General features: G+C 44.6%; 1 protein-coding gene across 1 annotated transcript; it reads left to right on the forward strand.

Moving 5' to 3' along the window:
- Positions 1-13,603: 13,603 nt before the first annotated feature.
- On the forward strand, positions 13,604-90,379 carry LOC120840826 (LIM/homeobox protein Lhx2). The gene is made up of 5 exons (XM_040211554.3): positions 13,604-13,878; positions 54,093-54,376; positions 83,113-83,480; positions 86,949-87,160; positions 88,820-90,379. The coding sequence occupies exons 2-5, from the start codon at positions 54,114-54,116 to the stop codon at positions 89,030-89,032; spliced, it is 1,056 nt and encodes a 351-aa protein (XP_040067488.2). The 5' UTR covers positions 13,604-13,878; positions 54,093-54,113; the 3' UTR covers positions 89,033-90,379.
- Positions 90,380-144,179: the final 53,800 nt, after the last annotated feature.

Consider the following 144,179-nt stretch of genomic DNA (forward strand, 5'->3'; position numbering starts at 1 on the left):
GCTGAGCTCTACCATCAGTGTCCGTCTCCAGGTCACCAATTGAAGTGGCCAAAGTGGCCCTTTATTTATTAAAAAAAAAGAAAAAAAAAAAAACCTCGATGAGAAGGAGTGGTCGTCGGATCAGGAGTTACGCCATTGATGGAGCCCGTTGTTGTCGGTGTTCCGTTTCAAGCTAGCACCTCTCAAGTAGTGTGTGTGGGAGCGTGCTCATAACAACGCTCGTTTCATGAGCCACGTTCTTACTGTTGTTGCCGTGGAGCTGATACAAACCTACGATAGGAACGAATTACGGACAGCAAACATCAGCCTTCCAGACAACAACAGTTTTGAATCGCGAGAAACTTGATTAGATTGTCATGTATCAATATTCCTATTAAAAAGAGATTGCAAAACAAATATTGCTTGCAGTGCTCTCACATTCTGTTAGCACCTGCTTACCTTCTTGATATTCTTTTTCTCCCCTTTTTTTGTTTTCACAACGTTATTGTGCGAAAAGTAATATTACATTCTGGAATTTTCTTTTTTTTTTTTAGAAACATGCTTTTGACATGTTTTCACCATTGACCCTTGTACGAACGCGTGCAAAACTCTTGTGTTTTAGACTGACGGTTTATTGGGTGAAAGTGTTTATATTTCCATTCTTTATTGTTTTTAGGCTTTTGAATATTGATTATTTGGTTGTTCTTAATTTTTTTTGTTTGTCTATTGAATTTGTTTAATATTTTTGTGTTGTCTTTTCTGAGTTGTTTTTTTCGCTTTATATCTGTACGTTGCACGCTGCATAACAAGAGGGAACTATGGCCTTGTCGGGCACTTGCGCCTTTTCCCTTTCTTTTTAGGATTTGCCCCCGCGGAACAAAAACTCGCAGACATAAATAATGAAAAAAAAATATATCTTGATTAATGCATTGATTGTCCCGTTATTTATTCTTAAATCATGCCGACTACTAAAAAAGATGCTTCTTAACAAAAACAATGCAGAAATGAAACGAGGAAAAGTAGACGAAATACGGGGTCAAGTGCCGTTTGAGACTTTCCAAGTTTTATTTCTTTATTTATTTTTTTTTTTTTTTGGGGGGGGGGGGGGGGGGGTGGGGGCGAGTTTTATTCCTTTTATGCGCTGTTTTATTAATTTCGTAATGTGTACCATCTCCGGATTAGAAACGTTACTAGAGGGTATAATTTCTCCAAAGCTTACCTGACACAACTTTGATGGTTTCTATCACAAGTAATAAAACAAAGTAAATCGTTTTTCTGCACTTTGCGTGTGGGATGCGCTTTGAGGAAAATCACGTGGTTAGACTTTGCACCTTCACTGGCTATCATTAACAGTGTGAAAGATAAAGCCATATATATATATAACAATTTGACACATCAATGAGTCGTCTACAGTGGGACTCAGCACGAAAATTGCGGTTCATCACAATTGGCATGGAAGGAAAGGATTAGGTTCACGAACAAAAGCGGGCAGATGGCGACGAATTAGTTTGTACCAATATTAATTATTTTAGCAGGACGCGGAACAACGTTGTCTCGCCGCAGCTAAACATGTGAACACGGTCCTAAAACACAGGCCCCCGGAATTCTTCGTAAAAATAAAAAAAAGTTGTAGCAACGCTTCGCTCTAACTGGCAAGCCGTCGAGAGACACAATACGTGAGCACGATGTGGACTTTTCTTTAAGCCAAACTCGATGCACTCGTGAAAATATTGGAATCACCGTGGGAGCAAAAATAATACAGAGAAAAATATAAGAATGTTGTAGAGGAGTTTAATCGCTTCCCCCGCCAAAGCGATAGTCTCCGAATTTACAACATCTGTCACACCAAAACAAGGGGGACTAAAGAGAGGGAGAGAGATTGAGCGATGTTGTAAAACAAGTTATCGTTGCTTTACATGACCTCACGCTTTCCGTATGTTTGCTCATATAAACGGCGTAATTCGCTTCTCAAAATGCAACTCGATAACGCAAACAAAAACAAAACAAGAGATGTGGCTTGGCCTTTGTATACTTCCTCTTCAGCCATAACCTTCGTTAGACGGGTACCATCTTGTTTCTTTTAAAGCCTCCTTATTTCCCATCCCAAAGGTCCAGGCGTGTACCTTCTTAGTGTCAATAAAGAACCTGCAACCACCCATCCGCCACACTCTTCAAGTGTATAGCTAACAGCCTCGGGAAGCGAAACGAACCACCATAAACAACCACACACACAAAAAAGAGAGAACGTTAAAAAGGGCAAACAAGTCAAAATAAACAAAATAAATAAAAAAAACAAAAAAACAACAACTACGGGGGTGGCGTTTGCAACCAACTGTTGCCACTCTGCAGAGAGATAACACCGCCTGTGGCAGCTCGGCTAACTCCGCCACCGTTTGGAGACCGGCCGCCCCGACGATCCATTATGTATTTGGCGGCGTCGTGCGTATCACCAGCGAGCGCGCACAAAGAACTCGTGTCGTGCGCCGACAACTTTAAATAAAAAGAAATAAAGAAAGCACTCGTCCGGAGATCGGTGGCCAGGTGAAGGCGGCCGTGAAAACTGCTGCAACCTGGAACAATCAAACCTAGAACAACGTAACCGACGTAGTATATAGAAGACACAGCCAGTAACAAATAAAAAAGCTGCAACAAGTGAAGCACCTCTCTCCCTCTGTCGTGCTCTTTTGTCTTTGGGTGGACCGTCACACACCGTGGCGCGCATTTCACGGTTTCGTAGCGCCGTACTGCCGGCGCCGATGCGCCGGTTTCGGTTTTAATATATACATATATTTGTTTGTACACTTGTGTGGCGGTGGTTCCCGCGTGAGTTTCAGAGTCGGACAGGTGGTTCGCTGTTGGAAAGACTGCTGCTCTCCTTCGCCGTTTTTGTTTAGTTATTTATTGTGTCACGGGTAGTTTGTTTTCCGCGGAAGTTTTGCAAGAATAATTTTTTTTAGGTTTACTACGGATGAGCTGTGTGTTTACGCCATGGGAGGTTGAGGGGTGTGTGGCGCGCGGGTGCTTATAGTGATCGGCAGGACGACGCGTGCGCCGTTTGTACTGGAGGTTAACGAAAGATGGCTTCCGGTACGTGGCCTTGAATGCAAAGAGAGCGAACCGCTAGAGAGGCAGTCCTTTGTTCAGGTGTGAGCGTTCGGTGTGTGTGGCAAAGACTGATTGAAGAGTTGAGTCACTCGTTCTTGACCGGGTCGTTTTGTCATGGATTGAGGAACGTTACGATGATATAAATGATTAGTTTCCCACGCTAGATCTTTCTTTGCATTGCATACTTTTAGTAGCAAAAGTATAATAAAAGTTTAAAAAAAGCTCGTTTAAGAAATATTTCTTATACTCCATAATTTCTCCAGTCATGTTCAGACATGTTTAGAAATATGTGAAGACTACGTCTAAACACAATATTGTGTGAGGCAAGTAAAGAAATGAAGAATAAAGTGCATCAGTCTGCAAATTTAATTCCATCTCAAAATAAGGGAACAGAGAAAAATTAATAAAAAATTTCATTAGCAAATACGTCTACACATGGTGAGCTACCAATAGTTGCGGTCGAGAATGAGTGGTAACGCTCATAAACTCAAAAAGTAAAAAAAAAAAGAAAAAAGAATGCATTTCTAAGTGGTGAATGATGTTGACTAGAGCGAAGCTCTGGTGGTGCTTCTCTGCGTAGACGTTTCAGCCCCAGCATGCCGAGCCTTTCGTTCGCTTTCATCCATGTCACGCTGCGGTGAAATGCTCAAATGCGTATATACCCACGTTCCATACCACACATTCTCTTTCTGACATGAATGAAAACGAACGAAGGGCTCGGCATGCTGCGGCTCACCGTCTACGCAGACAAGCACCACCAGAGCTTCGCCCCAATCAACATCATTCACCGCGTGGATATGCGTTTTTTTTTTTTGCCCTACACGAGCACGGGAGCACGTGCTCACGTGCTTGTGAGCACGTGAGTGCGTGAGTTCACGAGCAGGAGCAGGTGCACCCAACGGCGGACGGACATACGGCTCCTTAGGCTAGCCCCTAAGGAGCTTCGCCGCTAAAAAAGTCGTTTCTTTTACTTTTTGAACTCATGAGCATGACCCCTCATCCTCGATTCCAACCATTGGAACCGAGTGGAAGGTTTGTCTACTGGGTCCGAATTGATGCGTTGGTGCGCTCAGCATGATTTTTCGCGGTCTCAGTGTCTCGTAGTTGTTCAGAATTTGGCATACATATAACTGGTGGCCGCGTAATTCATTATTTTTTTCTACAACTGCGACGATAGATGCTCGGATTGCTCGGAAAGAAAGCCGACACGGAAACGGCGTACGGCTTGTTATAGGAGTGGGCTCCGCCGCACTGCTGAAGGGCACTGCAGTTAAACTATACCATAGCTGCGTGCGGGGAAACACGTCGAAGGAACCGATTGTACACCGTCCCGGCTTCGTGGTTATTCGGTTATTCGCATAAGGTAACGTGCGTGGTGATTGTTCCACCAAGCATAGGTCGAACCAAGCTTTAGCCCCCAGTGCATTGGGTTACTCGAAGTAGCGCGTGATTAACTAAACCTCAGAAATTGAGAGTTTAGTAATCCGAGTGAGGAGTCTCTGAAGATCGGGAATGTCGGTTCAAAAACGAAGTAAATCTGACAAAAAATTCAACCTAACACTAAACTTCCTTCTTTGTTTTTCTTCTTTTGTTACGACTGGACATAGTTTTAAGCGGATTGTTATGTTCCCGCTTCCTGTTTCGTGATTCGCTCTTTGGCCCCCTTATTGGCGAACGTCGCAAGCTTAAAGGCTGCATAACGATAATGCGATGTTCGGGATTAGCCTCGCCTCAGTTTGTAAAAACATTCTTTCTGTTTTTTTTTTGTTTCTAAGTCTTGTGGTTTTGCTTTTTTTTTTTTTCATGTGTCGCGCGCTTCTCATTAAAGGCCTATTCACACAGGGTCGTTTGCTTAACCTTTTCTTGCGTTACGTTATGAGTCACCGAGACATCCGTGCTTCGTATCACGGATGCCCCATGGTGACTCTCAATGTAAGCAGACGTAAGCTCTCGTAACATAACACAACGTAAGCAAACGGTATAGCGTGAGTGGTCCTTCATTATTATTTTAAAGTAAGCTATTGCGCACCGGTTGTTGACATAAACTGGTTACGTGCCAGACATCCGCGCCTTTCTTCATTTGCGAACCCCGCAAAAGAAGAAAGAGAATAACATGCGGAGCTTTATGTCCATTTGTTCAGTTGAACTTCGGGGTATGAATCATATTTAATAAATTGTTCTATCAAACAAAACATCCTGTGGGTATTTTAATTCATAAAGAAATTAACACCAGCGCTGGGCTGGGCTGAAGTACCCGTAAGACTTTCCCCTGGCTGCACCACTGCCTAGGTGGACTCGGCATGGTCCTTAGTCATCTCGGAGACGCCCAAACCCCTTTCAGCCTATTAAGGAGCTACAACCCGAGAGACAACCCGTGGGTACAGACAGCAAGTCGCCTTCTCTTTATACCACGGCTCAATGTACGCACTGGATGTATAGTTTTGACCCTCTGCTTGCGTAGACCCAAAGGCACGACATTTCCGGTGGCAATCAGCTCGTCGAGCGACGTTTCATCGAAAAATTGTTCAACATGTGACGTCTGCAACCACGACACGGCGCAAACAAACTGCCAATTTTTTGCGGACGATTTAAAGGAGCAGCCAATGCCCGTTGATGAAATCTCGGCACGGCGCAAGCGTACCGTGAAGGCATGGTTTTGGAATATGAGAGGGGAATCATACAACTTGCTTGTATAGCAAAAATTCATTCATTCCTGGTGAGTACCTCAATCCTGTAAAACAGTTCTGACAGATAAGCAGTAGAGTTGATTCGCAGGTATCAGCGGATTGAATGGAAGGGCTTTTCGATTAAAACGGATGGCGTTGGGATAAAATTGGTGATAACTTGGTTTAAATCAACTTGCTCTTGGAATAAATTGATGACCATTTGGATTAACTTGGGGTACAGCTGTATTAAATTCAGGGACGCTTGGATTAAGAAAGCTGGCACCTGATTTATTATGAGCGGAAAACTTAGAAACGAAATGCCGTACCAAGAGCTCGATGCTCGTACATGAAGACGCTCTTTCACGCGGTCTAGAGTAAAACAAAAATAACACAAAACGTCACGAGCAAAATGGTGCTTGTCCCAATATCCTTGTTGCCATGTTTGTGCTTTGAAGCATGACTTCAGCTATTTATCAAGTTTGTGGTAAACTCCCTGCCATGCAGTGAAAGGGAATGAGTATTTTCGAAGCAGAGGAAAAGTGAAAAAGACATTCTCTTTCCATTAAATAGGACAATAGTTAATATTATCCTATATTCAGTGCAACGAATGAGAATGAGATATAAGGTTGTGTTACGAATATTTTTTTACTGCTAAAAAAGGCACTGGTTGTTGCTATAAAGGGTGCTTCAAAACGATTTAATGCAGTCACATCACTAAAAGTTAACCATAAAATATTGATCAAATCAACCAGAAAGGAGGAATTTTATCCCCGACGAATTATATCTAAAAGAAAAGGACGTTGAGTTGTAAGCTTGATTCCAGCTTCCACCAAATACATTACTGTAGCAAAAGCTGGAAGTAAAACAAGTTATGGAACGCACTTGAACTGCCTAACTTAGAGCGGTTTTTGAGTTCTGAAGTATGTTGGTCACAAGGCATATGCTATGCCGGTACTCACTGAGCCTGACCTGCTTCAGGAGATGTTTGATTTAGGGTGGCTTTCGCCATCGGGGAATTCACTGTAGCTAGATTCGCAGAAGATGTAACAGGCTTATCTTAAGATATATATCTGCAATACTAGTAGATGTCCTGAATAAATGAATGACTAAGTAAATAAATGAATAAAAACCTCATACGTTTGTCATAATGGGAGCACGAGCTGAAGCATAGGTTAAAAGAGGTTCTAAGTTTTTCTGTTACTAAACCCACCTCACATTTTTAACATAACATTTCTTGCAGACGAGTCGCGGGCCTGAACCCGGAGGAGAGGCTCTTCCGCTCCCAGCGGTTTTCACAGCAGGTGACTCTGGTTGGTGCACCCGAGGGTCCAAGGAGCCCTTCAAGACCTTTCGGAGTTCAAGAAGTGACATGAGAGTTTAGCACTATAGTACGTTGCAATATGCGAAACGCAGGATGGGCTCCTCCCACAGAGCCCTCCACTCGCTCCACTTAAGCACAGCGAACGCTGGAGAGGAGGCTTGTGGAAAGGGGGATACCACTAACCATGGTGACAAGAGAGCGTTCCCGGAACGCCCTGGCCGCGTTTCTCAACCTGCGACAGACTATAGCAGGGGTCTCAAACACGCGGCCCGTGACTCTTTGGGATGCTGCCCGCTAGCTTCCCGCGTATTCAAACCTTAATTCTCACGCTTCGAGTGCCATTAAGTATAGTTTTATATTGTCTATTTATTTTCGACCCCCCCCCCCCCAAAAAAAAAAACAAAAAAAAAACTCTGCAGCCTGCAGCCTCTGCTTATATAACATGTTCCCACATTTTGTGCAAATCTGTTGTGTGTGTGTGTTTTCTTTTTTTGGACGGAGTACTATTTTTGTTTAATGCTTCTTGGCCTTTTGTCATGTAAATCAACCGGAACGGCACTACCACTACTAGGCCACAAGTGCGAGGTCTTTGCTCAGGGAGGCACATCGCCTGCACGAACTGTTGCTTAGCAGGAGCAACTGCCGAAGATAAAGCTATGACCTCGGGCTTCTAGCTGACAAAAAAATACATTTAAAATGCAAGTGTTTTCTTCCTTGGAAAGAAAAAACTGCCATATGAAGATATCCTTTTTATGCCCGTTGAGCCTAGTGAGTGATGCGACGGGTCAAGGACGGTGTGCTTGTTCTCGATCTAATGAAAACTGCCAGTACGTTCGTGTTTTTTATTATAACATCAGGAGTTGGGCCAAAGTGGTCGTATATGCAAATGAAAGCTAAAGATGGCAAAACGTTGAGCTTACAAAAAGCGGAAAGCACAAGGTTCCTTATCTAGAAACTTTCTGGGTGTTACTGTTACACTTGACGTTTGCAGCGTGAACCAACACTGCTGATTGTTTGTTTATATTTTTATTCCAGAATAGCAAAACATTGCCCCGAAAGAACGGGGGCCAGAGAAGAGAGGGGAGGGGGGGGGGGGGGGGGGGGCTCTCTGTTGGCCCTTGCCCTTTCGGGGGTGAGCAATCTGGCCTCCACACTCGAATGAGTTGGAGACCCCTAAACTATAGGTTAATCTTTTTTTTTTTCATTTATCTATTCAATTGCTTTATCAGCACTAATTGTCCCCATATAAATATTTTAGTACTGAGCCAAGAGGTTTTGTTTGTTCCTTCATTATGAAATATTTTTTCACGGTTTATTTTTAAGGAAACGTTGTATGCTGATATCAGATCATTTTACCCAGTCGGCTGGTACTGTTCATTTTTCTAAATAAATATTAAGAAGTTTTAGGCGAGAAACACTTGGTTTTCCTTCACGAAGTGTTTACTCCTACGGTTAGATACCTCCAGGGCCAAAGAATGTATATTTCACTTTTCATCGAACTTTTCTGAATTTAGAAGTATATTTTCGCCTTGGTACATGCTGATATTTCAGGCAATCACCGAAGTTCCTTGCACAACAAATTTGTCATCCACACCTTGAGGAACTTCGGCTTCACCAGCTATGAGGTATGTGTGTGACACAACAGGAGCATACAAATACCTTCACTAAACGGCACATCTTGCAGAATTTGACTCAGAGAACCTGTCTAATGATGCAGCGTGTCCCCTAAAATAAGTTCCGTGTATTTCACCGCAAACACAAACTATGCATTCCCAAGGTCTCAGTCTCCACTCAAATGTAGCACTAGCAGTCCGGACGAGACGCTAATGTTTCAGAACTTGCCATCTCATTCGAACTTATAAGTGATTTACAAAACGATTCGATGGCAAAGTGTGGCTCGTTTCTGTAAGCTCATGACATTCATTTCCGTGAATTCGGGGGGGCCGCCATTTCCGTATATAAATATTTCCGAAAGTTACTTATAACGTTCGATTAAATTAACAAGTGGTTCTGAAATTTTGCTATTTGGTCCAGACTGCTTGCGCTATATATGAGAGCAAACATGGCGCTGTGCAACACATGGTTCATTTTTGCAGTAAAAATAACACACTTTTTGGGGGGACACCTTCGACAAAATGGTGAGTGTGCAGTATCATGTACAAACTAAACATCTATTGACATCGTTTTAAAAAGAACATGGGCTGTTTTTTTAACTAAGGAATTATGGTACATGTTATGTAATTCAGAGATTAGGAACATGTTGTAGGAATAACGTTAGCAGGGATATCTACCGTATACTTAAAGGGGCCCTGCAACAACTTCTTGGCTGGTTTTTAATTTGCACCGAACCTGAGCGCACTGAACGTAGTAACTTAATCAAACTTTTCTTTTCTCGCATTTCGCTTTATTTTAAAAGTTAAAGGCAAATTAAAATTACAAAAACAAGCAAAAATTAACATCCTTCATGACGTCGTTGGTCGCGGCTTGAGTGGCCGTGAACTAGAGGAGGGGTATGAGCTCAGCGAGCGCTCACGGCTGCCGCACTCCGTGTCGACGGCACGAGAGGGCGCCACTAAACCACGTGCTAGATAGGCTGTATGAAGCGGGCTGCCAGGGCGGCTCGCATTGCATTTGCTGCGCGATTAAGCACTACCACGACCAACAGCAAACACGGGGTAAAGATCAGTTCAGAATGGGAGCTACTTCGCGCTGCAACACCGCCAAACGGCCAAATCGCAAGTCAAACCTGCTTGCCGAAAGCCTTCGGAATGCTCTGAACCGGTCAGATCCTCGAGCCCGTATACGAGAGCAACGCCGCCGCGTATATCCGGGACCTTTCTACGCTCGCCACTCGTCGGTGCCTGATCCAGACTTGTTCCTATCTCAAATACTCCACTCAAGATACTGTATTTCAAATACTTTTTGAAGAATCTTGATATCTTGCAAATACTTTTGATCCACACTATTTTATACTCTATTTTAATTACATTTCTGAGTCTCTTGTACTCCTTGTCTCAAATACATTTTTGACATTCCGCAATTTTCCGAGTTTTTAAGCATGAAGTGTCGCTGGCGTGGCACGAGCAAACGTGAACATTCGAACAACCAAGTCCTGTTGCTAGCTCCGATAAGTTACGGTGACTTAGATTGAGCTCGCGAAAACATCGCTTTTGAAACGATTGTGAGTCATATTTCACCAGAAATTTCGTACCATGAAGGTTTTCCCTTCGCCTTCCCAAAGCCAGCTTTTGTTTTGTAGAGTTTCCCCAAAAAAACGCCTCAAGCAAAAGAGGTGTGTTTACAGAAGCAAAGACTGCCACACTGAGGCGCAACGGAGAAGGGGAAACGACACACGACAACAATGCAGACTGAAGTGTCAAGAAAGTAACAAGTAGAAGAAAATGAGTACTGAACACAAAAAGAAGACGCTTTTTTTGCTTGCATATTTAATTCCTCTACGGTAAAATGTCAACCTCCTTTTTCCTTTATATTTTTTGTCGTTAGTTTGGCACTTATTGCTCTCGCGAACACTGTTTGTAAGCGAACCTTGATAAGCAGAGAAGAGGACAGGAAACGAACTTCGAGCAGGATGACCTCTCAAAAGGCCATCAAAGTGTCGCCCAACGTTGGTTGACTTATTGAAAGCAACCTACTTGAAGAAGGTGCGACTAAAGGCCCTTGATGAAGGCTTTTTTTACAAGTACCGCAAACCATTGTTGTGGAAACGCGCGAGACACGTGCCGCGAGCGCGTGCTCCGCCGCCATTTGCTTCCAAGGGCCGCTCATTTCAGTGCTGCACCGCCATTTGCTTCCAAGGGCCGCTCGACACATGGGCCTCGTGCACTCGCGCATTTGGCGCTACTTGCAAGACACGTAAACACATCGAGGGGCTTTAGGTGCGACCAGTGCCTTGGCTATTATGTGGGCTCTCTTTGTTATTCATTCGCTCATTTCCGTGTCCCAAGTTCGTTTATAGTGAACTGCCCATAAAGGGAATATGGATTGTGGTTAAAGGATGTCTCTAAGGTGCGCGGGTTACCATAGCTGAAGCAACCTGTTTTTAGTTTGTTTTTTGTCCCAGAAATATTTTGTAACATGTATCAGTTTTCTCCTGCTCCTTATAGTTAAACTGCATCAAATTACCTTACTTTTTTGCCGTTTTGTTTTGTTCCGTGCTAAAAACCATCCTGGTAAACCAGATTTGCGCAGCTGTATAATTGTCGTTGTCAATGACGTCGGTACAAATTAAGCAATGTGGAAGTATCTTCAAGAGTAATTGAATTACATTTCTAAGTATTTGTAACCTACTCAACCTACTTTACAGTGAAAGTAACTTGAGTAGTATTTTAAGTACTTTATGAAGCAGGTATTTAGTAAATTCACTTAAATACTTTTATCGAGTATTTGTCGAACACTGGCCTGATCCCACAACCCCTTTCTAGGATGCGCCGCCTTTTCCCCCGCTCGGTGGCGGGTGTGTCGACGGTTCGTTTCTTGTTTCCGTACTTTATAAAATGCATTTGTTTCTTTTTTGATCTAAAATACTGAACAAAATATACTTTTATAAATAATTGAAACGGTTCGCGCCACTTATATTTTGAATTTCGACTGAAAAAAAGCTTTTAGCGGCTCTGACCAGGCCGGGTAAGGCCAGGACCAAAGACTTCACGCATCGCGCGCTTTCGGTACCGCGGGTCGCCCCCGCAGGCAGAGGAGGTTAACGCGTCGTCCGGTTAAAATATGACGAACTGATATTGAGTTACTTTCTCCGTGCCCGCTGGCTTGCCCGAACCCCAAAAGACGTGGAAACTGCAAAAAAGTTAGACGCTTAAAGATGATTGCAGGGCCTCTTCAAACGGTATCTTTTCTAACAGTTCAGAATACGAGGGCGCGGCAGAACAGATGGACAGGCAAGAGGCACACCATTGGCAGCTGGAGTGTGACGTCAAATCTGACAAACACCGACGTCAAAAAAAAGCGAAGGCGACAAAAAAAAAAAAAAAAAAGATCAATTGCGTTTGACCTTGGCACACTTTGGTCGGCAGATTTTAGCTGCCACATTTACTCACAACACGTCTGTTCTTAAAGGCAATAGTGCTTTTGTGATGTCTTCATTGAACGCTACGATCGTAACAGTAAAATGTCTGCGAGTATGCCCATTCATCGTCTGCTTTTCTTTATTGTTTTTTTTTTAATTGTTCGATGACGCAAAATAACTAAAATAGCAGGATTAGCGCAATAAACTTCAGCTCCACTTGACGTCATCCTGTTAATGAACTGTGCCACGACGCACAGTACTTAAGAAGAGCAGAATGCTTTGTCTTTGGCTTCAATCACCAGCAATGAAAACCTCTTTTGAATTTAGAAAGATAACATCCTAAGTTAAGTGGGTAAAATTTCAAATTTGTCAATCATTAAAAAAGGGGAAATTTCTTATTACAAATGTAATCTATTGCACAAATTTCCAAACAAAAACAATGTACACCTGAAAGAAGTGAAATAAACTTTTTGCAGCTGTAGATGTAAACATTGGCGATCGCTGGAATTGGTGTAATTTTCTTCACAGCGTTTTGAGATGTTTTGCTGACTTCTGACAAACATTTATGCTACAGTTAGAAAAAAGAAGAAGAGAGGTCACGCATCTACTTGCCATATAACGTTAACACATGCAATCATGACGATCTACGAAAGAAGCTCAATGAATGACAAGGCCGCAAACACTCTTTCAACACAAACTAAAATCGGCAATGATCGACCGGGCATTCCGCGATGTTTCATATGCGCACGCAATGCACTGGATCACATTGCCGACTTCATTTTCACGTCGAAACTTTTTTTTTGTTTTCACGGTTTGCTAATATTATTATTTTTTTCGTTCGTCACTATGATAGGGTCTCCGAGTGATCTATGGGAAATCGGACGCATTCATATTTCTAAGAGTCTATTGTCGTTTGCAAACAGCCACACGTCGCAACGGTGGTCTGAAGGGCCCTACACATAATTCTACGATACTCAGTGTGCTTTGCCACAGTGACAAAAAAAAACAAAACAAAAAAAACATTGACAAAGACAAGAACAACAAAAACCTCAGCAGCAAACAACACCACACTAGTTAGCGCAAAACTAGCGCGAGCAAAAACACCAAAATCTCGCCCACCCCGGCTGCAAGCCAACTCGGGAAAGACCATCCCAAGTGCACCATTCCTCCTCGATCGCGCGTTTAAAACCCGGCGTGTGCTCGTACGCGCGAAACAGCAAATAACTTTTATTTTTCTCAAATAGCATTAAGAGAAAATCTATATATATATATATATAAAAGAAGCTCTGCCAGCACCACCGCTGCTCCGTCGGATTTAGGACCAGGCAGCAGCTCGGAAGAGAACGGGACCCAGTTCGGCGGTGTGGGGGTGAACGGTGTGATGGGCGTGCCAGCATCCCCCCGCGGGCCCTCCCTCGTGCACTTCGGGAGCGGCCGACGGAGGCGGTGCTTTGGCCGAGCTCGTTGCCGAAGCCTCACTCGCGTCGGCGACGCGGCCGCGAACGCTTCCCCTCCATCGGTGGATCGGCGGATGGCGAGTGCAACGTGAACGATATCGCTCGTCGCGCTCCTCTCGGTTTTCATCCTCTTCTCCATCATCCGACACTGTTGTTTCTGATTTTGTTGTTGTTGTTGTTGCGTCCGAGTGTTCCTCCTGATTTGGAGTGTGGGTGTGCGTGCGTCTTACTTTTTTTGTTTGTGAGAGTGATTCGGCCGCCCGCGCGGAACTGATCCACTGGAGCGCTGGATACTTCGAGATACGCGGCAAGGTGAGATATTCGGGTTTGGCGGAATTTTCTTCTTCTTTACGCGGATTTATGCTCGTTCTCGGCAATTTTTTTTATTTTTTGAGATTTAGATTTTTGCGTGTTTACGTCGGAAATTACACGATGCGAGTTCGCATATTAGGAGCATTCGTGTCTATAGACTGGTCGCTCACGCACATGTTGCTGACCGGGTTATCTCGCTTGATCTAATGTTAAAGCAATTTTGGATTTGCAACCTTTCAAATACTCAAGGAAGACCCGCCGGAATGTGTAGCATCATTGAATTATGGATTTAACGGATGGTACGTTTCCAATTTCTTTTTTCTTCTCCGAGGTATCGTTCGTGTATATGTTAATTTAACGTGTTAACAAAGAAATGCAATAAGTTAAGTGGAAGGACTGTAGACAAACCAAATCTGCTCGAACTCGTTTAATTTTTTTGCGGTAATAAATATAGCTATCGTCTTATTTAAAATTTAAACGAATTATACAAAACGTAAGGATTGGTTTCCGTTTTATTAATGTATAAGAATCTTCGAAATGTTTTAGTCGGGACAACTATTCCCATATAACGAAAACAGTCTGGAAATATGTTCAGCAGCAGCGTCCTCGTAGTCCCTTCAGTGACTACATTTATAAGAAGTCCTCGCGTTCGTTAAGTGGAATACGTTCCAAACGTGTCAAGTCTATCAGGTAAGCGCGACTTCTCAACTCCGTAGTACCGGGTGTTTATGAGAAAAGAGTACTGAGCTTTCTGCCTCGCGTAGATAAAGCACATATCAGTGGAAACCGAAATTCCGCGAGAAGTAAACGCTTGCTATGGTGATAGAACACGAAAGTTTGATAATATCACGTTACTTGGATCAAAAGATAAAAGGCAAGGACGAACGTTCTCTGAGCCGATGTCTACCTGAGCCTAAAATCGGGAAAGCAAGAAAGTGCATTCTGGATTCATGCGAAATTTCTTTCTGTGAAAAACACTTGTCAGCCAGAAATAGAGTGATGTTTTCTTTCATGATGACGAGCTTTTTGAACTGAAATAAATGCTACAGACAGCCATAATGTCATGTTTTTAGAATATTAGGCCTATGGATGGACGTCGGCTCATAGATATATTTGGTTTGTTCTCTTTTATCTGTTCATTACCTTTCTCATTTAACCTGATGTTCTCATATCTTCGAGTTCTATCACCGTTGCTAGCCTCATGTTCTCGAGGAGGTTGAACTTTCTGCGATGCGTAGTTTGTTTGGTTGGTTGGCATTTTATTGGCAAACATTAATGTAGCCACAACAGCGTGATGAACGTCCTGTGCCTTCGATGAACAATCGATCTGCAAAGGTTGTAACTGATCTTCCATCACGGTGGAGAATAAAAATCAAATAGAATCATGATTTATATCGTGATGGAAATCACACTAGGTTTGCTACGATAATTTAAATCAACCCTTTCCACCATTAATTATTATCAAAACACTTTTTTTGTCTGTTTGATTATCATTTGGTGTTTTTTATTTGCCCTTGTTTCGTATTTAAATAAAAGAATCGCCATGCCAAACAGATTTATCGAAGCAGGTTGAACACGAACAACTCTTCTAAGCAAATCAGAAAGTTAAGTTTCTTTGTTTGTTTCTTTATTTACGTTCCACTTTGTTTGTCGATTACGTAATTTCTTCTGCAAGCAAATTAAAGTGGGAAAGAAACAAACACAAGCAAATTACTCAATTATCGCAAGCAATTCACAAAAAAAAACACATAAAAATACAGCAGTCTCATTAACTAAATTAATCAGTTGCGTTCGTTCTAGTATGACGGGTTTATATTAATAAGAAGTTGTGAATTAAACTGCACTTAGAAGGTTTTAATGTACAGTAATCATTTCTGTCGAATTGTATTCAGTGATCTAACGGATTGATCATTTAGTGGCAATTTTTTCTTTCTAACAGATCTTCTTGTTGATGTAGACCAGCTGCCTGTGCACAATGTTTATTTTGCTAAGCTATTACTGTTTTTTTTTATGGAATCACTGATGTGGCGTTTGTTGGCGATTTGGTTTCTCCAAGAACGACTGTTAACAAGTTCAGAGATAGGAAGGGAGATAAAGAAAAAAAAATTTACATTAAATCACAAAAAAAGAAAAAGAAAACGATGAGCCCTTACGTTTCAAGGTCAAACATATTAATAAACTCAAAACCCGCTTTTGTTTTATACCGCTTGTTTGAGTTTCCAGTTGTCAAGTTCGGCTTTTACGGTGTGACGTAATTAACGCGACGAACGAGGTGGTGAATCGTCCCTGGGCAATTAACCGGAATATATAAAAATAATTATAGTTATTGTAGCAACATTGTATAAAAATAAATCGGTTTAGTTCTTTATTATAACCGCGAGGAGCAAGACTGATTTGATGCGAGTTTCCTGGTGGTGATGCGAAGGGCATGTTTGCCGTAACAACAGGGTATTATTGTTTATTTTCGTGAACTTGAACTATTTGGCACATACTTTCAATTGAAGTATATGTACAATAACCGGAGTGCCACATTCATGATGCACGCATAATAACCGGACACCGACGCGGTTTGTCTTCATTGCGCTCTGCACTGCACTGTGCACTGCAGTGATCGTAATTTATTATTGTTATTCAAAGCTTTGCTCCTTTCAATTATGTTGTTTCCAACATTTTTTTCGCACCCCTCTATATTGGGGAATTTACGGGTTCAATATAGACTCGCTAGTCACGCAAAGTGCAGGTTACTATACTATGTAGTCGATTGAGACGCACTCATTAAGACTGCATTTTTTACACACTGGATAAATTATTCTTGTTGGGCCTTGGTAACATTAGTGGCTAATGTGCCTTTGACAAATAATTTAGGAATTACTTAAAGACTTTACTGACTGTCTTTGTTGTCGTTTTCTTCGATCCACGTACAGTGAACGAGCAAACATGATATAGAGCGCCTGGGTGGTCCTTGGATTTTCCCGCGTCCGCCGCACGCTTGCTATATGGTCACTGACAGGACAAGAAGCTGAGGGCTTCTCTCCGTGATGCCGATTTCTCGAACACGCGCACGTTGCCTTCCGTCATGCCTTGGGTGCGCGTGCGAGCTCGAGGCCGAAATGGAAAAGGTGGAGCGGCAGCCAATGGATGAGGGGAGAGCCACGTGAGTGGCGCCCCACTGCGGCGAGACACCACAACACACTTCTCCCGAGCGAACAAGTGTGTTTCGGGCCCTCGCCGCTGCAAAACCAGTGTGCTGACGTCAAGGGTTCCCCGAGAAATGGCTCTTTGATGCTCTGTGCTACCAGATCCTCGCGCTCCAAATCTGCTCCCGGGCACTTAATGGCTCTGTCGTCGAACTGCTAGTCTTTTTGTGTATGAAGGAAGCTACGCAATAACACTTCGGCGCGACGTAAGCTTCGAACGTGCACGCGCAGTCAAAACACAACTGAAGACAACGATCCACTTGCTATGGAAATGGGCACCTAATTTTTTGCTTGTGTGTAGCAGAATTTAATGCTTTCTTGCAAAAGAATATATTTGTAAAGGGATTGTCCGGTAAAATGTTATTTTTCAGAAAACAATAAAAAATATATTCAGTACTTTTAGGAATATCATCCGCGCAATATCAAAATTTTTAATCATCCGCCACACTAGAAACTCGAATCTCAAAGAGAGTTCAACTGCTCAGATTGCACCTGCGAAGAAATCGTTGGCAACAGCGGAACCTCTGACGTAGCAGCAGGCAAAGAGAGCCACCTCAGCTTTTGACTGCTGTCTCGGTAAAATAACCTCGTTAAGAAAAAGACGAGATTTACGGTATTGAGAGAAGCTTCATAGTTCTACGATAATCTTTGTACCCACCATGAACCATGTTGATCAAAACCGAGAATAAATCAACGCGCGCAACTCTGGCGTTGCCATGCCTGATGTGACGTCACGACATGACCTGTCATGCTTGCTAAATTTTGCGTGAGGTTTCGTATTCATGCTCCTAATTAATTTAACGAATATTGGGGCGTCTTTTAAGGAAATATATATCACATATAACTATTTTTAGGGCCTCTCTATACACGACCAGCGCAAAAACTTTGTAACTTCCGGATATCACCGGACAATTCCTTTAAACCGGGCTTACACTGTTCATACATCCTACAAACGACAGTCTGCAAACAGGAGTTACCGCAATATTCGGGGTTCGAATGCCGCGTTCCGAGTTTCTCCTTGGACTGATTGCCACGCGGCATTCGAAGCACGGGTGACTCCGTTCGAATCTGTATGCAGTGTCTTTTGTATAACGTATGCAGTGTGACCCCGGCTTTACGGTTAGGTTTACGCAGATACTGCACTGCTATGCCCCCCCCCCCCCCCCCCCCAAATGGGTCACAGTAATGGGTGTGCGATGTCGGAAATTTGTAAAAAAAAAAAAAAAGGTTCGTAATCCTTAAAATACGTTTTGCATCTGTGTTCGAATCATTTCATCTAAATGGAGTTGCATGAATCGTTTCCTTTAACTTACGGCGATCATAACTCTTCAGATAACGGCAAACTTTACTGGCATGGTTCCTACTACCAGAACTTGCTTTCGACTTCTTTGACGCGTGCGTAAAAGTGGGGTGGGGCGTACAAATGACGTCAAGCCGCTACACGCGTAACACTGTACAGAGTGCCTGCAAGAAAAAAAAAACCGTTGCAAAAACAAAAAAAAAAACAAAGTTTAACGATTGAGAAATTTTTTTTTTTTTAGCTCACATTCTTTACGTTTGTGGAACCCACATCATTCTGATATACTGTATGAAAAGAGGCGATCGATGAGAAGGACCAAAATGAATATTAGTCTCACGCACCCTTGTTCTCTATAGCCCAGTAAACAAAGACGGCAGAGCGCAAGTTTAACCGTTCAGACGCAGTCGATGCCATAGGAACTGATGGGACCAATCAGACAGCATCAAAAGCGCACCATCATTGTGTTCGTCATGTCTCTGCACGTGTCCTACCATCGCTGAACCATTCATATACAGAGAAGGCCTAGTAACCTGCGCTTTCGACGCCACTTCATTGGTCCCATTAGCTCGCGTCGTCTGCGTATAGAATGGCCTATATGTCTTTTTGTGAAACGTCGGCTTCCTTTGTGAGTCTTTCCAGAAGTCGCACCTTTACAGAAGAACAATAGGCCTGAAACTCTCAAGTTTGCACAGCGCCTCTCACGAGCAAAGTCGAATATTTCTCGATCGCGTTCCGATTGTCAGCCATTAGATTTCTTGACGTTGCTCGCGCTCGCTAAGATATAGACTTTCATTGGTGCATGTAAATTTGTGAAACAAAATAACGGGAACGAGAAAAGCTACAAGAAAAGCATTCTTATCGTTCTGATCGGACACTGAAAGCGCGAGCAGAATTTGTTTGTTTATTTAAACTTTTTTTGTAGTTCCTTCGGAGGCTTTGTTGCCGCGCGTAGACAGATGTTGACACACGCTGGTAAAACGCCCGTGGCTTGTGCATGATCGAACGCATTAAATGGTCGCGTCACACGGGGGAGAAATCTCTCCCTTTGTTGCCCGTCATGCACATCACGTGGCAACAACGTCGCGCCTTTGCTCGGAGCCGCGCTGACGTAGACAACCCAGGGGGAGGGGGGGCTTTTGCTTGGGCTGCACAAACAGTCCCCGCCTTGGCGTGGGGTCTCTTCGCAATTCGAGGTATTTTGTAGGCGCGTCTGAAAACTTTTCAGAGTTTGCTTAGCGGGATACCGATGGTGACATCGGGACCGCCTAGCTTCTAGCTTGTGCTCTCGCGCACGTCATCCGAGTCACCTGAAAGTCTTCGATAGTCATCAACGAATGCCGTCCTCGAGCCGCTCCTCATACAACGGGTTTTGGATCTCACGTTCTTTGTGCGGCAGAAATAAGATGCTTCAAGAAGCATCTTATTTCTTTTAGCAGGAAACACAGTTCGTCGTCTTGTGCATCTAACAACGCTATACTGCCATAATCGCGTATCGCCGTTTCATACGATTCCGTGAACGCCGCCATTTGCGTATACTCTTGTCAGCGCGCACCGTGCCCCGTTGACGAGAATGCGACCGCTAAATGCGTCTGATAACAGTCACGTTCCTCTCGCCTCCCCGCCGTTCGTGTGAATGCTTCGAGTCGGGGAAGGAGTCCCGCTGGTTCCGCCGATCACTGACGTCACGCACATCCCTCCGCGAAAAGCAGCCCCCGTGTGACTACTCCTTTACGAGCGCGTCCCCCAATGGGGTCTTTTCATTATACCTGATGTGCCAGCTTCGGAGTCAACCGTTTTATTGATTTCTTCTTTTTTTTTAATAATTTTTGTTGTTGGTGATGCAAAAAAGCGTGGGGCACGGCAGCGACATCTGGGCCTGTAGTTCACAAGTTTGAGCAACGGCTCTGGCGAGCGAAATCAAATATTTTTTGGCCGCGTGACGGTTATGTGCCATTACGCCTTCTCACATATCTCGCGCGCGCCAAGCTGCCAAAACTTCATTTGTAAATCTAAGCTTAAACAAAAAATACCAAGAACAAAAAAATAAAACATGGTTTTGGTAAGACACTGAAAGCGCTAGCCTCATTTATCTATTGTTTCTTTAAACGTTTTGTTTAATTCTTTTATACGCTCCCTTACCGCGCGTAGACAAACGCCGACGCACGCTCGTAAACGACCCTGACGTGCGCGTGATCGAACCGTGCAGTTTCGCTTTATGGTCAATGCAAGCGTTACATGGTCGCGTCTGAAGGACGCGCTTGCGCCCCCTAGACCAGAGCAACGTGCCTACAGACTTTTTCTTCGCTTATCACCCGTACAGACTTTTTCGTCGCTTATCACTGTGGACGCATGAGCAGCGTCCGATATACCGCACAGCGGATCTACAGCAAATGCTCAGAAGGCGTTTCACAACCCGGCAGACAAAGATGGTAGCACGCAGCTGGCGATTTTTGCGAAGGTCTATAGACCCCTTTCGAAATACTGCCCTCTGTTGGCAGCCATGGAATGCCTGCACAATCGCGGACTAATACCTCAACGTAACGGCCCACTGGAAAAAACACACCACAGAAAAAGTTGATGAGTGCAGTGACGTTGCATTTTCGACGCTGTTTGATTGGCTCGTCGGCCCGTATTCCGCGCTCCGACGTTCACTATTTTATAGAATGACCTGCATGTCCTCGACGCAGTTGTTCCGCCGTTATACAGTGGTCCCGACCTTCTGGTAATCGGCACGAGAATTTCAAAAGGGATCCATAGACCTTTCCAATGTTTACAAAGTCACAGTCCAGCGTGCGATCTTCACAGCCCAGCACATGCGTTGCGTATTCGTCCCTTCGGAGAGCGAGCAAATCACGCGCCATAGGCCCGAGCACTCAAACGGGCACCGGCCACACGCTTTTGTTTAAAGGTCTATAGGCCCTACTGCCTTCGCACCTATATGCACGTTTCCACCGCTTACAGAAATCGCAGTCCACACGTGCTGAATCACAGTCCAGCCAGCGCTCGCTCGCCATTGCGGCCAACCAGAAAATGCGCGTGCACAGCACACAAACTCAGGAATGAACGCGCTCTCATGCGACATTATGGAAAGGTGTATAGCACACTATAGTCGGATGCAACCTAAGAACAATCTTTTAGCTCCACCCACAAGCGCATTGCGCCCATCTGAAGTGCCTCCGCCGTCGAGAAAGTAGTTCGCTAGCAACGTTGCTTTTTCTTCCTCCAGGAAACCTGTCTTAAACTACTACAATATTTATTTAATTCATTCAGGACATTTAAATAAGTTAGAATACGTTTTTGTCAACGAAATAGCTGTTTAGTAGAGAAAGAAAGAAAGTCATGTCCAACGTACCGTCTTCACAATTCATTTTCTGTCCAAGATACTGTCTAACATACCGTCTAACATACCTCTCAGCAGTGCTAAGCCTCGCGCCCGCTTCGAAATTTTTGTTGGCGATAGCGTCGCTGGATTCTCACGTTGTCGCGCAAAAACTGCTGCAAACGCAAGCCGATACCATCAAGATTTCGTGGCGTAACCTCGGGCACGTAAAACACGGTGCAAAAAAGCAGAATAATTGTCACGAGACACTATAGCATCGCGTTGCTAAGGCCAGCAGCCATGTTGAGCTTTTTTTTTTTTCAAAAGGATCGCGATTGGTCCACAGAATCGTGACGTCATGAAAACAATTGGCTGGCGTTTCTCGGCGTAGGATTACATTTTCCTCTGAGAGGCATTTCCGGTTTTTTCTTAGCTTGCAACCGGCTATATGAAATTATGTGAACGCAAGCGCGAAGCTTTTCAAGTCACTTTTTGTGGCACACGCACTCGAGCGATCAGTGCGCTTCCTCAGGCTGCCATCACGTTCTCTTCTTCACTTGCCTCTGTCCCTTCTACTTTTAAGTTTCTGTTTCTACCCCAGTCTCGGGTTAAGTTCCATCATGGTAAATATTCACCAGCTCGCCTGTACTTTAACCGTTTTTTCACGGATGCTTTGTCGACCAACAATTAAAGCGTCATGTCTGAATCTTGAGTTGTTGTGCAGTTTTCGTGCAGGTACAAATTAACATCGTTATATAGAAGTGCATATTTTCATATGTGCAAGAAGCTGCGACATCAACGTGTGACGCGCTCATACCGCTGTCCAAATTGCAATTATGCTTCTTCTACTCGTGACTGAAAAACAAATATTTTTGCAATTTTAAGTTGAGAAAGAGGGTTGGAAAGCGTTTTTTACGGAGTCGTCATTACGCCATTCCCATGAAGAGCTGTACATATCGTACTTGACAAATAATAATAATAAAAATGAATCAGATTGTTCTTTCAGTTCTCCAACCCCCAGCGCGAGCATCTTGCCTTCAATATCCCTCGTGCGTCGCTCGAGCCTCAGGCTTGGAGGAACAGCAAGAGCATGACGGATGGCACCTGGCGTGTTCTAGAAGCCGGACATAAAAAAGAGACGCCCTGCTCCATTTGAACATCATTTTCAACGCGCCGTACCAATAGCGCGCGTGTTTTAATCGCTTTTCTCAGCAACGGAGATGAAGAACTCTGGAAATTGCTCGTGAAAACTGCGTTGTAAGTTAAAAAAAAAAAAAAAGATGTGTTGACATAGTTTTAAGCTTGGTGTCCTGAACGCTGGCTTATGTGACCCAAGCACGTGTAGAGAGCTTGAGAAGATACATGTTTTGCAAACTTCTCATTGTACGTGCTCTGTTCATGTGCAGATGGCAGCAGTCGTAGCACCCTTATAATGAGGCCAGGACATATGCGAATATAAGATTAAAGAGAAGATAAATCGGCCGCGTTAATAGGGAGTTGTAGTAGAGCGTTTCCGCAGCCCGCTAGGGACCCGAATAATGCTCTGTAATCCGCCCCAAGACCTTAAACTATGCAGACAAGGCTGCCGGCGCGCATGCGCAGCTGCTGCATTTCTTTTACGGATACCGTAGTGGAGGAGAAAAACGATCTACTACAACTCCCTAATTTCCTGGCATAATTGCGTCAAAAGCGCAAGAGCACATATTTTCCTGTACACTTTTTTCCCCGCGATAAACGCCAAAGGAAGCATTTTCAGCTGGAGATAAACGTGTGCAGTTGAGTACACTCGAAAGAGCTCAGATTGTTATTCCACTGGCGAAGGCATACAAGAAAGAGTTTTCTGGTATTCTCCGCTTGAGCAAATTTCCTGCTTCTTCAGAGTAATCCTTGCTGCACAGGCAGGTGCTTTAGAGACGTTGAACCAGAGAGACATTATTCTTTCGCAACCTACAATAGTTCAGAACCGAGGAAGCCCTGCAATTGCCGCTGGAGTTCGCTGTTCGTCCCGTCGGCTGTGTAACGATAGAGGGACACAGACAGGCTTTTCCGTTCGGTCAATAGCACGGCAATAAAGAACACGGCGGTAAAAAAAAAAAAAAAGTAGAAGTAAAGTTTGTTTTTAGTTTTTGTTTTGATTTACCCGGTGTTAACCTCAGATGATTAACCAATTTTTTTTAAAAAATAATCGCTGTTAAAGCAAAGCATTAATTGATTAATCTGTAGATTAATCGATCAATCTCACAGTTCTACTTTTAATGCATTTGTGTGTGATGTTGGCTTCAATATAAATATTTTTATAAGAGGAAAAGATTGGGTTCAGAGAATATTGTTATGTTTTATATTAGGGATAACAATCTTCACCCTATCGCTTCTCTTGAGGTAAAGAAGAATAAAAGAGGGATGCGTATCCATCTCAACATAGGGATTATTTTTCGCCAACAAAGTCATTGTGTGCCCTTGTAACCGGGATTTCCAGTGGCCAACCATTTTGCAGAATGGAGAGAGCTTGATAGTGGCAACAGTGCTTTCGACAGCGATTAACTCAATAAATCTACAAAGTCAGAGGCCAGCGCTCAAAAATGGCAAATCCGCGTCACCAGCTGGTGTCATCCACACAAGCAGCGCAGTTGGCAACGGTCATGACATCTTTGAATTCGAAATGAGTTCCGATCGTACAGATGTTCTGTCACTTTTACAACTAAGTTACATCGCCGGTTGCATGGGGTTCGTGATAAAGGATACACATACCGGTTGCGACCAACGTCGTCTGAGGGGAGAGAGTTGTATCCAGCAAAGCCTAGTCAAATTCAGGAGTGGATAGTCGACGGTAGAGTCATTGGATAAGGGGCGCTTAGACTAGCGGCACTCCATTTCTCTAGTTTTCTCGTGGACGCTGCTATTTCGGTGCTTAGTCGAAGAGCGGGCGCAAGTGGCGATCGTTACAGCTTTGAAATGTTCGGGGGAAATAGTTTTACTCTGTCGCGAACTGTTGTAACATTTCTGGATGATAGGAAACCGTTTTCTAAGATTTCGGATCAAACTTGAGATAACTGATAAGGATCTTTTTCAGTACCAAGGCGACTTAAGAGACCCTAAATCGGAAATTATTTAGTAGCTCTACTTAAAAATTTGCACCAAGTCAAGGACTCAGGAGGCGAAATGTTTTCGCTGCCGATGCCACGCCAAGATGTTTAAAAGGCGACACGGCGAAAACCTGTAGCATGTGAAGCGCTTATATTGATGGTAAGTTATTTAATATTCACCATATGTTTATGCCCTCTCAGGCCGAATACAAAAAAAAAAAAAAATTAACGACAGCAGTGTTCTCACTATCCGAACAGAAGGTCGTCATGTGCGGTAGGTTTTTGACGCGTAAACTAGCCCCGTTTTTTGTGGTAACATTCTCTAATAGTTTACTATCCCGCGAGTAGAGTGTGAACTATTTACCCTCGTAAATTATGTGGCTGAACAATGAACGATTTGCATGCCATTTCGCCCGTTCATGTAACCAGGTTGTCGTACATCCCGGCTAAAAGGCTGGAACAAATGCGCAAAAAACTCCCCAGAAATCGCACAAAACTGGAGACATGAAAAATATTATATAGATAATTTTTGAGAGACTATCCTTCAATCAATGTTTATCCACAGATGTCTCAAATATATATATATATATTTCTTTTTTTAGCAAAACCATATTAAGGTTTTTTCGTCAAGTAAACACACTTCAATTCTTGAAAATAGCACGGAACGATGTTCGCATAATTTGATTTCTGTGTCAGCTTGGCTTAGTTTTTTGCGCATCATTTTCTAGCCTTTGGAATCCATTAGGAACTCGGTTATTGCCCAGAAAATGTAATATCGCAAAAGAAGAGGCTGTCAGTAAGGAATAACTCTCTAACATCTTCTCACTGGTGCTATCAAGTCGAGTTCATCTAAGTATATGTTAAATTAACAAACACTTTACATTTTCTTTACTGTGAGCAGTTGATAATCTGCGTCGGAGATTCCAACGCGAAAATCCCAAATCCATTCGCTACCCTTTTTAAGGACGGTCGCTGTACCTACCTGAAGCTGTCTAAGAGCTGCCGTGTGATGCCCGTTGAATACACCAGGTTTGCACCCGTACACAGCCTTTCTGACCGCTGAGGCACCGGACGCTTCTCTGGAAAGTCGCAAATTCCCACTTTCTAAAGAGGCATACAAGTAGGACCTCTTCCTTTTTGGTTAAGAGTTACGTTGGGTGGGGATGTGTCGTCTTTCTTTTCCCATGCTGTTCGAAATTCGTAGCTTTTTCCGATCCCCATCGCGTATTCGGAAAAGCACGTGGTGTAAATCAACACGCCAAGCGACGACACACCACGCCTAGTTTAGAAGGAGAGGGGGGAGAGAGGAAGATGGCTTAAGACTTCGGTAAACACGCCTCAGTGAATCACGTGCTATCCTTTAGCCGACCTTCGTATTTTTGTGCCCGATAAGCGTCAGCAAACCTGGGGGCCGGTTAAAAGGTAGTGCGTGAATCAATGATGCCTGTTTACCTAAGCCTCGGGCTTATAGGTAAACACGGGTGCATAAGCTGTCATCCTTTCTCCCCGCGTACCTCGTTCCTTGCCCCCCTGCCCGTATACCAGGCGATGTGACGTACATTGCAACCTGCCACTCGAATCAGGGAACCGAATCGACTTGTTTACTTACTCTACAAGTTTTTTTCCGAATATGTATCCGGTTCAATTGTATTAAATTTTTATATGATAATGAATTTATAATGCAACTAATTATATAAAGAAAACTCGAATAAAAGAGTTCTTGTTTTCACACACACAAAAAAAAAGAAACAGAAACGGAGTTAAAATGAGAGCACATATATATGGTAAAAGTAGAAGTGTTCCGGGTATAAGCGTTTCGAGCGCTACGACTGCAAACACTTTGCAGGAGCGTTATCAACCCTATGATTCTATAGGAACTGCACATACTTTTCCGGGAAATCCAGACATCTCAAAGGGGAATCTTACACTGAATAGCTCGGCGCGAAACTCGTGGAGGCGCTTCCCTGTAGGACCGGAAGAACTTGGTACCTTTGCATGTCCTGGAGGCGGCGAACCTTCCGTGTTGCCGCTTGAAGTAGTAAAACGTTAATATAATATACTTCCAACATTGAACAGAGTAAACACCGACTTTGTTTCGTGATTGTTCGGCTTCTTGTGTATTTTTAACAAGGGCGAAGTTTAAGCCAACATGTTTTTCTTCTTTAACCAATCCGTTAGTTTTCACGTACCAAAGAGGATGCGTTCTAAGCCTGTTCACTTCGATCTAACAAGGAAACACTATGTGCACTTGAACATTAATTGGTTGAGTGAGCGCATTTTAGGGTTCATGTGTGTACTAGACTGTCTGCTTAAATTCAGGAGAAGGGGGGCCCTTTTTTCCGTTGGAGGGACTGATGTGTAGACCATTCTTAGGTCTGTGAGGATGACTGCACGGGTTGTTATTGTAGTACAGTGTTATATTCAATCCCAAGGGTACATTTCTGTGAGGTGCTATGGCGTGCAAAGAATCAAGTGCCTGACTTTAGAAAGTATTTTTCATACTATGCTCAAGTTGTAACGCAAGGGGCATTGTGCGCCAGCGGTAAGCAAAAAAGGCCAAAACCTTCCTGGGGGACAGACTATGCACCCGGGTTCTCTTCATTCTAAGCAATAAACTATGAAGTGCGAGAGAGGGTAGACTCACGAAAAGCGCCACATGTTTGACCCTTCTTCATTTAGTCTTGCGCCTTCAAAAGTTTGTAAGGTAAAAGCAAATCAATATACACCCAAGGGGGACTTTTCTGAAAGGAGGAACACCAAACATAGCTTGAGAGAGGCACGGGAGTATATGTCGGTCATATAAAAACGCTTCATAAAGGTGTTTTCAGAGTGATCACTTAGAAATGTCAAGCATATTGTTGACGCGGTGTGTTAATGCACCGCAGCTAAAGTTCGGGCTGCAGAGCCCAGGGATGATGGGTTCAGTGCCCACCCCTGCAGGTTTCCATCTGGACAAGCGTCGTACCGCCGTGAGGCCGCGTGTCACTACGGCGTGATGAACGTTAACGACCCCAAGGTAGTGATCGTAATGCGCTGCAGGGTTGGGCAGAAAAACTGTCAAATGTATTTGGAGTCTGGATACATTTTTTTCTGGGGAAGAAATATATTGTTTGAAAGAAAAAGAAGACACAATGATAGTTGTTCTTATACTTCTTAGTACAAATTGCTAGTGTATACGAAGGAAAAAAAAAGAAAAGCATGATCTATAATCAGAGATAATTTCTTGAAACCAACCAACGAGTGCTCAATGGAAGATGCAACCTGACTTTTGACGATGTCGTTTTCTTGGGGGGGATTGTAGGACAAAATGTTCCCAGACATAATGGTCCCGGAGGTAGAGGTCCCGGACATAATGGTCCCAAATGTAAACCAAGACAAAATGGTCCGAAGTGGTTACTTGAGATTTAGGGTGCTCTTTGATAGTTTTAGTGAACTGCCATTCTGAAGGGTAGGACTGCTTAATTAGTTCTATATTTATTAAATTCAACACAGATGTAAGGTTTATGTATATAAGCTTTTCGTGATATACTTTAGAAAATATCAATCGCTCAATCCGCTTTGTGGCTCCTATAGACCCATCAGAGAAAAAAGCGCCACCTGTCGTATGCAACAGCAACTAGTGGCAGCCGCCATACTGCAGGATAGTGCGCGCCGCTGCATACGCTGCGTTGGCCGTAGACCAAGGCCGTAGACGCTAGTCAATTCCTGCCCACGACGCCAACGTACTGCTGCGTACCCCTCTGTAAGCAAAGTGGGTATCTGGACCAGTCTGGCATTAAGGTACGGATTCGTAAATGTACTCGTTATCGGTTGACGGCGGCGTAGCCGCGCAAACGTGTCCCTGCTGAAGTGCAAAAACGGAACACGAACCGTTCATACGCTACGCTCCTTGGGTGTTTGAGTCAGGTGTTTTTAATCTCACTTTGTTGCGTTTAAAGGTAGAGTTTTCAAGTTTCAGCTAGTTTGAAGAAATCAAAGCGTTGAAGAAATCAAAGCGTTGAAGAAATCAAAGCGTCAAATACAAATATAATGTTGCTCGTGGTATCGCTTGTGGACGTGACAGCTTCGCGAGCGCCTAGCTTCAGGTATGCATAAGCTGGCGGTGCTTCAAACTTGCGCGTGTAAATTATATGTTAGGTACGCATGAAGCCATACGACCTGACGCTTTAACCTGCCTGTAGCGCAGACATCTGTGCAGCGCGTGCTTTATGCAAAGCAACATGCACGCGCTTGCAACTTCTGCTTCACTGCAAAATTTGTTGCTCTACAATTCAACTCTAAAATCCCCCTCAAGAAATAGGGACTCGACGTATCAAGTAGGAACTTGCGTCGAATACGTCCTTTACTGGTTGAATTTGCGCATTGAAATTTTAAGTCTTAATTCCAAGTAGAAAACAATAAAAACAATATGCCCCCAAAAGCTCCGTTTTTTTTTTTTTTTTAGTTTGTTTTGTACTTGAAGTAGAGGTTTAGATTTTTATTGAGTAAATGGCACAAGTAAAGTATGTATTTGAGGCAACTTTCAACTTGATACTCAGTTGCTGATTTCTGACGGGCCATTAATTGTAGCTTTGTAGCTTTAATTTTTAGACATTCAAAAATAAGTGGCTCAATGTGTCAAATTGAAACTTACCTCAAATACATATTTTACTAGTCCCATTGACACATTGCCACACCCTACCATGCGCAAGTAAAGATGGTGTTTCATGCTCGCGTGACCACTCCCTTTATTAAAGGCTGAATCGCATCTGAGCGATTTGACGAGTGACGAGTCGAGCGACGGCACAAGCGGCGAAAGTGGGCTACGAGCGACGAAAATGTTTCACTGTCACTTGTCGCGTTGCTTGGTTGGGGATTTCTAGAAAACGACGCACATCGCCTTGATCGCTCGCTCGACGCTTTAATGCGGTGTGCTCCATCGCTCGACTGTCCGAGCGACAGCGAAGCGGGACCCCTGCGCCTGTTTCGTCGCACATCCGGAGAGTACTGGCGACCTGTAACTACAGCCCGTAAATTATAACCGGTTCCTATCATTTTCTGATGCATATCAACACATGTTTGATGTTGTAACTACAAAAATCTTAGTAATTACTTTTTTCTTGAGTAGTTGGTCTTTATGGAGGCGGCGACCACGAACCCCTCAACGAGGAAGTGTGACTTCTGTCGAATTGTCGTTGCGAGTCCGATCGGTTCTTGAAGAAGCGATATACCTCATCACCTTGAACGGCTGGGAGCTGGGAAATGTTGTTTACCCAACCCGTGATCGGGAAAACGCTATTTGCAGCCACACAGAGGCGAAGGGATCGACGAAACAAGAACGCTACAGTCAAAATAACTATGCCGGCCGCAACGGAGTCCTTCCCAATGGCGCCGGCCGCCCAATGTTGTTGGACTCGTTCAGCGGATTTTCGCTGTTGCCAGATTTTTTGAAAGGGGCTTATTCGCCTAAATCAGAGCACGGTGCAAAACTGGAGCCTGGAAGTCACTCACTACACAAATACATACCGTGGACTAAAAGCGCGAGGTCGCAACGCACTCTTTGCGCATGATTGAGCAAGCCGGTGAAATCACACACATATAAAAAGTCGACGAACGCCATTAGTACGCTTTATTATTAACAGTGCTTGATTTATTCTGCGAAATTGTTTTCTTAAATATTGAATTGGCGCCATGGAGCTGGAAGAAATCGCACGTACATGATGAATCAAATACATTATCATGCACATACTACATATGTGTGATGGCGTGTTATATTTTTCTCATACTGAATATGACAAATATTATCGATACATTATTTAGTATATGAACTTGTATATTCTTTCTATAGTATACTTTTCAATTCCCCTTGGCTGAACTACTGGAGTGCTGTGTGTTTAAATTGAATGTATAAACTTCTAAATGGCTGACGTTTCATAACTAAGTTTTCTTTTCTCTGTGTCTAATTTGCATCGAGTGCAAGCGATCGACTGATCTCGGATTAGCAAGAAAAGTATGCTGCAAAATTTAGATGAACCAATTTGGTACGGGTTGTGGATGGGACCATTTTGTCCGGGGCCATTTCGGCCGGAACCAATTTGTCCGGTATCATTTTGTCCCGGACTATTTTGTTCAGACCCACGGTTATAGTTAATTGCGTGGATATTCCGAACGCTACTATAATTGCTTCATTTAGGCACGTTGTGCAGTATATATTGACAAGAAACGTCAAATCTTTGGGTGTAAGAGACATTATACAGCAATTATTGTTGGAAAACGCTGCCTGACGGCGCCCCCTCATGTCTGCTCCAAGGCGCAGAAAGAGGGGCGTGACAGTATATTTGAGTAGCGTTTTAATAGGAAAATCGGCCACCCATAAGTGTAATTTCAGGTTTTTTTTAGTATGCTTAGAATCCACTTGAGTGTCCCTATAAATTTTCCGCCAAATTATCATCTCGAATTTTGCATTGTAATAAAAGAAGCAAGCGAATTTTTCAACAAAGCTGGATCACGTTGCTTTGTTTTCTTCTTTGTCAGCAATTCTTCGGCTTTCGATGCAAAATCAGTTGCGTGTCATCCTAAACAACCCAAAGACATCATAATGTTTTTCACCCACATAGGAGCAAAGAGTCAGAGTACAGGCTAGCTGGTGGAAGTCAACCATTTCGTCGTTTACCCTGAGACTGGGGTTTTTTTGAAGAGCAGAAATAACAGAAAAAACAGACAGGTCTCAAACTCAGCTACACGTTTATTTCAACAACTTCCTCTTATATAGTTCGTTCTTGTCGTCAACAACCAATCACATACGACTTGTCCTTTGCACCGTGACTTTACAGGTTCCACTCTATCGCAAAAGAAGCGGACACTCCCAACGTTTCCAAGTGAAAAGGTTCTAGCAGAAGATATGCCTCACAAAGCTTCAAGCAACTCTTTTGTGTCCTCACAATAAACAGGACAACAGCCCACAACAACATCCCACTCAAAACTGGTCACCTCCAAAATTGTAGAAAACAGACAATACACACCAGTACACACCACAGAAAATACACACCAAAAAACCCTTTCAGGATGACTAAAAAAAAAATACTTAAAACTGTAAAAATTGCTTGCAGCGGTTCCCTATTTGCATGGAAGGTTGACTAATGCAATTGCCCAACGATATAATCCTAATTGTTTCTCTTATCACCCTTTTAACATCGTTGCTTTCCTTAACAACTACATCCGTTCCAGATCAATCCGTTAAAAGTCAAAGAGTAGCTGTCACTCGAAAAATGTAAAAGCCGGGGTAGTCAGATCTGTGATTAGTAGTTTGCTTTGGTCAGATCATGCATGCATTTCGGACCGGAGGCACTAAAAAACCAGTGGAAAAGACTGGTAATGGCAGGATATGGGGAAGAGTACATCGAAAGGCAGATTGCCCTACAGTGCAGGGAGAAAAAGGGGAAGACGCAAGAAATCAGGAATAGGTACGCTGTGGTTCAGTATTTTCACGAGGTGTCCCACAATCTTAGAGCATGTGCAAAAAAAATATGGCGCGGATGTCGTATTCAGCACGGATTTTAGGTTAGATAGATTGACACCTTTTGAAACGGTTCAGAGGGGCTGTCAGAAGGCGCATAGGGAAAAGTCGGTGCCTTGTAGCGTAGGCGTGGTGTATGAGGTTCCTTTGGCGTGTGGTTTTAAGTATGTAGGCCAAACCTCTCGGTGTTTGAACGATCGTTTAACAGAACACAAAAGGAATGTTAAAAATAATGCAGCGAATTCGGAGTTGGCTAAGCATCTGGAGGAGTGTAGAAACTGAACAACGGATTGGTCTGGAACGGATGTAGTTGTTAAGGAAAGCAACGATGTTAAAAGGGTGGTAAGAGAAACAATTAGGATTAGATCGTAGGGAAATTGCATTAGTCAACCTTCCATGCAAATAGGGAACCACTGCAAGCAATTTTTACAGTTTTAAGTGTTTTTTTTTTTTAGTCATCCTGAAAGGCTTTTTTGGTGTGTATTGTCTGTGGTGTGTACTGGTGTGTATTGTCTTTTTTCTACAATTTTGGAGGTGACCAGTTTTGAGTGGGATGTTGTTGTGGGCTGTTGTCCTGTTTATTGTGAGGACACAAAAGAGTTGCTTGAAGCTTTGTGAGGCATATCTTCTGCTAGAACCTTTTCACTTGGAAACGTTGGGAGTGTCCGCTTCTTTTGTGATATAGTGGAACCTGTAAAGTCACGGTGCAAAGGACAAGTCGTATGTGATTGGTTGTTGACGACGAGAACGAACTGTATAAGAGGAAGTTGTTGAAATAAACCTGTAGCTGAGTTTGAGACCTGTCTGTTTTTTCTGTTATTTCTGCTCTTCAAAAAAAAAAAACCAGTCTCAGGGTAAACGACGAAATGGTTGACATAGGAGCACTTTTCTTTAGACGCGACCTCACTACATCCCCGTGCAGTGAACCTGTATTTTCTTATCTGTTGGTACGCCGCGCTCACAGCGCCATAAACCTTTTGAAGGAATAGTCGACCACCTGAAGTCCCGGAAAACATTTATTATCTTTGCAGTATATGGAAAAGGGTCACATATGTTCAAAGACATAACGTCTCGGACGAACCTTGGTACGTGCAGTAAGAATTCATCAACGTCCCATTTTTCGCCAACCTTCACCCCTCTCGCGGCAGAAAAAAATAAGTATGGTCGACTTGAACCTCTATGTGTGTGTAGGTCAACGACAATACCTGCATACTTTTAACCAAATACATCAGCAGCTAATAGTATTGAGAGACAAATAAACCAGCCGATAATATATTTAGATAAATAAATACAAAATGCAGTGTAACAAATATATCGAGATATTAAAACATAAATACGTCGTTTCTTTCTTTTTTTTTATTCTCATCTACAGCGCGGAGGCACATGACGCCCGTTGGAACCGAGTAACTTGAAGCTGTCGAAACAAACACCACAGGCAATTTGTTTTAAGCCCAAACACATGATTCAGTTTCTAAGCCAAACTGGACGTCAAATTAGAAAGCGGGCCTTTAGCCGGCGGTGAAACAAGTTGGCTTTTCCCCTCGGGAAACTTGGCAGTACTGCCAAGTTTTTGTCTGGGGCATTTAGCATGCCTCGCGCGCGAGGGAACTAACACCTGCTCGCCAGAACAACGCCGCTCAGTATCGAAACAGATTCAGCACAAGATCCTCGAGTCCCTTACATCGTGACCTATAGCTGTGTATAGGTGCTCACTAAAGACGATTTGCAACCGGCCTACCACAACTTTTTTTAAATGCCGGCATTGCGTTTCTTTTTTTTTTTTTCAGGTCAAATTTGGTAAGAATGATTGATCCTGTTTGCGGCGTGACTGCTTTTTTTTCTTTATTTGTTGCGCGGGTTCGCCGCATGGGGGGCAAAGATAAAGGCGTGATGCCTGACAAAGCCTCTGCACCCTAAAGTTCACTAACTCAAAGTAGTTACATAATAACAGATTCTACAAAACATTATACAGTTAAAATAAAACAAGGAAAGCAAGTCAAAAAAACAGGTCAAAATAGACACGACATTCATTTGCTAAAAAAAAAAACACTATAATAGTCAGTAAGTGTTGGTCGTGAAAAACCGAAAACAGTAACAACCAACAAAAAACTAGAATGCGATCTTATGTACCTCCGACATATCAACATCAGCGGCAAGTTCACATTAAGGACTGCAATGCAAACATATATCTTTGAAATTAGCTATACCTAGTGATTATGTTCTTGGTGAAATACACTATCCAAATAAGAATGCGATTTCAGCGCCAACCAAGAAACTTCTACCATCCCTTTTGAAAGTAATCTATAGTTTGTTGCAGGTTTAGAATAAGATAACAGGCCCCTCTCACAAAGATCTCAACTCGCAATGATTGCTGATTTTCTCCTCTCTACTCGCCTTCTCTTCAGCGTTGACACTGCTGAAGTGGAAAGAATGGAGTGCTCAATGGGGAGGAGTTCGTAGTGCTATTCCTAAATGCCGACGAGCAGTCAGAAAAAAGGAAAAATCTCCATCAATTCCTCCTTTCCATTCTTGAAAGAGGGAGACCGTCCTCCTTGCTGCTGGAAGTAGCTGAAAGACCTAATGGAGAGACCCGCTCCTGTAGGGAGAGGAGGAGAGAAGAATGCGAGGGAATGGAGGCAAGGAAACTGGGGACGGGTTTCCTTCCCTGCAGAAGTCGATTCAGAAGGTCGACGTTTAACATGCAACAGACTTACAGAAAAAGAACGCCAGTTAAGTACGGCTATATTAATGTCACGAGATAGATGGTCTGTAGGCCAGGGCCACCGCCTCTTGATGTGCTCGTATGTCGAAGTCTGATTCGCCGCTCGAAATCTGAAGCACATTGGAATCGCTGGCTGCGTTTACATAGACGCGAAAGAAGGGTGCGTCAAATCAAAAAGGCGTCACCCTCTTTTCTTTTTCTCCAGCCCAATGATAGTTGCCTAATCTTGATTTAGTGCGCCAAGGTCACATTGATGTCAAAGCAACGTTATCCGTTCAAGATAGCTCATAAGAAAAGAAAACAATAAAGGGCCTGCATTCTGTGACGTCGTATACTTTGTCTTCTACACTACGGAGGTGGAAACGTCATAATTAGTGGACCTCTCGAGGAGAGCTGGTGCTTGTGAGCTCGTTGTTTCGCTCTAAGAAATTCCTGCGATTCTACTTACCCTCAGCACACTCGAAGAACCAATTTCAGAGATCTACGAAATCAGCTCAGCGAATGATGAGGCGGAACATCTGCTTAGACCTCAGTCCGTGCTGTGGCATCACGCAATGCAAGCATGAAATTTTGCATTGCGTATTGCCACAGCGCAGACTTTATCTTTAGGTACAAACGGATGTTCCGCTTCACCATTCGCTGAGCTGATTTCTTAGATCGCAGAGATTGGCTCTTTGAGTGTCTTGCGGGTATGTGCATGCGCAGGTATTTTTTAGAGTGTACGGACCAACAAGATGTGTGAGCGGCATCTAAAACCCATTTTGTTGGTGAGGTGCGGCATTTGATCTCATCACCTCCCTTATCTGAAGAAATACTCCGTTTTATCATGGGATGAACCTCAGCAAACGCTACAAGTCATCCCAGCTAATCCAATGCTGTGAATGTATCACGTTACTGCGGCTCCCGCGCATTGCTGCCTTCTTTCCAGAAGTCACATGAAGCCCGTATACTTTTAAAAAAGCCCGTGCGTCTGCTTTCCCGCACAACACTCGGAGAGCCAATCACCGCAACTTACAGAGGCAGCTCAGCGAATGACGATGCCGAAACACATGTTTAGACCAAAAAACGCAGTCTGAGCTGTGACATTAAGCAATGCAAGCGTGACGTTTTGCATTGCTTAATGTAACAATTCAGACTGCGTTTTTTGGTCTGAACATATGTTTCGGCATCGCTATTCGCTGAGCTGCCTCCGTAAGTTGCGGTGATTGGCTCTCCGAGTGTTGTGCGGGAGAGCAGACGCACGGGCTTTTTTCAGAGTGTATGGCATTGTAGCGTCCACTGCAGTATATCAAAAAAGTAAGAGAGAGCTGATCCCTGCGCGGCTTTTCTAAACGTTTTTCATGAAATATCGCTCGACGTGAAACGACTTTTAGACTCTTGAGTCGTTGGCTAATCAGGTGTTACACGGTAGGTGATCAGGTTCTAATCAAGTGACTTAAATAAGGTGCTAATCAGGTTGCTAATCTGGCGTTAATCAGGCTGTCCACGCGAGCTGATTTTATCACTTTGTTGCGTGTGTGAGAAAATATAACACCATCCAGACTGTTAATACATATTACACTGCGAATGACAGACCATTCCAGAAAAGGGACTGGTGCCCTTGCAGCGTTCATGCGTAGGGCGCGTGCATTGCTCACTTCCTGAAGCCACGAACATGCGCGTGCTGGGCCGTGATAATCACACGCGGGTACGTGGTTTTGCAAACATTGGAACTTTTTGTAGAAGCGCGAACTGCTATACATTGTGTCACCTTAGCATGGACTATTCTTAGCCGCGCATGCTAAAAGCGTGAGCTAGTTGCATTGGATGAAGCCTCGACGGCTGCACGAGCACTCGTCCAGCGAGTGCTAGTTAAGGCAGTCAAGGCCAGCCGCTGGCATTCGCACAGCCTTCGCAATTAGTCCATGCTAAGAGGAGACGAAGTGTAAAGCTGGGACGTTAACACATTCCATGCTCTTCCGGAAGTTATAAATACGCTAAAACTTCGACTTCACTTCCACGTTCTCCGTTGTAGTAACCAATCTTTCTGAGTGTGAGAAAATTGTTTTCGACTAACGGCTTTATCATAGTTTATGTTCTTCGCCATAGCGTATGTAACATCCTGCATCTGGAAACTTTAAAGTACCGGTTATAAACAAAACGCAGAGCGGTGTTACTCCACAGAGCTTCGTCCCAGTAAAATGGCAAACAGAGACACGTTAACAAAACACAAAATTCAAAATGGTCGTAAATTTTTTTTAACCGAGTGTCATCAACGCAATGCAAAAATAATTTATGTTGGCGAACACTGACAGTACTGCGGAAATTTTTTTTTGGCTGTCAAAAAGCTGGCTTTGTGTCGTTTTCGCGAAAAAAGGTCGATTCTGTCGCAGTTGTTTGATGGGTCTTTAGATCAATCCCGAAGTGAATATATTCACAGAAGGCTTGAATGAATAACACACAGTGGTCAGAGTTCCCATAAATACCGAGATAGCTAAATTAGAAACAGAAGTACTCACAACCCCCCCGGCTGTTCTTATAGTTTTACATTAAAAAAAAAAAAGAAAAAACCCGCCCCGTTGCTTGTTTCATCGAGAGCCATTTCCACTTATTGCTCTCAGCGAATCTAAACGCCCACCAAGGGTGTTCAGATTCGCTTAATGGACAGTCATTTTCGGCTGTCGTTATGTTCACAATTTTCTTTATAAGATAACCCTTTGAAAACGTTTAAACCATTCAAGTTGTACGGACCGACCAAAGTTTGTACTTCGTTAGTTCTTCAGCTTTTTAGGTGCCCAAAATATTATTTAAAAAAATGTAAATTTGTATTTACGAGATGGTGTGATTTAAACTAAAAATCAATCATTACTTTCTTTTTTTCTGGTTTTACCCAAATTCCCGGGTTTTTTCATACAATAGCCAAAAGCCAGATAATAAAGTCACATCTTGTCTCTGCCTGCTGCCTTACATTAAGAACCTCTTTTTGGAGCCTGTTTATAAATACAGTGTCGACAACCCAGATGTGCAGTCGTTCCAGTTCAATCGCGGCACTGCAACGTACTCCGAACTATCTTATTGTAGAACGTCGTCATGTCGTAAACAGAACTGTCTCCAAGCAATACCCCAAAGCCGCTCTTTCGATCCTCGCGAAATTCAAGAAACTAGCTCTAATTAAGCTCTTGCCAATCGCATATGTTTTTGTTTTTTTAGTCTCCTCTAGCTTGGCATGCCTGGCGTGTTAGTTGTAAAATAATTCTAAATTTATTGAGGATTTCTCGCACATCGTGCACAAGAGCTTTGCGTTGCTAGTGGAAGCGATCTGTCCGTCGTCTTGAGCACTTGAGCCCGTGCTCGTGCAATCACCAATCCGCAGCATACTATCTCCAAGATTTCCCTACTGTAAATAGCGATGCATTTCCTGGTTGAATCCCATACCTCTCTCTTTATACGTTATTAAGGGAATGTGCTGAACATCTCTAATTTTGCTTCTCAAGGCCAGAAATTCAGAAATTTGACATGTGTCGTTTATTTTATTTTCCATTGCGTAGTTATAATTATTATATTAACATACTGTAAGTTGGAACAATTAACAAAGTAACTCTTAACAGGCAGCTTTAGTTGAGTGCACGCAGAGGAGTGTGTTGCTAGCGGCCGTTAGTATCATTACTCTAAAGCGGGGTTGAGCGTACGCGAAATTAAAATTAGGAACATTGCCTAGATTGTTTCCATAGTTCCCGCCACGCTCCCCGCAACGAAGATGCCGCCACTGCGCATGTGCGCCACTCTCCTTGTTTGCAGTGCTCCGGATCCCGCTGAGGGCTAAACCGCTTTCTCAGACGCACGCACGCACGCACGCACGCACGCACGCACGCACGCACGCACGCACGCATGCATGCACACACGCACGCACGCACGCACGCGCACACACACACACACACACACACACACACACACACACACACACACACACACACACACACACACACACACACGCACGCACGCGCGCGCTTTACTTAACAACAACAACGCCGTTGAAAAAAAAATAGAGAGGGAGAAAGACTTACCATCACAGGGTTTTCCACCGCCCGAGTCGTCTCAAGATCACGTTGGGACTCTCAACATATCTCGAGACGACGCCGACGGTATGAAGCCATGTCGCAAGCGCGTTTTTCTTACAGGGGCAGCGACGACGTCCGCCAAAAAGATGCGCCTTTTTTCTATGTGTGGATGCGCGTTTACGTGGAACGTTGCGGGACGGCGGAAACGATCGACGACGACTCCTTGTTACTTTGGCGCACGCTGGGGGCGCCTGCTGAGTCCGCGCTTCAAAACGACGAATTACCGCTTCAGTGCAGCGGAGACGAAACGCTCAATTAAAAATCCATAATACCAAAGTGCGTAAAAATTCATCTTATTGGAACATACTGGCGCTGCGGATTTTCATATGCATGTGCGTCACGCCGACCCAAAAAGCCTTTATTATATATTTACTTCTTGATGCGCACTAAAGACCTAGGTAGCAGTCGACTTATGCCGTGATTAAAGTGCATTTTTCAGTCCTGTGGTATGTCCTCTTCATTCCAAACAAACGTACCATGTTTTTACATATTCATATTGCGTTTTGTTTTAATAGATATATACAAGGTGTCCCCAAAAAATATTTACAGGCTTTTTTTCACCGCAAAAATAAACTAGGCATCGCCGAACGCTCATTCTCCGCCCAAAGGTAGCGCTATAGAGGTCACAACCAAATGCCAATGTTTCAGCCCAATCCAATAACTTAATCAAAAGTTATTAATGATTTTCTGAAAATTTCAATGGGAAAATGGAGCCCATTTTTGCCCGTTTTCGGTTTTTGATGCCATAGAGCCCCATGTATTTGAAAACTCCGTCGGCCGCCATTTTCCCATTGAAATTTTCAGAAAATCCCTTGCAACCTTTGAATAAGGAATCGGATCGGGCTGAAACTTTGGCATCTGGTTGTGACCTTTACCGCTACCTTTGGGCGGAGAATGAGCGTTCGGGGATGCCTAGTTTATTTTTGCAGTAAAAAAAAAAAAAACCTGTATATTATTTTTGGTGACACCCTGTACATTACCGCGTGCGTGGTGAAGTTGGCAAATCATGCGGCTTCCACGTGGATGAACGGAATTCAACTTCCACTCGGCGTTCATTTCTTAAAAAGTTCCTGGCCATTTTGGACTTCCATCGCGTGTTCTGGCTCAGAATGTTCGAGAACGTGCCACTGTGAGCAGCTGTAATCCGCTGGTTTAGGGATCCACCTTCCTATCACCGATACTAGATGCGGGATGAATTCTGGTTTATTTTTTAGGCACAAGTTCGCCTCATTAAACATTTACTTTAAGTTTTAATTTGTTTATAATTTCTTATCCGTTACAATATGCTGTGGTGCCGTGTTTTTGTTGCCCTAGTCCATTCCTACAAAAAAGCGAGAAGAAAAAAGAAATGAAAGAATAAAAAACAGGAAATGACGGGAAGAGGAAGAAATTTAGTGTCTGGCAAGTAGCAGACTACTTTTTGTTTACCTGTTTGCGTGTTTATTAATATAGCTTGATTTGCTAATTTTTTGCGTTTATTTATAGTTTTATCTGCTTATTCTCGGTTTATTTACAGTATTGTTTATTTTTTATTTATGCATCTAATTCTTTGTTTTTTCTAGCTATTTACCCATCCATTTATTTTTAATATTCTTAATGTCTCTTTTCTTAAGATGGAGGATTCGGTGTGTTGGCTATCTTCCTTTTCTACTCGAAGGCAGCCACGAACAGGTTTATGACCTTCCATTCGATTGCCACAACACACAAACGTTAAAAAACGTTACGCCCGGGAATGGGATAGATTTTGACGGAAGCTCGACGCCGGATGAAAAAACCACGGTTCAGAAAAAATGTCCAACGATGTTGTTGTTTTTTTTATAAGCACCTCACTAGATTTTAATTGTTTTATTGCTCTACAGCAAACGATATGTCTAAAAATACTGTCGGAGCAGAGAAAAAGGAAAATAAAGCAGTAACCTGAGTAGTCAGCACTGAAGAGGTTCGTGACGGGTCAGGGTAGGTATGATTACACAAGTTTGTTGGTGAACATTTTTTATATATCACAACACCGTTCACACGCATGTGAATATATGCCTTCGAAGAAACAGGAGCGACACGTTATGAATAGTGTTTGGAATTCACCCTTGAGAATAATGTTTATTAAGTGTTTCGAGCAAATACGCCTATTTTGTTTGCTTTGCCAGTTCACCGCGTAGGGGGCAGGAATAAAGGCGTGGTGCCAGAGAAACCTCATTCTTCTAAAGTTCAACAGCTGAAGAGGATTGCATGATATTGTACACAACAATCCTACAAAACAAATCGAAGTAAAACCGAAAGTATGCGGGCAGCACAGTCATTTGGTAAAACACAACAAAAAGCAGTAAATCTTAGGTGTCTTACAAATATTCAAACAAAAATGTATGTTAAAAATCGCACTTTTTTCTTCTTTTTTACAACGTAGCATAACTGGATACGTATGTAAGGCGCTAAACTTCTCAGCACAAACTTTCAAAAAGAGAAGAGTACTTTTTCATTGAGGCGACGGTTCCGGTTTCTTGAATGGAGTGTCATCGAATCGGAAGGAGATAACTATGATTGCAAAGAGCAGGAAGGAAAAAGGGAAATGAGTACATCTGTTTTGTCGAAGCTCGATTCAACACGCTCCTGTAATACGTCATTCAGGAAACGCGATAACTGAAATCCTGGAAGCGAAGCTCGTGACAGCGCTTCACAGCTGTGCAAGGTGGTGGTACGTTACGCCGTGTATCTCGCTCACTCCGACGCAGAAATCGACTCGCTGTGGGCCGTAGCGTATGCCGTTTGCCGAGCTCAGCTGGAAAGGAGTACGGAGTCAGATTTGTAACGTGGTGCAACTTGCCGCCCGGTATGAAGAGTCAAGCCGCTTTCGTTTTTCTCTCCTCGAGAATTTGGGGCTTTTAGAAGACGTGGGAATGCTCATACATTGATGGCTTGTGATCTCCTCACTGAGTTTTACTTCTCAGGTCGGGCTTGGATTGAACGACGCTGCCACAAGTCTACCTTTTCATCGCTGACTTCCACATATGCTTCAACTAATTTACAGTGTATTTAACAATATTCAAGCTAAAATGCTCCTCCTTAAACTGAAACTTTCGGTCAAAAGCACACACACAAAAAAAGTTAACCGACACAGAATCTAGCTAGGAGCGAGAGTAGTATTTGGGATAATTAAACTTTTTTTATGTTGTTCTGAGTACATACAAATTCCTAAGTATAACTATAACGATATTAATTTAAAACTAAATATTCGCTGGAAATTACTGATATTTACTAAATAAACATTTTCAGAAATTTTAGTACGCGTGCTTCTATTTCTCTCTAAAAAGCAATACTAACCTGGAGAATACCGCAATGCTTCAGGTTTATTGGGTATTTGCTCAATGATTTAGCCACTAGGAATTCAAAGCCTCGGCGACGTACTCAGATTTGTTTCGACTTGTCACATCGCTCTCCCTTCTTAAATTTACATGTAGTGATTTAAGTTGATGCCTACGATTTTTTCATTTGAAGTGATACATTTTTTTTAGCAATAGAGATGATAAAATTAAACGCTAAGCCAATACTTCATCTCACACATTGAAGTGATCAATACCACATTCATTTTTTTTAGTTGTGTGAAGCGTGGTGTTTTTAAACAAAACTAAAACATTGCCATGTGAAGTTTCCTTAAAGGAGCACTGACAGGTTAAAATTATAGTTTTATTTTTTCTCCGAAACGATTGATAACGATGCCTGGACTTTACCCTCAAAATTCGAAACTTGGAGACTCAGTGTTTGTGAAGTAAAAAAAAAAAAAAAAACATTTTCGAAAGCCGAATTTGAAGTTCCTGCGCGATCCGCGCCAGTACAGTGACGTCATAGGTTGAGTCGTCCTGCAACGAGAGTTTCTCCTAACGCCTCCGAGCCGTCCCGACCCGAAGTGCCGTGTTCGCCCGCGTTCCCCGAACAACCGCTCTTTCTCCGTGCGTGACGCCTGTCGCTGTGAGCAGACGACGCTTTAGTTTTGAGTTTGAAGTTATTTCAGGGCCCTTTCAGCGATCATCTTTGAAACGGTGTGAGATCGAAGAGAACGCCCAGTGGACTTCTGTGAGTGACGTGAGGAACCACACTCTAGGAAATAGGGTGTGTACAGGGGTACTCCCCTAGTCCCATGTGTAACTCCCCAAAACTACATTTCGTCGTTCTGTCCACTGACGTGGAGCTGGCAATACCAACTTTTACAAGCGTCTTGATAGCTGTTGGATATAACGTACTAAATAGCTAATGTGCGTAACAAAGACTACAAAAAAAAATCTGAGGTCTTGCGGCAGGACAAATACAACCTTTGGGGTGTCAGCGCCCTTTTAAGTAATTATAGGCAGCTGTTCCGGCTCCAAGTAAACGAGTACTGCTTTGTATTGTACTACTCATTGCGGTTGCTGCAATCAGACCGCGGGTGTATTTGCATTTTGGGACTAGAATACGCTCTTTTTTCGGTATCATATAATACACTCAATGTAGGTAAACTTCAGCGTCGTCGCCAACAGTTCTTAGCTCCATTGTCTCGCCAATCACGACCCGCTGAGGATATTTTTTTTTTAATTTATTTTTACTGCCATGTTGTTTCTTCTCAACACATCATTTCATTTGTGCAAGCTTATTATTTTGAAACATTCATCGCCGGATCCCAATAGTAAAAATGCTCCGTGTCAAATACTAAGTTTTAACTACACGCGATCTCTAAAATGTGCCTGTGCCATCACCTTCGAGTACAGCCATCAGGAAGTCAATCAGTGTAATCTGCCCAAGGAACCGGGTCAATGGCGAGTTCTAAATAATATCTAGACATATAAAAAGAAAAACAAAGCCTGCAATGTTGCATTAATCACAAGCAATGTGTCGCATGCTCGCTTTACGGACTGTGTCACATCGAAGATTTTATATTCGGGTGAAATACTTCTCCCCCTTACGAGAACTTGTGGTGCTTTTCTGTTGAAAGGCCGTTGGACAAAGTTGTCAGAGGATATAAAACGTCGACAGCTCGTCATCTGACTTTCTTTAGCTTCTATGTTACTTTTGTCTTGAATTTTGAATAGCGACTGGATGTGGCGTAACGTTTTTGTTTAGATATAATTGAAACTCATAAATTTGCTAATATTTATTTTTTATTGATTATACATACCCGATAGAGATAAAATCGCGCAAGTTCATTTGCCATTAAAGAAAAAAAAGAAGCCAAGAACTAGTTTGTGTCGCGGACGACGCTGTTCCTGTGGCTGTAGCGAGGCCTCTGTGGACTCGTTCATGGAGTGTTGTCCCGTGCCTTGCTGTGACACTCTTATTGGGTCAAGCGGGCCGTAGCCTCCACAGTTTGCCAAGTTATCGTGAAATAGAGTATAGACATTTGCAAGCATGGCGGCCCGACCGGTGCCCCATGCGTGCAAGAACACGAAACGTGCGCGTAGACATGCCCTTGGCAAGCTCGCAGGAGCAGAGACATGGCGGCGGCCAGTTGTATAGAGAAAGTTTGGTGAGTAGAAGGAGTGGGTGGAGCCAGGGCGTGCACCAGACGCAGATAAACGGCTTGGTTTACTCTCTTGGTCAACCAGAATCAGAAAATAATCTCCAAGCGGTGGTAGCGGAAAACAGTTTTAATAAGCGCGTAAGAGTTAAATGTAGTAACTCTTCAAGGTTGAAAATATGCTGCACGTGATGTTTCGATCATGATCATGCAGAAACATGTAAGAAACGAATGTGAGCCGCTCAATTCTGTTTTGCTCGGATAGGGTGTGACCGCTCGGATGGCAGATTCGCGGCTTTCGGCGCCTGGCGTATGAATTATATCGATCGTTCCGCTAGTCGCGCTCTTGCACCACGATTTTGGATGACCGTGATTGAAACATCACGTGCACCATATTTTCAGTCGAGAGTAACTGAAAATATGGTGCCTACTTGTAGCATGCTAGTGAGTACTTGTAGCCTGGTATTTAGAAGAGGCGCGATCAAAAATAGTGCGCTCAGGAGTTGCGTATCTGCTGAAGAAAAGCCAACAAATTCCCACTAAAAGCAGGTAACCAGTGCGGAGCACTGACGTCAGGTACACCGGCAGTCACCGGAGCTTCTTCGCGTTTCACTACTACACGTATCTTTACAATCAACACGTTTTGTTTTTTTCAGACGTGAAAATGTTATGTTTTATGCAGGTTGTTTGTTATAAAAATTATATGCCAGAGCCGGTTATTTGGTATTAAATGTATTTTTAGTTCTGTACCGGCATCACAAGCGAGTGTAGAAAAATAAATGAGCGAGAGGGGTGTCCTAAAATGCCAAACCTTGGCAAGTACATTAAAAAAAAACAACGAAACTTTAGTTAGCAATTTTGTTCTTTGATTATCTGGTTCGTATGAAATTCATTTGCATAAAAGTCTAAACATCTAGAATTGTCTCGTTGGGCAGGTCAACGTCTCGGTGCGTAAACCCCCCCCCCCCCCCCCCCCCTCCAATTCGCAGCGCCCATCTCTGTTTTTATCAGGGCAACGGTTTTCGTGAGAATCCGCCTAGCCATATTGGCCACCGAGAGAGTGATTGACCTATAACTGACCAAGCTATCATCATGTAACACCGGAGACAGTGGTGCGGAAAAATAAGGAAACTATCAGGTCGAATGAAAATACAACAGTAGGAGAACGAAGAGCCGTGCCCCTACTGTTGTCCCTTCCTTCAACTTGAAAGTTCCTGTTTTCTTTCCACATTTTGTTTTGGTAATACAGTTTTGTGTGTTACAATTCGATCAATTATTGACATGTCGACTGCACGCTTTCTGTTGTTGTTGTTGTTTTATTTTTTTCGATGACCAATTTAGTGCTTTGTTCCCTACAAAAATTATGTTGATAAACAATTTTCGTACTTCCTAAATCTTCTTTTTTTTTTTTTACAACGCTGCTCTGCTCTCCAGCCTTTAAGCAAAGTGAAAGCTACAAATTTAACGTTCCCCACATCGTACGTGTCTTGAACGCGAGCGCGCATGATATGATATTGAGCCCAATAAGCAAGCAGCGTCTGAGCTGATTTGGAACGCGCTTGTATTTCCCTTCACACATCCTCGCTTGGGTCCGTAAAATGGATAAACACATAATCTTACAGATCAACACAGCGTTTCGAAACAAGTCGGCGCTTGCCTCCACCAGGTGTGGGCACTGGGCTTGTGCAGAAACCAGATTCCCCTTGACTCGTCTGCGCATGTGCCGCGGCGAAAGTAGCGCCACCACAGCGGTGTGACGTCAGAGTCACGTGCTAGTGTATATTCCCTCTTCTAGAATAAACCAAAAAAGAACAAGAAAGCGGGCGCAGCGTCGCGGGTGTGTACTCTGCTCCGCGATCGACTGCCTCTTATTGTCGATTATACTATAATTGCGCCTCTGACTGTAGATACGGGCTCTGAGTGAGGGTGACGCTTTTTATTGTTTTGATATCTTAAAGCATAATTTGCCACTTTTGGGCTCTTAAATATCCGAACTAAACGGAGTGGTGTTTCTTTCCTTTGCACCTGCCTCCGGCAAACGGCAAACGCAGTTACGAAGAAGCCAAGCTACAGAGTGGGAGCCTTATACCATGTGGATGGAAAAGCGAATGGGCGGCGGGCATAGTGAAAATGTATGTTCTAGCTTCACAAAACGGCAATATACGCACGGAAGAAAAAAATGCAAACAGAAAAACTGAAAGAGATACACGCCATTACAGGAAGTGATTTCTGCCTTTCTGATTCTTTAGTTTTATTGATTTATTATTTTGTACCAATTTACGCAACTTAGCGTTTTTATTCGCGATTTGTTCTCGCCGTTTATTTTCCCTCATATCTTACTCGATCTAGGTTTTATTAGTTCTTGACCTGTTTTTAAGCGTTTATGGCGTAGCTAGATCTTTCTGACATAATGCTTTGCGCGCAATTATTCAAAACTTAACATCGACACACAGAATGCAGGTATGTTGAAACTACACTGCGACAATTTTGTATAAACAAATTCTCGGGGATTTTTTTAAAATTCGATTGACCTAGTTTCCGTGATGGTTGGACGCGCCCCTAAAAAACCGTCCTTTTCGTCTTCTTGTTTACAATATTCTCCTCCCGTAAAAAGGCCGACGAGGGCAACGAACGAAGTCTAGAAACAACACGCAGACAGTCATCAGACTCACCCTTTCAGCCGAGGCTAAAGCCGTGGAGGTCTTGCGCAATATAAGGACACAGTTGATCTGCGGGAAGATAGAACCTTGTGCGTACAAGACTGTTGCATAAACTAAAACGTGTAGCTTATCTGAATCACGATCCGGAGATGACGTCTAACGCGCGATGTGACTTGCAATACATTCTCCGCCCGGTTCGAAATGTATCCAATCAATGCTTCTCCAAGGTATAGTAGAGCAGCCTTTAGTGCTGAATTCCTGACGTTTCCTAAAGAAGGCCAACGTTGGGAACAGAGTGAATGCAAGGTCTGAGTAAAGCGCTCGAATGAGAGTCGTGTTCTGTCACTAAAACATTAGTTCCATCCGCACGCTGACGCGGCATTCGTGTCAAAACACTGCCCCATGTTGGCCTTTGACTCCAAACTTTCGGCACCACAGCTATGATGCCTGAAACACTTCTCCGACTGGTGCGTTTACCGCGTCCAAAAGACGTGGTCCCCCAATTGCCGCATGGTGACATCATACACGTGTCATGCAGCCGTGCTGGATGTGGTAGACGCCCGTTCTGCACCAGGTCGCTCTCAAGCTTGACAAGTCCGCGGAAGCTTAGGCAGCCAAGGTTTGGGACGCCGCGGCGTCAGCGACTCTAGAGTTCTCCCGTGTATTCTTTTTTTTTTTTCGACGAATATTTTCAGCTTATTCGCTAGGATCGCGACACCCAACTGCATGACACTCCGACTCTTGTGGCGTAATTTTTGCCACTTCGGAACAACTTTCGACGCATTGGGCAGTATCCGGAGCGCAAGTTTGTCTGCTTCTTTTGCAGGGGCTGTGGCGACGTCGGAACGCCGAGCTCTGATTGGCTCTGATCGAAGGATAATGGGTAGACCTCAAAGCAAGTTGCCTCGGGGTCTACCCACTGTCCTTCAATCAGATCCAATCAGAGATCGGCGTTTCGACGTCACCACAACCCGTGCACAAGAAACAGACGAACTTGCGCTCCGTACAGGACGCTAAACACACCTGTCGGAGGCGCGTTCCTGGCACCGCGTGCTACCAACTCTGTATCAAGGACGCGTCGCAGTCCAATGTCTCCCTGGTTTCCTTTCTCTCTGTTGCTCGTCTCGCTCATCCTCGGCCAGGTTCTACCGCTGTGCTTCGCTTCGTTGTACGTCAGAGCGTAGCCAACGTTGCGAGCCAACGGAACCAATCAAGCAAAGCCAAACATAGAACTTCAAGGCGTTCGCTGTTCCTCCCTGCGTGGGCGATCACCGGCTCAACCAATCAAACAGTGTGAATTTGCCGTGACATTGCGCTTTATTTAGCCAGTGGGTCTGTGTGATGTCTTCAAACCTTCACTGCGCTCCGTCTTGGGGTGAAACGATGTATGGGAGGGAGTGTCAGGGAGCTGATGATAAAGCAAAAGTTGATGATGATGATTTGTGGCCGATTCTTTCCAATCGGGGTTGTCGGTAGTGCTTGAGAGCTTTAGGCGTACCTACCGAAACATCCGGTATAACTTTTCACTATCCGGATTATAGAACCGGAAATTTGTTTCTGGAAACCAGAAATCCAGATTGCAGACAAAGGAATAATTTCTGAAAACCCAAATTCCAGATAGAGTCCAGATAGAATACAGATAGACTTCCGGTTCCATAATCCGGATAGCGAAAAGTTATACTGGATTTTTCGGTAGAGCGTGGGGTGGCTTCTAATGTTCACGGTTATTCCTCCTTTGTGATTCGTTCTGCGGCGTTCTTATCGGATAATGCCGCAACCTCATAGGCTGCGGACCAGTTAGAGGGTGCTCGGGATCCTGCGCGTCCCATGTTTCTTAAGTTGTCAGCAAGCGTATCCGGAGCGCAAGTTCGTCTGCTACTTGCGCAGGGGTTCCGATGATGTCAAAAACGCCGAGCTCTGACTGGCTCTGATTGAAGGATAGAGGGTAGACATCGAAGCAAGCTCTTTTGAGGTCTATCCACTTTCCTTCCAATCGAGCCAATCAGAGCTTGGCGTTGTCACGTCACCGCAACCTCTGCAAAAGAGGCTGACGAACTTACTCTTCGCGTACTCTGTGCGGTTTCCTCGTCTGTTTTACCACGCGTGAACCCACCGAATTGTCCACTCTTTCCTCCGTAGTTTCTTCTACGCAGACGTGTACACGTTACTGAAAAAAGTAACCGATTACAATTACAATTACAGCTTCAAAAAGTAATCGAAAAGTCACTCGAAAATAATCGATTACTTCCCACGTTACTTTTCATTCAAATTTCTTTTTACGGCAGCATAATCCTTGGGGTCTCGTGCTCAGTTGTTCCTAAAAAAAAGAAAGCTTTGTCCGTTTTCGCTTAGAGCTGAGTGAGTGACGCCAAAACACCCAATCACTCTTAGAAAAAGAAAAAAAAGAACGTTGTTTGAATAGATTACTTACAAGAGGTTGGGTAATGTCATTTTACACACCCGGACATAGTCTCCGGTGTACCAAAACAATGTACCCAGGGAACGAAGCATAGTGAAGTGGCTTACCGTTCCTCGAGGTCCCGTGCTTAGTGGTTTCGAAAAAGAAAAAGAGAAAAAAGTGACCGTTGCCCAGACCTGAGTGACTCCAGCATATCTATCCCCACCAGCCCCGCCCCCCCCCCCCCCCCCCCCAAATAAAAAAAAAAATTGAGAAAATGTGTAATGGGTAGTTTTGTAATCGATTACAGCAATAAAGTAATTGAATTAGAAGGATAGTTTTTCGTTAAAGGAAGTAATTGAAGCGTAACAAAATTACAGTAAAATGTAGTCGATTAAAAGTAATTCATTACTTGTAACGCGTTACTTACAAGTCTGCTTCTACTCCTCGCCCTCAGTTGCCCAACGGTGTAGCGTTGGCGCAGAGAGCACACCCACACTGGAGTGGCCCCGTGCCAGCGCCCGATCCCTGGACGCATGACCGCATTCCGCTGGTTTGTGCTGGGTGCAGGTCGGCCACGACAGTACAATATGTTTAGGGTTGTTTGTTTTCGAGTGAAACCCGATTTTATCCGATTTTTACACTCCGAACATGTTGCAGGAGAATCGGGTTAAACCCGATTTCTCCCCGAATTCCAAAACCACATAACCAACCTATTTATTTTGACGCCTCATGGACTTTGCGGTGCACACACTCTAGCTACCCTACCTCGGGACAACAGTGACCTATAGCACATTTCGCAAGCTGCGTGCAGCACTGTGGATGCTACACGGCTCTCAACCAACCGTCCAACGAGCGCGCCTAGCTCACTGTGTCATTCTACAGAGGCCTGCTGGGGAACAGCGACAATAGGTGTTGGGGCCTCAGAAGGACATTCCCCCCCCCCCCCCCCCCCCTGTGCAGGTGCAACCGCCTCGGCGCGCCACGTAGCGTCGACCCTGCTGCACGTAGCTTGTGAAATGTACTATCAATCCCCCTTCGGCCGCTGAGGTGCCAACGCCCAGCAGGGTCTCTCGGGTAGCACGGCCATCTCGCTGGCGTCCAACCTTTCTCACGAACAACGTCCGAGCCAGTCATTCGCGTAAACAGATCGGGAACACTTAACAGGTTTATTCCATAGCGAATTATGTGATCGCCGAGTGACGCCTTGAAGCCTTTGGTGTGTTAGACATATGAGCCACAATTAGACATTCACGCCGAGTTTCCACCTTGAAGCCATTGGTGTGTTAGACATATGAGCCGCAATAAAGTCCTACTCTTTTAAGTGGGACGAGATCGAACCGTCGCGCTCCTAGAGGCTGTAGGTTGAAGGCAAAACCCATGAGAATGACAAAAAGTTGTACGTTCGTGATGCGCTGACCCCGCGGCCGGCCAACGCAACCCCTCGATGTGTCAGCGTTTGGCTGAGGATCGTGCTCAAATAATCAGTGATGTATACACATTCAACGCCAGTTCCCGAACGCGACAGCTGGACGCCAGCGTTCGAAGTTCGAATGCGTTCGAAGAGAGAGTAGACAGCAGGGCAGCTATAGCTTCGCGTGTACCCGCTAATCATTTCGGTCAGAGCGTTGCTCTCTGGTATCCCCGTGCGATCTCATCACCTTCTCTCTCCGAGAAAGAGAGCAAAAGTTGAACTAAAAGAGTGCAGGGTTTTACTCGTTTGATACTCGGGTGATACATTTGTCATTCGCGACTTCACTCTGAACCGCGGCAAATGATTTCCTTCAACCCTGCTCACCTATAATGGTTATTTCGAGTGTAAAATAAAGCTGGGAGTCGCACTGCTCATGCATACACCAAAAGACAATATGCAGACACGAATCACCGCAATATCAGTCGTTTGAATGCCACGTGTGAAGTTTCCTCCTTCAACTCGTTGCGATGCGGCATCCGAAGCACGGATCTCGCAATTACTCTAGTTCTAATCCATATGCAGACTGTCTTTTCTCTGACGTGTAAGCAGTGTGACACGGCCTAAGAACGGCAGGGATATTATTTAGTTGTCCCGCCTTCGGCGCATGCTTCCCACCTTCGAAAACAATTACGGCGTTTCGCAAGCTGCAAACGTACAGGCGCTGTCAAAGCTCTATGGAAGGCAGCGAACGCGAGCTTGAAATACGGGCATCTGAAAATGACGGTCTGCTCTTCTTGTCCAGTCGGTGACTATAAATACACTATAGCGAAATCTCGACCAGTATAATTAATTCACCCAAAATAAAGCATGCAATCTTCTTGTGTGTATGATTAGAGAGCTGGAAGTCAGCACCAATAGGCTTGTGATGTCTCCGCTGTAGATGCGAAATTCAGCCATGCAGTGCCACTACTGTATCCTGAGGGATTTGACATGTATCTCGCAATAGCGACACACGACAGCACGTCGGTACAATGTTGACCCAGGTCGAAGTAGACAGGGTTAAAACTAGGATTCCTGGGTTCTAAAATGATTAATAGAAGATATGCTTTTAACTCTGACATAAGTGGTATGATGGCTACTGGCTCATGAGCCTTTGGCAAAAGGAATGAAGTATGAGGGATAACAGGATGAAAAAAAAAATTCACTAAATGCTGTCCTGGAGGCCTACTTCATTCAGCAAGATAAAATTGCGGGGAGGATTTTTGTACTGTTTTTTTTTGTGCTTAGGGATAAATGATGTGTACCTCGCTTGAACTTTCCTGTCATGCGGCTTCTGTTGCTGCTGCACTCTGTACGGGGGCCGAGAGCTCGTCAAGCCGTCTAGTGTGGGTTTTTACTTGAAATGAGAACAAATCGTATTATTAGGGTCAGGCGGGGTAAAATGAGACGAAAAATTGCAAAATCGAGGCTGTATCTACTTATAGTGAATAAAAAAAATCGTTTACTACACTCTTTTTGGTTGTCGTAGGATTGCGTTCAGTCAAAACGACTAGTCTCGAGTTAGAAGAACTACAAGATATTTACTGGTAACTAAGGGTCACAAATATCTCATTTTGGCCCAACCCCCTTCCCCGGGGACAAACGAGACATCCACAAAATAAGGAAAAAAAAAAGGCAGGTGAGTTTTTTTTTTTTTTTTTTTTTTGTATTTTGAGCAATTGATGTATACTCCGCGGCGCGGGCCCCCACGCAATCTTTGTGAGTCCACTATTCGCACGCCGTGCAATAGAAAAACAGAAGGGGCGCAGTGTTGCAACATACTTGTACTATTTGAGCGTGTTGGTACTTTTAAGCACTTGGAAAGAAGAGACACATAAGAAAGATGCAGACGGGACTGTACCGTCTGTATCGCCCCTTATGTGTCTCCTCTTTCTACATGTTTGCAACATAGTTCTTGTACACCACGGACTGCCAGTCATATTGGCACTTGTCGCGCGTTTTGGAGAGCGCTTCCACTTAACTGGATTAATCAGTGAACGAATTGTTCTGCAGACGATCCTCTTCACTCTGAATAATCTTCCTCCCCTGCATCATTCGTTTGATCAAAAGTGTAAATTATTCGTTGCACATTCTTTTAAGTGCGTCCAAAAAGAGCCTTCTTTATACACACAATAGGCACAAAAATATTTTACTCTTCTTGTCGCAAAGAATTTTTTTGGATCCAAATTTACTTTTTCAAAACACCCTTTTGCATTTTTCGCTGACGCTGCTCATGCATCGTTCATGTGCTTTCTTCGTGTAACGTTTGCACCGCAAAGTCCTAGATGTTTTTCTTTTCTTTGCACTTCCGGACCATTATAGAAACTAGGGTAAAAAAAAAAAGCTACAGCTCTAAAACAATCACTAAACTCGACAGAAATCAGTTTACGCCAGTTGGTGGTTATATTGCCGCTCTTTGTCTTTTGCATATACTGCTCTTTAGACAATCTTCTAGTCATGATAATAAAAACATAAAGCAAAACAATTTTACCAGGAAACTTAAAATAGAGGAATAGAATAAGAAATTGCCGTAGCATAGTGGCTTTTTTTCTTTTCTTTTTTTTTTCGAAACTCGGCTATAGGCCTTTAGAAGATTGCAAGTGCAGAATTTCACCCCATTTTGGCGATTCATCAACCCGTGAACAATAACTGCAGTTTCTTTTGCCAAGGTGTTTCCGCTAATTGCAGCAGATATTTGTTTTAAATAAGGCGGCAAAGTATCAAATTAATCACATTTTAATATTCTAACACATATGCCTTAAACCCTAAATGTCGCATTTAGCCCACATGTCTCATTTTGTCTCGCCTTAGCCTAAGATTATTTCTATAAATCGCCGCTTTGCATAGAAAGTGCTCTCGCTGCGCGAGCACTTTCACTAAAAAAGGCATGTTTCAAGCCCATGTCCGCGTGCTGACTCGTCGCTCGTAGCCTAAGTATACACAGTAGAGGACCATCTTTTATCGACCCTTTCGGCCGCACACCAACACGTTTGTCCTCTTCTGTGTCGCAGGGAGCCGAGGCCGAGCGAGCCATGCCCGTGATCAGCTCGGACCCCGACGACTCATCGACGCAGTCGCTCAGGCCATCGCCGGGGTCCGCTGCCTCGCCACCGGCCACGGCTAAGCTGTGCGCGGCCTGCGGTGCGCCCATCGCCGACCGCTTCTACCTGCTGGCGGTGGAGCGCCAATGGCACACCCACTGCCTGCGCTGCTGCCACTGCAAGCAGCAGCTCGACTCAGAGCTCACCTGCTTCGCCAGGGACGGGAACATCTACTGCAAGGAAGATTACTACAGGTAAGCGGGAATTTGTTGAACTTCGATGCCACTTAGGACGTGGACGACACCTGAGCGCCGCACGTCTGGACTTACGCAGAGGTGTGCCGAATGCGGTATATGCGTTGAGGTACTTACATGTTTTTGCACACGCCTCTCACCATCTTTAGATAAAGTTCGGCGTTCCCCTGTGCTTTGTGGAACTGTCCTCCACAGGGGAGCCTATGGTAGAAGCCTGGGATTAACAACATTTTACTTCTGATTTCTTTATTTTTTTTTTAACGTGAGACGTTCTTTGGCTAAGTGTACGGCACTTCGTGCAGCCCAAACGCGAAGCCTCGATAAAAGCGTGGCCGCGAGGCTCGGCACTGATTGGTTGAAGGGTGGGAGAGGAGGGGTGAGGTGGCCTTCGATCGGCACACCGGGACGTCATGTGGCTAGGGGTAGAGTGAACAGGAGAGGTAAACGAGGAGGTGAGGAGGGAGAGGGGTGCGTTAGAACGTTCTGGAAGATCAGCGTGTTTATCGTTTGAAGTGTACGTATTCCACGAGTCAAATTAGCGGATGAAGAGCGCCGCGAACGTAGGCGTCTGACTGAGCAGGCTAGCCGTGCTGCTAAATGATATAAACGCTTGTGATGCTTGAACTTTTCGCGTACTCAACGGGGTTGACTTCCAATTTACCATACTTTTTTTTGTCTGTATGGTATACTCCAATACTCGCCGAAAACAGCAGTGCAAGGCAACTTTTAAGCAGATCGACGGAAGTAGTTTAACCTTTTAAGGGAGTTTTAGCAGATCGTTTCGACACCTCTGATAACAAAGTCCGATAATAATAAGGTGCGTGCGCAAAAGTGTCCGCGGAGTGCGGGGTATTGTTATCGAAGTTATCGGAAGAATCTACCAAAACTCCTCATTCAAGGCCGTACAGAACGATCGGAATCAGCGCGATAAAGTATGCCCACAAAGAAATACAGCGACGGGGCTCGGTGAGTATCTTTCTACACCTGCAAGGTTTATTGGTGTTTGTCCCGATCGACTTGACACCCCTGTCAAAACAAAATATGCCAATAAAAAAAATGAAAGCCGTTTACAATTCCCTGTAACGCCGGTTGGAGCGCAGCTCTTCAGGAGGAAGATGGAGGCATACTGAGAGATAGGTGACTCCTTACGGTCACGTGGCCTCAGGGGGGTCGTGTGACGTCAAGGGGGTCACGTGACCTCGGGGGAGGGGGTCACGTGACTTCAGGTGGTCACGTGACCTCGGGGAGGGGCGGTCACGTGACCTCGGGGAAGGTGGTCACGTGACTTGGGGGTCACGTGACATTGCGGTTACGCCGACGGCGACGGCGACGCCGCACAAGCCGGAAGCGACCGCCTAAGAGCTGCGCTCTGAAAATTCAATCAACCTTGTGATTCCAAATTATAGATCGAGCAACACGGCAGAACAGGCTACACAATTAACCAACTCACGAATACAACCACGGAAGCAATCCTCATGTTGAGCCAGGTAAAAGTCGTTGACACGGCCTCAAGGAGCCAGACCTAATCCTGACCACGCAGGCACTCATCATCAGCCAAATCGTGTATGAAACTCCCTACCTCACACTTCCCGCGAGGGACAAAAGCAATATGGATGTAATCATCCACAAAGCTTGCAAGATAACCTTGGATTTACCCCCGTACACACACAACGCCAAGCCCCTACAGCTAGGAGTCCACAACACCTACCAGAAACTGGCGAATGCTCATCTAGCTAAGCAGAAAGAGAGCCTTGCCCTCACACAAACGGGACGTCGAGTGATCAGCTCCCTGAGAATACCCATCCCAAGCACTTATCAAGAGACCACTCAAATGCCACAGGAATTCTGAAACAAGGTACAACAATCCCGCGCAACATGAATCCGTCCCTGCACGCGGGCCACCAGAAGGTACGAGCCGATGCTCTTCAAGAGACCTAGATGACGAGAATAACGTCAGACACACAGACAAGCTAACGTATCCGGACCGGACTGCAGCGGTAGCAAGTGTCACCGACCACAAGATTCACACAATCGTCACAGCCTCAGTAAGAACCACCCATTCAGTAGTGGCCGAGGAGATGACCATAGCACTGGCCATCACCGGTCCAACAAACCAATCACTTCTAGTAATCATCACTACTCTAAAGCAGCCCTGAAACGGTACAAAGCAAACCAACTCTTACTCAAAAGTGGAAATGGTATTCCCAACGTCAGGCTGGTGTGGACACCGGGACACCAGTCCGTCGAAGGAAAGTATCCGCCCCCCCCCCCCCCCCCCCTCTTCCGGGCACCTTCACTGCAAACGTATCACCTAGGGTGCCTTCATGTGCGCTTCGCATAGAGTGATGCCAACTGCCTGTTTCCCTTTCCCACATCCTCTTCCACCGCCATTTTGTTCCTCTCATTGTTTCCCCGCGCACCGGAAAGTGGCCTTTGTGTCCATCGGTTTTCCCATTCGAGGGGGAAAATGCTAATCCTCCCTCCGTGGGTTCCACAACGCTGCTCCGAACTTGTGAGATAAGGTGGTTGTTTCCGGGAGGGTCATAAGCCCCGCGGATTATCGCCGAGAACAAAAATTGTTGCTGGTTTGTCGGCGAGCGGTATTACAAAGGGTGGCATCAACCTAGCAAAGCGCACATGAAGGCTCCCTAGTATCACCAGAACCGGTACCACATCACTTCTCAGAGATTCTTGTACATCAGAAAGAAATGAGACATACCGCCGAATTCAGAAACCTCACTCAAACTACACTCAAACTGAAGGGCCCCTCCACTTCCTCGAGGAAAGCGCGAGGGCCGGCGCTGGCCAATCGCGACGGCGGATCCGTCCTCGCGATTGGCCAGCACCGGCCCTCGCGCCTTCACCGAGGAAGTGGAGGGGCCCTTCAGTTTGAGTGTAGTTTGAGTGAGTTTTCTGAATTCGGTGGATAGTTTCCGCCTCCCAACAATAACATTTCTCGCGAGGAGGCTGCGGCCTTGCGTCAAATACGGAGAAATACATACACACACTTAGCTAACCTACACAATTTCTGTCCCGATAGATACTTCGATAAGTGCCCCCTTTGTGGGGGGTATCCGACACTCTACCATGTAATGTGGGCATGCCTATCTAATCTCTCTCTTTTTCCGAAGTTCAACCCTACCTACGAGAACTGGGAAGCTGCGATGTTCAGCTCGTCTGCTGAAAGCCAGCGAGAGCTGGTTGAGCAAGGAAAAATGGCGACGGAAAGCACTGGAGCCCTAGATTAGGGTCCTCACCTAGAACAAGCCTCCTTTTTTTCAATAAAGTTATTTCCTCCTCCTCAAATAAAGCGCTAAAAAACTTTGGACACATAGACAGAATTTAGAATTTGCCGGTACAGAACTCGTATTAACTGCAGATAAGTCGTTCATATTACCAACGATTGAATATGCAAGCTTAGTTTGGGAACCATTCACACAACAAAATATTCGCGAAATAGAATGCATACAAACTAAAGCTGTCCGATTCATTTGAAATCGCTATCGATCCACAAACTCAGTCTTTCTGCAGAAAACCGATGCGAACCTTCTGCCCATAAGTACCAGATAAATACTTACCCGAAACACATTTTTTCAATTGATTTATGGTCATCTCTTTTTTGATATTCATAATTATGTTACATTGGCAAATTTCAATAATGCAACTAGAACGAGACAAACAAAATTATTACGGCGTCTATTCAACATGGACTGATTTAGAAACTTTATTTTTGTTACATGCATACCGATGAATAGAACTGCTTTACCACAGATGCCGTGAATAGTGAAAATATGTGTATTATTCATTGCATTTTGAATACTAAAATATGCCTGTACATTTCAATTGCCTGCGGACCTGCTTTGGCCTCACGGCTGGGAGTATGTTAAAATAAGATGAAATTAAAAATATAGCAATATAAGTTTTCGGAGAAAGCGCATTTCTTTCGGCCTCCAAAATCTTCCGTAGATACGTGTGATTGAATCTCCGATGTGATTTACGGATCAATAGACGAACCGACATTTTTTTTAGAGGTTGCGATAACTGTCAAGATAGAAAACTGGTTCTGTTTCTACGCCAAGCGTATTTCGTGTGTGGTCTGGTCAATATTAAGTATAGGTATGAACTAGTTTTTCGCGATCGCAGAAGAGTCGATTAATGTTGAAGTTTGGGCTAGTTGGTATACATACATAATAAAAACTAAAATGAATATTTGGGCGACATGCACGTAATTTATACTAGACGCTGACATGAATTCACTTCAGTCGAGAACCAGCGCTGTGTTCTGCCGGTTACCTTTTTATTTTGTTCACGTCTTCGCGCTGTTTATTTTTTTAATTATGTTTTTTTTTTTTTATGCCAGGAAAGTTTGGAGTCTGTGAAGCGATGGCGCAGGGCAAGTGCAGTCGCGGCGTTCAACTGGCGCTCTGCACACGAGCCAGATTACAACCGCCATTGCGGTCCTTCTCTTGTCTTGCCGAGATGCCGAGTCACTGAAGCGAGAATTGACGAGCCTCCACAAAGGCTTATGCTATAGGAAAGAAGGCACACTAGAAACCTGAATGGGAATAACCTGTCCTGCCGTGGTAACGATGAAGTGAAGTAAACGGAATAAGAGGAAACAAAAACGAAAGGTCAGTTATGGCGGCGCCCATGTACTGCTGCTGCAAAGCGTTTATAATCGGCTTCCGGAAGTCACGAGCAAGCGGAAGTGCAGAGTGTCATCTGCTCCTGTCGGCTCTTCGTGTTTTTACGCCACGTCGCTATGTTTATTACTCTATAACTAGAATCGATGACGTTTTTTTGTGTTTCTTTTTTCTTTTTCGGTATAAAAACGAAAAAAAAAACGGGTTGATAAGAGAGCGTGTCTGCATGTTTCATGGGTTACAGCCTGCTTTCTAGCTACGTTAGTTTCCATAGATATTCTTCGGCTTGAGGCTTGTATGCCACGTTTTTGTTTACATTTATTTGCCGAGAGTAGAGAGGTTTGACATCAACTTTGTATGGACGCCGCCATCTTGATATTGCGTGACACTGCCGCCATAGTTGACCTTCAGGCTTTTGGCCGTGGAGTGCGCCTTCGGCTGTGCCCGCCACCAACGAAGGTTTTTTTTTTTTTTTCCTTTAATTTTATTATGCTAATATTATGCCGTCTTTATGTGTTCTTTTTATATTTTATGCATCTCGTTAATCTTTTTATTTTCGTTTTGTGAATGGATTGAGAGTGAGTCGGCGACACAAGAATATGGCCCGAATAACGCTTTATTCTCAGGAATAATGAGGGACGGTCATGAATATTTTCATAATTTACACAAAGATCTGGCGGTCTATAGTGACGCCTGAGCTATCAGTCTACGCGTTGATAAAGTATAATTAACTTTAGGCGCATGTCGCGAATTCCACTCCTTCAATTTCCTAACATCTAGCAAGAGGTAGCAAAGTATACACAAGTTGGCGTAAAAAGCGCAGCAATTACAGCAGCGTAATCTGTGTAAATTAAGAAAGCGTGCGGTTAAGTCTTCGTGCCAAACAACGAGTCGTTCAATGTGTTACTCGCTGCCACAGTGTTTTCATTGCTACAACTTTGCGATCTTTAGTTTGTTGCACTTGCTTGCACGGCTTAATCTAACCTAAAAAAAATATATATATTAGCGTGTTAGAATAAACGCCTGTACCACTTAAACTTAATTGCGTGTCATTTTGTCGTGCAAACGAACTATTGCGCTTCTAAGAATCAAACGAACCGACGACATCCAGCGTAAAGCGCACACATGAGGGATACAGTTCGCGATTAACTGACGCCTTGTACAATCAAAGTAGCGGTGGAGACATCCAAGTATCGGAGCAACCATTGTCGACGCGGTTCGAGGTTTTTTTTTTAGTTGAGGAATCGCTACATTGAAAAGGACACTAAACATGCGTGGAGTGTCCATGGGCGAGAAAGCCGTGTTTGGTATACACGCAGCGTAGCAGCACCAGACTTTTATGTCTCTACTGCAGTTTTTCCTACGCGCTACCACTGAGCACGTCTTGCCATTAGACGAGATTAACGCGTCCCATTGCAAGCTATGGCGGCCGCAAGCGATGTGGCCATGCTGGAAGAGCAGGCGCGGTCAAATTTGGAGGTTAGCCAGGCGGCTCGGAGCGCGCAACGACTAGTGCAGGCTTTAGTAACTAATGCTCGAAAGGTTTCCATATATACATTCCAAGTCTCTCGATCGAGTTTGGCATTTTAACGGCAAGTTCACGGCATCAGGACGTCGTCCATACGGGAGTTAATGACGGACGCGTTAGAGGTCACCGAGGACGAGTGTGACGATGAGCTTGACGAGAGCTTTGCCCTGGCCTAAAGCCACGGTGAACCGGCGCCGCATCCCTCTCTGCCACAAAAAGGTTATCCATCGTCGCTTTCACTTTAAGTTTATGCGTTTATTAGTTTACTGAGGAAAAACCCACACGGCCACACTGAACTGGCTGACCAATTTCAATCCACGGCGTTTTATCCGAATCCCGTTGGGGGGCCCGTCACAGATACCAATTAAGGGGCAAAACATGGGTTATCATGCCGAGTTGAGTGGGCAGGTGAGTCCCAGTTTACCACACCGCAGACATCTTCGAGGCATCGCAGTCATCCGGTTCGCACGTGCTTCTTTTGTTTGCCGCGATTTCGTTGCCTGCTGTTCTGCGGAAAAGGGAACTCGCCTACCTTCTTCTGTGTGTGCGTAACATGAACTTTACTGCGAACAAACACTCACAGCGTCTGAAAGTTTTTTTTTGTAAAGAAGAACGTTCTACCGTACTTGCTAAAAGAATGAACTTTCGCGCTCTTCTCTAACAAGGGCCCGAGTCTCGGTTTGTGTAGAGAACGGCTATACATCATTTTTATCATTTTGCACTGGCAAGCATCGTGAAATCACATTACAAAACGCAGATTATATATTCAAGACAAAGCGATTTTCGGGCGTCTCGAATGACTATGCTCATTCCGTCTATCGAAATAAGAATTAGTAGTCTGTGCCTATATACACGCTGAAGTAGTTAGAACCTCTCGGTCTTTATTTGTCAAATTTCTATTCCCTAAACATGCTTGTCCACCACGCGTTTTCGCGCCAGGCTGACAGCTGTCCCGGCTTCCGCCTGGGTACCCTTAATTCACCTGGCGCCCTTTCCTACTCACATCCACTGAATGCTCCAAATACCGTCGCCAACACCCCAGTGATGAATATACCATAATCACTGAGAGCTTAAGAAAAGCGGGGAATGGCTACTAACGAGCGTCCCCTAATACGCGGAGAGGAACCGAGGGAGAGGAGATCAGATCGCGCGGGGATGTGAGAGCTCTGAGCTCTGAATGGAAGGATTATTGGGTAGACGCCAAGGCTGGCTTACTTTGCTTCTGCCCACTGCCTCCCTCCAATCAGGAGCGATCAGGAACGTCGTCTGCTCCTCGTGCAGCGTCTCGCGTTCGAACGCCGAATGCCGGTGTCCGGTGTCCAAACTGGTTCGAACAGTGAGTGGAGACAAAAGGCAGGCAGTTTCTGCCTCTTTCCACTAATTCGTCCAATGAGAGCTCCGCGTTTTGACGTGCACCCTCGTCTTCTCATCTCCTTCTCTCCCTCAGTTTCTCTCCGTGTACAGGAACTCAGCTCTGTTACGTCACGCCCCGGTGGTGGCGCGTCGGGCGCACTTCCGGTATGGGGCTGTGGGCGAAAATCACCATGCGGGACGTCCATGCCTTTTTTGTTTTGTAAGAAACCAGACAAAAAACTGCCTTCTCGTCGAAACGCCGTGACTGGGACTGTAATCGATGGGTCAGGAAAGGTTCGAAGATCAGTTTTCATGTGCTTTCTGCATGCGCGGTTCGTCTGAAAACCTGAATAGGTGCCGTGAAAAAAGAAAACCAGACGCCGTCGGACCACGATTGCTTGTGCGCGCAGCTTTTGGATTGATTCACGGATTCCTGCAATTGTCAAATTTATTTGTTTCGTTCCAACATGAACGCGTGAAAACCGCCAAGATGTCCGACCACCCGGGGACTACGTTCAGTGCGTCTCCAAGTTAAAGCGGCCGCCTGATCGTTCGAACTGTCGTCTGCTCTCTCAAAATTGTCTGCTTGTTCTCGTCTGTTTGTTCAAACGGCAGTGGCCCGTAGACTATAAGTTGACCCGGTAATTGGAATATGAAGTAAGTGCAGGGCCTCAAAAAGTTTGAAGGTTGTTTGAGGTAAGTAGGCTTGGTGTAAACAGATACAATATGTTGATCATTGTTACCTGTTGCCATAATCATCTTCATATGCCTGATTTCTATGGTTCGATTCTGTTAGCGATTTTCAATATCGACATCGAGCACCGCAGCTGCCGCCGACACTTTTGCAGTCCGAGCGACGTCGCGACTGAAAATAGCGAGCAGAATCTCATCATGGTTTTAGCGTCCATTCTGCGGCATTCACGAGAATGAATCGCAGCACGTCACATTATTTACGTGAAGTTTTCTGGTGTACCAAGCCTCGTTAATTTCGCTTAGGCCACTAAAGTTGTAAGACATTGCTAGGAAGACGTAGAATCAACAATTCTAACGCGAAAATTGCACGGGGATTCACGCCGACGCTGACAACATCGCATACCAGTGGTTTGTTGACGGGGGACGATGCGCTTCTTGCCCACAGCCCATTGCGCATGCGCAGCGACGTTGGCGTCCGCTAGGGGCACTGTGGTTTGTTTGTAAACATAAGTTGGTCTATAGCTCTGCGAACAATGGGGCCGCGGCATTCGCCGACGAGAATGCCGTAGAGCGAATCACGAAACAAGAACTGTGAACATAAGAAACGACGAGCTTTGTTTTTTAAGGTCTCGGTGACTATATTGTCGCCGACAATTTAAGAAACACAGGCTGTGCCTTGCTATGCTCACGGTTGTTGCTTCATGATTTGTTCTTGAGCATTCGTAGCAGGTAATAATGCCGTAGTCTAATTGGTGGTGGAGCTATAACAAGATGCGGTGGCTCGCCACGCCCTGGGAGGATCCTCAAAGACATAGCACCTGACAGCTTAAAAATAAGCTGTCAGGTTATATATCTCTGAGGATCCTCCAAACTTCGACCACAGACGATTATTCGCAAGATTTTTTTTTTTTTTATGTTCGAGATTTTTTAACTTACAAGTTGTTCCATCCACGTCAACGCAACGCCCCTTAACTGTTGACGGAAATTGACACGTGACTAACCGACGACGTGCGACATGCGTGGATGCAGCACTATTAAGACTGACACGGGTTAACCTGTCGTCGTCACGTTAGCTGCACTCACCCTCCCTTTCAAGCGCCCCTCTCGAGCGATTATCATCGGTTCCCCGACCGCCCTTTGGTTGTCACGCAAGCCGACAACACGACCTCGCTTCCGAGGCGCGTGCGGGCCGCTGCCTTTTTTATGAGCGTGTTACGGCGACATATCGCCCTCTCTATTGCGTTCACGCCTGTGCGGAATTCCTAAACGGTATGTCTTTATTTATTTCCTTTGTTTTTATTTGCCAGAGGTGATAAGTATTCCGGAGCATTAGAGAGCAAGGTGGTTCCGGTGCCGTATAATCACATTTGCGCGTAAATGATTATCTGTGGCAGGACAGGCTGGCATGCTCAAAACCAAAACGAGCAAAAAAACAACTTGGTTTGAGGTTTGCCTTTTTAGGCTTTTGCTAGGTGGCGCAAGCCACCACCCGTTACAAAAAGTAGAGCCATAAACAACCATCTATGCATTAAAAAATTAAATAGTAACTTGTTTTCATTTCTTTTTTTTTTTTTTTTTACTGAGTGAAGGAATTTGGAATTAGCAATCTCCACGTCTTGTTCTCTAACTGCTCTTCCCTACTCAACACGGTGATTCGATTAAAAGTAAAATGTTTTTAATTATTGTTAACCCTGCAAAAGGAACATGTGCGTTCGTGAATGTTAACCCCCCCCCCCCACCCCCCCCACACACACACACCATAAATGGGGACATTTGAATGGACGTTAGAATAGAGAATAGAAGTACTTGTTTTTGGCACAATGGGAATGATACTTAATTTTAATGGAGGAAGATCACCCATGCCGACACAATTCTTGAAACCGTGAAGGTTTTTCGTCGGAAGCCAATCTGCATTGTGATTGATTAAATAGGATTTTAAGTTCATTCCCTGAGATATATATGGGTGATTTCATTTCAAATCGGGCAGGCTAAGAGGGTCTAATATTTAATTTTCACGAAAAAAATATATGTTTTGGGAGTATTTCTCAAATGAAGGAGGGCGCAAACCGCATGTTCTCTCGACTTTTTGTTCTCGAGTTACGAGCAGTAGAAGCCGCAGTGGCAGAAACTAGTGTTTTTGCCTGCCGTCGCAGGTCGCGTGTTTGACACCGTCTGCTGCCGCTATTGTTTTCTCTACACCCTTTTAACTTTTCCCCCTCATTCAATAGGTACTATAAAGATACCTTGATGTATTCAAATATTTTTAGGAATTTGATTGTTTTCTAAAACACATGTCAAACTCGTCACTCCGGTCGCTTTCGGTCAAATTTGACAGGTCATTACTTTGTCTCTACTTAAGGTAAATTTTCTTTCTTTGACTCTACAGAAAGCCCAAAGCAAGCCCATTATAGATATAATGATATCATTATGATCTGTCGACTAGCCGCTCCGCTACCTTCACGTAAACGTTGTAAGAAATATCAAATGATGAAAGTTTGAGATCGATTTTCTCAAAAACCCCATTTTTGTAAATTTTTATTTTTTAAATTCTTTTAGACATATTAGTCGACTACAAGAAAAAACAGTCTAGAAATGTAATATTTTGGTTGTATGTCCTCTGTTTGAGCCGCAATCGCGTGAAATAAATGAACATTTGTTATTTTTCACAACGTTTACGTGAAGGTAGCGGAGCGGCTACTCCGCAGATAATAATGATATTATTATATCTATAATAGGCTTGCTTTGGGCTTTCTGTAGAGCCAAAAAAAGAAAATTTACCTTAATGTCAGACAAAGTAATGACCTGTCAAATGTGACCGAAAAGCGACCGGAGTGACGAGTTTGACATGTTTTTTAGAAAACAATCATATTCCTAAACAATTTGAATAGATCAAGGTATCTTTATAATACCTATTAAATGAGGGTGAAAAGTTAAAAGGGTGTAGAAAAAACAATAGCGCCAGCAGAGGGTGTCAAACACGCGACCTCCGACGGCAGGCAAAAACACTAGTTTCTGCCACTGCGGCTTCTGCGCTTCGTAACTGAAGAACAAAAAATCTAGGGAACATGCGGTTTGCGCCCTCCTTCATTTGATAAATGACCCCAAAACATATATTTTTTTCGTGAAAATTAAAAATCAGACTTTTGTAGTCTGCCCGATTTGAGATGAAACCTCCCATATCGGGCAGGCTGAAAGGGTCCAGTTTTTAATTTTCACGAAAAAAATATATATTTTAGGGGCATTTCTCAAATGAATGAAAGCGCAAACCGCATGTTCCTCAGATTTTTTGTTCTCGAGTTACGAAGCGTAGAAGCCGCAGTGGCAGAAACTAGTGTTTTTGCCTGACGTCGCAGGTCGCGTGTTTGACAGCATCTGCTGGGGCTAGTGTTTTTTCTACACCATTTTAACTTTTCCTCCTCGTTGAATAGGTACTACAAAAATACCTTCACGAATTCAAATATCTCTAATAGTTTGATTATTTTCTAAACAAAATGTCAAACTCGTCACTCAGGTCGATTTTTGGTCACATTTGACAGGTCATTACTTTGTCTGTACTTAAGATAAATTTTCTTTCTTTGGCTCTACAGAAAGCCCAAAGCAAGCCCATTATAGATATAATAATATCATTATTATCTGCCGAGTAGCCGCTCCGCTACCTTCACGTAAACGTTGTAAAAAATAACAAATGTTCACACATTTCACGCGATTGCGGCTCAAACAGAGGACATATAACCAAAATATTACATTTCTAGACTGTTTTTTCTTGTAGTCGACTAATATATCTAAAAGAATCTAAAAAATCAAAAATTACAAAAATGGGGTTTTTGAGAAAATCGACTTCAAACTTTGAACATTTGTTATTTCTTACAACGTTTACGTGAAGTAGCGGAGCGGCTAGTCGACAGATCATAATGATATTATTATATGTATAATGGGCTTGCTTTGGGATTTCTCTAGAGCCAAAGAAAGAAAATTTACCTTAAGTACAGACAAAGTAATGACCTGTGAAATTTGACCGAAAAGCGACCGGAGTGACGAGTTTGACATGTGTTTTAGAAAACAATCAAATTCCTAAAAATATTTGAATACATCAAGGTATCTTTATAACATCTATTAAATAAGGGGGAAAAGTTAAAAGGGTGTAGAGAAAACAATAGCGTCAGCAGAGGGTGTCAAACACGCGACCTGCGACGGCAGGCAAAAACACTAGTTTCTGCCACTGCGGCTTCTACGGCTCGTAACTCGAGAACAAAAAATCGGGAGAACATGCGGTTTGTGCCCTCCCTCATTTGAGAAATACCCCCCAAATATATATTTTTTTCGTGAAAATTAAAAATTAGACTCTTTAAGCCTGCCCGATTTGAGATGAAATCAACCATATACATAACAAATAATAGCTAGATTAGCGTTTGCAGGCCCTTACGCAACGTTACCCTCGGCATGTCGGGTCAAGGAATCTACGTTCCATCCGTCTGCGCTTTCGCGACCGTATCCTTGGACCATCATCTCATGTGAGGCCCATTCTATCAAAAGTTCAAACACAGAGCGCTTTCGAGTGAAATTCTCCCAAATACGCAATTCGAAAATTGTAGAGAAAACACGTTGGAAAGGAACCCCATACAAAACAAAAAGTAATGACCTTTTGACCTTGAACAAGACTACTGTCCTTCAGTCCCCTGGTTCCCTAAAAAACGGAAACAAACACGACAAAAAAATGTGGGTGGCGCCTTAGCAGTCGTTACCCGCGTTTGCCGAGCTGCGCAGATCTCCCCATAGATGCAGAGCTGACCACCAACAAACTGGTCCTTTCCAGGAACCCCTTAGCCTGGAGGCCATTTGCAGTAGCCCACCCCGCTCACGGCTCCTGGCACTCCCGCCCCTGCACGGGGAGTCCGAATTGTACCGCAATAACGAAGACATCTCGTAAACGATGAGAGGCGCCACGCAGCACGCCTCCGTGGGAAAACGGCAGCACTGGGACACACACACACACGCAGCGCGTTTCCCTGGGTGCGACCCTTTTGTGAAGCGGCGCGCTCCCACGATGATGGCTTCGTCCATCGTTTACGACCTCTTCTGTCATCGTGGCGGCCTTTGGGGGCTTCTCCGGTACATCTTCTGGCAAGGCATGCACTCGGGGGCCCCTTGATGATGACGATGCCCGTTGGGTCCTTTGTCCTGTTCACCTGCCCATGAGGACAAGGCTTATCTTTTCATCGGGTTGCCTCTTCTGGGGACCTCCTGCTCATTCGCGGCTCAGTGTCGGCGCCTTTTTGGGGAAGAATGAACCGTAGATCGCACGTAGGTGCATCTGCGGACACCCTTGGGCATAGCAGCGGGTGCAGCTCGACCGTCCGACGGTAATGAGCTTTTGCCCGTTCTTCATCGTTAACTTTGGTGCCGCATTGTCACGGAGTTTTCTTTTTGGGGGGGTGCGTTCGGAGAAACAGACACCGTTAAGGTGCTAGTGATGAAGCTCGCGCGGCGTCGCTCCTCGGGCGATTTGGGGCTTGGTGAGGTTTGAGCGGTAGTAAATAAGAACATGCACTTGGTTCTACGCGCGCGCTCTTTTTCTTCATTAGAGAATTAACTTCAGTTCGGGTGAGACGTCTGGAGCAACGGAGGTCTTAAGAGTTGCAAATGAATTTCAGTGAATTTTGTTCAGTTGCGTTTCTTTACAATTCATATCTTAAAAGTGTTTATCACCTTCCGGCATTCAATGTTGTTTTGTAAGGTCGAAACTTTAGGCGTATTTTTTCTAGAGGTGAATGTCCTCTCAACTTGATTTTATCAAAAATAACTACGTCAAGCATTAGTATAAAGCAAAAATGTTATCCTACTTTCTGAATATTCAATTCCACGTGAAATTTGAACATATGCTAAAAGGAAGGGCCCGTGAGCTCAGAAGTAATATACCACGAAATAAAAATTAAAGTAATACTTGTAAACCCTAAAACGGGAAGAAAAAAAAAAAAATAAAGCGAACACAATTAAGGTGACAGTGATCAAGCTCGCGCGGCGCCTTTCCTGGCGCGATTTGGGGGCGGGTTGGCTGGTTGATTCACACATTTAAGAAGCAAATGTAGCAGTGTGTTTTCCGTCCGTTAATGTGTTTATTTTTCTAAATCTGCGAATGTTGCTTTCCTTGTTGTTTTTCATGGGAACGCGTAAACAGATGAACATGTCAACGAATAATTAAATATACGGAGTGTATAGAGTTCCGTCCAGACGGAACGACAGCAAGCCTCGTGGAGCCCCGTTTGTTCTGTCCCGAGGGCCAAGTAGAGAATATTGCTCTCTTTCGTGTCCAAGCTAAACAAAACAATAACAGTCTCTCGGTCAAATTTTTAGGATGCCACGAGTGTTTTCTCTCGTGATTATTTACAAGTGGGAGCCACAAGACCGGGTTCTTATTCCCCGAACTTTTTTAGAAAATGATGCGCTGCAATCAAGGAGAAACATCGTGGGAAGTGGATACAGGGAGTGCTCCTTCATTACGACAATACACCCAGTCTCAGGTCTTGCATTGCATGTTTGTCGCTCCTGAATAAAGCTTTGAAAACGATATCCACCACATTCACTGTATCTGGCTCTCAGTAATTACAAACTCGAAAAAAAAAACGAAAGAAACACCTGCATGGGAGGAGATTTTTAATGGGTAAATGAGGTTATTGAGGCCGGAGGTGTGTGGTTTGCAGAGGTTGGGACAAACTGTGTTGCATGAAGCAGTAGAAATGATATAGGATTGCTGGGACAAGTGAAATCAACTTAAAGAAGACTAAATTAAAATTTACATAGGAACATTGCCATTTGTTATTCCGGAAATGGGTCAGGGGTGTATCATATGGGGATCAACCCCCGTGTATGCTGCAGGGAGCCTCACTGGCGCGTTTCTCTTCCGTCTGGACGGAACTTTAGCGGCGGCTATAGTTGCCTTTAGACGGAACTCTAGTGGCGACCGCCGTTCCGGCTGGGCGGAAATCTACAGGGTTTTCTAACCTTCCCTCTGAACGGAGCTCTAGCGGTGACTACCGGTTTCGTCTGGACGGAAATGTAAAGGTTCCGTCTCGACGGAAATGGAATTCCGTTTGGACGGAACTCCAGTGGGGTCAATTCTTCCGTCAGGACGGAACCCTAACCACAGCCTTAAATATAAGCTTCGTGAATGAAAACGGGTTAACCGACTACACATCTTGCCATGACAAAAGTACCGCTTGTTTATTTACTACACCAAGATGAACAAAAACAATAAAACTAGAAACATTTCTTTTTGTGCTATTTCAATAGATGAGGGATGCCAAAGTTGAAAAAAGAACTTAGTGGATACGTTTTCTTTATTCACAGCATATGATCTATAAATGTTCTGAGGCCCTTGGTAATAAAAAAATGTAGAATTCCGGGAGAAAAGTACCCCAAGAGCACTATCGAACTCACTTGATTCCTAAAACATACATAACACTCAGAAAAAATGCAAGTTTTCAATTGTCTTCACACTCAGATATGACTCCCATAAGTAGGGCATCCTACAATAAGTGCATCAGGTCCTGAACGTGCACCATAGTGTAGAACGCGGCATCGCATATATATATATATATATTTTATATGGGCGGTTTCATTTAGATTCAGCCAACGATCGAGGGGCGGTCGTATTTTTGATTTTGTTTAAAATTTTTACATTTCGTGGCGCATGTTTCGAGAAAAACAATGCTTTTTTTTAAAAAAATCCTGACATGTTTAGTTTCTGAGAAAAAGATCTCAAGGAAGCGGGAAAAAAACGACGAGGTTTTGACGATTGCCGTGTGTGGCGTTTTTGAATCACTCTCAATCTCAAAGTATTCAAAAGAGAGCTTCTATATTTTTTTTATCGTGATATATATGCTAGTCGGTAAAACGAAAATTCAACTAATATTTATTATTCGTCAATCCAATTTTTGTGAAAATCCCCAAACTTGCCTCCGTGAACAACTGTGACCTAAACTGCGGATTTTGTAGTCGACTATGTTTAGTTTTGTTTTTAAAATAATACCACGTGTAGAATTTTTCATTGCCTCCCACATTATGTAAAGTTTGCGTCTTAATATCGTACGAGTACTGAGAAATAAATTATGAAGGAGAGAAGGTTTTTACTTTCCGCTCAATTTCAGCACGCTCCTTACAAAAAAAAAATCATTTTTTTTTGTTGCGTTTTTTTTACACTCCTCTTTTACCCGGAACACATATGTTAGAGGTATGTGCTCTGGTATTGAGCATTGAGGCCTTTAAAATGCTTAAAAATGGTTATGTTCCGTTATCAACATGAATTTCGTATTAAAAATATAAAATTTCGCATTTAAAAATCTAGGTTTATAATAAGAAGTGTATTTTACTCTAATGTTTTACAATATTATACTTTGATATTTCTAACGTAGTATAGATTATGTAGCGAATAGGGTTTAGGCTTGAGGCGTCTCCAATCATGGCACCGGCGGAAATTGTCTGAAAACCCGCTTTCGGCAGTTGCGATTTTGTAGTGTTTAGACGTTCGGAATTGCAATCTTTTATTATACGCCTAACAACATTAATGTATTTGATATGAGTCTTCACAAAACGTCCCATAGATTAATAGAATAAAGAATAAAATATACAGCTATAACCCACAAACCTACCTTCAGCATTATTTAGCATACTTAGATGCTTAAAGGCATACTGAACCGAAATTTCGAGCTCACTAAACAAGGCCAAACGGATAGGCGGGAAGCTGCAAAACCAAAAAGTATCACTCATACGGCGATATATCTAACGGATCGCCGTATTTTTTTGGAAAAGAAGTGCGCGATTGAACCGACGAGGCCGACGACGAGGCCGACGAGACAAGGCACGTCACGATTCCCATTCTCTCTCCTCCTCGCTACGTCCCGTCAAGCTGGTGAACCGAAGCGAGGAGGAGAGAAGCGAGGCCGCTCCTCCTCATTCTCAAATTCTCCCAGAGGACAGTTACGTCAAAGAACTCGCTTGATCGCGCCCTTCTTTTCCAAAAGTACGGCCACCCGTTTGAGATATCGATGTACGAGTGATGTTTTGGGGTCCGTAACGTCCCGTTCAACACTTCTGCAGCCTTACTTTGCGAAATCCAAATTTCGGTTCAGTATCCCTTTAAAACTCAAAACTAGTGCATAAACCTCTAACGGAATGTATGCTGGCTAAAAGGAAAGTGTGAAACAACGCGACACAAAACACAAATTAAGAAGAAGTGTTCCTTTTTCTCCACGGAGTGTCGAAATTGAAGTAAAAGTGAAAGGCTTTTCTGTTTTATAATTTATTTCTCAGAACTCGTACGTGATTAAGACTCAAACTTTACATAATTTGTAAGGCAATGAAAGGTGCTACGCGTAATATTATTTTAAAAACAAAACTAAACATAGTCGACAAAAGAAACCCTGCCGTTTAGGCCACAGTTATTCGCGGAGGCATGTTTGGGGATTTTTACAAAGATTGGATGGACGAATAAAAAGTACTAGTTGGAATTACGTTTTACCGATTTGCATATATATCACCATAAAAAAAGAGATACAGAAGCTCTCTTTTTGAATACTTTGAGATTGAGAGTGGTTCAAAAACGCCATATTCGAAAATCGTCAAAACCCACTATCGGCATTTGCCCTTCTTTAGAGTATTTAGAGGCCTAAACTCAAAACCAAGACAAATACCTTCAACAGAGTGTATTCTGGCTAAAATTAGGGTGTGAAGAGAACGCGACGCGAAAAAAATTTAAAAAATAAAAATGAGTTTTTTTTTGTTTTTTTTTTATACAGCGTGCTGAATATAGACGAAAAGTGAAAAGCCTCTCTGTCTCATAATTTATTTCTCAGTACTCTTGCATGATAAAAACACAAACTTTGCTTAATTTGGAAGGCAATAAAATGTTCTACACGTGGTATTACTTTAAAAGCGATACTAAATATACTCGTCTCAAAACCAAATCCGCAATTTAGGTCACAGTTGTTCGCGGAGGCATGTTTTTTTTACAAAGATTGAAAGCGACAAATAATAAACAGTAGTTATAATTACGTCTTACCTACTTGCATATATATCACACTAAAAAAAGATATGGACACTCTCTTTCGAATACTTTGAGATTGAGAGTGATTCATAAACACCACACACGACAATCGTCAAAACCTCGTCGTTCTTTCCCGCTTCTTTGAGATTTTTTTTTCTCAGAAACTAAACTTGTCAGGACATTAAAATAAAAAAGACTGTTGTTCTTGGAACATGCGCCACGAAATATAAAAAAAATTGAAGCAAAAGAAAAAATACGACAGCCCCTCGTTGCCTGAATTCAAATGTCAACCGCCCATATATATATATATATATATATATATATATATATATATATATATATATATATATATATATATATATATATATATATATATATATATCAGGGTGTCGAACCGGAACTGAACCGGAAAAAAAATAACGGTTACCGGCTCATGTCAAAACGGTTTGTCCACGCGCTGTTGACAATGAATATGCTATCAATGCCATTTGTTTTTTAAGTGCCGTCAACTGACACACACCCTCGCTTACATATTTTTCTTCTCCACTCAGTCTTAGGAACATAAACGCTGCATCCATGAATCTTGACATAGGAACCAGTATTGCGCTGGTCGCGGCTTGCACGGAAGAAAAAGAATTGGAAGGCTGTGCAAAAAAAATAAAAAAATCGCGTCACGGGATTTCATTTTCCTACAATCTCGTAAATCCTGAATGCTGCTGTGTGCTCATTTCATAACACGTTTCTAGAACGCGCGAGTTCTTGAAGCTTGCTTCCATCGGAATGAGAAAAGAAAAGGCTGTGGAGTTTGATAATAATGCATCCGGTTTCGTATAGGCACTTAGAAGCTAACATATTTGTGAGACAGCGAACTCTTCTATTTTATTATTATTCCTATTATGTCCTTCTGGCGTTGCGTTCGGTGAAGTGTTTTTCATATTCCGTATCTTGTTTAATGAGAACTTCTTTAAGGGTCTCATTTGAGTTACCGAAGGCTAGTTCAAATAAAGAAAGCTGTATTTTCTCCCCACTGTTCCTTCAATTGCTTACACGCCGAGGTGGCGGGATAGTTAGCGAGTTCTACTTTTAAGTGGGTTTGTAAGGAGGTCGCGGAGTTTACAGCTACTGCGTCGGACCCAATTAGATGACGTCCGAATGCGTAAACGTCGGTGAGGTAACCTTTGAGTGCACATAAAGAAACCATTCCTGGTAGAAATCCCTGAGCCTTACACTACGATGTATCCCGTTTCGTATGTGCTGATTTCAGATGTTTTATTTGTAATTTATTTTGATGTTGCAATTTGTCATTTATAATTTCCGAACCGGCTCGCGAACCGGTTCGCGGATCGAATTAATCGAACCGGAACTGAACCGGAACAAAATTAATTTACCTGAACCTGAACCGTAACCGAACCCGTATTTTTTTCGGTTCGCGAACCAAAAAAAAAATATATATGTATATATATATATATATATATATATATATATATATGTATATATATATATATATATATATAAAGCTATTTTCAAGGTTACAACGCTTATACCTAGCTGATATTGTGAACACTTGTGAGATTGATTTCAGTCAAAAACTTTGTCAGCAAGAAAGAGATAATTCCTTTATATCTGCTGACACATTTGTTTTCCCCTGAAAGAGAGAATACTACTGGCGCCAACAATGTCATCTCTTGTCTTGACGATAATTGGCTGAGGGGACGTCGGCTCATTGAGAAATTTCGTTTTTCTTGTCTATTCATGCAGGTAACATCATGTTCTCAAACTTGCGCGTTCTATCTCAACCGCTAGCGTCACATATTTAAAGAGCTTGAGCTTTCCCCGATGCATAGTTTCTTTACCTGGGTCAAGAAAAAAAAGAGTCACGGTTCTCTTTTCTCTAACACTCTGTGTGTTTCAGTATTCGTAGAAACGTTCATCTGTTTAAGCGTTCCCGCCAAAAACAACACAAAAAGCAACATTTACAAATTACAAAGTTATGAAAAAAAAAAAAAAAAACTTAACCGACTGATAGACACGCTTACATTTTCTTTCTAAATGTGCGAATCGCCTAACAACCTGCTCATCCTGACTTTGAAGCAACATATTTTATACTTTGTCCCAAGCGAGTCACAGAGGGAAGGACTATAGTTTCGAGCGAGGCGGGCGGCGACAACGAGACACCTCCAAGCCTCTTGCTAGTTGCGATTTGCTTTCGAAATCTGACTTCCAAAGAAAGAGGGGTGCCCGTCACCCGAGGCTATTCGCCCAGCACAGACGCCGCGTCCTTTGTGATACGCGCCCCTCTCCCTCCCCTCCCCCCCCCCCTCCTACATCTACTGTGTTCAGTAACGGTTCAGTCCCTTCAGTGCAGCACGTGCAGCATGCCGACCATCCCTCTAAACTCCCACAGAGTCAGAGAGGAGGGGAAGGCGCGAGTGTGTGTGTGCGGAGGGTGAGCACCCTCAAGATGCGCGCGGCTGCCAAGCTTTTGTGTAGTTTCCGGAGCCTCCATCCATCTAAGCTTTAGACGGTTTGAAAGATTCCGTCTTCTTCAAAAAACGGCTAATGACATTTTTATGGCCCCTTCGGGGGACAGTTGCGCTTTGTGGTTCGAGACCCAAGAAGTCTGCCGGGGTGCTTGTTCGCTCTGCCTTTTCTCTTTGAAGGCGCTGCCTTGGCACCTTCAATGCCCAGGCGGTCTTCATGGATCTGACTCTTGGCTTCTAGCTTCACTTTAAGTCAATCCAGAAATTTAGTTTAGTAAGTACTCTCAGTTGATTGTGCCACGGCCCTTTGAGCAGCAAAAAAGGGTAGCACGAAAATGAAACATTATAGAAGACCTCATCTTCCGTCAGTGGGACAATATTAATATAATTCACATCCTATTACATTATTCGTAATGTCTTCGTTAGTGATTTGTTTGCTGTTGCACGTTTCTATTCTGCTTTATTTTTCTGCCACTCTTGATTGTTTTCAGCTTTAAAGGCAATGTCTTACCTGGCTAGCCGGTTGTTACAGAGATGAATCTAGAACCGATTTCTTTTATGTTGAAAACCTTTAAAGCGACAAACACGTGTAAACCTGCCTGCTTGTATGTTTCTTTTATCCCTGCAAAGCAGATTTACATGCACGAAGACGAACTGTCGGCGTACTTTTCTTCGACGCTTACTTTTCCTTTTTTCGAGTTTAATTAGGCATCCTTCAAGTTCTCTGACTATTTATACACATGGTAATACGAGTAATTGTCATATTTGTCAGGCGCGAGTTGTAATTCGTTGAATGACTTTGCGAGTGGCTGGCAATTTCCAGACAAAAATCGATGATTTTTCTGGCCATCGCATGTTGGTAGTGTGTCTGACCTATAACGAAAGTTTCTCTTTTCCTCTTTTTGGGGGGAAGGTGAGGAAAGGTGAGCACTGGTGATTTTCTATTTGCTGCTACACCGATGTAATAGAAGGCACTTCGCCTCATTTTCAACAGTAAATGTATATTATATTGTAGGAGAACAAGAACGTAGAATATTGCAACATTATCCGTGAATCTTCACAACGTACATCCTGTGATACAAATGTACATAGAGTCGTTACTCTGTGATAGAAAAATTACGAGCTCTAATTCACTTTGTGTTACATTTTGATAAGCATTTATAAACGTGGTACATTACGCAGATCCACGTCGCGGATATTTCGTATGTAGAAAGGATATAAATATAAATATGTTTCGCTCAAGAACGTTAGTTCTTCCTTGGAAATAACGGTAATAAAAAATATTTACAAAAAACGAAGCGACCCATTTTTTATTGCATTATCTCTGGGATATGATTGCATGGGTCTTTTTTCATGTAGGGTAATATCTTACACATTTTATATACAGAGAGCAATAGTGACACGTGCGAAAGCAAATTTATTAATATCAAGACACGCTGACAGGCATTAACGCATAGGTTACTTGATGTCGTAACGGAACGCGTGCATGGAACAGATGATGTTTCTGAGTGCACAAGTTAAATGGCATCTGCGTCCACCACATTTTAATTACTTGTGTGATGGATATCTCAGAGCTTCGGAGCAATTGCATGTAAATAAGTCATGCTCTCATCGAGAAGTCGTTTCTCGTTTTTAGCTTATATCTTTAATACAATACAAGGTTTAGAAAGCAGCGGTACGCCGCACCCGACTGCAAACATATATTGGATGCACACCTGCTCTTGTGGCTTTCACAGGCAGATGGTTGTCTATAAAGGCCACGCACTCCCTCTTTCTTTTTTTTCTTTTCGTTCTTTAGAGTATTGCATGGTCCGGCAGCTGCAGATATATATATATATATATATATATATATATATATATATATATATATATATATATATATATATATATATATATATATATTTGTTGAGGTCGGGGGTGCAATGAATGCAGAATTTATTATGTCATGTATTTTTTTATCGACAAGAAATAATAACTGCGACGAGGGCGTGAACATTTTGAAACTTAACTTACATTTTCGCCGTGCTTTGTATTCCTGTTTCGAAATCATTGGCATCGACGTCCACTTTATAGACTATGTTTCTGGAATTTCCGACTGTTCAATTCATGCACGAAAAACTATAAGGTCACTGACCGCGCTTACGAAAAGTAGTGTGTTTCGAGTCCCGCGCATCTGATTATCGCTTACGCAGTCAATGAGATTGCTGCGTAGCCGTTAAGTACACGGAAGAGCGAATCAGAAATCAATAAATGTTAACATAGTGATCCATTCCCTGCGTTTCTTGAAATATCCGTGACCGTAGCGATTCTACTTTTACGCCATGCTCACACTGGACACTGAACCGCAGCCGCAAAGTGGTTGCGAACGCGGTTGCTTAGAGATGCAATATGATTCCAGCGCAGCCGATGACGAAAACAAGCCGATCCGTTTCACGGCTGCGATTTGAACGCCGGTGTGAATGCAGCCTTAAACACATATGAAGACTCCTTCACTTCGAGCTACGCACAAACAACCCACAGCGAGCGAAGTAGTCAAGATAATGATTGAATTTTTATAGCAAACAGCCGGATTGGGTGCGTGTGTGTGTGTGTGGGGGGGGGGGGGGGCGGCACTGCGCGTGATGTTGATTTTTATTGGAGTTTGTATCGCACATCTCAAAATTTACCCTCATCGGTGCCACGGCGTTCACTCCTCTTTTTGTGTGTATGTGTGTGTGAAACAGTATGATGGAGTCTCCGTAGGTGCGTACGGGGTTTGACCTGCATTCACGTAAACACGGAAAGTATTTTTTTTAATACGTAGTGTTTGAGTCTAGCCTAATGAATATGTAGACTTTCATGGGCTAAAAATAACTAAAGGCAGTTGGTGTCGTGGCCGCAGTGATTTCATCGCAATCTTCATTTATAGAACAAAACAACAAACAGTGGCTTCATTAGGTTTCTTTTAAGAAAGGAAACTGTATTTCGTGGTTAACAATTGAAAGTCTCGTTTTTTCCTGTATTTTTGTTTTCTTTTCACATGCATATTTAGGGGGAAATCGTAAAGTGCAAAAAAATGCACTTGCAGTTTACCTTTCATTTTATTTGGCGAACGGCTACATTCAGTGAGGACGAAATATCGGTCATTAGGCAGTTGTATGACGGCAATTTTCCACCCATTATTTTATAAATGTAAATTTTCAAGCTTGGCTTCCTTCGTCCTGCAAACGTTTTCGTAAGCGCCCTCATTCATGTCCCTAATATATTAAGCCTTCCCCTGAAGTTTGAGTTTGATCCCCAGTATCAGGCTCCACTTTCTTTAACCTGTAAAAACCACTGACTTTGGGGGCTTCGGTGAAATCGAGAGGGGCCCCTGCCTAAAAAAATAAACTGAGTCTTATCACCATCATTATCTTTACATTAATCCCATACATGTATATGTAATACGTTACAGCTCACGCGTTACTAGTATCTAGGTGCCTTGTTTTGGTAAAAAAAGTAACTTCTTAGTTATTTCGTTAGTTTTCAAAGGTGGCTACTAAGTTACTTTTCAAGAGCAGTAATAAGTAACGTATTTCGTTAGTAAGAACCGTTACGAGTAAGGGTGTTCAGTTACTTCAGAAGGGGAACGTTGACAACATAGGTACGCAGACTAGAGTTATAACTCCAGCTCGCTCTTTTGATCTTCAAGGCGAAAAAAACGTTAGATCGAAAAAAAAAAAGATGTGTACAAGGCATGTCAGTATAACTACAGTTATCCTTGAATGAATGTGTTAAAAAGCGACAAATTAGTAATAATGACAAATACGGACAGGCGGCAATACTGCTTCAGAAAAACGATATTCGATGTAACGACGACATCACGCGTTACTTTCGAACTGTAGTAACGAGTTAATCTTCAATGGCTGTAACGATTCATGTACTTAGTTTTTCTTTGAGTTAGTAACGACCGAGTAGCGATATTTAGAAACTTCGCTTCAGTAACGTGTACATGTTTGTCCGACCCACTAACCACAAGTTTACAAAAAAAAGAACAAAGAAAACGTCTTCCTCTAATTTATAGGAACATCCAGGGAGCTCCGCATCCATTAGGTCTGCGGTCTTAATCTGATGCCACTTCCTGGAGAGTTCGAACTCTCTGTTGAGTGAGTGAAGGAAAAGCGATAAACTTTCCTTAATTGGGTGTTCGGCCTACAAGAAACAGGATACGCTGGGCGGAAATTGGCCAGTCTGAGACTACTGAACTTCCGGGTGACTTCCTGTCACGTTCGAGAGTTTGACGAAGCAGAACGGAGGCTAAGATAGGGATAACAAAAGCTGCCTTCTCTCTAGAAACGTGTGCCGCTAGTCAGGCATGGGGGCATGCCGAGGTTTCAACGTGCTGGTAGATATTTTATAATTTATACATAATATGCTACAAAATTTTGACAAACGCTTTCAGTCAGATTACGATAGGGTTATTGACAAACTGGACGGGAACACTATCGGTCATCATAGTCAGTAATAAATTGTCCACGTCCTGCTTATTTTAAGTCTGATTAAACTAACATATCAATGTGCCACCTTCTGAGTTCAAGTTCCACCGACCGAAATTGCTATATTTTAGCTAAAAATCGTACAGCTGCAGCATTAGTGCGTCACGTAAAAATATAATTTGCGATTGTCCAAATATTTGTTTTATGACAGAGGAACCCGCTTAAAAGATGACTCTTGTTTACTTCCGATAATATTCGTGGGATTGCCCTAACTTAATTGATAAGTTAGGAGCAACACATTGTTACATAAATGGTCCAAACCGCATTGTGCGAAAATTGAGGGGAAGTAAAATTATATTCTGTTATACATATCAGGATTAGATGTGTGTATCAGAAGTTCAGCATTTATCGCGCTTTGGTAAAAAAAAAAAAAAAAACTTTACGAACAAGATAACCAACTGTACCTAAATGACAACGAGTATAACCTAAAGAAAAATCTCAAAAACTTTTGGCGCTTTACGACGCAACATTTTCGTGAAAATAAGTCAAATATTTGGCTCCGAGACGACAATGGTTATCTGTGTTCTCAGGCCGATATTGCAACTCGTTTTGCTGAGTATTTCAGTTCCTGCATTTCTTCTTTTCCCACGAGCAGCTCTTTTAGTTCCGTTGACGTTGAGTGTTCCGATTATCTCTCTACATTTACTGTTTGAAATAGGACATTTTAGAAGCTATTAAAGTACTGAAACCAAAACTATCAACCGGCATTCATGGCGTACCTTGTTTTATTATAAAAGGTTGTTCTATTTTTGCTCCAGTTTTAATTCACATTTTCAACTTGTCTCATGCACAGGGTTATTTCCCTGAACTTTGGAAATTCTCCGCAGTTGTGCCTATTTTTAAATCCGATTATTCTACATTGGTTAACAACCACCGGCCGGTGTCACTGTTATGTGGATTTACAAAAGTATTTGAAAAAGTAGTTTATAAACGCCTTTACTTTTATCTGAGCCCGATGATAACTGAAGCTCAGCACGGACTTTTAAAGGGGAGATCGGTTGAGTCTAACTTATGCTCATTTTTAAATTTCTCAGCGCCAATTGTGTCCAATAGGGGACAGGTGGATGCGATCTATTTCGACATGTCGAAAGCGTTCGACCGTGTTAGTCATGATTTACTTCTACAAAAACTCCCTCTGCATGGTTTCAGCCACACCTGTGCGTATGGTTTTCTGGTTATTTAAAAGGTCGTCGAAACTCTGTTCGTGTTGAAGAATGCTACTTCGACGAGTTTGTTTCTAAATCCGGGTGTCCCAGGGGTCCATCCTGGGACCGCTTTTGTTTATTTTGTTTATAAATTATATTGTTTCCTGTGTTGGTGACGCAAAAATTATTTTCTTTGCCGATGATGTTAAACTATTTTTAAGTGTGAGGTCAGTATTGGATTGCACTCGTCTTCAAGCTGATGTAGAACATGTTTCAAATTGGTGCTCCAAAAAACAACTTGTCGTTTTATCCCGTGAAAACTAAACATATTGTACTATCTAGACAGCGTGAATTCATTTCTTTTTCTTACAACCTTGAAGGCGCTTTGATAAATGGGGTATCTTTTGTAAGGGCCGGGTCTTGGTGTCCGTATTGACAGTTCACTTTTTTTCTAAGAACATGTGTCTATAACTGTTAATGCTGCGTAAAGAGTGTGAGGCATTATTTCTCGGTTATGTAGGCGGTTCTCATCGCCCTCTTATTTGTTGCATTTGTTTAAGTCACTAGTTAGATCACGGTGAGAATTTGGCTCGGTAATCTGGAATTCATTATCTCTTGGTCAGGCGATAGAAATGGAAAATGTACAAAAGCGGCTGATAAGAATTTTGTAGGACCGCTATATTGGAAGGAGGTCTTTTTATCATTATGAAACGCTACTTCACCGGTTTGCATTATATAAGCTTGCTGTGAGTAGGCAGTTCAGAGATTTTGTTTTTCTTCATAACGTTGCTCATGGTCACGTCAGATCAATGGATTTACTACGGTTCATTGACTTCCATGTTACATCAAGAGCCAGCCGGAATGTATTAACGTTTTATCCATCTTGCTTGTCCCCTGTATCCCCTTTGTCACGGATTCAATTGGCCTTCAATAAGGAACATCACCTGGATATTTTCATATGTCTTCGGGAATTTACCTTGCTTGTTCGTGAATGGGTGTCTTTCGCCTAGAATGATTTTTTTTTGTGTGGTATTTGTATTGAGTATTTTAGCTTTTGCGGTATTTGTATTTTAGTATATTGTGCACCACAGTGGAGACTGAAAAGTTGTTTGTGGGCACAGAAAATAAAGAATTATTATTATATTATATTATTATAGTCAGTGACAGGTTAAAAGTTAAGGGCGAGAGAAAGAAACGCAGGGGAGGAGGAAGCAGATGGATTGCTGGAGAGCAGAGAAGAAAACGTCCCCCCCTCTCCGGAATTCCGCCTGCTTCCTCCTCCCCAGCCTTCCTTTCCCTCGCCCTGAACCCTTAACGGTCACCGACTATAGTTGAAATCTTGAACCCACAAAATCACAGACACGCATTTTCTTTTCACTTGAGAAACGTTTGCACACTTTTAAGTAGTAAACTTCTGTAAAGTTGATTGTATATCATTACACGTGCGTTATAGACCACCCCAGGTCACACTAAGCGACAATAAGGTGACAACACGGATATGTTCGTAAATCAGGACGGCAAGAATATGCGCCTACAACCAGAAATACTATTTTATAACTGACGGCCAAACCCATCCTCATTAGACTCCACCCTTAATCAAACGCTGGCTAGAAGGCTGCTCGTAGTCAGGACAGGTTCGATTCAAGGAATCCCAGCTAAAACTTGCCTTTTAACCGCGCTCCAGTAAAGATTGTAATCTCGCCATGTATTTTCCTGCGCACTCAGGGAAATTCGATAAAGACAGTAAAGGAAAAAAAATAAAAATAATAGTAGGCAAAGTGTATTAACGCAACAAAACTCAAACACCTGGAGAGAAGCCACGCGCTACAGAACCCAGGGGTCCTAAGTTCAATTCCCATCCCTACCCATTTCCATCCGGATGAGCATCGTACCGGCGTGCGGTCCTGTATCTCTGCTGCGTCCTGCAAGTTAAACACGGCCGGCTGGCGGTTGTACTGCGCTATAGTCCGTTGCAACTTAAGAAGGAAAGGCGAGCGTAAGACGGGCCGGGGAAAAGGAAGCAGACGGAACGCTGGAGAAGAGAGGTGGAAACCTCCTTCACTCTTTAGCGTTCCGTCTGCTTCCTCCTCCCCGGCCCGTCTTACCCTCGCCCTACCTTCTTGAGTTGCAACGGACCATAGCAAAATATCTCATCTATACCGGATGCAATAGGCTCCCATTTCGGCTGACTAACTTCCGCTGTCCTACAACACAATTAATTTCACTCCTCGCTTGCACTTCTATTCTCCAGGGAACATCTCGAATGAAAAATGTTCCTTGTCTCGAGCTCAAGCACACTCACGCAACTCTCTTTAAAATCCCCTTTTCCCTCGTCACGCAGGTTGTTCGCCGTCAAGCGCTGCGCCCGCTGCCAACAAGGCATCTTCGCCTCGGAACTGGTCATGAGAGCGAGGGACCTCGTCTATCACCTGCATTGCTTCACGTGCGCCTGGTGCAACGCCGCGCTGGCGCAGGGGGACCACTTCGGACTGCGCGACAACCTCGTTTACTGCCGCACCCACTTCGAGCTGCTGGCCGAGGGCTGCCAGCCGGGCTTGGCGCCCATGCTGGACGACGAGGCGCCGCCAGGACCCCTGACCGCCGGGCCGCCTCCGGCCTACGTACCGCCCCAGGGTCAATACGGGGTCCGCAAGGGAAGGCCCCGCAAAAGAAAGCCAGGAGATCTGCCGGACGGTCCGCAACACATCGGTACGCCCGCATGATGTCCGCGTTTCTGCGGCGTCTGGTTTTAAAGTCCGCAGAATAGACCCCTCTCACCAAGAGGTCTGCGCATGTGTGACACCACCGTAACTTTAGTTCTGAAGAGGAGAAATGCAGTACGCGCGACGGATCGTGCCGTCTCGTGCTTCGCACACATTGACCTGCAGTGACCTTATCGCTCGCGCCGGAAGACTAAACTTCTCTTGATACATTCCGGAAACGGCGGCGTAGTAAAACAGGGTGGTGTAAAGTGCTTCAATGTGCTTCTGTTTGTGGCGATGCCACCCTTTGTATACTCTGTTTCATACTTAGTGTGCAACGCTGTCACAGCTACTGGCGCGAGCGCGTGGCTTCATCTATGGTTTTGTTTGCGCAAGAACGCGTGCAGATGATCAAGGAGATTAAGCCCCACGCTCGCGCCAATAGCTTTGACAGCGTTGCACGCTAAGTATGAAACAGAGTATAATACCCGATGCCGACATCACGCGCCCAAGAGGCAAATACAAAGATATATCTGAGAAAAAAATCTCGCCGTAGCGTGGCCAGCGCCACGAGCGAGTGCAGTGACACGCTCTTTCACGCGTTTCAGAACAAAAAATAAATATAACTGTTCGTAAGAAAATGGCCAGATGTCATCACCCTAAGCAAAGCGCACATGAAGGCACCCTAGGCTGGCGAGATGGGTCTATTCGGAAGTGGGCACCGGGTAGCAAATCGGTCTCTAGACTTTACAGCTAAATTTGAGGAGAATTATAGTATGGTTTGCATCAAACTGTTCGGCAAAGGTTTGTTGCTCACCTAGAGACGTTTGCAAGGAGTCACTCTTCAAAAAGTTGTCTGGCCACCGTGGATGTAAAATTATTTTGTTTGGGCGCAAGTTTAGCAACGTTGTGCACGCCTTAGGAAGTTACTAGAATACTCAGTTGGGAAACTTCCATAGGAGCCTGGTTTGAAAAAGTGGCTGCAATCCGTACTCGAGAACCGAACTAAGGCGATTACGACGCCGACGTTTCTCCCGCAGCGGCCACTCCGGGTACTGCACGGCTGCACGTATTGGGAAATAAGTGCCGAAGGAACACGGGGGTTATTTCTTCCGTGTTCCTTCAGCGCTTATTTCCTATGATGTACCAACTAGCCCATCTAAGCATTTTATTGTACGTATAGCTTCAGGTCGAGTCGCGCAAGGGCCGGTGGCGCCATCTTGCGGGGCCATCTCGCAGTAGCTATATAAAGCAACTTTAATATTTGGACTCGAAGCTATATGGTGGCGATGTTATCGTATTCAGGTTGGTTTTGATGGACGCCAGCGGTCCAGGTTTCAAAGGTGAGTTTCCCAACTGAGTGCTTTAGTAACGTTTGAAAGGCTTGACCATAGACGGTCTGCATGGCTGCAGCAAGAGGGTGGCGCAAAGAGGCCGTGTTTGCAAACGCTTTAGTGTGTAAGACAAAAGAATAATGCGAAAAAGCTCCTCCCACAACCTCTTTAAAGGTAGCCACTGCTCCTCCACGATGAGTATTGTGTCCTCTACTCAGGCGCACGTAGCGCTGAGGTCACATAACATCGTTGTGGATACTGCCCCTCTTCGTTGGTCTGCCGAAACATTCGAAGCCGTGGCTTGTAGGTTGTGGAATGTATTAGGCATATTACTAAAGGTGCGCTGAGGAGGCTTCTGACAACGCCTAAATATGACGAAAAGTAAACTCTAAGGGCTCTGAACATCCTAGAAATCCATAAATAATAACGAGGCGCGACCGATTTTTCTATTTAAACTGCAATCAAAAATCCAACGCACCGAATTCCTTCGGCTATGGGAGGGGCAATGTTCCGGCAGCCAGTACGACATGGGACCAATGAGAACGCGACTTTTTGTATAGATTGCAAACGCTGGTATTACAAAATCTTAATGTTTTTGTATATGATAAAAACAGATAAGAGTATTCCAGAGATGTTACTTTTTGCGGAGAGGGAACATAATACTGCAACAATTTTCTAAACACAGCGCACTATGTTTGAAGTTAAAGCAAGTAGGCAGGCGAGTTGGTTAAGGTTAAGTTTCGTGTCTGTCCGCCCCCTTTTTTGTCCCCTCGCTCCAGGGTCTATGTCTGCACAATGTTTGTTTGTTGCTGTCTTTTCTGGTCTTTTTTTATTGCGGGAGTAATTTGTTTGTTTGTCAGCTCTCGAGCGCTCGAACGCTCACTCGCTGGGTTGAACAGTAGCGCGGCTGTATGGACAACGAACCATTCGATATATCACTCTGCGGTTATACCGGCCGCAGGCGCCAGGATCCTTTGCTTGCTATTGGCTGACAGTGGTACTTGTTTCGGAACATGCTCCTCCCTTCACCAGAGATGACTTCGATGTGTTGCGATCTTTGATTACTTTTCTAACAGAGAAATCGGTCGCGTATCGTCACGATTTCGGGATTTCTAGGATGCTTAGAGTCAGCAGAGTGAGTTATCGCCATACATTGGTGATCTCAGAAACCCCCTCAGGGCACCTTTACATCAGACTATAAGTGCTAAGTCATCCGGACGTGGGGTCAATGACATTTCGGTGTAGGACGTTTCGTTTTGGACTGTCGCTGCATCCACTTCTCGGTGCACATCCTTTGAAATCTTGGTTATACTTTAGTTGTCTCTGGACGTATGTCACATATTTTATTACTTATACTGCTTGAACTTACATATTCACACAATATTTGTGTTTCCTTTCGGTATGAATCACTTTCATCATTGCCTCAACATATAACAATTCTTTTATTTGCTAAGATTTTTTTTTATCGAATGACTAAGAGACTATTTTCAACTTACTTGTCCCCACTCGACCCCTCTTTTGCAGTATATATTTGGTGATCTTTTTTATGCCATTATATTGACTTACATAACCTAAAGCTCAACAAATCCTTAAATTAAATACATAAGCTAAAGCTCAACCAACCCTTTAAATTTCCTGAATGTCTTTCGCTAAGAAAATACGTTGCATTTCTCTGCGAAATGCATCGATTGTTTAGCGCTTCTAAATGACTGCCTTCACAGCTCGATTCAGATATATTTTCGCCAACTAAAATGACTTTCAATATATTATTCTTAGATCGGAGACGCAATTAATTTTATTTTTGTAGTCTATAGTTCCTATAGTTTTTTCATATTTTTAATAGGAAAACCAGATAATAAAGTAAGCCAATTAAAGTTTTGAGCATATCGAAACGTCCTGTACGTTTCATGCATCAAAATAATAAAGCTTACGAAGATCTGGAGCTTCTGCTGGAGGTTCAATTATTCATTCTCACACAGATATCGAATTTACATCAAAATATTCGTGCACTGAAACGTTCGTACACCGAAAACGTCCGTGCACCGAAACGGCCGCACCAAAACGTGCCACACCGAAATGTCCGGATACCCCGGATGTGTTTCCCTAGTTGTCCAAGCAGTGATATCCTCTTGGCTTACCAGGCCTTCCGGACCTGGCTTCCCTTGACGGCAACGGCCCGTCGGCACTCCAGCAGCAGCAGCAGCAGCAGCAACGCACCAAGCGCATGCGCACCTCATTCAAGCATCACCAGTTGAGGACCATGAAGTCCTACTTCGCCATCAACCAGAATCCCGACGCCAAGGACCTTAAGCAACTCGCTCAGAAGACGGGACTGTCCAAGAGAGTGCTCCAGGTACGAGCAGCGTTGTTCACACTCCTCATCTGGAACAAAATTTCTTTTCGCGTTCATTCGGTCTTCTAGTTTGAACGACCTCCCATAGCGAGTCTAACTGAATGAGATGGTACAAATTTGCATTCAAGATTCAAGAAATGTCATGTTTCTTTTGACTTATTTAGGTTAAGATGTGATATTAGGAAGAGGGGTGCAAGGAATACTTCTAGCCTAAGCTGCGCCAACCAAAACAAGTTGTACATTCCACGAGGGGAAGACCACTCGCGCCGGAGATTTAGTCATAGTTTCAAATTCCCATACGTAATCGGACTGCGTCTGGCGAGATTTTTTCCTCTGTCTCCCTCCGTTATACACTTAACGAAAAATAAAACATTCCTGTCATAATTATTATAATTATTATTAACTTTTTTTAAATAGGGTTGCTTATACTAAATTTGTAAGAGATAAAATATCTCGGAATAATAAATCCTTCATTTTTTACATATCAACAGTTAAATAAAGTTAACGTCGGTGCCTCTTTTGTTAAGCAGATTAAGCAGATTCGTTAAGACCTCGCGAATTCCTAAGATTCGTGAGGTCTTCATGAGGATCACTTTCGGAGGCAATGACGGTTCGTAAAACACAACACGTCAGCGACGGAAAAGTCCTCTGCTCAGAAAGCTCGGTGGTATTTTACTTTTCGCATACCTTCAAAAGAGTAATGGAGACTTAAAAGCTGGTAATGAGCCATGTCGTCTCCCGTTACACGTCAATGTAACACAAGTACGAAAAATGAAAGCAATCTGAAACATAAGAAAATTAAGGGCTCTAATCGCTCAGCACAACATATCTACCTGATTGTCATCTTTCTTGGGCAACGTATTTTCACAACTGAAGACCTCTGTGTTGTGTGTCCTTCAACACGCACTTATTGCAGTCGATATTCTGGTCCTTAAATTATTCGACAAAGTTATCTACTTCTGTGCGAACTACCATATGCCTAGAAGAAAATTATGCAGCTTTTACTACTTGACATATAATTTATGGGGTTTTTCTTTGTTATGATCTTCAAACTTTTAGGAATGCAAGTTGGGCTAGTTGGTTCTGATCGTGCTGAGGTCTCACGCCCAACGTTTTTGGCTAAAACTCCATTTTGAAACCTTTTAATTAACATCCAAAGATAGTAAAACAAAAAAAAAACTTGTTCAATGAAAAGAAATGACACTAGAAACGAACGGGAATGTTTGCAGCAATGATGTCGAAGAATACCAGCGTTAATCAGAGAAGTGTTGTTATAAACATATAAAAAAAATGGTGGCCGACTGTATTACTGCACCGTAGCTTGGAGAATGTGGAGCAAAAGATCGCGCTGCAGAATCGAGGGATATGAAGTTCACTCCCCACCCCTGTCTTTTTCCGACATGAATGAGCATCGCAATGGCGTGCGGTTGTGTAAATTATGTCCCTACTGCATGATGCACTTTAAAGACATCAGGCTATAAGTTGTTCTGTCTGGGCCAATTTCTCCTCTACTGCCTCAACCAGTGTCGGTACTGCAGAGCGACCTCCCGCTGTCCAAACATCTAAAGTCTAGTTCGAGTTTATTCTATGCCGTATAACTCCCTGAAAAAGCTCTTCTCACCTTGCTTTCGTTTTTTGTTTTTTTCTGTTCTCATCCAGGTCTGGTTCCAGAACGCACGGGCAAAATGGCGGCGGAACAATCTGCGCCAGCAGGAACAGCCAACCACGTCACTTCCGGCGAGCAGTCCAGGAGGAACGAGCTCCTTTTCTGAACCAAGTCCCGGAGCCCCGCTGGACTACAGCAGCGCTCAGACGACCCTGGTGGTGACGGCGTCCCAGGAGTCTCTCGGATCCTTCCAGGAGCTCTTCTGATGGCGTGCAAATCACATCCCATTATTTATTTCCGTTTGTCCATCGAACGTCCTTCATTTCGGCTCCGGATGAGCCTGGGAGTGAGAAAGAGAGGTGTCGTGCGATTGGTACCGCCACTTCGTGATATTAGGAAGTTTCAGGAAACCGTTTCTTCTGAACGATCGAGACGGCTCAGACGGCAAGACCCCGGTGCCCAGTGCCGGCGTCTCACCGCCTTTAGGTCGTACATAAAATGTACAAAACGATTTCCGGAAACTCCCTGTTGCTCTTTCGTTCCGGAATCAAACCTTTCCAACGTAGGCGGATACCAAATATTTTCGACAGTGATGTCCGAAGAAGTTTGAATGTCAAGATTCTACAGAAGAGGGTCTCGAATCAGCGCCAGGCACTTGCATTCTCAACACCTTAGACCCCGTTCTGTCACAGCCGTTTTTCAAACACTTTAAATGAGAGAAATTATCCGGACTTATGTGCTCGCTTGCTTGTGAAAAAGAAACATACTTCCTGTATTGGCTAAAATAATCACGTAATGATGCACAAGACACGACGATACGGGAACCGCAAAAGGCAGTTGGCTAAGGTGGTGCGTGTGCGGGATGTCTCAGAACGTCCGTAATGATTCGTTTTGTCCATCCCTCGCTCTACAATCTCCTTAAAATATTGATAGACGCTGCTCATCAGTACATTCGTGTGAACGCTGTTATTCCTGCAACGTTTAAAGAACCTTCGCCGGGGTTAACAGTCTTACCACGAGGAAATAGTCTCAAAGTAGAAAGTAATTGCCAACAAACACAGCTAATGACCTTCAGACGTTAGGAAAAGCACTCTCAAGACAGAAAGTGATGACCAACAAACAGAGTGCAGAAACATCTTACACTTACAACCAAAAAAAAAAAAAAAAGTCATCCTGGCGTTTTACCTCACTGTACATATTTTCGACTGCCCTTCACGTATATATCGGATCGTTCGATTGATGTTCCAAAGTCATACGTACCATATGCGCATATCGATTCACCGGTCATTTGGCTCTTCGCGAGCGGGAAGTTTCCAAGGAGCGGGAGATAGCGAAAATCGCCTCCGTCCCGAGTCACGTCATTGAACATCATCGTCATAACTGTCTTAGAGTGGTTCGAACGTCATATCCGGTGTGTGATAATTGGTCGCGGGCTCCGATGTGTGCGGACTCAGCGAAAATCGGAAACATGATTTGAACTGCAAAACTGTCCGCGATCTCCTAGGTGCCCGCGGCGGAGATGCATGTGGTGAATTCATCCTCGTCAGTGTACATACTTCACTTACGGAACTGGGTCTCGTAGAGGCCCCAGAACCGCCAAAATAAACCTGAAAGACTCAGCGCTTGTGTGGATCTGTTGCTTGTTTGCGATGTTCACAATCTTATTTGAGTGAACGCCTACTCAAGTTGAAACATCTCGTAGCTCAATTAAAGTTTTAGTGCTGAATTTTGTTGTAAGCTAAAGAGGGCCACCGTAGGGGCGAGGATAGGGCACGTGTGCTGCGCCCGCGTTCGGCTGAGGCTCGTGTTCTCACTGATTAGGCACGAATGACAGCCAAACGCTGACACATCACTCGTGCTGACTTTTTTATGTGACGCCGTAAACTCAGCTCTAGGTCTTTCTTATCTCGGAGATGTTGCCAGTCGGCTGTGTCACGGGACGGCAGAAAAGGTAAAAAAAAAAAAAAAAAAGCTGCTATTCTGCTCTTTGAGGAAGTTTCGGGTTAGCGTTGCAAAGCGTACGCCGAAGCTTACCACGACAATTAATTTTTTTTAAAGATTAAGCATTGTAGAGAACTTTTGGTGAAGGGTATCTATGCGCGCCAAATTTTTTTGTAATAAGTGTCTAACATTCCACGCTACCTAAAGAGCTAGGATGATGGCAGGGCCATCTCCAGAACTTTGAAAAATAACATTGAACTCAATTTTGTGGCAGTTTCTTAGAAATGAACATGGTAGTGAGCTACTGCCGGTCCTCAACCACCAGTCCGTTCGAAGGTTTTTGTGCCCATTCGTGTGTTCGCGTCAAGGGGAGTAGGTGTTCTTTGTAGCATTCCGATGATCGTGACACAGAAGTGTAGCTTCTGACAGATACTGTTTAGGAATAAGAAAATAAAAAAAAAAAAACTTAAAGGACGATCCGGTGGTGGATTCTTAGGAAATGTGCTAGTATGACCATCGGGATGCCCCACGCAAGTCCCCTTTCGGGGAACGTTAACGTTGACTCCTTTACTTTTATGTTTTGTCTTTCTTTTTTGCTTCCTCTATTTTTTTTTTTTCTGCTTCTTTTTGGCCTCGGTAAGCTGTCAGAGTTAGCGTTTTTCAAAAGGGACGTGTGTGGCGTTTCTCGAGGGTCATGCTAAGGCATCCCCTAAAAATCCACCAATGGATCTTCCCTTCATTTTTTTCACCCCTTTTCTGTGCTCTGTTTGTCAGAGTTAGTTGACGCCCTTGGAGATGGTAAGTCATATCAAAGCACCACATCCCTTACACTAGTTGAAGGAACCACATCCATCGTTTAAACTACACATAGATATCACATCTATGTGTAGATGTGATATCTATGTGATATCTACACATAGATATCACATCTTACGCACCGCTACTACGGAAACCCAAAGCGGAGAAAATCCGGCGACGGCAGAGCATCAACAGGACACGCCCGCATTCCACCGCGCAGCAGCGCCTCCTCCTTTCTGGCTCTGCGCCAGCTATGCGACGATCCATTGAGAAAAACAAAAACCCAGAGTTTGACAAAAACTCGGTGGTGTCTGTCAGTTTGTCAGCGACGGGGAGAGAGGGAGAGTGTGACATGTGTTCATGTCAGCGTTTAGGACCAATGGGAGACTCTCACGCGTCGACCACTCTCCCTCATTCTTCTTCTCGCCCCAGCGCTGACAAACTGACAGACACCGCAGGGTTTTCGTCAAAACGAACGTTCTAATGCTAATGCGTTAAAAAAAAACTCGGAGATTCGGGATCTGGGTAAAAGGTAGTTGTACAGGCAGGCTCACTATAGCTGTTGTGAGTCAGCGGTGATGACGCATCGCTTAATGGGGAATGTCGCCATCGAGAAGTGGTCATGGCCGAGGATACAGTTTAAGCCACCAGACCGCCACCTCTTGTATAAAACTTCACTGTAGCCAACTTTTTTTTTTACCGTTGGAGATATATAAAATATTATTTATGCAAGAAGGTGAAGGAACAAACACTGTATTTGGGCGAGCCTGAAATCTCTGTGCCCCCTATAGTGCACTCTAAAAAGAGTCTAGTGCGTTCACTTTCCCGCAGAACAGTGGGAGAGTCAATCACCGCAACTTACTGAGGCAGCTCAGCGAATGACGATGCCGAAACATATGTTTACACCAAAAAACGCAGTCTGCGTTGTGACATTAAGCAATGCAAGCGTGACGTTTTGCGTTGCCTAATGTCACAACTCAGACTGCGTTTTTTGGTTTAAATATATGTTTCCGCATCGTCATTCGCTGAGCTGCCTCCGTAAGTAGCGGTGATTGGCACTCCGAGTGTTGTTCGTAAAAGCAGACGCACAGACGTTTTTTAGAGTCTGTCTTTATGTTTACTTATCTTAATATGCATATCATAACCAATGAGCACACCTCAAAAGAGTATCGCAAAACTTGTTGATAACATTTTGGTGGCGAGGCTCCTGACTTCCACACCTGATGCTTAGTAGGATATTCGGTATGCACAAGGAACACCGGAAGACTGTATGGTACTTTCTGAAATGATACACACCCACAAACATGCAAGAACTACACGGAAGTATACTTGAAGAAATCTTAAATATTATAATATTTATTGCCATTAAAATACCGAATCAATTACAGGCACTTGTTTGTGGAATTCTTCGAGGGCTCGAACTACACGCACCAAGGTGACAGTTTTACCGTCTGCATGGCGTCAAACACAGGGAATCAGATGAAATATGAAGCACACATTCGGTAAATACTCACAGTCAAATGACGCTTTAAATCATATTATTTACGACAAAAAAAAAATGTCAGCGTTTAGAGCCTCCCTGGACCCCTTGAGCAAACAGGCAAAATATACCTTCTCTTGGCAAATAATCATAGTAGTGATCAACACATACAAAACATCCCGACGTCGCCCCTGCTCCGCGAAGGCTCAAAGAGAGCCTCCGCATCCCCACCCATTCAATCCGGAATAAGTAAACGGTAAGTGGCATCCGATAAACGCAACAAAAACACGGCCAAAGTCGCAACGCCTCCTCCGGCTTCCGGCGGCTGTCACGGTTCCTCGAGTGGCGGCTCCGACGTGAACGGACGTTGCACTGTTCTTTATTTCTTCTCTTTTCTCGAACAGCCTTCCGCCGCTTCCTCCGATCGTATCCATCCACGGGCCTCGAAGAGGGGAAGTCGTTTAAGTGGAGGCGCGTGCGACTGCGGTGCTGCTGCTAACCCGGACCGCTTCGAGGGTCTCTGCGGAACTTGGGTACCGACACGAGCCCCTGGATCTTCTCACGGGAGTCACGGCTGAACACTCCAATAGAAAGAGACTGCTGCCCTCGCCGCGTTTTTTTTCCGGAGGATAGTGTATGCAAGATATGCAGCTTCCTCCTACACGCGCTCTTTGTTCTTTTGTTTAGATATATTTTGTTTTGTCTGCTTATGAAAGGTGGGTTGGCTCGTGCCCGTGATTTGCTCGTTTGTTGTAGAGGTTTTGAATAGTGCTGTTCGGTTTGCACGAGATCAATGTTATTTTTCTAATGGCTTATTGAGGTGTTTTAATTAGCTGGTCGATTCATTATTTAGGTTATAACCAAGACTTATTCTGCAGGGTGCGATAAAAAAATGCAATCCTTTTTTTAAGCAGGCATAACTTACACATTACAGAAATCTGAAACTCCGTATCAATATGGTGCTAGGACAGGGGCGGATGCAGAACTTTCCTGAGGGGGGGGCGGTCAGGTGTTGGTCAGCATACCATATCTTTAGGAACCCCCTCCCCCTCTCCCACATTTCATGCCCCAAATTTTACACATGCAGAAATCAAGAGGCAGGTCAGGACATGCGGACCCCCCCCCCCCCCCCCCTCTAAATCCACCCCTGTGCTAGGATGCGGAAGTTTTTGAAAATACGTGAATCAAAAGATTGAAAACAAAAAATGCTATATAATTGTTGTTTTTTTCACACACACACACACACACACACAAGAAAGTAATTTTTGACGCTTATGTGTTTGTTTCAACTGAAAAATGAAAGAAACTCGTCGCAGGGATTTTTCTTTAGGTAGCAAAATGTATGTTCACTGAAATAAAATGTGTAGGCGCCCAGAATACATTTGTTGATTTGACAAAAAAATAGGCCTCGGTGAACGCCGCCTCATCAATAAATTTCGTTCTTATGCTTGATCTTTGGATACAGGTAACCCGATACTCAAAATTTCGCATACTTTCGCCAGCGCTATAGCGTAGAATTCCAGAGGAGTTTCAGCTTCTTGCATTTCGTAGTTTATTTAGGCGGGCCGAAACACAGCGTATCGCTTTCCCTATTGGGCCCTACAGTAGACACGCGTTCAGTGAACCGTCGTGCATGCTCGGTGCGTCCTCTCTTGAGAGGCACTCTGACATACGAATATTCCTGGACACCTAAAACGTCAACGCCAGAATTTCTATCAAGAAACGTAAACTCGACAAAATTGGACGGTATCTTTATACATATTTTTTTTTTTTAAATGAATAGATTCGTGACATGTTGTGACTTTATGATATTCCTTACTTTTTGAAGCAACCATTTACAGAACGAATAGAGCAGCCACAACAGAAAACAGGCCTTGACATCAAATTGATTTTTATCTTATTCAACATTTTGAAAACCCGTGACCTAGGAACAAAAACGAGGATGACACACATCGGGGTCTAAGTTCCTTTTTCGTGCACTTTTTTCGACGAGGTAGAGCGCCTTAGAGTGATAAACTGGCAGCTGAAACTTACCCCACTAACCGCCGCCAAGTTGCACAATCTTCACCAGAAGACACGTGACCTTATAGTTCTACGTCTACATTTTAACGAAGTACCGCGCACAAATAATTGCTTATTGATCTTTAATGATAGTAACGACGAGATAAGTTATCTTTCGTGCGTCTTACATCCAAAATGTGCTTTTACGACAAAAACTCGGGCAGCTTCGCAATGCCTCCCCTAGATGCCGTGAGCCGCGGTACTGTAGCTTGAGTTTTTATCGGTGCTAGGCACTGATCATTGGGGTAACAGTATTGAAAAAATAGTTTATCATGTTTTCTAGAGCGGTCGCAACACAAATCTCGGCTCAGTTTAGGGCAAAAGCCTCCGGATTTCTTAGGGTCACGTGTCTAGTCATCAAAATTGTACAACATGGCCGACGCTAGGTGGGGGTCGCGTTTGCCTGGTGAACGGGATACCAGTTTATTGCACTAAGCCCCTGTACCTCGTTGCCTTTTTTGCTCCTCGGTCTCGGGTTTTCCAGACGCTGAAAGTACGCCAGCTCACGTGCATGTTCTTGGGTATTTCTTATTGTATTATCCACGTCAAACAATTTCAAGCACCAAAAAAAAAAAATACAACACAGACACACAGAAACACACACACACACAATCGCATTAGGATTAGGGGCAGAGTGTATTTGGTTAGTTTGTTCTTCTATTCTCGGGGTGCGTGAGTAAGTCCATGCTCTCGTAACAATAGATCATGCATTGACCGACAACAACGCCGTCATACAGTTCCACTTCGACCAACCTGCACGAAGATTGAACATTCAGTTCGCTCTTTCATAAGTTACGAACCCCCGTCGACAAAATTAGTTCGCATGAAAGGCATATTTCACACGAGCCCAGCCTCCGTCGCAAAACATCCGTATCGCTAGCTTCTGCTTCTTAAACACGCTCAGGCAGCATTCCCAGTCAAAACACATGCTGCTCAACGCGTGCCGAGCCCGAAATAAACGGAGGGTAAAAATAACGTGGGTAAATTTACGAATGAAACACCGAAAAATAATTCCCCGCCGTGGTTGGCCTACCTTCCACTACGCACACCTAACGACCAGTTTACGAAAAAGTGACGAAGCAAGAGTATAAGTACAAACAAGAACGCCAGTCTGTTTACAAGCGACTAGAAATCCTTCGTTTAGAGGGAGAGATCTAAAAGGAAAAATATTGGAACAAAAAGAAAATTGGGGCGCTTTCGGAAGCCCAGAGGGCAGATCGATTCCGTCGAAAGATAGTGCCCAAGAAAGCCACAGGGGGGCGCGCGCTAGCGCGGAAGCTTTCAGCTCCTCTCAAGTTTCAATGCAGCCGGACTCCCCCAAAAGTCGGGAACACTTTGCTTTATGACTTTCCCTTTCAAGCTGGCCGGCTCGCTCCAGAGCCGCCACGGCTCCCCGGCGGCGACAGCACGCCAACAAAGCGAGCCTGAGAAGCGACAGATAGGCGACGCGGCGAGCGACTCGAGCCACCGCGCACGGCTTCTCCGCGACGCCGGAAACTTCCTTCCTGTTTAATTATAAAATCAGCCTCCGGGCGGCGGCCACGACGGTGGCGGGGGAGCCAGGCCCGCGAACAATACAGGCGCGGCGTCGGCAGCAGCGAAAGATAAGCCTGCCCCGACCTTGACGGCCTCTGTACGCACGAGCACGGGTCCCCATCGACTGGGACGGGACTCCATTGAGTCGTGAAAGGAGCCTTTGTGAAACAATGAAGAGAGTGTGCGCTGACCCTGAACAGCCCGACGTCGTCGTTGCGTTCCACTCCATCTGCGAGCAGGACGGACGAGCGCGTCCTCCCAGCCCCGGACGGTCTCCCGAGGCGGCCACTTTCGCTGAAGCGACCTCCTTCCCCCCGTTGGGCCCGAGCTGCCCGAGGTTCCCACAGGACCGGAACCGCGAAGAATAGTAAAAGGTACGACTCGGATCCCGCTTCTGCGCCGGCTGCCATCAATCACCATCGGCAACCCGTCGATGGCACGCGCTCTTCCCTCCCGGGTGGGGTCCCTAAGTGAACCTACAAATACGCCGAGTCATTTTGGCCGGCCCTCAGGTGTACAAGGTGGTGTCCTTTGTGGAAATAAAGAAACCCCGTCGCCCGAAGCGATCGCAAATATTGCTCTTTTTCTTCGCTTTCCTTCCGGCTGTCGAAGGAAGCGCGGCGCCTTGCCGCTGTTCATCAGTCCGCCACACTGCGCCCCTTTCTGCGGCTGCGCCGCCCAGGTCGTGTCAAGACGTGAAGGGTATTTGTCTTGGAGCAGGGGTATCGGTTCCGCTCAGGCGTGACTCGCTTGTTGTTGATGTCGCGCGGTTTCGTCGTCGGCAGCCAGGTGTGTCGAGTGACTTGTTTCTCGAATCCGTTGCCAGGTGCCGGCTGACGACAGTGTGGCTTACGCGGTGTCAAGGTGTGTGTCCCTCCGACGGACATGGTCGCCTCTTCTAGTTTATGACCTGCAATAAACTGATCCGATTTCGAAAGGGAAGACGCAATAAGATTAGGGAAATGCAGGTTACAGAGATTCTGCTAAACGGTGATGGGAGGGGTGCGGCACGTGCTTTCTGACCATTTCAGAAATATGTATTTGCTTCCTTCAGAATATCTATAGAAATACGTGTATAGAGGCTATAGATATTAAAAGAAAATGTGTCCACTTTTCTATCAACTCTGTATAGGTTTTGACCGTTTTTTTTTTTTGTGGACTTTATATAGAACATAGTGTATGGAGATTAAATAGACATTGTATAGAAAACAGATAGAGATTCTAACTAAATTTTTCAAAAAACAAAATGAAATTTCGGACATTACTTTTTCGTTTTTCACAGCGCATCTCTGAAAACATGGACTCGCCACTTTCCGTTTGCACCTAAACAGGCATCACATGTACACACTTCACCGTGCACTCATAACATTTTTTTTCTTTTCTTTATTGCCTGATTTTGTTACAAATAACAAACATATTTTCACTTTATAAGTTATAAGAACATTAATCAACTAGGTTGATGTCAGAAGGTTAAAATTTATTTTTATCTTAAAAAGTTCATCAAGAAGGGGCAGCCACTCAAGGTGCACTTTCTGCACCTTGTACCTTGTGCTCCACAAAATACCTATACACCGAGCGAGCGTGAGTATCTTGCGTGGCGTACCGACATATAGCATAGCCATACCCTGTCAAGGCCCAGGACCAACTAGGTTGATGTCAAAAGGTTAAAATTTGTTTTTATCTTGGAAAGTTCATCAAGAAGGGGCAGCCACTCAATGTGCACTTCCTGCACCTTGTACCTTGTGCTCCACAGAATACTTATACACCGGGCGAGCGTCAGTATCTGCGTGGCGTACCGCCATGTGGCATAGCCGTACCCTGTGAAGGCCCAGGAACATAATCATATCGTAGTCCACAGACTCCTTCGGCTCTACAGGTAAGAACGTAAGGCCCTGGTGTGTTATAACACATGTAATTCACTGGTGTTGACTGCCAGACTGCTACATATACCCTACACTTGAAAGGCAATAATTTGCAGGAGGACCATCCCAAAAGATAAGACGATGACAAAAATGTTGCTTTTTCATCGAAACAAAAAGAAAAAAAAAAGCAAAATGTATAGTTTATAACAGTGGGTGAACTGCATCCTCAACTTCGAAACATTGCAAAAGGCGATAATTATTTGGCGCAGTCCATAAAAACAACCCATACAATGTGACTTCAACTGGGTGTAATGTGGCTTCTTTGCATTGTAGGCATCTTATTATTCTATCGATGCTAGTCTAAACAAATTTTATAGAAATCTGGTGACAGAACGTCTATTGAGACAGTGGTAGAAATCACATAGCATTTCTGTCGTCTGGCGACAAAAAGTTCGGCTGCCGCTATTTAATCTGGTAGCTTGTCTAAATAGCCGTTTTCGCCAGGGTTCGAGCACACGTTTCTGAGTTTCAACACGCATGGAAAACTCAATGTCTAAAATAAACTTTCAATGACGTCGTCTCCAGAACAACACCGCGTGCGGCGGCGTCTTTTCTCAGCCCGGTGTACGTATAGCGAAAGCTTTTCGCCTCTAACGCCTTCGTATTCGTACAGGGTATCCAGTGTTCAGCCGTCATAAAGTAGTTTGTAATTCGTACTTCAGATGTTAAAAACGGGTTCTATGCTGCCGCCTCTAATTAGGCGGCGCTTTCACGTAATCCACATAACAAATTTATTTGTTTGCTCTTTGAGCTCCTGACGGGGTAAACTGAGGACGTACATAACATAGTTTTCTGGTTCTTAACGGTACCATTTCGAGATCAAAACAGGGCCGGACTTCCTCCACTAACACTTATAATAAAAGACGGCGCTTTGAGCTGCAAGCCGACGGTAATCATATCTAGCACCGGACCCCACAGCAGTGCACCACCAAACTAACAAGTGCAGGTTTGAAACTACTAACACACCTTACTGTCTCTGTCCCGTTCTACTCCCACCAGCGTAGAAGTCCACCCGTGAATGCCAAGAGGCCCCCGCGCGGGTCCGCACGCGCGGCAGCTCATTAGCCACGAAATTTATACGACGCGCCAAGTCACCCGCGGTCCTCGAAGCACCCCGTGGCCCTCGTAAACGTTTCCGTCCCTAACCCGTGCCTCCCAACCACTCTCATCCTCCTGGGGCCCGAAACCCGACTGCGGGTGCAGGGGGACCTTTGTATATTCCATTCACCAGCTGACTCTGCGGTGGAAGCTGCGTGCTCGTTGTTCTGGTCGTACGTCTATAGCAATCGCCTCACATACTCACGCTCCCGCCTTTACCGACGAGGAGGGAGAGGTCAGGTGACGAAAGGGAGGCGGTTGATTGGGTCGCTGAGTGCGTGGGTCCTACCGCACTAGCAGCTGAGGGGTGGACGGAGTGTAGACTCCACAGACTCAACTCAACCTGAGCGCGAAGCGTGCTCAAGTGGAGCACTCGCTCGGCCAGGTCGCCGAGTCCCCCCGCCTGCATGGTCGCTTCTGAAGAGGCCCTCGTTGCCCGCGGGGCGGCGGCAGTCGCGTCCGATGGGCCGGCCGATAGCCGCTGCTGCTTTGCGCTTTGTCGACTCCTAATCCTCCGATAGCATCGTCGCGTGTCTGCGCGGCGACTCGCTTTGTCGCCGCAGATGCGCTCACTCGACGCGACGTCGTCTTCGGGCTGGAAGCGGAGGAGCGGACCGCTGCTGGCAGGACCGCCTCTGACGACGTCGCACATCGTTCATGTTGGTTGTTCGACCCTCTTTTAGTGCTCGGGGGAATCGAGCTGGATGATGCAAGTCGACGATTTTTGAGGAGTCTGTTTTTAGACGGCTGCCGAAGGAGTGCACACATTTTTTTTTTTGCAAGGTTATATACGTATAGTGAATTAAAGTTGTATAGAGTGACTTGCATTTCCCGAATATTTCACCTAACAATCTTGCCAGTCCGTCTGTGCGTGTATGTGTGTGCGTTGCTTCTTCCTAGACTTACATGAGAGTCTCTTGGTAGTTTAGTACATGTTTCCACGTTTGAAAGCGGTAACGTGGACGATGACGCACCCGCGCTTCATTGTGACCTTCGGTTCCTCCAAACGCAGATGTCTAGAGAAACCAGGATGTCCGAAATGGCTGCAATGATAGTGCGCTCGTCGCTATAGTGTGTCCACGTTTCAGAAAAGTGCTCATGTCTCTCAATATATATTTCGAGTTGGCGGCACTTCACAGTTTTTTGAACACATTACGACAAAAAATAAACGTGCTGGGTTGGTTCATTTTGTAGACCTTTGTAAATCAGTACCGCTGCACCTCTCAAAACGAGCCGCAACCGCCAAGCTATGGACATCGGGCATAATGTCAGGAACAAATGTTGTCAAGTTGCACAAAAAAACATAGGTCACCAATTTCGTCCTCTAACTTGTGAAGCTTCATATTATGGTTCTATTTGGCTTCATGAATGGAGGTATGCACAACTGTGTCTCAAGAAAAGCACTTTCTAAGTTAACCTCCTGGCTACTAATCACGAGTGTCAGTAGTGTCCTTCATTACCATCACAACATAACCACACAGTCAATAATTCCTAAATGAAGAAATCATATAGCCAGGAATGAAGTGTGAGAACAACCGACAACACATAGACGTCAGTTGATTATTTAGATTAATCTTCGTGCAAATTACCGATTTTAAATGAAATCTTGAGGTATGTTTTAGGAAAACAAAAGTAGACTTCAGTGCGTTAACTCTTTAAGGATAACAGCAGGAAACCTTAAGGCAGCAAGTGCCATGCTCCGAAGAACGGGCTATGCGAACTGAGAAGAATTTAAATAATTGACATTGAACTCATGGCCATTCAGAAACGCTAAATCAGCTGCTCCCAAATACGAATCAGCAGTCATTCTTAAAGGTTCTGGCCTTCTGACGAGGAACTCAGCGGAAAAACAATGTAATTTCTCTATGTGTCGCCATTGAGCTAAACACCCAGCGCATGTATACCTTACGCTCGAAATTGAAAAGCTTTAGCGTTGCTGTTGGTTGGATTTTGTATGCCTATGTACTTTCAAATTGAATGGCAGTTCCCTGTTTTGCTATTGAACACCTCCCAATGGAACGTATGCAAACGTTGAGAAAGGAGGTATGCTCCCCTTCACCATATAGTCTAATTAACAAATTTACGTTTTACTCCTATGAACTGCGCTACCAATATAGGTGCCGCTGCTTACGGCGAGAGATGACACTGGTACACTCGCGCCATCTCTCAGATAGCCCTAGAACTATTTCGACTTGCGCACAACTAGACTGATGGTTCTTGAGTATAAAAAAAGGTAATTATTTCAAACTCACGATGAAGGAATGATGGGCCAAATATACATAGATGTGAAGCGTTCCAAGGCTACCAAATAGACGGCGACACTGTTATCTCGTCGATAGTCGCCTCAATTAAACGCTGTTGATCAGAGTCAAACGGAAGTGTGTGAATCCGCCTTTAGCGCAAGTAGGGAAGCGAGGTCGACGGTACAGATGCTGTCATGTCTTGACTAACACATTCGCTGATTTAAGCTGACAGGGAGGTAGGAGGAGCTATGTGCTTGCTAAACAAGTCATACGTCGATCTTTTTTAACGTGCGATACGTTCTCGCCCATTCACATGCAGAGAGCAATGTGGGGTGACGAAAGGGAAAGCGGTTGATTTTTCCGGAGGGGACGTAGCTCCCTCCTACCATATCTTAGGAATGAACGGCGGGAGCTGGACCACTCAAAGCGTATTGCTCGCTCTTCGTTTCTCTTTCGATGGCTCAAGACCCGTTGACCCTCCCTCCCGACGGGACAGCCGCCCGTGATTGTAACGGGGCGGGGAAAACACGACTGAATGAACGAATGTCTAGAGCAGGGGACTCCAAACTGTTTGGTTAAGGTGCCAGATTGACGATCTGTCGCAGTATCGAGGGCAGGAAAATAAATGGAAAAATACTAAATAAATAACCCTATATTCAATGACAAAATCAAAAAGCATAAAAAACGTGAAAAAAAAAACTTAACCTGGAATAATGGATATACTTTTTTAATTCAGTATAAAGCTAATTATGACATTGCGCAATAATTGGGACCCATATAAAACTCATTAAGAATAAAACAAAGCCATATGTAACTTTGGCAGATTCACACAGGGCATAAAACTAAGGAGGATGGTCGAACGGACGCTAACAATATGCAACAGTTACGACGCAGGACACTAAGCACAATATACTGAGAACGCAAAGGAATTTTCACATACGTAGTTAGATCTAAAACAGGACTAAGAATGGTGATGCTGGTGATGACGATACCTAATTATTAATGCGGCGAGATAACCCTTGTTACGATAGGCAGTTTATTCTTGATCTTTCCGGGTATCTTGGTTTGCGAGGTCGGCGTGTGTCGCGGAGCCTTTTTCTCTTTTACGCGCGCTTGTTTTTGACCTGGTAGCAGCGGGTCGTGGCCAGGGCTTCAGTGATAGGACAACGGCAAGCCACGGGTAGGTCAGAAGACCTCCGCGGACCTGACTTAGCCCGCGGACCGGAGTTCGGAGACCCCTGGTCTAGAGCATTGCTAATTCGTGCACGGGGTTGATGAACATCAGTGACAGAGGTAGGGGAGAATGGGGTGCGAACAGTCGGTAGAGCACGCGACTGCTCACTTTTGTGTTGAAACTAATTAACTAGTCGCCCCTGTATAAAAGAGCAACAAAACGAAACTATCACGGAGGTTTTGGTTATACTCGGCAACACGTTTATGTCGCATTTGAGACGAAGGTTAGGGAGCGCGTGCACTCGCGTAGTCATAATTGCGTGGACCGTCAAGCTAAAAGTAGCCCACAGCATGGGCGTACGCTCTGGGGGGGAGGGGATGGGGGGGCAAGGAGCGCGCCTGTCCCCCCCCCCCCCTCCCAGCTCTCAAAGTGTGTGTGTGTGGGGAGGGGGAGGGGGGGGGGGCAAGGCATGTGTTTTGCTTCCTCAGAAACAGCGAAACAGCCGCCACTGGGCAGGGCAAACACTGGCTGGCGGCGCCCCCCCGAGCCCTGGGGCACCGCGCCCCCCCCCCCCCCCCCCCCACGGCCCGGGGGGGGGGGATTTGGGTTTGCCCTCGTCCCCCCCCCCCCCCCCCCACACACACGCACTCAAAAACAAGTTGGTACGCCACTGGCGTACATATATATATATATATAGAACAAAGCGTTTATATCACATTGTTAACTGCCTGCTTCTCGCATCCGTTCAATTGTTTTCGTTTTAATTTCCTGATAATTACTTTTTGGGGGGCATTATTTTACAGCTGCCGCTAGACTTGGCTGGCCAACCTATTTTCATCCACGTATTTCGCTACTTACGTTTTTTGGGGTACGCAAGCTGGAGGATAAAATTCGGAACTGTCAGTAAACTTCCTTTATCGATTTACACAATGTCCCTCTCATCAAACAGGAGACCGCGATCAATTTTGAAATATTCAAGCTCAGACACAGCTGTTAACGAGCAGAATTATGGTGCCAGACTTTTGAGCCGCAAAATTTAGGAAGTTTGAAAAACGCACCTTAATGTACTAACTGTGCTGTGTCTGTGTTTAGACAGCTCGAAGTTAGTCATCCCCAATGGTCGTCCGGCTTCTCCGACGTAGGCGAGAAATTTAGCCAGTGCTGTGTGCTACTGCTAGCTTGGGGGCTTTAACGTGCATTACGCAGGAGTAATACGCGTCTGCACGCCAGTACGATGCGATATTCCTAGATCTATCGGTTGACAAGCTCCATGGAAGGGCGTCATTCGAAAGCAATCCTTCCCTGGTTGCCCGCTCGCGATCAGGTACAGGCGGTTATAAAGCCCCTTCATGTTTTAAAAGTAGCGCAAGGTTCGTCGATGCACGATGCCCGTGCAATGTGCTGCCCTTGGGAAGACCATGGCGGCACAGCGCAGCACTGAGCTAGATTTCAGACGCCATGTTCTTCCCAGAAGTGCTGCGTGGCACGGGTCTCGAGCATTTACACAAGAATGAATAGCGCCACTCTTCCTATAGACGATTGCAAGCCGGGCGACTGGCCGCCGCCATGTCTCTGCTCGAGCAGGCACGCCCGTGCGATTACGAGCTTGCCAAAGCTACGTTCACCCGCGCGTGGCACGCGCTTGCACGCATGGGGCACCACTTGTGGCGCCATGCTTGCAATAGACCCTTTCCGAAATTCAGTATGGCCACTTTGATCACTATCATCATCATCTGAAAAATGGCATATGTGCCATAACAATGGCGGCTTTCTATTTACTGATGAAAAAACATGTTGAAGATACTCCTAAGCTGAGGATTCGAGGCCTATACATTCTAGACGTTAGCACGTTGCAAAATCGGAATTGAATGCAAGCGCTGCGTAAGTGTTCATTTCTCTAATTCGAGCCCAGTGAACCTGTTTGTGGCACAAAATCGACTTCGAAACCCCTTGACTTATATAACTTTATCAAGGCGTCTGTCTGGGTTGGCGCTTCGTTCTGACTGGTTGCATGGTTGTGGGAATCGACACTGGAAGAGATGATCCAGAAAAACCTGTATAGCGAAAAGTTTATTCTCGTCTGCCGTTGACACGCAAAAGTGACGGTGCCCGATAAAATACTGCAGGCTGCGGGTTCATTGCCGCCATTCGTATGGCAAAAGCTAAACCCCCCATTTCAGCCACCAGATGGCACTGAATTTCGGAAAGGGTATATTGTCTATAGGATAGAGGGTTTTAGGGCGGATAGCGATTCTAGCGCCACCAGCATCCCCGCTCCGCGCTCCCACGGGCAACTGAGAAGGGCCGTTTTTGAACGACGATCCTTTTGCGCAAACATTTGCGCAAATATTTTCGCCATAAAAACCTGAGTAGGATTACTGTGTACTAGAATCCGGGGTAGTGTTGGGATCTGAAAAGCTCGCGTGAGGCGTGTGGTGTATATTGCGATAGGTGTCGACACTGGCGCATCAGCAGTTTAGTAGTAGGATCAGTTTGGTGGTGGTTGTGCACATCCTCCGCATGCACGTGGACGGAACATGTGCACCAGCGACCTCGAGCTCTCGTGCTTGTCGCATCGGTAGCGAGCGCCACCGAGCGGACGGGCCACGAAAAAATGCGAAGCGTCCTAAAAAAAACAAAAAAAGAACAAATTGGTGTGTGTGAACGTTTAACCGCCTGCCTCAACGGGCCACCAGTCTGCCAGCTGTATACACGACAAATTTAGCCAGCGCAGTCGAACCGCTAGCCTGGGGTCTTTGACGTGCACCATGCAGTGTGATACACGACCGCACGCCAGTACGATGCTCAAACAGATCAAAAAGGGGCAGGGATTAAACCCCGAATTCTGGGCTCTGCGGCGCGAACTTTCACGCCACGTGCTCCTTGATGGTGTGCGCTAGCCCACTCGGCCATCGATACACCTCCTAAGGAGTAACCCCATTCACACGATCGCGGCCAATCTCTGCGGCCAATCAATCGACGATCTTCCGCGCGTGGCGTGTGCTCGCGACCCAAGGGCACGGGCTGATTCGCCGTTCGAAAAGGAGCCAATGTTAAAGGTAACTTTATGTTGACCATGTGAATGGGGCAGCGTTGGGAAGTACGTAAAGTATATTGTACTTAAAGTACTTCTATAGGTTTAGAAAACTTGAACCTTACTTGAAGTACATTCTCTGAGTATGTACTTGTACCTTACTTTAAGTATCTTTTTTTTCCTGGTACTTTCCGAGGAAAGTATAACTCCCGACTTCAAAGCACATTCCCCAAATTTGGTTTTGTTAAATTTGTATCACGAAATGATGCTTTGTCAGCTCCGAATAAATACAGGGAGAGATATTCTACTATTGAAAACGAGCGTGTTGGTTAATAGATACAAAACTTGAAAGTATAAAACAGAGGACGGGGACTGGAACAGGACATCTTTCAAAAAAGATGTCCTGTTCCAGTCCCCGTCCTCTCTGTTTTATACTTTCAAGTTTTGTATTTGATATTCTACTCCCACCAGAAACGTGAGCAGACGACGCATCGCACCGTTTGTTCGGGGGGCGGCTTCCCCGTAGCTTTTTGAACTCTAGCTACTTCTCGGTCGATCAGCGCAAAAGAGGAGGTTTAAAATATTAAGCGAGCAAAGCTAATCATAATGTAGCACCTGAGACTGTGGTGCGAAAAAATTTAACTTTGGATTCGAAGAAAACGACAACAGAGGAGAACGTCACAATGTATTGAGACCTTCTCTTTTGTCTTTTCCTTCGACTTGAAAGTTCCTATATTTTTTACTACCCCAGTCTCAGGTGTCACATTATGATTAATTATCACCAGCTCGCTTGCACACACACTGTTTTTTTTTTATTAGGGCGAGGACACTCCTGTATGAGAGGATTGATTGCGGAAGCTACAGGGCTGACGTCATGCTCTCTTCTAGTACATTTAACCCCATTGGGTGCAGCAATCCAATGCGAGAAAATCACTATACAGTGATTTTCAGGAATTTCGCTCAATTCATGCAGATAACTACTCTGGGGCCACTTTATCAAATATTCGCCTCTGTTTTTGAAAATAGGTCACGCAGCCTTGATTACCCCTGGGCAACGGATACCTGTTAAAAAATCACTGTATAGAGGAATTAAAGGGCATCATGAACGATTGTGTTAATACTTTGAAAGTACTATCGCGGACAATATGAGCTGAAACAGCGCTCCGGCCTGTGCACGGTACTACCTGCGCCGCCTGTCGCATCGCCCCGTAAACACGGCGCACCCTGAGGCCGAGATAAATTCTGACTTGCGCTCATTGCGCCGCTGCGCTCTTCCGGCCGTCTGCTAGCGAAAATATTGGTCGACGGAACCACCATCACGATGCGTGTGCCGTGTAGCCCAATGTTTACGTTTTCAGCTAACGTGCATTTCAGTGCATTTCAAGAAAGCGCCGAAGTGGAAAATGCGTTGTCACGCTCGTATCTCCTCGAGGAGAGTTGCCTGACGAAGCTGCCTTGGCCCCCAAAAGGAGCCGATCTGAATATCATCGAAAACATTTGGAGGCGCATCAAGGTAGCCATGTCACGGCGTGTACTCCACCGCGCCACTGCCCACAAATTGTGGAAAGCAATCAGAGGTGAATGGGAGTGGCGTCGGGCTGAGCCAGACTTCGTGGCCGCGCTCTATGATTTCTTAGCAGACAGGATGAGAGCCGTGGTCGCGGGTCAAAGGAAAATGACGCGGTATTAAATTATTTTGTAAGTTTTACTATGCCTCAGGACCTCCTGAACCGGACTTCTGGCGATTGGAACAAAGCTTGATGCTACGGTTGCGACACTCTGTTTAACGCCGTTAACCACGCATACTTTCTGTGGTGACTCCTTGATCCCGATCTTCTTGTATAATGTAGTTGAACTTCCACGCCGACTATTAATCTTTTGTGTCTTACATTGTCGTGTGGAAATTTTCTTTCAATTAAGTTAACATCTCCCTCTTCAGGAAAATATATGACTGTTTGTCCCACTCTATTAAGAATAGGAATTTGCAAACAAAAAAAACGGGTGTCTTGTCAGCAACTTGTTTTGTTTTTAAACAAACAGGTGGGCCCAGTAATAAAGAAATTATATTTTTGAACCTTTTTATGCCAATCAAGGTTACAAAACCTTTTTAGTATCATGTATGCTTACCATAAACATCTGTAATGAATGAAAAAGAAAAAAAAAGTAAATACCTTGGAGCTGGACTAAATCCGGCATACAGATTTTGGCCTATATTTTACGATGTCCTACTTTGTACATGCCCCTATAATCAAACAAGAACCACCTCCAACGTCTTTTGATGCGACTTTCAAAAACGATAATCGTAGCTGAAATTTAAGACACTTCAATATTTTTTCTTCACCAGTCAGCGTTTTTTGTACGGGATTCTGCGTGATAGAGTAAAGTTAATCAATTCCAAAAGAGGAACGACAAGTGTAATATTTTGTTCCCCCCGCCGCCCTACCACACACATGCCCGCTGTCGCACCCGCCGTCTGACTTGCAGACGGCCGGAAGAGCGCAGTGGCGCAGCGAGCGCAAGTGAGAATTTGTCTCGTACTCAGGGTGCATCATGCGTGCGGAGCAAGGCGACAGGCGGCGCAGGTAGTACCGTGCGCCGGCCGGAGCGCTGTTTCAGCTCATATTGTCCGCGATAGTACATTTTATTTATAGTACCTTACGTCAACTACATTGCACTCAGTGTACTTACTACTTTACCTCAAGTACATCATGTCTAATTTACTTTGTATTTACTTGAGGTACCTTTTAGACGTACTTTACCCAACACTGGAATCGGGTAGAAACTTACATCTTGATTTTAGAGCGCAGCTCTTAGGCGCCCGTTTCCGGCTTGAGCGGAGTCAGTCGGCGTATCCGCGCGTTGCATTATGGGATGTTTACCATAATGACGTCACACGCGACGTCATGTGTGACGTCACGAGAATCACGAGTGACGTCACGAGAGTGACGTCACTCGAAATGGTGCGTTGCATTATGGAGGGTTCCCATCATGACGTCATACTTGACGTCCCGAGGGTCACTAGGGTCCCGAGTGATGTCATAATAGGAAATCAAGAACTGGCCGGTCTGAGTCGTGCTCACTCTTTTCTCCATGGTCACGGGCCGTTTTCTATGATTTGGACACAACCACCAAAAATAATCATAGTCCTGGGTCATCGATGGCACACACTCAGTAGTAGAAATGGAGAAAAACATGATACTAATTCTTATGCCTACTAAAGCTGCAAACATGTACGTTAATTTAAAAAAAAAAGAAGTTGCAAAATCACGTGACTTTTTGGTATCTTTCTCCTCCCCTATATTTCTTCTTCCTCTCCACTGCAGTTTCGGTTTCAGTTTCAAGCAGTTGCGGTTTTATACTTCATTAAAAATATAGGTGACACTGTAGCAAAATATTGATTGGGTAATTTTCCGACACCATAATAGATTAATTAACAAAATATAAAAAAAAATATATGGGAGTGTTAGTGTCCCTTTAAGACACTGGGACTCCGATCACCACATTACACACTAAACTTTTTTACACCCCTTAGGGCTGTAAAGCACTTGTCCCAGGACGAGCACCCTTTGAGGGTGCAAACGAGCACCCCTGTACCAAAGCACCCTATAGGGGTGTGAAGTGTATAGGGTGCTAGGTGCAATGCACCCCAATCCAAGGGTGCTTATGCTGATTTTAATGGGTGCTCGAGGATGATTCATTCTAATCGAAATAGACTTTTGTAAAACAAAAACTTATCTTATTTTCACAGATGATCTCGTTACAGATGAGCACTTAGCCAAGCCGACACTTTGTACAGGCAGGCTGGCACTAAAAGTGGACTATTATCTAAAATTAGTTGATTAACTTTTTCAATTACTGGTTCGACAGCTGTTGCGAACTTGAAGACAATCACCTCCTTAAACCAGTCAATTTTTTATAAATCCTGAAACGAGCACACAGGCCAAAAAAAAAAAAATATAATTTCACCAAAGGCAGCGGTAATGTAGCGGTCCAGAAAGTACTGTATCTCACAGCCCATTTTGTGTGCAAGAATCTTTCTCAATTGTTTTTCTAAGGTTAGTGCTCATTTCACGAAAAATAAGCTGGTCTAAGGTGACTGCCCCATTTTCACAATATGTGCTGGTGTCATCAAACCAGTAACTAAAAAGCTAATCCATGGATTTTATGCAATAAGTCCACTTTTAGCTGTCATCTTGCCTCTATAAAGTGTCTCCCAGGACAACTATAACTCAACTGTAAAAAGATAATTTGCATAAAACAGAAGTTTTATTTTACAAGAATCTGTTCCGAATAGAATGAATCACCCTGTATCTCAGCATCTGTCAAACAGGGTTCACTATACCAGGCATGACAACCAGAAAACCACGAAGTATGCAGACCAGATAAGTGATGAAATAAGGAGATGCAAAAGTACAGTGCCAGCATAGGACCTCGTTACATAAACTGGATTCATTATTTGATATGTGTGCAATGCATCGGCACACATGCTACTTGAAGCAGCTGTGCATAGATGCACTGTCCGATAATGAAGGCAAGATGTGCATGGCAGAAAAGGTAATATTTCAATGTGAAGCTTAACTTATGTGCAAACGGAAGTTACAGGAAAATCTTGCGTGATTTAAGTTTTAATTCCCACAAAATTTGGAAGGAAAATAAAAAAAAATATCACAGAATTTGTTCCATGGCTAAAGCTTCTGAATTTATTAATTGCTCGATGGTCTTAATACTCGTATACTAGAAAAGATCAGTGGGAGATATTCTCAAACATCATATTAAAGAAGGAGTCTGCCACCAATCTCAATGTGTCATTAAAAGTGTCCAATTGTCAAACTGCCAACACAGAAGTGTGATATGCATCACATGCATGATCAGCACTTGCTCATGCAAACTATGCAATGTGAGAAAGTGTATGGTACAAACATAAACAACAAGGAGCTTAGCTTGTTCAATCCGGATACTTGGTCCTTGCATCCCGCTCTGGCTCGTCGGTCATTTGCCTTGCATATGAGGTGGTTACGAGTTGTCATACTTGGTATGCCGTAGTACCTTTACACATTCGCCCAAGGCATGGCGAGTGGCATCAGCTGCATACAAACAGCATGTGATTAAGCTGCAAGTAAATAAAAGTTATTATAAAATGAGAAACAAGAAACTGAAAGGAAAACTATATTAATAACTATTTATTGAGCTATTATGCGACCACAAAAAAATAATGAGGTATGTCCTCCACACACATATCAAAATACAATACTTGAGGCATTCTATCAAATATCACAGCATATATAGGCCTAGATGCTAGTAAAAATCGAGAAACAATTGGGGGGTTTGAGTCAATACAAGCCAAATTGAATGAATAATCATTTATTGAACTATTATGTGAGCACAACAAAATAACCAGCTATGTCCTCCATACAAATAACCAAATATAATTTCTTTAAATATCACAGCATAGGCTTAAGATGCTAGTAAAAATAAGAAAAAAAAAAATCAATACAGATTACCTCAGTACATGAGAATGGTTCTTGATAAAAATGACTAGAACAGAAGAACAATCTAGATGCCTTCCGTTTCGAGTGTATACTTTTTGTTCCATTGCACATGCGACTTTCATTCAGGACCCTAAAGTTGGATAAAAATCAAGCTACACTTCTTTTAGTTTAGGGCTTAAAACATTAAAACAAGCTACCATATTTTCCAGACTATAGTACACAATCCGTTGTATAATGCGCAAGGGTAAATTTCGGCTAAAAAGAAAAGTATTTTCTTAGATAGTCCGCACTCGGTGTATAGGCCTCGGGGAAAACTTCAGGCTGGAGAACTCCACAAAAGGGATATCTGCGGATGAATGTCAGGGGGCTTTCTGTGATCCGCTCGTCAGCCAATCGCAGAGCTCCTCAAGATTAAGCTTGACCTGAGTTGGTTGCTTGCAGGCTCCCAAGCAAACATGTCAGATGCGAGGTATCGAAAGCCTGGGAAACAGACTGACGGTAAAAGGTTGTCTTGATTACTTTATCCCAGCGTAAAATATCCAAAACACAGCAATCTGGCCTAACCAGTTTTGTAATAATGAACAATCTTGAAACAAAAATTGTAGAGTCCACACCTGTAGATAGACTGTACGGTGTAAAATATCAACTTTTAGACATGTATAGTTTGTGCACTATAGTCTGGAAAGTATGGTACATTTATTTTAGTTTAGAGTTAGAAAGTTAAAAGTTAAATGGGTGCTGGTACTGAAATTTGACTTCACAAAACAAGGCACCAGAAGCACACAGTGGGATGCTGCAGACCCCAAAACACCACTCATGCAGCAGTATCTCAACTGGATGGGCATATTTTCGAAAAAGAGAAGAGGAGAATACAGATGTCGCAAGCTTTGTTCAATCATGCCCATATTTTCCAAAAAGTACTGCCATCCATACAAGATACCGTCATATGAGTTATCTTCTAAGGTTTGCAGCATCCCACCTAGTGCTCCTGCCTGGTTTCGTGCCATCCAAATCTCGGTTCAGCATCCCTTTGGTACTAGAACGGTTGTTTGTCGGCCTTATTGATTTTACGCTCTTGCAACCTTGTTCAGGAATTTCATCACAACTGGCCTCGGAGTAGTGCTGCTGAGGCCGACAAACAACCGTTCTAGAAGAGCAACTGTGTTTGCTGCCTTTTTCGAGTACTTATATTAAAAAGCCACTAAGCCACCATGATGGCAGTGATGTCGTCCTCTGCATTCTTCACGGACAAAAACCGCTGCTTATCGACAGCGAGGTACAAAAAGTCAGCCTTCTCGGCGTCATTGCCAGAGTACACGACGCACGGCATTGCCGGGATGTCTTGCTCCTGTGTTAGCAAACAAAATCAATGCAATGTAAGGCAGGAACCATGCGTGATAGTGTCCTCTAAATCATCACAGTTAATATATTACTATCTACCAGCGAGCTAGTCCACTGTCATTTGCTATAGTCACTTGATCTATGTTAAATATGTAATACCCCCACCCCCTGCAGGCCTGATTACACTCGTACAGAATGCAACTTAGACAAGTGGCAGTAAATCATGCTTTCCCAGCACTGAAAAATATGCAAGATCATCAGTGCAACAGGGACACCTGCATTATCTCTGCGATTAGTAAAATTTCGGCAATGCTAGCCAGAAGTCTGGTTCCATATAGAGACGTAAACGTCGCTTTGGCTTGCTCATTGCAAAAAAGCCAGAATAAGTCAACAGGAGCCCACATTCTCCTTGTGAGATCTCCTGATCTGCAATTACTTCACCTCCCATGTACATTTTGGCCAAAATATTTTGCTTTAGATGGTTAGAAATCTTGTGGAAACTACTTTTGGCCATGATATTTCCAACCATCAGTGTGTCAGGAAAGAGAGACACTGGATCTTTTGTACCTTTCTAGAAGAGTGTGCCGTGCAGTGATTAGAAAGCTTGTTTGTCGAAATTGTAGTCAAACATGTGAAGCAGTGCCATCAGCATCGTATTGGCTCCCCTGAGACCATGCGACTTCTAAACATCACCTCCAACTGCATAACTTTGCTAAACTATGATCTAGATGAAGGCTAAACTAGGTACAAGCATGGAACATGGCTCTATCTGTTGTGCAAGAAAGGTGCTAGTTTGTAATGTACTGCATGCTTGGCTGCCATTAAAAAAAGAAAATGGAAAACTTTAATAAGATGGATACATTCACAATTGCATATGTGCCCCAATGTTGCCTAAACATTTGCTTAGAAAGATTGTGCACAAGGGAGTTCATAAAAGCGCTAGGTTACATGTTGCAACCTGTGCTACAAAGGATAGTTGAGAGCTTACCTCCTCTCCAACAAACAGATGTGACAGTGCCATGGTTTCCTTGACATTGTAAACCACGATCATCGTAGCCGCTACTGCCAAGATGTCTGAAAAATAGTAGCACCGTTCCAGTATAAGATTAGTAGAAATTCTCTACAGTTCTCATGCCCTTGGCGCCGTGGAGGGCTCGCCTTCCACGGCGCTTGCCTACATGATTTGCAAGGTCCATCGAAGTTGGAGCTTCGGGTACTAAAAGGAGTGTGGAGCTGGATGCAGTGCTGTACAAACATACTTCTTGTAAGCGTCTAAAGCGCACTGGCGAAGACTCTTGACTCCAGCTCAGGGGCAGCAGAAGACGACCAAGACCACGCTAATCTTCCGAGCATGCCTACTTACAGCGCCCGGCGAGTCGAAGGCACAGATTGGCGAGCATTTGTTGCATTAGTCCCATAACCACCTGTTGCACAAAATTAAGGAGCTTGGTTCTAAGCAAAGTTTCCTGCGATCACACAGGTGTAATCGCAGCCACTGCACAGCTGTGACAACTAGGGATGCCGCGAACTTTTTTCGAATCGAAGTTTCGATGATCGAATCAAGCGGTTCGAAAGGTTCGAAAGATTTCGATTTTTCGAATTGTCTATATCGTAAAATTCGACGGAGGTCGAATTTTCGAACTTGTTAAGCTAAGAAGTTCGACGCTTTTCGAACCGTCGAACTTATTACGCTAAAAAATTCGATCTTTTTTGAACTTTCGAACTTATTGCGCTGCAAGGTTTGATGCTTGTCGAACTTTCGAACTTGACTGACCAAAAAATCGATGAATTTCGAACTTTCGAACTTATTTATCAAGAGAATTCGAAAAGTTTCGAACTTTCGAATTCTGAAAAGTCAGAAGTTCGACGAACTTCGAACTTTTAGGGTAAAAGTTCGACGTTCGTCGAACTTCGAAAGATCGGCGGACGGTTTCATTTGATTTCAAGTAGTGGGGTACATTCGTAATTTTTTTTTCTCGAACTTTTACACGCGGTGCTGCGTTCCTTACGAAAGACAATGTCGTTTATTTCAATGTTCTGGCATGCTTAGGTTTAAAGAAATAAATCCCCGAAGGGGCGAGGAAGGACGACGGGTTTTTGACGATTATCGTTTGTGCCAGAGTTGAAGCACGCTGCAGCCGGAGCTGTTTATGGTAGATATGTTATACTTTTTTTAAGAATGATCTATGTATAGCCTAGGTAAGTGCCGTCTTAAGATGTGATTATTGTTATTCAACGCGAGTTTCGAAGAAATGTCCAAACATGTATCTGCATGCAATTATGACCTAAACTTGATATTTATTTTTGTCTAAGTTGTTTGAGGTATGGCATTTAAATTAACACCACAGACAGTACATATCGTTGCCATCTGCAGAATACAAAATAATATATTTATTGCTTTTTCACGTTAAGGAATAAATTAACTCATGGGAGAAGATTTCTAATAGTGTTCAAGTTCAGCACGTCATTAAAAGAAAACTTTTTTTTTTTTCGCTTCACGTTTCTGGGACGTGTTTCTTTTAGCCTGTACACAATTTGGTAAAAGAAACTTGTTTCGAAGTTCTGAACCTCTGAATATGCAAGAATAGAACACTTCCGACGAATTCTTGATAGTTTTTTTTTTTTCCTGCTTTTTATTCTCACATTTTTTTTTTTTTTTTTTTTTACTATCAGCCCAGGTGTTTAGGTCGAAAAGACAGCTTTGAACTTCCGAACCACTAAGCATGTGACGAGCAGTGCGTTCTGACAACGAGTTTCTAACAATAACCATCTACGCAACCTTTTATGCAGTGAAGAGCGACAGTAGCTACACATATGCATAAATAATTTCAGACTAAAATAAACTCGACCACGCCCTCTTTCCCCGTATTGTTTTCTTTAACAGTCCGAAATACCTGTAAGGGGGAGAAGGAGGCTGAAGCCTCCCTCTCCCCCCCCCCCCCCCCGCCTCCGCTACCCTCTTTCCCCTTGTTTTTCCTCTTCCGACGCCAGTTGTATGGTAGAACGCTCCTCGACCTCCAGTTGTGTCGGCTTTCGTGCTTTTTGCGAGGCGATTCCTCCGTCCCAGAAAATAAACCTCCAGGACAATTACAAACTTCACCGGATCGGATTACTACCAGCGTGCAAGGGAAGGCGAGCTAGTTTGCCAGGTCGCTTCAAGGTTTTTCTGAGCCTCAACCTCCTGCTCGCCCCTGGCCGTTTCGAACTGGATGAGTCTCGTAAAACAGTGTGTTCGTGCAATCACTACTGCGTGATGCAGGTTAAAAACGCCCCCCCCCCCCTCCCCCCCCCCCCCCCCCCCCCCGGGGCTGGCGGTCACAATTCTTCACTGGCAAATATTCTAGCACGTCCGGGACACTCGTCGTCTCATTTAATTGCCTGACCAACTTCGCAGAATCTAGATATCACACACTAACTTTTCTAAACTTGATTTTGTGAAAACAAGTGAGTCGTGAAAACGTTATTTGAAACTGAAACTGTGGAAAAACTTGAAAATCGGACTTCGAACTTTGAAAACTTGGATTAAAAAGAAATTCAAAATCTTCAAAGTTTTTTTTTTTTGTTTTTGTTTTTTTTTAATTTAGCGTTAAAAGAGAATCGAAACCTTCGAACTTTTCGAACTTTATGCAAAAAGAAATTCGAAATCTTCGAATTGTTCGAACTTCATGTCTATAAAAATTCGAAGCGTTCGAATTTTTTTTACAAATAATTTCGAAATCTTCGAATTTATCGAACCTGAAGTAAAAAACTATTCGAAATATTCGAATTCGAAACTTTAGAAACCGTGAAAGCTTCGAAATTTTCGAATTCGAAACTCCGCTGTGGTCAAAAGTTGTGAATTTTTCGAAATCGAACCTCGGTCGGTACGAAAATATCGAAATTTTTCGAAATCGAACCTCAGCTCGCTTCGCAAATATCGAAACCTTTCGAAATCGAACCTAGGGTGGTTCGCGACATCCCTAGTGACAACTGCTCAAGTGCGCCTTTACTGCTGAGAGCTACTGTGGTGCGCCCCCTGTTCCACCGCTTCATGGCGGGTGTGTTGATGATTTGATGTTTTCGTTGCTTATTGATTCCATACTTTATAATTAAAACTTCAGATGTTCCTTGTTTATCTGCAATATTAAATAAAAAGTACCTTAATAAATAACTGGTGCAGCTCCCTGATTATAATATTCATTTTTCCTTAAAAAAGACATAGCGGGTCTGACCCATCGTAGTTGCTTCATGAGGCATCGCCAATGCGTCGCAAGTCACGTGCATTCGGCATTATGTGACGCCACTGCAGCACAAGCTGGTTCTGCCTTGTTCAATTAAAACATAATGCACTAGTAACATAATTCTCTCCTTATTGCTTAGGTTGCCCAAACCACCAATACAGGGATTCTAAGGATTCCTTTTATGTGAAGAAGCTGAAATGGAAGGTCATAAATAGCAACAAAAAAAATGCTCCTTCATCGTCTTTTGCCCAGTACAAACTGACATGTCTAGCTAATTGCTTCAGGGAGCCCAACGACGTCACAACGCACAAAATGAAAGCAACTGCATGGCAACTCCATCGGTAGTGGATTATTCTTTCCGTCTTGTTTTTCTGTATTACTGTTCTGCCGTGTGTGCATTCAATTTTGTTATCCCCTGCCAGCATTCCAACAGGGCAGTTTCTCGGCCGCTAATACATATTATAGCTTCTTGGATCCAATTAATTTGAAGGATATGAACTCCAGCTTTCCCAGTGGCACAGAGGCATTGCCAGCGCCTGTCCTACTCAAAAGATAACGAAAGCCCATCCCCTCTCCGCTTCCCCCCCCCCCCCCCTCCCCAAAGTCTTCCCGGTTTTGCTGGGGCCTCTTCTCCCCCATCCCCCTCATACAGCATTTTGTCATGGGTGCCGCCGAATCAAGATTTTGGTTACGTGCCTGGCTTGCTCCCATTTTTTTGTTTGTTCATTACTGTAGGATTTAACTGTAAGCACAGTGTTAATGCAGAGTAAAAAATAGCAGCATACTCTTGTTGGCTAGTGCTGATGATTGGACCAGTTGGTAGACAATTATTAAAAATAAATTGCGAAGAATATGGGAACAGAGCATATGGACATGACACAGCACTGTGTTCATCTCCTCCTCGTCTGTGCGACTCCCGTTCTTTGTTTCTAATAATAATTCATTTTTAATGATTTTCTGTTTGGTATCATCTGTATGGGGGTTCACTGTAACGACCCACCTGCCATTGCATTCACTTTGGGGGCAGCTCCCTCTTCCTTATGGTGCCATCGTAGAGGAAGTGCAGGGTGGGCGTCACTCTCACTCTTGTGGTTCAGTTCCCCAGGTTCCCATAGGTTGCAAGCTGCCAGCCAAACTGGGTCAGGCCTGCCAGCCCTGCGGGAAATGTCAATTCCACTCTTTTAGACGTAGACACCCACGTTTTGAGTGCACCCGAAAAAAGCTTTAACAGAGAGGAAACGCAATAATTGGCCCTTTTTGAATGCATCTTTTTCTTTTGCTGGGAACATAAATAAAAGTCACAAGCTATTGTACATTCAGTGGTGCGGCTTAATTTACGATGAGCATTTTTTATATAACTTCAAGCATTTAGAGAAAACATACAATATAATGGGTCGGACATAAATTGTTCCTGTGAACTATCCTATACATTTACACATTACCTGATATCATGAAAGCAACAGAGCAGGGAAGGCTGTACTGCATGAATTACACATGATTTATAACCAATTAAAAGTTGGTATTTATTTCATTTATTACTATTGGATATCATTTTTTTACAGAAAGAATAACTGGGCGAGTCGGTACGTTGGTAGTCTTTCAACATCATCGAATATTCAGGATCTTTTCGCATTTTTTCATACTTTTGCTTTTTGCTTTTTGTAGCGGCTTTTGCTGCCCCGTAAAAACGCGACGTCCAAACTCACTTTATTTACATCGCACAATCGTAAACTTCGAAAGCGTGCCGCTTCGGCATACGCGAAGATACCGCGCGTTTCTGCGGCACAGGCATAAGCATAAGCAAGAAATCATGCCGCTCGCTCTTGTAACGTTTTATCTCGCTCCCGCTTTACGAAACGAATCGGTGGCGAGCGGCTGTTGAGACCACACGGCAGAACTAGCATGACCTGTGATTGCTTGAACTGCCGTCAGACTGCACTTGAACGCTCCGCAAAAGCGTCGTCGGACGAACGTCGTAGAACGGCGCCCAGAACGGCGCCCAGAACAGCCTCTCGGCTCCGCCGCACACGAATCTCTCTCACCCTGCGGAGCAAGCCGTAGGTTTTGAACAACGTACGCTCTTTTCAAATAGCGAAATAACACCGGCCAGAAGCATCGTTAGAATCAAGCATAGCTTAGCAAGCCCATGGTACACGACAGTTTGAAACAGCGACGCAGTTCGCAGAAACAGAAGTGCTCACCGGCGTTTGCAGCAGTGTTGATGGACTGTCCGCAACTTGCGTTGGTAACGCAGCGTCTCCCAGGTCTCAGTCACCGCTTGCTATGCTTGAACACGTTATTCGTAAGGAAGACATCTAAAATATCTGCGAAAACGTAAAAAGGAAGCGTCCCTCGAAACCTGCCCAAAAACGGTCACTGCCAACGGCAGCTGAGTGCAATAGCGATGGTCCTTGCGCAGTCTTCAAAAGGCTCTTCTTTTTTTTTGAAAACGAAACTAAGCAAATAAGTATTATATTACTATTAATAGTGTCACTATAATGTTGTAGAAAGTTAACAAAAATTTAGTCTATCTTATGTTTTATCTAAACTTTAGGTTTTCTTTTTCAACACGAAACCGAAACTATAGCTCAAGCACGTTTCGTTTGTCGTATTCATTTCCGTGCGTGCGTGTGTGCGTGCATGCGCCCGTGTTCGCGTGCGCGTGTGGATACGTCCGCGTGGTTGTTTGTGCGTGCGTCTGCGTCTGCGTGCGTTTGTGCGTGTACATGCTTGCGTACGCGCGTGCGCGCGTGTATGTGTGTGTGTGCGCGCGCAAGCATATCTGTTTATGCCTTCTGTTGAACTACGCTAGCAAGAGGACCAATAGACCGATCTCACCAAGCGTCCCACGCATGCGTGACTCCGCCATAGCTGTAGTTCGTAGGAGGCAGACGCCAATTCACGAGATAGCTCATGCCGCCTCGTGCTCTGCTCGCGCAGACCTCTAGCAGGGTTGTTGCATGTGCAGAAAGACAACAGCTCCCACGATGCATGTCGGCAGCGGTGGCGTACTCAAACTAGCTGTGGGATCGGTCTATTGGATGTCCCTGGGCACTGCAAAAAACAATAAATGATTTTATTTTTATTGTTATTATTGAACTATGCCAGCGTGAAGTCCAGTGGTTCTTGCTTAACTCTGCAGTAAATATTAGTTGATTGATTGATTGATTGAGCTTTATTTTTGCTGGTCGTAATTTGAAACAGATGTCAATCGTATCTTCGGAGTAACAGATTTCGGTTGATTAGTCATAAATAAAAATAAAATGAATAAAAAATATACTGTGGTTCATTAAAGGGACCATGAAATGACCTTTTTACTTTTTCCAGATAACTTTTACATTAAACCGTCAATGTTCACTGAATGCCGAACAGGCATCCGTTTTCGTCTCGGTTTATTAACTTTTACACAAAAAATTATTGAAATATCGACTTTTTCATTCTCTCCAACTGACCGCAAAAGAAGCCGTGACGTAGACCGTTTCCGGAACCGGAAGTTCTCTCGGCAGTAGGAGAATGGGAGTGTTAGCGGCAACGAGTTGGGGTGCGCCGGTAGGTTTTACTGCGCTGATGTCACCGACGAATCCTGAATCGGCGCCTCTCATCGCCGCATCGCAGCTGAGCGAAATTCAATGAGATATGTTGCGCTACAGCGACAGCATGGGACTAGTCCCATACGCCGGTATGCCTGTTGGGAAGTGCAGCGAGTCTTGTCGCCACCCCGTCATTGTTGGCAGAAGGGCCGGCCCGTGTCAGTCGTTTGCAAAGCGACGTAGATGGCGTTTTTCGCGGCCTCGGAGATGCAGGAGCGAGCCGACGTTAAAAAAGATACGTTTGAACTACGAGTGTCAGCAAGAGCCACGTAAATACCTGCTTACACTCGGAGCGGACGCGCGCGCTTGATGGAAGTCTTGTATTCGCGTTGTTGGTATGCGCTTCGGGACCGTTCTTTTACGATTGCAACTCGATACTGACGCGACACTCGGCAAAGAAAGGTTGGACCGGGGTCGACAGTGACGTGCAGTCTGTCAGAATAAAAATGGCATACCAATAACAAAGTGTACATACCGTGTTACGAAGGCAATCCATACGGCGTTTATTTCAGCTCTATATCACACAAAACAAGAAGATAGAATCGACGAGAGTCCCTTTTCGACGAGTGTTCGTCAACACTGCCTCGGAAAACAAGGGGAAGAGATTGACCTCCTCACCTCTTAATCTAGAATTGAGGTCAGTGATCAAACTATAATACGGGAAGGGTCCACAAGGGTCGCGCGGGCATATTCCATTTAGCACGCCAGCCGGTCGTAGGCAGACGGTCTTGCGACGAAGCAACGCAGCGCCGAGTCGGAATGCCTGCTAGGCCTATACGCTTCGTCGGAGTCGGTGAATCCAGCGTTCTTGTTCGTCGTGGTCTGTTTTAAGTACTGTTTTCTTGCTGCTTGAAGTCGGCACGCGCGGGAAGAACACGTAGAAAAATAAACGTTCAGTCAGTCAGAGTTTTGAGAGGAAGGAAAACAAAGAAAATAAATGTTCGTCGGTCGCCGTCACCCAAGTAACTAGCGGCCCTGCCCTACTGCGCACGCGCAGTAGTTGCTTCGTTTACCACACGATAGATGGCGCTTGGCTCTCAGCACTATCAAATTTGGCAATTTTCGCCACACATCTCTAATTATGCTACAAAATGTGGATCTGAATATTATTTAACAAAACTTTTAGGAAACATTCGCCGGCTATTTATTGTTTACGATCGCGGTGCTGGTGAGGTAGGCTCTTACCCAATAGGCGATGTGGATTCGGCTGACGTGCACCGATTCTGCGTATGCATCGTAGTGAACAGGCGAAGGAAGGAAGGCGCAAAAGAGTCCAGTTTTCTTTTAAAAGTTCTATAGCAAATAATTTTTTGGGGCTCCCTATTTTTGTGTTTTTGTGTTTCTTTTCACACCTTTTACGACGTGCGGTGGATGAAACTCGATTTTAAAATCATTTCATGGTCCCTTTAATTCATCTAATGTACGCTGAGCCCAGTTATATAAACTGAAGACGAAATACAGATATCTATCGCTTCCTTCTTTTTCTAAATTATGTTGTTAAATATAAAGAACACCCTTGACCGAATAACTGAGCACGCTTCCAACACCCTTCCAACTTTTAGCACCCCTCACAATGAATCGGAAGGGTGCTCGCGCTCATACACCCTCGCGCTCGTCGTGAGGGGTGCTAACCCTGCAAGAAAAAGGGTGCTGGACGGCTAAGTGAAGGGTGCAAACCCCCTGCAGCACCCCTAAAGGGTGCTGTAGCACCCTTAAAGGGTGTAAAAAAGTTAAGTGTGTAATGACCTATGTTCTTCAAAAGAATGAGCGGCGCGTGAAACGTTTGCCGTCTGCGACATCAACGCCGTTTAACAAGGTCTGCCGCCTCCGAAGAGGCGACAAGCACCCTGCTGCGACTACGACCGACCTGACCATAATACCTGAGCTCCCGTGTGGTCAGGCGTCGTCGCCCCTCACATTTCCCTCTCGCAGGGTGCGCACAAACCGGGCTCCCACGGCTGCCGGGCGACCGATCGCATGGGCGGACTGTCTCCTTCATCTCGCCCTTGAATCCCTGGACAGACGGTTAATCCCTGTCAAGCTCGCGACTGTCGTCAGATCGGTATCCACGCCAGTCCTCCTTCGTCCGCCTGTTGGGGCCGTTCACATCGGCGGCAGGACCGTAGGCACGGCGCTTGGGTGCACGCAGTATGCCATCGGCATCATGCACCAGGAGATGGCCATCTCGCAGCAGGACCAACGTGGCCCTCTCGCTGAATCCATCTTGGCCCGCTTCGCGGCTCCGTGCCGGCGTGGCGGGTACGACATTTCAATGTAGCAGCTCGCGCCGACGTCTCCCACTGGGGCTCCCAGCGGGAGATGAACAGCTCCGATAGAGCCGTCCCGGGAGCCGAGCCGTCCCGGGAGCCGGGCTGTCCCGGCGGTCCCGCGATGGCAAAGAGGAGCCGCTTGACCCCCAACTTGGCCCCCTTTTTTCTCCGCCGTCTGTCTCGCAGCGTTAACAAGATGTGCACTGCGAGGCGCGTTTTCTGGGGTGTTGCCTGATGCGGTTGCTAGCTGCTGGATATCTTGGTGACGCGTCTTACGGCACGGAGGGCCCGTGCACGATTTAACGGAGCTGGACCGCTGGAACAACAGATGCGGCATATCCTTTGCCGGGAAGATCTGCCGATTCTATAGGAGTTTGACGTTTGGATACCTACCGAGATTGAATACGTGGGCTATCGCAAGATTTCTGGTCGTCAATCATTACACACTCAAGATTTTAGCGCCTTTTAAGAAATAGTTTGCCAATATTAGAGTTCGGAACTTAATTCCTAACTGCTAGCTAACTAATAAAAAAGGCATTTTAGGCTACCTTTTCTGCTTAGTAGGGAACATGATGCGCACAAATTTTAAAATTCCGGACCTACCTAAATGTGGGTGAATATCGAGAAGACTTGTTAAACAGTTCAATCGCTCTTTGCTTAAAGTCGCAACGGCTCATTTTCCATGATTAGGTCGCAGTCTAGTTCCCTGTGAATTTTTTCATAAGTTTAGTCGACACTAAAAGAGTTCCATGTGATGTCTTAGACGAGATCCGCACGCCAGTCTTACAAACCTCGCCCCACACACGCAACCCGTTCCTGCTGTGAGATGGAAATAAAACACCAAGCCATTTCCTCCGTCACTCATTCTCAGTGTTGTAGGCGTTGCCGAAAAAAAAAAAGTAACGAAATACGTGACTCATTACTTACGAATCAAGTTAACTCGTTACCGACCTACGTTACCTCAAAAGAAAAGGCACGCGTAACCGTTACTTTTGAAAAGTATGAATTATGACAGATTACTGCTTTGACATACAAGTAGAAATATGCGCCATATTTAAACAAACAATATATTCATGCGAAAATTGGACATAATTACTTTATCTTTTTACGGTTTCAGCAAAATACTCACAAAAAAAAGCAAAAAACAGTAAAAAAATAAAACATTAAAAAATACACTTAATTTCTTTTCGTGTTTTAAGTCTTAAAACATGTGTTCTAAGCCTTAAGAAACACACACAAAAAAAAATTAAGTGTAATTTTTTTAAGTTTTTGGAAGTAGAAGTAACGGGTAACGTAACCTCGTTACCCGTTACTTGAAATAAGTAGCGTAAGTGAACTATACCCGTTACTGTTTAAAAAAAAAAAGTAACGAGTTACTGGAAACGCCGTTACTTGTAACGCGTTACAGCCAACACTGTAGCATTCTTCATCAGTTCTTATTTTTCTTCTTGCTTTTTCTCCGTAGTACACTCCTCCACAGGTCTATTGTGCATATCAATCTTGCTGCTATAAATACGAGCTCGTCTCTCCGACTGACGCGAGTGCGAAGTCTCAGCGTCGTTTCCAAAACACGACTTGCAATTCGCAAAAAAAAAAAGAAAAAAAGAAACGCGGAGATTGACTTCCGTGCCGAGCCGATCTTCTCAAGACAGCGCACGCTTCGACGTCTATAAACCAGGGCCGCTGGTCCCGGCTTCTATAAGCCCGTTTCGCCTCAAGATGGACCACAGCGAATGCTATACGAGCTAACCCGACCAATCCGGCGTCGTAAACGTATCACGTGAGTGCACACTCAGCGCGCAACCGCGCCTGTCTAGAGGGGCCCGTGACACCCACACAGTGTTGGACTGGCTTCGATGGCTCGTAGAGTTTTCTGCTGTACATCGTAAAGGGAAAACGAGTATCTGAAGGGACGAAGACGTTGAGCGCCCCAGCGCTACTCCACGAGCGCGCCACTCTCGCCGTCAGCGCGTGGGAGTGCCGGGGGGCGCCTCCGCCCGTCCGTCCGCCGTTACCTGGCGGTGCCCTGAGCGATGCCAGGCGCGCCTCGATGACAGCGGCCGATGAAACCAGACACCAGCGCCGTTTAGACGAGCGGACTCGTAAACACGTCGGCGGCGGCAACGGGCCAGCGATCCGGTCCGGGAGGCGCCCCGGAGACCCCGACAAGATGGGGATGACGGCCCGCGGAGGACTTGGGGAGGGGACGCGCTCTCGTGGAATGGCTAAGCTCGCCGAAAGAGCGAAGATGATCTTCAAGTCTAAACAGAAGAACATGCGCGTGACAGGTTTTTTTGTTTTTTTCTTTCTTCTTCTTTATTTGTTTACAGAAAAACACTAACGAACGTATGACAATTTTCCTCGTGAACTAACGAAACAAAGGGAAAAGGGTGCATTGACTGGGACTTTAGAGGTTTTTTTTCAGTTTGTACTTTTGCAATAAATCTTGTTCATTCCCGGCTGGTTCACACAGCCCCGCTTTCTTAAGTTACGTTAAGTTACGAAATCTTGCGCACAAGTTACCTGGACACCTTTGCTTCGTACTAAGCGTGGCTACAAGTTCAAGGGGAAAAGCTGGCACGCGACATTGGGCAGACGAATGTTTCTGTGACTTATCGTAATGTAAGGAAACGTAAGAAAACGGTGATCTGTGAACCAGCCTTTACTCCAGAATACACAACTGCCACAAACGATAGGCCCTGTGCAGAACGATTTGCAAGATAATACAAAGTTTATATCAATAGGTTAGCATTGCTACCGACATGGCCGCGAGAAGCTGACGCCGTCCAATTCCGGACAAAACAGTGGAAAGGGAAGTGCGCCGCGTAGAGAGAATAGTAGTGAAGAAAAAAGGCGCGAGGGAGGCAACGTCACGAAGGGGAAGCCAATGCGCGCGCGCGAAACCGGTGAAAAGCGAAAGCAGCGTCAGGCAGTGGATACCGCTGCTAAGCGTGCAAGGCAGGCGAACGAGACAGAGCTGAAGTAGGGCATAACTCGTCTGGCTGAAATGCGGCGCAACAAGCGGCAAGCCGACGCTGGTCCGCGTGCGACAGAGGCTGGGGCGAAGCGGGATTGGCGAGCCAGCTTCGCTTGTAAAAAATGAAGGAAGCTCCATTGGTGGATCCTCAGGGAATGCGGTAGCAAGACCATTGGGAAAGGCCACACATGTCCCCCCTTGGTAAACGCTAAAACTAACCCAGTAACAATGCAGAAGAAAAAAAACACGAAAAAACAGATAAATATGGAGGAAGCCAAAACTGAAAAGTGAAGGGGTCAGCGTTACCGTTTATCAAAGGGGGACGCACTCTAAAAAAGAAGGGTGTCATGGGGTACACCCATAGGGGGTGTAAGTGCTTGTCACATATACTACACCCTTTGAGGGAATACGTGTGCACCCCAAATATGGGAGTACGTGTACACCCGTTGGTGTGGTGCACATGTACACCCTTTTCTACAGAAATCTCACTCGAAGGGAACACAGGTGCACCCCATTCAATGGTGTACGGCTACACCTCTTTCTACACCAATAAGATGAAAGGGAACACAGATGCACCCCATTCGATGGTGTACCATTGCACCGCTTCATACACCCGCCTCACTCAAAGGGAACACAAATGCACCCCGCTCAATAGTGTACCATTACTCCCCTTTCTACACCCACTGCTCTCAAAGGGAACTCAGGAGCACCCCGTTCAATAGTGTACTGTTACACCTCTTTCTACACTCACTGAATTCGGAGAGTACAGATGCACCCGATTCAAAGGTGCATGGTCACTCCACTTTATGCACCCGTTTCATAACTTCATAAACCTATTTAAGACATCAAGGAAAACAGTAAAAAATGTATGCGCCCCGGTGATTGCAAAAAGGCAGGAAAACGGACACATGGTATTGTTTTCAAATCTCATAGAAGTTTATTAGACGGCCTATTTCGTAAACAAGTACAAACTTGCAAGCAATCCGTCATATCTAAAGACGTACAAAGAAGCTGTTACACAACTGAAATGATTACCAAGCAAACAAGATCCGGGGGTGAGTCTTAGGTAGTGTCCATTCTGCCAGCAGCCGGTAAAATTATTTCCACAAAATTCCACCGGCAGTCGCCATTAATTCATCGAACGACGTTTTGTCGACAGCTCAGATTAGCTTTTCTATATTAGCGAATTCTCTCCTTTCTTTTCTTGTAATGAGCCGCCCCAGAATGTATCCGCGAAGTGACGTGTATGGGTGGCACAGGTGGGTTAACATTTTCGTAATGAGCCGCCGCAGACTGTCGCCACAAAGTAGCGCGAACGGGTGGGCTGGGTCGGTGAGCACGCGCCTCAGAGATACACGCGCGACAAAATGTCCCTACAGCGTGCATTTTGCGTAACGAGTGACGATGAAACGTTAAGGCCCGTTCACACTCTTGCGACCGAGTACGACTGAGAAATACCAGACCGGTTTTTAAGCCTCTTGCGATCTCTTAGGACCAGCTCGGCAGCATCGCATCCGGTCCTAAGAAGTCGCAAAATGCTTAAAAGCCGGTCTGGTCTCTCTCGGTCTTACTCGGTCGCAAGAGTGTGAACGGCGCTTTAGTGTCGATGAAACGTGTCTACAAAACGTGTATCGGCAAAAACGTGTTTTCACAAAACGCCAGGAGAATAGGAAAGTCCGTATTCTACCTGCGGTTGTCACATGATTGTAGTCAGCTAATGGCAGGCGACTGCCGATAGAATTTCAGGGAAATTATTCTCCCGGCTGCTAGAAAATAGACACTGCCTAATTCTAGAAGTAATTCGGAACGGAACGGTCAATTGTTGCAAAGGAGTAGGTTACAGAGCACTTACGATGAAAACGCCGGACTCGAAATATGTAATCCGAAATATATGTCGACACGGGCACTGCACAACAACACAAGCACAAAAACGAAAGGAAAGGGGTCCGTGAAGATCCAACACAATGTAGCAGAAGCAGTAGTTCGCCGAACCGAACACTAAACTCATCACAAGAATTCCTTGGGCTTTTCTGAAGAACTCGCTTGTTGCCGATATACGCGTAGGACTTTTCAAACACTAAAAATCTTGGCACACTCGAATACATCGTCGCGGACGAAATCTACGGCAGCCCCGCTGGTCGCGACTCGCGGCACAGCGCACAAGTAACTAGGCCGGGAAGCACCCAGATAAAAAAAAGTTACTAAGTCATCCGTGAAACCTTTACCTTCTTCCATGCTTTCAGCTTATGGAGAGAAAGAAAAAAGAAAGGAGTATGAAAATTGCAGCTCCTTCAAGGCCAAAAGGGGGTGCCCTTGCAAAGGCTTATCTTCAGGGGCAACCCAAGAAAGAACACAACGAAAGGATTTGTCACTTATATTCTCTTGAAAGTACGACCCAAAGTTAATAATGCAGTGGATGCTATCCGTGGCCTTGGCCTTCAGGAAAGTGCCGTGCTCTGCCTTATCTCTAGCTTGGAGACTATAGTCACGTGATACTACCCGGAGACCCAATTGGCCTAAAACAAGCATAGCGCCCACTCTACTGTCAATACCGAGTGAACGGGATAGCTCCATACTTTCTAAGAAACTGCCAAACCCAACAAGTGACCCCCAAAGGGGAATCCAAGCACAAGCTGATCGGGACGCGCGGCTAGCGTGGGGGTGCACTGATACACCTAGAGGTTTTTAAGGGAGAGGAGGATGCTCATTGTCGGTGTACAAGTACACTGGCTGGGAAACGCAGGGTGCATCTTTTAGGAAAAGGGTGCACGTGCGCCCGATGCACCCGACTACACCCTTTTTTTCTTAGAGTGCGTGCGTGGCGTTTAACAAGGCTTATAACCCATTTCCTAAGGATCCACCGATGGATATTCCTTTAATCGAGCTCCTCGTACATTAAAACTGTATAATATATATAATTTTGCAAGCGATACCCGGTAAACTCGAAAGCGAGTACCTCGAGTAAAGCCCAAATACTTCACCAGTCGTTTGGTGTCTGACATTCTCATGAACCTGAGTGGAGCCGACGCCAAAATCTAATATGGTCGATAGAGCACCGTCGAAAGCACAAGGTCTTGGAGTGTTTATTCCTCTCTCTCTTGACTCGTCTAACACATTGAAAAACGCAGAGCACGGCATAACGCATTTTTAGTCTTTCCGTAAATGTTTCAGTCCTTTCTATGCAGCTTCTCTAAGGCTTAACGACCCACGCAAAACGTGCGCAGTCGCTGGGCTATGAGAGCACGATTGGTGTATATGACATTTCGCAAACGAAAGATGTTGCACCAGCTCTCAAGCCGCGCTCAAGCTACTATACTCCGTTTCACCTTATGTTGTACCGCACCAAAGGCTAGAAGCGCGAGCTCATAGCATTGGCAGTTGCCCTTAAAGCGCGAGAGCTTGTGCCGCCGAGATGTGCCCTAGGAGCAAGGAGCTCGCGCTTGTAGCCTTTCCTGCGGTACATCATAAGGTGAAAGAGAGTATAATACACTCCAAGAAAGACAGCTTGCAGACACTGCCCAGACGCGTTTCTTCCTGTCACATTGACCGTACGAAAACTGTCCGCAGACATGGTCAGAGCATACATAAATGTTATGTATAGAGCAGCTTCGGACATGGCAGAGACGTGAGTGAAGGTAATTCTATCATCATGTCTGCAGACAACACCGCACCGCTACGGTCGCTAGCCGACGTTGCACGCGCCCCGGCGCTCCCACGCTTCCGCCTTTTTCCCCTTCTTATTTTTCTTTTCCACGCGCGGCGGCGCGCGCGGTGCCGCTATTCGCCGAATTCAGTCACGTGACGAGCAAGCCATCCAGGGCCGTGCAGGAAAGCCGGCGCCACGGCCACCACGGTTGCTAAACTCGTCAAACCCAAAGATTCTTTGTGTTATGACATGGTGGGGGGAGGAGCCAAAAGATTGCTGCGAAGCTTTCTTTTCTCACAAACCCGCAGATCCGTTTATCGTCCTGACGTTTTTCATTACAGGGGTGAAAACTCCCTAGCACTCCCTAGGCGCCTAACACGACCATTATGACAGATCGCGCGGCGATGATTGTGGCTCATACGTGTAACGTCACAACAAAGCGTATCTGCTACGACCGACATGTTTGATGGTTTCAAAAAGGCACGATGGAGGCTTGGGAATTGCATTTTAAAATCAACACCGTCGAAGTCGATAGTTTGGTATCGTTTTTATTTTCGCCGAAAAAGCGGAATTTACTAAAGAGGGTCCCTGCCTTTCTTTTTAGTTATCTCGGCCTTTCGGCTCTGACCAAAGTGTAGTCTGACGTGGCTAGGTCACAACCAGCCAAGTAGCGTTGTCCACTTCCGGGCGGATTTCGCCTCCGGAAAGTTGTCCCATCATCGGATAGTAGACTTTTGAAGGTTAGCCAAGCAGGGAGTAATTCTGGGTTCATCAACGGAAATAAGAGTAATGTCAGGTTGTTAATATTGCTGGTGATGTTTCAAGGACGCGATGACACTAAGCTTCTGTAGTACACAACCAAACTTGTCGCCGTCAATTTGAACACACACCATCAAATTTTCGTTCATAACTGATAATCCTGATCTTGACGTCAAAGGTATGAACTATAAAATGACGTCACTGAACACGTCCGCAAACTGCGAGCTCTAGCACAAGTCTCTCGCTTGAAAGTCTGTCATGGCCGCTCGTGAGTGTATGGAACGCGAACCGTTTTAATTCCAGAATCTCTAGGACCATTATTTCGAAAATTGCACGCTGTGCTGTTCCTCATCATTGTTCAGTTGGAACGCCTCTAACCAGGGTCGTCGAAACCGGAGGACGCGGAGGGGGGCGATTTACCCCCTCCCCATGTGGCGTCATAAGAGAGGGCAAGGGGCATAAAACTGTAAAGGGGGGGGGGGGGGTATCGCCTTAGCTCCGAAGCATAGCATTTCAGAGAGTTAAAATAAAACATTCGGGGAAAGGGATATCCCCCTTCTTCACTGCCATCACCTCCTCTCTCTCTCTCTCTCTCACTAACTCGCGCACAATTTCTACGGTCGTTCCTGACCCCTATATACGTGTGTGTGTGTGTGTCTTGGTCGTACCTTTCTTTAGAGCACAGCTCTTTGGCGCCCGTTTCCGGGTTTCGCGGCGTCGGCGTAACCGGCCCGCTAAATTTAGCGGGGAAATGGGCGTCACGTGACTTCAACACCAATTCTTTTCCCCGCTAGATTGTCATGTGATGTCATTTTCCCCGCTAAATTTAGCGTGGAAACTGAATGCGAGGAGGAGGGGAAGGTGGACACACCCTCCCCTCCTCAAGAGCTGCGCTCTAATCCCGCATTACAAAGATTTGTACACGTCTTTTAATTTTTTTATTTCCCTTTCCTCGGTTTTTTTCGCCATCCCCCGTAGCCCCCTCATCTCTGAGACATTACCGGCGTCTCTGCACACACCGCCTGTGAGTGACCCCGGTGGCGTTGTTGGCAGTGGCAGAAGATGAACTCTAAAGCTGCGTACACCGAGCACGGCTCCACAACATCACAACGTTCAATTTTCGCGTCGATCAAGAAGCTAAGATTTTGGCTTCAAATGACTCCTTTCCAAAGTTGTGAAACGTCACTTTGTCCTCACCAATAACTCCCACAAACGACGATCTTGCGGCGAGGAAGTTCAGAGTATTTACAGCGCGCCTAGGTACAATCAACGCATCACTGACTCTAATGAGGCGTAGGGACGTAGGGACATTCGGGCGTCGATTTCCCCGCTACATTTAGCGGAGAAATTTTTCCGCTAAATTTACGTGACGTCACATTCACTCAAGTGACGTCACACGTGACGTCAGACGTGACGCCAGGTGTGACGTCACGAGGGTAACATTTTCCCACTAAATTTAGCGGGATACTTTCTCCGCTATATTTGGAGGAAAAATTTTTCTCGCTAGATTCAGCGGAAAAATTTTATCGAGTTGAGTGGGTCACGTGTGTCGTCATTATGGGAGACATCCCATAATGCAAAGCGCGGTTACGCCGACGGCGACGACGACGCCGCGCAACCCGGAAATGGGCGTCCAAGAGCTGTGCTCTAAAAGAGTGTTTAGGTATGTGAAGGATTTCTTGATCTTTTTCGAAGTCGATGATGCCATCGAACGTGTAATGTCACGTTTCATGAACATGGGAAAGGAGCTAAAATTTACTTTCGAGTCCACTTCTGACGGTCGTCTGCAACGTTTAGATCTGCCACTTGGTTCCGTGCAAATTCATGTGCGTTGATCATAGAGTTCGCGTTCAAAAAAGGTCTCCTACCTTTTGTGTCTACCCACTCAAAATTCGTAAAAAGAGTCATTGCGGTGTCCTGCGTCTGATAGGCATTCAACAAATCATGCCATGACGGCGCGTGGAAAAAAATGTTTTAATGACAAGGTGAAAAGTTTAAGAGAATCAGACTTCCCTTCACGGGTGCTGGAGGAAGTGTTGGGAATTTTGCTTAAAGTTTGAAGGGGCCAGGCAATCGGGTGCCACGGAAGATATATATATATATATACTAGGCCTGTAGTGCTTCCGTACTTTCATGGTGTGTCCCGCAATGTTAAAAACGGACAGTCTTGCAGAACTGCAGTTATGCAAGAAGTTACGTTTGTCAGGGAAAAAAATTGCGTTTTTTATGTAAGAGGAAACATGCAAACCGATTCGTCCAGTGTCGTTTTGGTGTTGCATGCTGCATTCCTCTGTCTTGTGGTAAGGCCTATCAGGGACAAAGGGAACGCTGCATTAATGGCAGACTAAAGGAGTACTTCTTTTCTTCTTACTATTCCGTCTGGTCATGTATAGCAGCCCACTGCAGGTGTGGGTGCACTTCCGTGTTTGAAAATGCATATATTTTAGGACGATTTAAAAAGTATGGAGCGCGGGAGGTCTTGGAGGTTTCTAATATCAAAACTTTGGGTGATATGGCTGCTTAACCCACCCGTCACTTACTTTGAAAAATGTTGAGGAAGCATTCGCATCGGCAAAAGCCACAAGCACGTTAAGGTATTTTGTTTTATCGTTTTTAGGTTATAATTGGGAACCGGGGGGGGGGGGGGGGGGGGAGGGGGGAGAAGGGTGGTAAAGGGGCGGGGGAGCAATTGGACGGCGCATGTGGAAGCCAAAGAAGCGACTATTAGTTTTTCCTGAAATCCTATCAAATTTCCAGTTGTGAGTAAGCGCTTGTATGTCGCACGTGTCTTCTTTCTTGTCCTGGTTTTTTGTGGGCATTTTATTTCATCAGCAATTCTTTTTCTGTTTTCTTCTGACTTTTCGTCGATCCCTACTTCCCTTTATGCCTCTCTTTCGGCCCACTAATTTACTGTGCTGCAACCTTTACGAAGCATTCTTAGAAAGAGAGAGCGCGTGCCGCTATATGATGAAAACTCCGATAACCAGCACCAACAACCACCAATTGACCGATTATTTTCTGTCTCTTCATGCCAAGAAGGGTCGGTAAGAAAATTATGGCAACCTTTTTCTCAACCAGTGGACGCGTTGCCAAAGTATTTATAGAAAACCAAAGCAGAGTTACTACAGAACAATAAGTATCAGTTGTCCTGCCAGCAATGTTCAATAAAATCAGAAAAAGCGACCAAGGTATAACTTTCGGAAATCCAGCTGCATCGCTACAATGCATGAATCCACTATTCCAGTATGAACTCGAATTCCTCGAAGACAATCCAGTGTAATTTATTCCTCATCCGCTCTGCAATCAAGACCTCACAGCATGCGACTTTTTCAGTTCCCGATGGTGAATAACAAAGCTGCTCGGACCCCCTGAGGTTGGTGCTACAGCGTTCAAAGTGTTCTATAAATATAGTGCATGATGCCCAGTGGCGTCACAAGTGCTTTCAGGATTGTTTCAGAGTGGTACAGAGCGCGACACGGTTAGCGCGAACAAGCGATCGCCGGTTTTTCCAGTTTTTCCCTTTGAAACCAAGGGGATGTCATCCAAGTTATTATTACTACGGAAAGAGCTCGTTTAGTATACTGTAACGTAAGCGATAAAATTTCGTGCTCGCTAATAATATTTAGAAGCAAAATGCGAAAATGCGCCGATGTCGATTTCGCGCTAACAGTGTCGGAATGTGTAAACATCGTTCTGTGCAATATCAGAAAGAATACTTTATAAAAATATAATAGCTTAAAAACCCTTCTATCAGTGTCGAGCGTCTCAAAAGTTTTGTGCAAATATCTCAGGAACATCCAATCATGTTCACAATGTAAACACTGAGAAGCGAAGAATTCGATATTTCATTTCTCAGTGTATCAGGGTTTAAGTTAAACGGACTTTTAGCAAACCGTTACCGTGTTCCGCGTACCGCACTACCGCGCACACAAAACCGAATGCAGGCACGCGATTTATGTAATAGTCTAATATTAGAGTGCAACCATAACTTGAAGTTTGAAACGCCTAGTTGGCGCATTCAGTTTCTTCCTTTTCGGTTCATTTTTACTTCACTGACCGATGACTCTCATCCCTTTTGTGCGTAAATGGAGCAACATACGATCAAAAAGAAAGAAACCGAATTCTTGAAACACTGCTCACGGTTATCGTCACATTAGTGACATATACTGAAAACGCTTGCCGCGCTAAAAACTGATGTCTCAAAAAAAGAAAAAGAAAAAAAAAAGCAGTGAAAAACAGTCTCCATGAAGCACGTAGTCCCGAATACACTGAGGGCATATATGGCAGCCTCGCGCAACAAGCTCGTGGATCGTCAGCAAGGCCAAGCACGTCCCTCTCACCCATGCCTTCTGTTTCGCAGTGTAAAAAATAAACGATGCTCGTCCCCGTGATCGATGGGCCGTTGATCGACCGTGATTGGCCGACGCTCACGAAGGGACTCTCTCGGCCGATGGGCTGCCCTGATTTCGACGGGACGTTGGCGGTGTACGCTGCGCCCGACGAAAGAACGCCGCACATATTCGCACGTGAGAAAGATGGTCTCTCCTCTGCGTGCTCTGGAGCCCTGTCCCTCGATCTAGATCGCCGCCTTAAATCATCGCTATTTCTTGCTGGATTTGCTGCTCTTCTCGGCATTTTGCGTGTCCCTTTTGAGTGTATGGAGACTCAGGAATGAAAGTGGAGGATCGCGCCGTAGACCCTCGGAGACAGGAGCCAACAAGAATGCTCAACTGACCGTCTGATTAACGTTTGCCAATAGCCGTCGGCGCCATAGCTAAAATCGTCAAATTAAAAAAAAAAGTCGGGCTTTCTTTTTTTAAAGTGCGTTTCTATTGGCGAGAGTAAACAAAAAGAAACATTCGATGAAAAGAAGATACGACAACGAGGCCTCAGTCTGCCTTAAACCGGGGTAACGCTGCTTGTATACGTCATTAAAAAAATGAAAGACGTTTAAAATCCCCTGTAATGCCGAATTAGAGCGCAGCTCTTGAGGAGGAAGAGGGGAAGGAGGAGGAGGGGAAAAGTTCACCAACTCGCCCAGCAACAAACTATTTTACAGAGGAGGGGAAGGTACGGAGTGGGAGGCTAAGCCCCTCCTCCTCTTTTCCCATTTAGGGGAAACGTTTCCGCTAAATTTAGCGGGGAAGTTTTTCCGCTAAGTTTAGCGGGGAATTGTTTTTTTTCGCTAAATTTAGTGGAGAATTTTTTTCGCTAAATTTCGCGGGGAATTGTTTCCGCTAAATTTAGCGGGGAAATTTTTTTCGCTAAATTTGGCGGGGAATTTTTCCCGCTAAATTGGGGGGGCGAAATCTTTCCGCTAAATTTAGCGGGTAAATTTAACCATAATGCACCGCGCAGTTACGCCGACGCCGATGGCGACGGCGATGCCACTCAAGCCGGAACTGCGCTCTAAAAAGACAAATTGTATACAAATTCGAACTTGAGTTGAAGGAGAAAACATGGGACGCGGCATTCGTACCAGGATTATTCCGGTGACTCGTACTTGCAGACTATCTTTGGTATGATGTATGAGCAGTTTGACCCCGGAAAGTACGGATGCTTTTGTCTCTGCTGCCACGTTCCATGGCCAGTCTACTGCTGACCCTTCTTGAAATTCGTTAATTTTCATCTACATTAATAGCGGAGGTCGTGAGAAAAAGCTGTGAAATACAGCTTGACATGGCCTTCGGCCCCTATACATAGGCACAAGAGCAGAAATACAGGAAAAAATCCTACTTCTTGCGGAAGTACAAAATGTGTGCACGGTAGCATACGAGCACAACACACATATCAAAGAAGATTGAATAATCTAGGAAGTATTAAACAAACCGCCAGATTACTGGTCTTTTACCTATCTAGGTTTATAAAATATTCTCTAAGTTGTTTAAATGACATCCTAGTCAGATCCATCTCGCTAGTATCAAACTGGCTGAGTTTGATGCTAGTGAGATGCAGATCCATCTCACAAGCATCAAATTGTCACTTGCTGATTTCACAATGTATATTCTGTATTTCTCCATGTTTTTCTTTATTTTTCCCCTCTCAATACTAAATAGCATAACGGAAAGTGTAAAGGCCAGTGATTCCGAAAATATCATTAGTTGGAGTAGCTCAAAAATACGCCCATGTGCCCCTTTAACCACAGTCACCTCACTAAAATCCTGGACAGCTTTCTGCAGCTATGCAGTCCAAGATTTAAAGGGATACTACAACAAAATTTCGGCGCTCATTTTTTGGTCTATATGTGTTCAAAAGAGCAGCCTCACATCGAACACACCAATATCTTGTTAAAAAAGTCTCGAAAAGGAATTTTAAAACGAATTAATCGATTAGCAAAGAGCACCTGGTGGATGTCGCTAACGCCTCGCTTGTAATGCCCGTCTAGGAACCTTGACAGCTAGTGAAGGAGGTTGTCTCGCCTCCGGCCACGACGAGAGAAGAGGGGAAGGAGGAACTCCCCTCTTCCCGAGAATTCCTTTTGTGTGTCGCAGAGGTCGCTATTGTCTCCCTACAAGATTACAGAAGATTAACCCGTCACTCAAAATTCGTACAAAAGCAGCCGCTTCGGTGGCTGGAACGACTAGGCCATCCTCTCGACGTCAGCCTAGCCGTAGCTTTGCTCGTCCCGAGACGACCTACGTCACGATTGCGTTGGATGTTACGTGGTCTCCGCTGGGCCTTCTCCGAGCGCTTGCCAGAGTGGGCCGTTTATAACGAAAAATACAGCCACCAGGCTCAAAATACAAACGTGTGATTGTAATTTACGGATAGTGTGGATCATATTCAACCTATTTTTGAACACGACGGATATATTTGAAATTTCGTTGAAATATCCCTTTAAGGGCGCACGTGCGCTTGCGTGTTTTGAGCGCCCGTCAAAAATGTACACGTGAACTCTTCACGTGTTTTAAAATTGCTGACCTGAAGTAAAGTATGGCAACTATGGCGAAGTGTAACCGTTTTTAAAGGGAAACTGAAGCTGTTCTGAGGTTAAGGAAAAACACTTAAATCGTCTTAATTTGGCCTCCAGAATCACGAATATCGAGATTATTTTTCCAGCTGGTGTATGGAGGCTGCAGAATATCTCCAAGGTACCAATGAAGAAGCCCCTCCTTCCCGGAGCGTGACGTCATATTAGGGGTTTTCAAAATATCCGCCCTCGTGCACCTTTAGCGCCGATCAATATTGCCATACACGCGTACTGTTGCTATTTAAAAAAAAAAAAAAGGTCAGAAAAGGAAGTCACGACTCCTGCCACTGCGGGGGAATATTCCTGGATAGCTTGCTATTGCACGCGCTGCCCTTACGAGCGACACGCGCTTAGTAGCCGAAGTACAGTGTACAAGTATTCTAGTACACTGTAGCCGAAGGATCTTAGTATGACTTAACGACTGGTCGGAGGTTTTTCGTGTTTTCTCACGTTTAGCGAGATCTTCGGGGAAAACGAACGTGATATTTAGATTCACGGGATAAAACTACCGTAAAAGTCACCTTTAACTAGTTTTTTTCAAGAATCTCTTCAGCTTCCCTTTACGGGTGATAAAACTGCGGTTAAGGGCGCCCGTGTAAGCGTGTTCTTTGAACTCTTAAAGCCCCAAGCACATAAAGTGCTTTTTCACGCGTCTTGCCAGCGCCAGCGTCGGCGCGCATCGCTCGAACTCTCCCACAACAATGCGACGCGCTGGCCGACGCCGAGATCTGGGCATAGAGTTATTATAATAAACGCTAGAGGCTCAGCTGGCGCTAGTGTCTATGGGACTTCCGGTTGCAAATTGAAGCAGACAGCATGCAGTCTACTTTTCCAGTCTCCCTGTGTATTCCTATGGGAAAACGGGCGTGAATTTTGTCTCGTCGCCGGAAAATAACATTAATAACTTTTGTTATTTCGGTTGTACCGGATAGTATGTACCTTTATTAATATTGTGAAAGTGTAATTGCTTTAGTTACAGCATTTTTACTTTACCACTGAACGATGTTAAACTTCGCTATATTTCAGGCCCAAACCTCTGTTCCATGGCAGGTATGTAGAAACGAGCGATGATTCTAAGCAAAATAACAATCGAAATTAATGTAGAGTGTGCTCAAAGTTCGCCAGCATTCTGTTGGTGCTTATATAATGCTAATATGCCTGTCCTCTCACTATATCAAAATGACCCCGTCGTGCATCTTTACAAACGGTTAAAAAAAAAAAAAAAAAAAAAAACGTTCGAGACGTAAATAATAAACTACGTGGGCTACGAAAGGTGTGTTTTCTTATTATGTCCTATGTTGGGCCGTTTTTATCGCGCACCTGTTCTCTGGCTTCTCCCTATTTGCAAAGATTTGGAGCGTGCGGGTGATGATTTGAACACAGAACAAGCATCTTCGCATTATTCATGAAGAAAGAATAAAGCAGTACTGATTTATTGCAAATCGGACTATATAACGTGACTTTCAATTTATTTTGATCGACTGCAAGCACAAGGAGTTACTTATCCAGTGTTACTGCGTAGTTCTTGCCGTCTCTCTTGGTTTTCCACATGTCCTTCGTTCGTTTGGCACGTATATCCCGCATGCTGGAAAGCGCTGACGCCGTGTTCGCGCTAACAGTGCCCGACAGTGCACAAAGATACATGTGCGAAGCGGTTTTAGCACCGTGTTTTATGCCACGATTTTAAAATAAAAACGCCGTAACTGACCAATTATTTCATCTGCGTGTCTGGGAAATGTTCCAATGTGCCTAGTAGGTACGAATTATTCGTGATATTTTCTCTTATAATCGAGCGCAGAGAGGAAATGCACTCGATATTTTCCGTAGAAATGCATTACCGGAAGTCAATTTCGGACTGCTTGCTGTCTTCTTCAATTTGCGACAGCACACTAGCGCCAGTTGAACCTCTAGCGTACGTTATAATAACTCTATGGATCTGGGCGCTCGCCGATGCAAGGTGACGTTGACGCGGGCAAAACCCGTGAAAAACGTCCCGTGTGGTTGGGCCTTAGCGCGTGACACTGCTGCGCGAGCGCCAGTATACAATTGGCCGCTCTGATCTACCTTGCAACGCCTTCAAACAGTGCCCCATGTTACGTTCCTCCGTCCCTCCGCAACCCCGCGACGTCCTATTTTTGAGAACAAAGAAGTCATTGAGGCGAAGTATCAAAGTCCATCTCGACCTCCCTGTCTCGGTAATACGAACTGGAACATCCGCGACAAACGCAGCGCGACACCAAGCAGAGAAAGAACGATGACTGTTGAGGCACGCTCTCGGTCGACCCCCGGAAAACTTCATTCGTCAAAGTTGTTCTCCCCTGGAGGGCGCCACCTGGAATGCGACGAATGCACTATTTTTTGGGTGGGAGGCTCCCAGCCGCCACGTAGGCCGCGGTTTCGTTGGGTACCGTCTATGACATGGGCCTGAACCCCAGGAGAATCAGTCATTCCGGTGAAGAAACCGAGACAGGCTGTTCCGGGAGACATTGGCCACGATTTCAGAGTTCAAAATGGGCGCTCAATCACGTGACTGAACGCTGGGAACAGAGCTCCCGTGTTCAGCTGTAGTCACGAGACCGAACGCGTGTGCTCAGCATGTGACTCAGGGCTTTCAACCCAAGTGACATTTCCCCGATCAAGGTAATATACAGGTCTATGTAGGAATAAGGAAAATCTTGCTAGTTTCAGAGAAATTTTGGGCACCGCCCTATTGGAAAAACGTACAAGAAACAAACCTGCTGCTTGTACAGTTCGGGTATGACACCAATATACTTTCTTGTTATTATGTATGCAGCTAGTTTGGTTCGGCTTTCTGCATAACTGGAGATACCGGCACCGCTATGGCTCCGGGTCTGCCTATACTGGCAGCCAGTTTGCTTGCCGATATGATTCGGTGTGCTGGTATGATTTTGCGGCCGATGACGTAGGCGACCGCCATCTTTCCAACAAAAAACGCTTATACCACACCACCACCGTTATATCCAAATCATACATGCAGAAAGACGACCGCCATCTTCCAACATAACGTCCATCGTTTACCACCGGTATCGTTACATACACCATACATGTCGAAAAAGAACATAAGCCGCGTTTACATGAATGCGACTTAGTCGTATTGAATTTAGTTGCCGCATTCCATATGCGGTCATGTAAACGGCATAATGCGCAAAGCGCATCGCATTAAAGTCGCTAGACAGAGGTGGATCGAGATGTCGAGTGCGCATTCATTCAGCCCATGTAAACGGAGATCGGATTGCATTTTGGAACGGGGAGGATTATCGGAAGGCGCTCGCTGCGGGAGCGAGTCAACAGCTGAGAACATGGGGGCGGCCAATCTCGTCGGCGGCGCGGAGAGCGGTCCCGCAATTTTTTTCCCGAGAACAAACGCAAGCTTTTATTGTGATCATAACTAAGCAGAATATAGCGGAGCTGCTCGGTGTGGGCGGCCCCGTCCAAACCTTTGCGAAGTACGACTTGCGTGTCCGAAGGGGTCACAAAGACATCGGTGCAAGCACGAACGACACCGAGAGCCCTGAGCACTGTTGAGCACTGCATGGTAGCGCAGAACGAGCAGCTCCTACCTCGGTGCCGTTCCCGGCTGCGCAAGAGCCTCTCGGACTCGGGGTACGGTCGCGATCGGCGAGTTCTGGCGCGGCGAAACGCGGAGGCTTCCTCAAAGCGTGCGCACACATGTCACCTCTCGTTCAGAGTGAACCGGCGGCCCGGCCTGGAGTCCTAAACGCCTTGGTTTCGATGCTTCTTCCGTCTCGCAACTTCTACAGCACCGAAGACAGCGGGCACCATCTTTACGGTCACTAAATGCGTCGAAAGGCCTCCACGTGCGATGCACCGGAAAACGTGGTGCGGCTGGTGCCGGAACGGAACTGCGTAACTTCGAGCTTTGAGTCAGCGTGCACGGCAACAAACCGATCGTGACACCAAGCCGCGGATACCGCATCGCCGGTCGACAGCGGCAAACGGCCCGTTGCTCGTATCGTGGGCCGTGACTCGTACTCGGCCAACTCGGCGTCTTTTCGTGGCCCCTCGCGTCGTCGCTACCAGCCGCAAACCCGGCGTCGGAGAAAAGCGAAACCGAAACGTAAAGCTTCCGCCCAGTGGCTTCCTCTGTCGCGCCTTTTCTGACTTCCCGGCTTCCACGCTTCCGGTCGTCGCGGAGATGGCGACGTAGTGGTTTTGGCGGTTTTGGCATCGCTGGCTCGTTCTGCGTTTTGAGGGACAGATGTTTTACGGTCCGTTTCTACTGCGTCTCTGGCTCTCAACTCGACGGCGCCTCTCATCTCGACGGCGCCTCTCATAGTTCAACCAGGCGTGGTCAACCTGTGTCAGGCCGGCTCGACTCGTCCGATCGCCGGACCGCAGGCGACTTCCCAGTTCAGCCGTGAGGCCTAGGATCCGAAGACGTCTGTCTCCGTGAAGCGGTAAGCGAATCTCGTCCCGTTTTCGTTCTACTTTTAAATTACGTTAGGTGCGCTACAGTGTAAGCATGCGTGCCAAGTGTTCGTAACAATTTTGAACTAGAATAATTGCTTCATTGCGGTTTGTCATTTACGGAAAATATAAATCGAGCAATGAACGAGGAGCCATGCTTGAAAACGATGCATGTACGATGTTAACTTCTACCTCGGCGGCTTTAAAAAAAAGTCAAGACTGGTTACGGTTGGATGCGTGGCTGGTCCCAATGCAATGGTAAGCACTTAGAGCGCCTTTCTGAACGGCATGTAAGCAATATAGCGATCAACGAGACGAGCGACGGCGAGAAGCTACGAGTGCCGGCGCCGAGCGCCGAAGATTTCTCACTCTCGCTGCTTGCGCCGCTCAATTCCTGGGCTTCTAGAAAACGTCGCTCATCGCCTCGGTCGCTCGCACCAATCGCTTTCATAATGTGTGTCTCGTCGCGCGGCTGACTGCCGTGTTTATTCAAATATAAGGCGACCTTTTTTTTTTTTTTTTTCTTCTTTTTTTTTTTCTTCTCGGAAATTGTGACTAAAGAATTTCGACACCTACATTCGCGACCAAATTTTGCGACCCTACCGGAGGCATGAAGCTATCGAGTCACCGAGCCGGCGTTGCCGTAGAGCCGCGCCGCTTCTTGTTTCAAAAAGCTTTTGGTTGCCGAAATGGCTCGCCGCCCGCGGTGGCCGGTCGGGTGTCGGATTTCGACATCGCGCCTCTAGCGTTCCCCTTGCTGGGCAACGGGTAAGGAGAGGAACGCGATGCGCCATGCACTTTACCCTCCATCCTCGCAAACGCGCACAAAAAAAAAAAAAATGTTATTTTTGTTAGTTGCTTGAGGTGGCTCGGCTCGCGTGTTGCTCATGGCGACACGGCGGCTTTGCTTGCGTCTTTGTAGTTTGTCTTCCGTCGCTTCGCACCTTCTTTCGTTTCCTGTCGTCATTTTACAACGGTGTCAGTGAAGTATTGCTGCGAATTTGCGAGGATGTCTACCCAGCTGACGAAGCTTGGGACGATGATAACATGTCCAGAAGTTCTGACGGTGATGCAGTTTTTGGCATCGCCCCGTGATTTAGCTGAGAGTGATGTAAATAAAGGTTTTTTTCTTTCTTTTGCCCAAAATTTCCCCTGTTCTTAAAAAAAAAAAATCGACCTATATTTGATTTTTTTTTTTTTTGTTCTTGGTGGATCCAATAAATAGGGTTCGACCTATTTTCGAGTAAATACGGTAACTTTAATTTTTATTTTGGGTTACGTCGGACGCAACTCGAATGCTTGACAGTTACGTTGGGCGTAACTTTAATTTTTATTTCGGGTTCCGTCGGACGTAACGTTAGACACTCCGTTACACTTAAGGAAAATAGGGGCTGCTGGTTCATCATATAAAGTTATAAACCAACCATTTGTGTTTAATTAAAATGCATCACTGACCTCAAAAAAAAAATACTGCTATTCTAGAGTTTATGCTATAGGAATGTAGCACTTCAGATAAATTTGTTTATTTTTACTTTTAGTCCCTGCCCCACCAGATAAAACATCTGGCCTAAAGCAGTGTTCCGGATCTCCTTCCAAGACATCAGGCGGGTCGTCATTCAATCCAGGAGTCGGCGGCGTCTCATGGGCGTGTTGCTGGTGCTTACTGGATGGTGCTACCGAGGGAAAAGTGGTCATGCTTGGGAAAGGCAAGTATGGCCGCCGTAAGTATACATATTGTTTTTACCTTTGCTCGAATCCGTTTTTAAGAAATGCACAGTTTGCATGTGTGCATCTCTCAATGTTTCCACAGTCGGCTGTTTTTTTTTGGTGTGCTCCAACTGTGTCAGCGCTAGTTTCTCTAGATCATGCAAATGGGATGCAACAATAAACCACATATGCTCTCGCAACAAACAGCGCTGTGCCGAAGCACTGTGGAATCTACTCTAGCTTTATGATGCAGCACAAAATAGTTGATGCCAATTATAGCTACTTTTGTGACTCCGTTTTACCAAAAGCTCTGCCGAAACAAACTTGCGCCTTATAGGTAGTGCAAAAGAACCTCGCGTGCCTAACCTGGAGAAGGGCTTTTTTTTTCATAGGTCAATTTTTCCTTAAACCAATACCTTCAGCCTCCTTGAAATGTTAACATTATGTGACACACGGAAGAACAGTAAACTCTTTAATGTTGTCAAACCTTTAATTTTCGCGGCCTTTGATTTTGCAGAATTCAGTGGCTGTGATTATGTCCTCTGTGACCGATTCGAGAAGAAATAGGGGCCACGAAGATAAGGGGGTTTTACTGTACATCGGAGGAAAGAGGAAGTCACTTATGTTTGTATGCAGGAGTAAAACCAACAACAACAATCATGGTGTCGACACTTTGTAAGCCTATCTGTGTCTATTGAATGATAACAA

Source organism: Ixodes scapularis, unplaced genomic scaffold (assembly GCF_016920785.2).
Source record: "Ixodes scapularis isolate PalLabHiFi unplaced genomic scaffold, ASM1692078v2 PGA_scaffold3__209_contigs__length_174095766, whole genome shotgun sequence".
Taxonomy (NCBI): domain Eukaryota; kingdom Metazoa; phylum Arthropoda; class Arachnida; order Ixodida; family Ixodidae; genus Ixodes; species Ixodes scapularis.

Bases quoted from the DNA above. Each gene is read 5' to 3' on its own strand.
- LOC120840826 (XM_040211554.3), top strand. From the start codon at position 54,114: ATGCCCGTGATCAGCTCGGACCCCGACGACTCATCGACGCAGTCGCTC. The intron at 54,377-83,112 runs GTAAGCGGGAAT...CTCGTCACGCAG, and splicing joins TGCAAGGAAGATTACTACAG to GTTGTTCGCCGTCAAGCGCT. The intron at 87,161-88,819 runs GTACGAGCAGCG...GTTCTCATCCAG, and splicing joins TGTCCAAGAGAGTGCTCCAG to GTCTGGTTCCAGAACGCACG.